Genomic DNA, 144,179 nt, shown 5'->3' with positions numbered 1-144,179 from the left:
ATATTTTACCATGAATGTTTTCGGGTATGAATTGCCCCATTGCTAAATTATGATAATATACTTTGCCAAGGATGGATTAAATAAAATTGATTTTATGCCCAAATATGTTATTGAGGATCAGTGGTATTAATGGCATGCCATAAAGTCTAGCAGCTGCAATATTAGGTAGCACTAGAGTGTCTAGAGAGAGTACATAGTGCAGGCCTTAGTGTCTAGTGAAGACACAGTACGAACACTATGGTGTACTAGGTGGGTAAACCCCGACCTCAACACTTCGGTGCAATATTTGACTCCTATATCGGGTTCCTCATACAATTATACTATGGGCTATGAGTTATGGTTTATTGGTTAATAAATGGTAAGTATGAAAATAAGCTTACGAGCTTATGAATAATGGCAAGTATATTTATAAAATAAGCTTACGAGCTTATGGAATTTAAATGGTAAATATTTTGGTAAAATAAGCTTACGAGCTTATGGGATAAATGGTAAGAGATTTTATATTATTTTGATCACGGTAAAGTATTGGATATGTTAGTAAAATGATTTTATGGAAATTTGATTTTTGACATTGAAAATCATGCATGGATTGTATTGCACTTTTAAATGTTTTAATTGCCTCACTAAGTATATACTTAGCGTGTGATGATTTTCACGCGTAGGTAAAAAAACAAAGAATAAGAATAAAGAGTTCAGAACGACATCAAGCATCGAGAGGTATATTTCAACATCAGTAAGACATCCTATGATGGAATTTGATTTAGATAGTGGCATGTAATTTGATAATGTTAAATTTATTTTGTTGAATAAATTTTGGAAATTGTTATAGTGATGAAAGGTTAATTTTTATGAGATTTATATGAAATTTTCGAAAGTTACTGTAGCATGAACAGTAACCCCGTTTTAAGCAAATTTTCCCAGTATGTAAATGGGGTATCGATTCCCCCATACAGGGAACCAATTCCCCCACTGTTCATCGCCACTGTTCACTATTTACTGTTCACGGGTACTGTACACTATTCATAAAAAATCTTTCGAATTAAATTGGTTACAATGAAATATGATTTATATGATATGATATTTTTATAATATCATTTACCATTTAAAGAAAATAAATTTTAGATCGCGAACAAATTGAGAAATGTTTTTTAGAAATTCGTATAACATCTATAATCTGTATAGGTAAAATTATACGGGTTATGGGTGTTATATTTATTGGCATCAGAGCTACAGGTTTAGCCGATTCTAGGTCTAAACCGAGTTTGTTTTGAGTTAAAAAGTGTATACATACCACTATGATGTCAAAAGTTACTGATAGTTGTATATATACTATGATGGTGCTTATTGGGAGTAAATTATTCTTTACTAATGTATAATGATTCTGACTATGCTCAAATGTTGGAATTAAAGATAAAGGTAGAAAATCGAAAAATTTGAAAAGAAAGTCGAGATTGAAATCGACCAAAAAGGAACTGACATGGCTTATGTAAAACACCTTATAAGGGTGGAGGATGTTATAAGGGATCTTTCTCCATTTTGTGGAAGAAATGCCCCATTGTTTAACAAAGTCTATGAATTGGAAGAATTGATTAAAAAAGTTTTGACAACTTACAAGAGAAGTCGAATCGGATAAGGATCCAAAGGAGATTTCTGAATCTAGTGATGATTTTGAGGTTTCTCCAGGTAAGCTTAAATAAGTGAGAAATATTTAAGCTGAGCATTAAATTGTTTAAATCATTGTTGATTTAAATAAGAGAATTTGAGTAAGCGGTAAATATGATTTCTGATAAAAGTTTAAAGAAAGTTGAGTTATTAGTGAATCAAATGGTTATGGGTTGGATTGAGAATATATATTAAATCCATAAATTTGGACAGAGTTACCTTGTGAAGGTAAATATGCGAAAATGGGTTGTCTGACCATTTCATTCTATAATGAATTATTGTATAGATTGAGATGGATTCTCAAGAACTTGAAAAGTGTCAAGTTCATAATGATAAGAAAAAGAGTAAATTTGTTTACTAGTGTGATTTTAGCATTAACTGCTATGAAGTTATTGATATAAATTATTAAGTTTTCTTATTGAACGATGTGAACATTGAGACTTTCATTGGAGATGGAAAATGTTTTAATTATTCAAGAATAATTTCTATGGATCTGGAAAGTTGTACAAATTTCCTTAAGAATGAAATAAGGAATTCCAAAGTAGAGATATCCAATTCTACTTGATATCAAGTGATATTATAGCGGAATACCCATAGGTCACGGTCGAGATACAAGTGTTAGTCAGACAAATAGTAAATGTTCGATAAATATTCATGAGCTTATGTTAATGGTGAATCTTATGGGATTATCATTAACGAGTTTAAGATCATTTTGATCATGAGCGGATTGTCTCTATATTAAGGTTGGCTTAATGTCGCAAGAAGCGATTAATTTACAAAAATGCAGAGAAAAAATTAATGATTGGTGAAAAAAGTGAAATCATCAATAGGTGATATCATCAATGGTTATGATTATGATGATGTAAAAAAGATGCATAGCTTTTCTAGCTAAGGTGATAGATACTCAAGTATCTGAAGTAAGATCATATGATATTTCCATAACTCAGAAATTTACATATGTCTTTTTAGATTTATTATTTGGGTTACCTCCAGATTGAGAGGTGGAATTCAATATTAATGGTTATCAAGGCATTAATCTTGTATTTATGGGTTCATATTGAATGATTGCAATTGAGTTAAGAGAATAAAAAACTAATTGCAAGAATTGATAGAGGGAGGATGCATTAAACCGAATATTATACCTTGGGGTAAACCGGTATGGGTTATAAAAAAATGGATATATGCAATTATGCATAGATTATTGAAAAGATTATTGATAGTTAAACAGAGTAACTATCAAGAACAAATATCCTATTTTGAGAATTGATGCTTGTTTTATCAGCTTAAGGGAGAAGATGTTTTCTCTAAAATTGATATTCGAATGGGATATCACCAGTTAAATTTTAAAGAGGAAGATGTTTCCAAAGATAGTTTTCAGGAAACGGTATGGACACTACGAGTTTGTAGTAATGCCATTTGGTTTGAAAAATGTGCTTGCAGCATTCATAGACTTGATGAATCGAGTATTTCAATTTTACTTGGATTAATTTGAGGTGGTAGGTATTGATGACATTTGGGTATAGTTGAATACAAAGATAGAGCATGATGCTTATCTTCGTATTGTACTTGAAATATTTAAGGATAAAAAGTTATATGCTAAATTGTCAAAGGCTGAGCTTTGGCTATAATAAGTTGAATTTCTTAATCATGTTGACTCGGTAGATGGCATAAGAGCTAAAATAATATTATATAAGAAAAAGAAAGAAACAGAAAAAAAAGATGAGACTAATGACTTTGAAGTCACTTCTGATGGATATCTATTTTATCGAGGAAAAATTTGTATTCCTCATAATGATGAGTGGAAGAAAAATATTCTTTCTCGGGTATATTATAGTCCATTGACTATGCATTAAGGTGGAAAAAAAATGTATCAAGATGTAAAGAGTCATTTTGGTGGCTAGGTATGAAAAGAAACATTACTGAGTTTGTTGCTACATGTTTGACATGTTAACAAGTAAAAGCTAAGAATAAAGTGCTTTCTTAATTGTTGCAACATATTTCTATTCCGAGTGGAAATAGTAAATAGTCACTATGGATTTTGTTACTGGACTACCTTTGACATCAAATAAAAAGGATTACATTTGGGTGATAGTGATGGTTAATTAATTTGGCACATTTCATTCCGATGTGAATGGACTATGCATTAAATAAATATACAAAGTTGTATATCAAGAAAATAGTTCGATTACTAGTAGTATCAATGTCCATTATATCAGACAGAGATCCATGGTTTGCTTTAAGATTTTAGAAATAATTGCATAAAGTTTTGGGTAATCGATTTAAATTTCAGTACGATTTTTCATCCATAGACGGATGGTAAGTCAGAAAGTACTATTTAGATATTAAAAGATATGCTGAGAGCATGTGTGATTGATTCTAAGGAATCAAGGGAAAAGAAAAGTATTTGTTTTTAGTAGAATTTTTCTACCATGACATTATTAAATGAAGTATCAAGATAACTCCGTGTGAAGTTTTATATGGGAGAAAATGTCGAACACCATTGAGTGGGTTCGAGTTAAAAGATCAAAATTTTGTTGACTTAGATTTTTATTGAAAGAGGTTGAGGATGAAGTAAAGATAATCTCAAGATGATATTGGATCGGCAAAAGTCTTATGTAGACTTGAAGTGAAAAAAGATTGAATTTCCATGAAGGTGATAAAGTTTTTCTTAAGGTATCGCCTTAGAAAAAAATTTTGCGCCCAAAATGCAAAGGAAAATTAAGTCTAAGATTTATTGGATCTTATGAGATATTAAAAAGAGTTGGACTGATGGCTTATCAGTTAGCATTAACTATGGAGTAATTGAGATCCAGAGTTGGACAAAGTGCACAATATTTTTCATGTGTCAATGCTTGGAAAGTATCGACCAGAGCTTCTATATGTCATTTCAATAGAGGAAATTGAGAGTTGAATAGATTTTTATTTATGAAGAATAATAAATTTGGATCTTAGCTCGAGAAATCAAAGAACTACATAATAAAACGATTCCTCTAGTCAAAGTGATTTAGCAAAATCATAATGTTGAGGACGTTACTTGGGGAAAATGAGGATGATATGAAGAAATAATATCTAATATTTTCATATCAGGTGGAAGAATTGTATTGAACAGGTTCAAAATCTAATGATTGGGATGATTTTCACAATATTTCCAAATGAGGAAAAAAATTAGAATTGAAGAAGTTGGCAAGACTAGAAGAGGTTTTCGCATAAGGCAAGAGAATGTCTTAGCAGTCAGTACAACCTTAAATTAAGGTTATGAATTTTCAAGGGAAAAAGGAAGTTACGGTTTTCATAAAAAGTTTTAAAATTCGAGGAAGAATTTTCTTAAGAAGGGGAGAATTGTAATACCCCAAAAATTTAGACAATGACCAAAATGCAAATTTTGAAAGTTTGATGGTCAAAGTAGAAATTTGGGAATTTTTTTTAGGGAATTAAGTGATAATTTCCTAAAAACAATTCTATTCTATAAAAAGATAGTTTACTCCTGAGAGTGGGGTTTATAGAAATTATATTTTTTGGATTTTGAATTTTAGTAAAGAAAAACTAGAAAGGGTTAAAGCCGGTAAGGAAATCGATATTTCAGATTGAATTGGAATTTAAAAAAAAAAGTGAAGGATGTTATAAAATGGTTGGAAATATTATTTTTAATATGTTGGATTAGAGAAATTTGGTTTGGAATTGTGAAATTTTCCAGATTTAACCGAAACATTGGAATTTAGTGACTAAAACGCAATTTTTGAAAATTCAAGGGGAATTTTTGGAATTAAAAGTCAAAACAATTCAGCTTTAACTTTGAAATATGATAAGGATGAGTTGTCATGGTTTTATGGTAATTAAGAAGATTCATTAAGGGTGATTTGGTCTTATCCCAATTAAATGAATAATATATTCATTTAAGTGGAATATAAGGTAAATTAAGATGAAATGTTCTCTACATTTCAACAAATTTTGCTCATCTTCTTCTCCAACCAGGCGTGAGCTTCTTCATAGGTAAGAGAAAGCTTTAATTTCATTTTCAAGCAATTTCTTTAGGATTTTGTGTATGCTGAAAATAGAAAAATGTTATATGTGAAAAACCCTATCATTTGGTACCAATATTGCATGATAATCTTGTTGGTTGTTCACGTTCATCTTAAGTAGATGAAGGGGTTCTTGTGTTTTATGGGTTATGAAGATTTAAGTAATTTTAAATAATTGGTTGTAAGATTGATGAAGAACTTAAGGATGAGGTTTAAGAAAATAGTTTAGATTTTGAGATGGACACTGGGTTTGAAAATTCACCAGAATTTATATAAAAATAATTTGGAGGTTATTTTTATATATTGTGTTCATATGTTGATCTAGTTTTTTTTAAAAAAAAACGGGGATTAATTTCAAGGTGTGTACAAAAATATATGAATTTTTAACCAAGGAAAGGTCAGAAACATCGGACAACAATTTTGTTGGTCAACTTTGAAAATTCATCATAAATTGTACAGAATGAATTAGAAGATTTATTTATATGGATAGATTTTTATTCGAGTCTAATTTGGAAATAAATAAACGGAATTAAATTCCAGTTTGTATAAAAGTACATAATATGATTCTTTAAAGGTAGTGCAAGTTGTCAGAATATGGAAATTTTAGAAAGTTTGGTGATTGTAGTACAAATTTCGAATTGTTGGGAGTGTTATTGTAATTATGGCTTTGTGTACTTGGTTGATAATAATTTCAATACTGTAATTTTTGTATTGAAATTCTAAGTGATAAAATGGTGAAGGACCATTTTGTGTAAATTGGAAATGTTGGTTCCAATGTTAAAAGGAAATTATTAAGTATTAAGTATTTTGATAGATAATGAGTATCAAATTACTATGGAATTATTTGGGATATGTTTATGTTAGTACAATACTAACATATGTATTGTTATAAATTTGTGATTTATACAGATCATGGATGATTTGCAATTGAAGCAAGTCAAATATAAAAAGGTTATATTGTGGACAATAGTGAGGCACAATATTTTGAAAGATATAAAGTGTCGAGGTGAGTGCAATACATGCATGAAATTATATATGGATGTTTTATACATCATCGGGAAGACTTGCGATAAGTCGACCTCGTTTATAACAACATGTTATTATGTCATTATTATAAATTGGCATGACATTGAGATGTCATTGGATGAAATTATAATGTTTTGATTATGGGAAATATGATATTTTACCATGAAAGTTTTCGGGTATGAACTGCCCCATTGCTAAATTATGATAATATACTTTGCCATGGATGGATTAAATAAAATTGATTATATGCCCAAATATGTTATTGAGGATCAGTGGTATTAATGGCATGCCATAGAGTCTAGTAGCTGCAATATTAGGTAGCACTAGAGTGTCTAGAGAAGGCACATAGTGCAGGCCTTAGTGTCTAGTGAAGACACAGTACGAACACTACGGTGTACTAGGTGGGTAAACCCCGACCTCAGCACTTCGTGCAATATTTGACTCCTATACGGGTTCCTCATACAGTTATATTATGGGCTATGAGTTATGGTTTATTGGTTAATAAATGGTAAGTATGAAAATAAGCTAACGAGCTTATGAATAATGGCAAGTATATTGATAAAATAAGCTTACGAGCTTATGGAATTTAAATGATAAATATTTTGGTAAAATAAGCTTACGAGCTTATGGGATAAATGATAATAGATTTTATATTATTTTTATCATAGTAAAATATTGGATATGTTAGTAAAATGCTTTTATGGAAATTTCATTTTTGACATTGAAAATCATGATGAATTGTATTGCACTGTTAAATGTTTTAATTTCCTCACTAAGTATATACTTAGCGTGTGATGATTTTCACGTGTAGATAAAAAAACAAAGAATAAGAATAAAGAGTTCAGAATGACATCAAGCATCGAGAGGTATATTTCAACATCAGTAAGACATCCTATGATGGAATTTGATTTAGATAGTGGCATGTAATTTGTAAAGTTAAATTTATTTTGTTGAATAAATTTTGGAAATTGTTATAGTGATAAAGGTTAATTTTTATGAGATTTATATGAAATTTTCGAAAGTTACTGTAGCATGAACAATAACCCCATTTTAAGCAAATTTTCCCAGTATGTAAATGGGGTATACAGGGAACCTATTCCCCCACTGTGCATCGTCATTGTTCAATGTTTACTGTTCACTATTCACGGGTACTGTACACTATTCATAAAAAATCTTTCGAATTAAATTGGTTACAACAAATATGCTATGATATTTTTATAATATCATTTACCATTTTAAGAAAATAAATTTTAAATCGCGAACAAATTGAGAAATGGTTTTTAGAAATTCGGATAACATCTATAATCTGTATAGGTAAAATTATACGGGGTATGGGTGTTACAAGTCTATCCTGGTTTCTTCAAGTTTTTAGACTAATTTAGACGTTTCTGAATTTCGGATACATATTGTACTTTTGTTCAGTTTAATTTGGCATTCGTGGTTGATTTTTCTACCGAATATCCATTTCTTAGTACCGAATGCGCTCTAGAGTTGAGCTGAGTTGAGTACTTCAAGAATTATCATCGATCCAAACTTGAGGAGATGAACAAACTTTCAAGTGGTATCTATGCCATTCAGGTACTGACATAACATTAGCGTTGGTTGACCGTTTAAGCTTTGTTCCATAACTTTTAAGGGCAATGTAACACCTATGTTTATTTGGATTCCTTAATTAATCCAAGACATTTACTTAGTCTAGTCCATAAGGGCATTTTCGTCATTTTGGTGCTCAATGTTTTCCATTCATTTCAAAGCTTGAGGATATCCATTCATTCGTAGGCTTGGTGATATTCTTGACTCATTTCCAATCTAGGGGTATTTTGTTCATTTTACAAATCAAAGGTATTTCAATATGTTCCTTCAGTCTAATCTTATTATTTAATTCAAACTTATCATCTATTACAGTCTTTTTGAACCATTCTGACAAAAGAGCAACATCGATAAATTATTCTTCCTGTATTTACTCATAACTCAGAGATTTTCGGGTTAACAGGAATTTTCTGTATAAACGTGTGAACTTAACGATGAAACTAGTAATTCATCACTTATGCATGACTTCTTGAGTACTTTTCCATTCAAGGTCAATTCGACTACTTTTCCCTCTCGATAGCAATTTCACAATTTCTTAACCATATATTTTCTATATTAAAACTCTTAACAAGGATAATTATAATTTAGAGATTATAGGGTTAATCATTTTTCTGATAATCTCCTAAACTTTAAATTATTCCTTATCAAACTTCTAGTATCTTGCACAAGCCATCTTTGGTTTACAAATCGGTTATCCATATTTCCTAAGCAAAACTAGCATTTTTATAGACATCAGTAGCTTCATCAGATCAATATGTCTTTACAAACTTCTTATCCAACTTCCAGGGTCAATTCTTGTCCTTTTACAGCATAAGGGTATTTTTGTAATTTTACCTAATTAAAGTATTCTCATAATTTATCACTTAAACCATATTCGGCTCGAATCCATCCATAATCAAACAGGCATAATAGACCAATCACATACATCCATGTATTTATTCATTATCAACATGTTCCACAAAGCATAATGAGGTAGTAATGTATTACCTCGATTTTTGTGACATACTGATCGACTATTTAAACTCCATTTGAACGCCTTCGATCTTGAAATCAACTTCCAATAATTTCTCGGATACATATCAACAGAAATTTCATCAAAAAACAGAATTTAATTGTGAAAAGCAGATCGAATCAGGTGATAAATTAGTGAAAAATAACTTATCGGGTTTGAATTTGACGAAACGACTTCAAAATCAGACACAGAACGTCGAAAAACATAAATTATGACGTTTCGAAAATTTTAACTTTTTGGTCAAAGTTAAAGTCAATAGTCAACGGTTGACTAGGTTAAAGTCAACGCTCAAGGGTTGACTTGGTCAAAGTTAACGAGTCGACCTAGTGAGTTGATTCAGCCGAGTTGACTCACCTGAGTTGACTCAGTCAGGCAGGCGGGTCGGGCACGCCCAATCCAAGCAGTCCACCAGGCAACAGACTTTCCCACTCTCAAGGGTGGTACGTGGGGGTGCGTGAGGGCCGTACGGTGTCCAAAAAATTCCACAAAATTATTTTGAGGGATTTTGAGACATTTACCAAGATCGGTTCACAATTTTGAACGGTGGAGAGCTCGATTCTGACACTGGTGGACTCGGAAGGATGGAAGGAACAAGATGGTGGGGGAGGTGTCGAAAACGAAGCAACGATTAATGACGAATCATGATTATCTCGGTTGTGGAATTTAAAAATTTAAAACTTTGAGTTGAATTTTATGGCGAGTCGACGATCCACAAGATAGGTTTGAGGGGTTTTGTTGTAATATCCCAAAAATTTAGACAATGACCAAAATGAAAATTTTGATAGTTTGATGGTCAAAGTAGAAAATTAGGAAAAAGTTTCGGGAATTAAGTGATAATTTCCTAAAAAGAATTTTATTCCATAAATAGATGGTTTACTCTTGAGAGTTGAGTTTTATGGAAATCATATTTTTGGAATTTGAATTTTAGTAAAGAAAAACTAGAAATGGTTAAAGTCTGATAAGGAATCGGTAATTTCGATCAAATTGGAATTTTACAAAAATTTGAAGGATGTTATAAAATGGTTGGAAATATTATTTTAATTTTTTGGATCAGAGAAATTTGGTTTGGAAATATGCAATTTTTCAGATTTAATCGAAACAGTGTAATTTAGTGACTAAAATGCATTTTTGAAAATTCAAGGAGAATTTTGGAATTAAAAGTCAAGATAATTCAGCTTTGACTTTGAAATATGATAAGGATGAGTTGGCATGGTTTTATGGTAATTAAGAAGATTCATTAAGGGTGATTTGGTCTTATCCCAATTAAATGAATAACATATTCATTTAAGTGGAATTTAAGGTAAATTAAGATGAGATGTTCTTCACATTTCAAAAAATTTTCTCATCTTCTTCTCCAACCAGACGTGAGCTTCTTCATAGGTGAGAGAAAGTTTTAATTTCATTTTCAAGCAATTTCATAGGATTTTGAGTATGCTGAAAATAGAAAATTGTTATATGGGAAAACGCTATCTTTTGGTACCAATATTGCATGCTATTGTTAGTGTTCAAGTTCATCTTGAGTTTATGAAAGGGGATGTTGATTCTTGTGTTTTATGGGTTTTGAAGAGTTAAGTTATTTTAAAGAATTGGTTGTAAGAATTGATGAAGAACCTAAGAAGGAAGTTAAAGAAAATAATTTGGATTTTGAATCTGGCAGTAGGTTCGAAAATTCACCAGAAATTATATAAAAATAATTTGGAGATTATTTTTATCATTATGTTCATATATCGATCTAGTTTCGTTTAAAACAAACGGAGATCAATTTCAAGTTGTATGCAAAAAGATATGAATTTTTAACCAAGGAAAGGTCAGAAAAATCGGACAACAGATTCTGCAAAACAGATTTTGTTGGTCAACTTTGAAAATTCACCATAAATTGTGCAAATTAATTAGATGGAATTTTTTATATGGATAGATTTTATTCGAGTCTAGTTTTCAATAGAAAAAACGGAATTAAATTCCAGTGTGTATATAAATACATAATATTGATTCTTTAAAGGTAGTGGGAGTTGTCTGAATTCTGGAAAATTCATGGGTTATTGTGTAAGTGTTGTATAATTGATGTACTATACTGGAAATTGTTGTTTGGGAATTTAAATGAGTGTAAGATGTGAAAAATGACTATTTTGGAAGTTTGAAAAGGTTTGTGATTTAAGTACAATATTTGTATAGTTGGGGTACTTAAATGTAATTATGCTTTTGTAAAAGCATTTGAAAGGTAATTATTTCAATGATGAAATTATTGGTATTAAGAATCTAGGTGGTAAAATGGCGATGGACCATTTTGAGTAAATTGGAAAAGTTGGTTCCAAGACTAAAAAGAATTAATAAGTGTTTAAATATTTGGTGGAAAATAAGTTTCAAGTATATCATAAGTTGTTATGGGATATGTTCATGTTAGTATAATACAACATATGTATCATATGAATTTTTTATTCAGATCGTGATTTACTCGGTGTTCAAAAGGATTCGAGTATAAAAGAAAAGAGTTATTGTGGACAATAGTGAGGCACATATGTTGGAAATTATAAAGTGTCAAGGTGAGTGCAATACATGCATGAAATTATACATGGATGTTTTATACATCATCAAGAAGACTTGCGATAAGTCGACCTTGTTTATGTTGACATGATATATGTCATTTATCATATATTTGACATATTCAAATATGTCAAAGGTTGAATATAAAATGCATTGATCACTGATTTTTGCATATGATGTTATCATGAACATATATGATTTTTATCATGAATGATATTTCGGTATGAACTGCCCAATGTTAAATGACATTGATATACTTTTCCATGGATGGATCAAATAAAATTGATTATATGCCCAAGTATGTTATTGAGGTTCAGTGGTATTAATGGCACGCCATAGAGTCTAGCAGCTGCATATTAGGTAGCACTAGAGTGTCTAGAGAAGGACATAGTGCAGGCCTTAGTGTCTAGTGAAGACACTGTACAAACACTACGGTGTACTAGGTGGGTAAATCCCGACCTCAACATTACGGTGCATTATTAGGTGAGAAAAGCTCAACCTCAGCACTTCGGTGCAATATTTAACTCATATATCGGGTTCCTCATACATTTATACTATGGGCTATGATTTATGGTTTATTGGTTAATAATGGTCAGTATGCAAATAAGCTTACGAGATTATGGAATACTTACAAGTATATTGGTAAAATTAGCTCACGTGCTTATGGAAATAAATGATAATATGTTGGTAAAACAAGCTTACAAGCTTTTAGATTAAAAGGTAAGTATATTGATAAAATAAGCTTACGAGCTTATGGGATAAATGATATGTATATTGGTAAGAAAGTTGTATTATTTTGATCATGATAAATATTGGATATGATAGTAACATTATTAAATGGCATTTTGGTTTTGACATTGAAAATCATGCATGAATTGTATTGCACTGTTTATTGTTTTAATTGCCTCACTAAGTATATACTTAGCTTGTGATGATTTTCACGCGTAGGTAAAAAGGTAGAGTTCAAAGTGACATCAAGCATCGAGGGTATATTTCAATATCAGTAAGACATCCTATGATGGAATTTGATTTAGATAGTGACATGTAATTTGATAATATTAATTTTTTTGTTGAATTAATTTGGAAACCAATTTGTAACTTGATAGTGATGAAAGGTTAATTTTTATGAGTTTTATATGTAATTTTCGGAAGTACCGATTCTCCCACTATTCATAAAAAAATCTTTCTAATTAAATTGGTTACAACGAAAATGATTTATATGATATGATATTTTTATAATATCATTTACAATTTTAAGAAAATAAATTTTAAATCGCTTTTGAATAGAGAAATGGTTTTAGAAATTCAGATAACATCTATAATCTGTATAGGTATAATTATACGGGTTATGGGTGTTATATTTATTGGCATCAGAGCTACATGTTTAGCCGATTCTAGGACTAAACCGAGGTTGTTTTGAGTTAAAAAGTGTATACATGCCACTATGATGTCAAAAGTTATTGATAGTTGTATATATACTATGATGGTGCTTATTGGGAGTAAAGTTACTCTTCATTAATGTATGATGATTCTGACTATGTTCAGATACTGGAATTAAAGACAAAAGTTAAGAAGTCAAATTGTTGAAAAGAAGGTCAAGATTGAAATCGACAAAAAGGGACCCAACATGACTTATGTAAAACACCTTAGAATGGTGGATGTTATAAAGGATTTTTCTCCATTTTGTGGAAGAAATGCCCCAATTTTTAATGAATATTCTGAATTGGAATAATCGATTAAAAAAAAGTTTGAACGGCTTAAAAGAAAAGTCGAATCGGATGAGGATCAGAGAGAGATTTTTTATTTTAGTGATGATTTTGAGGTTCTCTAGGTAAACTTAAAAAAGTGAGAAATATTTAAGCTAAACATTAAATTGTTTAAAGTATTGTTGTTTCGAGTAAGAGGAAATGAATAAGCGGTAATAAGTTGCCCGCTAAAAGTTTTAAGGAAGTTGAGTTATTTGTGAATCAAATGGTTATGGGTATGGTTGAGAATAGATATCAAGTCCATAAAATTGGATAGAGTTGCCTTGTGAAGGAAAATATGCGAAAAATGGATTATTTAACCATTCTATGTTACAATGAAAATATTGTTTAGATTGAGATAGATTTTCAAGAACTTGAAAAGTGTCAAGTTTCGTAATGATAAGAAAAAGGAGTAAATTTGTTTACTAGTTTGATTTCAGTATTAACTACTATGAAGATATTGCTACAAATTTATCAAGTTTTCTTATTGAACGATGTGAACATTGAGATTTTCATTTGAGTTGAAAAATGTTTCAACTGTTCGAAAATATTATAAGTGGATTTGGAAAAGTTATACATATTTCTTAAGAACGAGGTAAGGAATTTCAAAGTAGAAATATTCAATTCTACTTGGTATCAGTGATATTATTGTGGAAGACCCATAGGTCATAGTCATGATACAAGGGTTAGAAGGACAAATAGTAAATGTCCGATAAAGGTTCAGGAGCTTATGTTCCTGATGAATCCGATGGGATTATCATTAACGAGTTTTAGATCATTTTGATCATGAGTTGGTTGTCTCTACATTAAGGTTGGGTTAATGGTCGCAAGAAACGATTAATTTAGAAAAATGCAAAAAATTAAAAATTTTAATGATCATGAAAATTGTGAAATCATCAATAAGTGATATTAGTAATGGTTGCGATTAATGTTTGTGATTAAGATGATGTAAAAAGGATGCATAGCTTTTGTAGCTAAAGTGATAGATACTTAAGTATCTGAAGTAAAATCATATGATTTTTTCATAACTTGGGAATTTTCATATGTAATTGTTTTTAGATTTATTATTATGGGTTACCTCCAGTTGAGAGGTGGAATTCAGTATTAATGGTTATCAAGGAATTGATCTTGTATTTATGGGTTCATATTGAATGGTTGCAATTGAGTTAATAGAATCAAGAACTAATTGAAAAATTGATAGATGGATGATGCATTAGACCGAACATTATACCTTGGGGTAAACAGTAACACGTTTTAAGGAAAATTTCCAGATTGCTTATGGGGTACCGATTCCCCCATACAGGGAACCGATTCCCCTCTGTTCACAGATATTTTCACTGTTATTATTCACTATTCACAGGTATTGTTCCCTATTCATAAAAAAATCTTTCTAATTAAATTTGTTACAACGAAACATAGTTTACATGATATGATATTTTTATAATATCATTTACCATTTTAAGAAAATAAATTTAAATCACTTTTGAATAGAGAAATGGTTTTAGAAATTCAGATAACATCTATAATATGTATAGGAATAATTATACGGGTTATGGGTGTTACATTTGTTCACCGGTCGACAACGAACACAATGGTGGTTTCGATCGACGAAAATCAGAGCTCAAAGAGTTGACGGGGGAGGGGAAATAGGGAAGCATTATGGGAAAATATACAGGGGAGGGGGTTTATAATTCTCACTTAAGAAAAAAGGGTAAATTCAAGACTGGGTCCCTAAATTTCATACACTTCTTAAAATATCTATCAACTTTGCGATTTTACACTTTAATCAATTTCTTCCAAAATACCACTTAAATTCAATACTTCACAATTTTTAAATTTTAGCCCTAAATAGGGTTATAATCAAGTGAGAGTGATATGGTTTTAAGGGTGGATTGAATAAAGCTTTTCAGTCCAATTCAATGGATTTCAACCATATGACCATGACATTTAACAAAGACAATGAACATATTGTGATTTCCGGCCACCAACCCTCTACACTACTTCAACCTATTTCGAGAGCTATAAAACATAAACTTACTGCTATAAACCTATTTCCGGCCACCAAAACTCTTTGGAATCCAACCCTTGCTCCTACAATATCAATATGTTTTTGCAGAACCTCAAGGCATGACACCTAACAGAACTCATGATCACTCCATTCAATTAAAACAAGACTATTATCCAGTTAATATACAGTCGTACAAATATGCTCATCACCAGAAAGAAAAGGTAAAGAAACATATTACTAACATGCTTTCTTGTTCGATTATTAAACCAAGAAAAAGCTATTTTCTTTCCCTTGCTAAATGGTCAAGAAAAAGGACGGGTCTTGGTGTTTTTGTATGGATTATAGGGATCTTAATAGTAAAACCATCAAAAATAAATTTCTTATACCAGTGGTTGAGGATTTGCTAGATGAACTACAGGGGCATTTTATTTCTCTAAGATGGACTTAAGGTCATGTTATTGGCAGGCAAGGATCAAGGAAAATGATATCTACAAGACGACATTCATGTCACATCATGGGCATTTTGAACTTAAGATAATGCCTTTTGGACTTACTATTTCCCCAACTACATTTCAGTCTCTTATGAATGACCTATGCCATTCATTTCTTAGGAAAATTTTCATAGTTTTTTATGAGATATTGGTGTATAGAAAAACCATGGAAGCCAAGTACACCATTTGCAACTAGTCTTACAAACTCTCCAGGACAATAAGTTGTATGCAAAAAAGTCCAAGTGTTTCTTTCGAAAGCTCCATGTGGAGTATTTGGGTCACATCATTTCTTGTAAATGAGTTTCTACTGATCCATCTAAGGCATTTCAATAGAGGAGATTTTAAGATTCTGGCCATAATAAATGGGGATCAAGAGTGAACTATTTCTGAGAGTGACCAGGTACAAAACACTATTGAACAAAAATCTATTGGAAAGAAACATGTTTTGCTGACTGTTATTAATGATAAATCTCATTTTGCATATAAAATGGATGAGCCTAGTATTTTTAAGTCTAAACCTGATGATTTTCGACCTACATAACAACACCTTGGGACTGAAAATATAGTAGCCGAAAATAGTAGCTTGAGATAGAACCTAGGGCCTGGATGAAGAGTGGAAAAATAAAAGTGGATCCTTTAAAACCTCATGATCAATATGCCTAAGCATAAACTTGAGTTATCCTAATTTGATGGGGTGAACCCGAAGGGATGAATCCAAAATTGTGATAAGTATTTTTGCTTGTGTAGATTACCTGATGAAAAACTTGTGAAGTGGCAATGATGTATTTGGAGGGTCATGCAGAGACATGGTTTGATGGCTGTATGATGTAGAAACATCGTGTGCATTGCATGAATTTGAGGCTGATCTGTATCACATATTCAATGGTCTATCATTCCCTGACATCATTGAAGAATTTAGCAAACTAACACGAAGAGGAGTATTGGTTGATTTCCAAGACAAGTTTGAAGAGATAAATCCTTACATGCTAATGCAAAATCATACCTTGGTGGAAGAGTTCTTTTTTTTTCTATGTTTTTAGTGTGCTTAAGGAAAAACTAAAGCATAAAGTGAAAACTTTGAACTAGAATAGCGTTGCTGAAGTTGGTCGACAAGAGAAACTTTTTAAACCCCTATGGAGTTTAAAAGTGGAAACAATGGATGAATTACTAAAACCCACCCTACCCAATGCAAACATTCTTCTCAAAACCTTCCCCTCATTTCAAAACAAACACTACCTTAACTAAACCAAACCTACAGGAATATAGGCGGCATAATAGTATATGCTACAAATGTGGTGAAAATTTTCACCATGCCACCAATGTAAGAATTGCCAATTGAATTTGATGGAAGAAGGATAATCAATTCATGGTGAAGTTCCATAATTAGAGGAACACGACACCAAGCAGATTCAAGGTGATAATACCTTAGAAATCTCTATTAATGCCATTAATGGCTGTGTGGGTCATAATACTTAAAAATTCAAGGCTTGCTGAACGAGAAGCCTTTGAGTATCCTTTTAGAATGTGGCATGACTGATAACTTTTTAACTCCTAGATGTGCTAAAGAAGTATTGATGTTATTACCGCTCATCCTTTAACTATTACAGGGCAAATGGGTAACAATTATTCAGTTCAACTAAGTACAACATAGTGACTTGGTCAATGTAGGGGCACAATTTTACTCATGACTTTAGTGTCTTACAATCAGGTGGGAGTGATATGGTTTTAAGGGTGGATTGGATGAAGCTTTTCAATCCAATTTGAACCATATTACCATGGCATTCAACAAAGACAATGACATATTATGATTTCTGGCCACCAACCCTCTACATTACTTCAACCTATTTCGAGATCTATAAAACATAAACTTACTGCTATAAATCACAGCATGATGGGACACATTTTCATAATTACAGTGAAATAACATGAACCCAAAACTCCTTTGAGAATCCAAACCTTGCTCCTACAATATCAATATGTTTTTGCAGAACCTCAAGGCATGACACCTAGTAAAACTCATGATCACTCCATTCAATTAAAACAACATTATTATCCAGTAATCTATGGTCGTACAAATTTGCTCATCACCTGAAAAAAAGGTGGTGACAAATTTACACCATGCCACCAATGTAAGAACTGCCAATTGAATTTGATGGAAGAAGGAGAATTAATACATGGTGAAGTTCCATAATTGGAGGAACACGACACCAAGCAGATTCAAGGTGATAATACCATACATATCTCTATTAATGTCATTAATGGTTGTGTGGGTTATAATACCTTAAAAATTCAAGGCTTGATGAATAAGAATCCTTTGAGTATCCTATTAGAATGTGGCAGCACTCATAACTTTTTAACTCCTAGATGGGCTAAAGAAGTTTGGGATGTTGTTACCACTCATCCTTTAACTATTACAGTGGAAAACGGGTAACAATTATTTAGTTCAACTAAGTACAACATTGTGACTTGGTCAATGTAGGGGCGCAATTTTACTCAGGACTTTAGGGTGTTACAATCAGGTGGGAGTGATATGGTTTTAAGGGTGGATTGGATTAAGCTTTTCAGTCCAATTCTCATGGATTTCAACCATATGACCATGACCTTCAACAATATAATGAACATATTGTGATTTCCGGCCACTAACACCTGCACTATTTCAGCATACTTTGAGAGCTACACTACATAAACTTACTGTTAGCATAATAGGACACATTTTCATGATTACAGTGAAATAACATGAACCCAAAATTCCTTTAAGAATCCAATTCTTTCTCATGCAATATGAATATGTTCTTGAATAATCTCAATGCATGCCACCTAGTTGAACTCATGATCACTCCATTCAGTTAGAACCAGAATATATTCAAGTTATTCTATGGCAATACAAATTTGCTCATCACTAGAAAACAAAGGTAAAGAAAGATATTGCTGACATACTTTCTTCTTCAATTATTAAACCAAGAAAAATCTATTTTGCTTTGCCTTGCTTACTGGTCAAGAATAAAGGACGAGTAAAACCATCAAAAATAAATTTCTTATATCGGTGGTTGAGGATCTGCTCGATGAACTGCATGGGGCATTTTATTTCTCTAAGCTAGACTTGAGGCCGTGTTATTGGCAGACAAGGATTACGGAGCAGGATAATGCCTTTTGGACTTACTATTGCCCCAACTACATTTTAGTCTCTTATGAATGACCTATGCAATTCATTTCTTAGGAAAATTTTCATGGTTTTTATGACATATTGGTGTATAGAAAAACCATGGCAGGCTATGTACACCATTTGCAACTAGTCTTTCAAACTCTCTTGGACGATAAGTTGTATGCAAAAAAGTCCAAGTGTTTCTTTCGACAGCTACATGTGGAGTATTTGGGCCACATTATTTCTTGAAAATTAGTTTCTACTGATCTATCTAAGGCATTTCATTAGAGGAGATTTTGAAGATTTTGACCATAATAAATGGGGACCAAGAGTGAACTGTTTCTGAGAGTGACCAGGTACAAAACACTAATGAACATAAATCTATTGGAAAGAAATCTGTTTTGCTAACTGTTATTAATGATAATCCTATTTTTCATATAAAAAGAAGAGCTTGGTATTTTAAAGTCTAAACCATATGATTTTTGATCTACACAACAACACCTTGGGACTGAAAATCTAGTGGATGAAAATATTAGCTTGAGATAAAACCTAGGGGCTCAGAAAAAGAATGGAAATGCCAAAGTGGATTGTTTCACACCTAAGGATAAATATTACATAAGCCTAAAATTGAGTTACCCTTTTTTGATGTGGTGAACCCGAGGGGATGGATCCAAAAGTATATAGAGTACCTATGAACAACGTGTGCAAGTGGTAACAATGTTTTTGGAGGGTCGATCAGAGACATGGTTTGATGGCTATATCATGTAGAAATACCGTGTGCATTGGTACAATACCCCAAAAGTTTAGGGACCTAAGTGGTAATTTTCTCAAAAAGAATTTTTATTCCATAAATGGATAGTTTAATCTTGAGAGTAGATTTTTATTAAAATTAGGTTCTTTATCTGTAAATTGTGTTCAAAACTATAAAGTGTTAAAGTATGGAAAAATATTTAGTAAATGAGATCGAATAAAAATTTTGGGAATATTTGAAGGATGATAAATTAAGCTTAGAAATATTATTTATATTTTAAAATGATGAAAATAATATGGATCATTGGATTTAAAGATTTATTTCCTTGTTTAAATTGGACCGTTAAATCAAAGTGGAAATATTGTAATTTTTTAAAGTTGCTTGGTAAAATATTTTGCTCATATTTGACTTGGAATATGATAAGTGTTATGTGGCTTGGTATTATGGTAAATATCAAGTTTCCTTAATGGTAAAATGAACATTTTACATTTAATGATTTTGTAATTAATTTAAGCTTAATATAAAGTAAATTAACATGAATTCATTATACATTTCATGAAAACTTAGCCATTTTCTTCCAACATTTCGTGCTCCCCATGAACAAGGTAAGATAATTTTTATTTTTCATTTTGAGCAAATTCCTTTATTTTGGACCATGTCGTGAAATAGAAAATTATTCTATTCGAAAAACGCTATCATTTGGTACCATTATTGTTTGCTAATTTGGTTTGTGTTCAAATATCTCAAATTCTAGGGTTTATGGAATTAATGAAGTATTTTGATGTTATTGAGGTTGTATAATCATTTCAAGCATGATTGATGATTAAAATAACTTGTACATGATCATATGAACATATGATATTTCGACCTAAACCTAATCTTTGGAGAAAGATGTGTTTTGATGAAATTAAGGTAGGGTTTTTATTGTAGAGATTTTATAAGGTTGAATCGAAGTTTATTTCATGCTTAAATCGAATCAAAATCAAGTAAAATCATGAAAACTTTAATCTTGAAATACAAAGCATTCGGCCTTGACGATAGAGGATGAGAAAAATTATGGAAAAATTATATAGGGACTTCAAATCATGTAGGAAGTATTTTGCAAGCATTAGAAAATTGGGGATCATGTAATTTTTAAAAAGATGTGGGATCAAATTGCAATTTTAGAAAATTATGGATTGTTGTGTAATTATTCAATAGTTGAGGTAATATGCTGGAAATAAATGTATGAGTGTCGAAATTGAAGTTAAGATGTGAAATTGTATTATTTTGGAAACCTTGTAAAAGTTGATGTTTAAATCACAAATATGGAAAGGTTGGGAGCTTAAGTGTAAATGTCATGTGAAGTTGGGATAAAATGGAATATCAATGGTCAATTAGAAGTATTAAGGTCAACATTCATGTTGTAACATTGAAAATATATCAAATATGCATAAGAAAAGTTGTTTGGAATTTATTTTCCAAAGTATGTCTATATTAGTAAGATTGAGTGCTTGAAATCCATATCAAATGTTATTAAAGCTAAGGAGAAGCTTAAGGATGAAATGTGAAATCTAAGGAAGTTTGCAAGCTAAGGACACCAGGTGAGTGCAAATTAATTTGTACTTATGTTATCGAACAAACATTGGCTTGCGATGAGCCAATAACGGAGTTACTATGGTAAAAAGTGACTCCTAAAATGTTATGTGATTTGTGATACATGCATATATGTGCATTTGGTTAGCTAAAAGAATTAGTGAAAAGCTAAAAATGCAAATTGATGAAGTTTGCCTAAAAATTTTGTTATGGACAGTAAGTTTAGAAAATCACCATAAATTGTAAAAAATGATTATAGGATTATTTCTATACCATTATATTCTTATATCAGTATACTTTTGTTTATAATAAACAAAAACTGATTGCGAGGTATATACAAAAAAATATGAATTTTTAAGTGAGGATAGGTCAGAAAACGGGGCAGCATATTCTACTCAAAAAAAGTTATGTCTATCAAATTTGAAAATTTACCATAAATTGTACATATTGAAATACAAGGAGTGTCTTATATGGATATATTTGTATTTGAGTCTAGTGTTCAGTGGTAGAAACAGAATAATTTTTAAAGGTGTAGACTAAAACAGAATAATATTTCTTTAAAGGTAGTGCAAATTTCCAGAATATGAAATTATGACCAATTTTGGTATTTAACCGAATTAGAGCAAAGGACCAAGTTAAAGCTTAGTGAGGTTTATATTTTTATTTGTATATAAAGTTTCAAAGTGAGTGCAATGCATGCATGATATTATACATGGATGTTTTATACATCATTAGTAAGACTCGTGATGAGTCTACCTTGTTCGTATTGGCATGATATTTATGTCATTTATCATATGATTGATATATTATAAATATGTGAAATGATTAATATAAATTGCATTGATCATTATTTATTATATATATGATTTTTATCAGGAATATATATGATGTTTATTATGAATGTTACTTCTGGTATGAACTACCCAATGTTAAAATAATATTAATATACATTGTCATGGATGGAATAAAAAAAATAACTATATGCCAAAGTAATTCATTGAGGGACAGGTATAGTTGGCATGCCATAGAGTATACCAGTAGCAGGTTTATATTAGACTAGTGTGTAAGGACACTAGGTGCAGGTGGAGGGCACAACCTTATGTGTCATATCGTATTAGCGCTAGAGTGTAAACCTAGTGTGGGTGGTGGGAACCTTATGTGTAATATCCAGATTAGCACTAGAGCGTAAGATTAGTGCAAGTTTAGCACTATGGTGCATATATTTGTCTCAAATACCTAGGGTCGTTAGGGTTTAAATTGGGCTATGGTTTGTTAGTTAATAAATGATAAATAGGCAAATAAGCTTACGAGCTTTTGGGATAAATGAAAAGTATATTGGTAAGAAACTTTATATCCGGGTAAATCGTGTTAATTTATGATTGCCTCACTAATTGTATACTTATGATTTTCACGCATAGGAAAAATGAAGAAAATGAGTAAGGAGCTGAGCTAGACATCAATCACCAAGGAAATGTTTATAGGTAACAATGATGACAATCTACTCTTTTCTAAAAGTCTTAGTTTGCATGTATACGAGAATGAAATGTCTACAATTTATTAATATAGTTAGTATTAAATATAATTAATATTAATTAAACTATGATAGAAAAAAAATAATTTGGGTTTTAAATCAAATGTCTTGACAATCTTATTTATTTTATGCAAATAGAACAGAACTGTCATCACTGCTTAAAATTGGTTTTGAATTGGTAGGCAACAATATTATATTACGAGTTTTCTCGGAATAATTATTTTATAATAATTGTTCAAGTTATAAAACTAGTGAAGTTTGAATGAAAAAAAAATTATTCAATTAAATTAAAGAGATGTTTAGAATTTTTGATGTGACATCTGTAACTTTATTGGGTCACGTATATGGGTTATGGGTGTTAGAATTGGTATGAGTTCGTGGATGATTTTTGTCACAGATTCAATATCAATCGTTCGTTAACATCATTGAAGAATATAGCAAACTAACACAAAGAGGGATATTGTATGATTAATAAGACAAGTTTAAAGAGATAAAGCCTTATATGCTAATGCAAAATCATACCTTGGGGGAAGAGTTCTTTGTTTCTATGTTTATTTGTGGGTTGAAGGTAGAACTAAAGCATAGGACGAAAGCCTTGAACTTGAACAATGTTTATGAAGCTAGTCGATAAGTAAAACTTTATGAACTCTCTATAGAGTTTGAAAACAAGAAACAATTGATGAATTACGGAAACACCCCACCCAACCCAAACATTCTTCTCAAAACCAACAATTACTTCCCCTTATTACAAAACAAAAACCAACTAACCCAAACCTACTGGAATATAGGAAGCAGAATCATATATTCTACAAATGTGGTGACAAGTTTACACCAAGCCACCAATGTACGAATCACCAATTGAATTTGATGGAAGAAGAGAGCCAATTCAAGATGAAGTTCCACGATTGGAGGAACACTAGACCGAGAAGATTCAAGGTGATAATACCTTAGAAATCTCTATTAATGCCATTAATGGTTGTGTGGACATAATACCTTAAGAATTCAAGGCTTGTTGAATGAGAAACCTTTGAGTATCTTATTAGATTGTGGCAACACTCATAACTTTTTAACTCCTAGATAGGCCAAAGAAGTATTGGATGTTATTACCACTAATCCTTTAACTATTACAGTGGCAAATGGGCAACATTATTAGTTCAGCTAAGTGAAACAAAGTGAGTTGGTCAATGTAGGGGCACAATTTTATACATGACTTTTGGGTGTTACAATTAGGTGGGAGTGATATGATTTTAAGGGAGGATTTGATGAAACTTTTTAGTATAATTCTCATGGATTTCAACCATATGACCACGACCTTCAAGAAAGAAACTTAACATATTGTTATTTATGGCCACCAACCCTCTACACTACTTAATCCTATTTCGAGAGCTATACTACATAAACTTACTGCTATAAACCTTGCATGATGGGACACGTTTTCATTATTACATTGAATAAAACTGAACCCAAAATTCCTTTGAATACCCTTGCTCTTACAATATCAATATGTTTTTGCAGAACCATAAGGCATGCCACCTAGAAAAACTCATGATCACTCTATTCAATTAAAACCATACTATACTCCAGTTACTTTATGGTCGTACAAATTTTCTCATCACCATAAAGAAAAGGCAAAGAAACAAATTACTAACATTTTTCCTTCTTCGATTATTCAACCAAGAAAAAGAGCTTTTGCTTCGCCTTGCTTGCTGGTCTATAAAAAGGATGAGTATTGTTGTTTTTGTGTGGATTATAGGGAACTTAATAGTAAAACCATTAAAAATAAATTTCCTATACCAGTGGTTGAGGATTTGCTGGATGAACTACATGGGGTAGTTTATTTCTCTTAGATGGACTTGAGATCATGTTATTGTTATATAAGAATCAAGGAGAATGACATCTACCAGACGAAATTCATGTCTCATTATGGGCATATCGAATTTAAGATAATTCGTTTTGGACTTACTAATGCCCAATTACATTTCAGTCTCTTATGAATGCCCCTTTTCATTCATAACCTATAAAATTTGTCATAGTTTATTTTATGACATATTGGTGTATAGAAAAATCATGGCAGACCATGTACGCACCATTTGCACCTAGTCTTGCAAACTCTTCACGACAATAAGTTGTTTGCAAAAAAGTCCAAATGTTTCTTTGGACATATTCATGTGGATTATTTAGGGAATATCATTTCTTCTAAATGAGTTTCTATTGATTCATCTAAGGTTGCTTCTATGAAAAAATAGCTATTAGCTAAGTGTTTAAAGTCTCATCAAGGATTTAGGATTGACTGGCTATTACATGCATTTCAGTAGAGGATATGGCAAAATTGGTAGGCCTCTAAAGTATCTCTTTGAATAGAATTTACCCACTACAATTTAAAAAATGGCCTAACCAAATTGTTGGGTTTTGATTACAAGATTCAGTACAGAAAAAGTCAAAGTAATACAATTGTAGATGCCATTTCAAAGCAGTTTGAGGAGCACTAATTAATTTTTCAATTGGGAATTACTACAATTATTTCTAATTGGGTTAATAAAGTCAGAAAAGTTATCAAGAAGATGAAATTGCTATGGAAATGATAAGGAAATTGACTGTCCAACCATCTACCAAAGCTAATTGGAAATTTACAAATAGAATTCTAAGATATAAAACAAAAGTATATATTAGTAGCAGGGGCAGTTTGAAAATTCAATTAATTCATGTTTTTCATGATTCCCCTCAAGATCGACACTTGAGATACATGCCCAACTAGAGAATTTAGACTTCTTTTCACCAGTCTACGTTAAAAAAGATAGATACTATCTATTTTCAGAAGTCTGATGTTTGTTAGCAAATTAAAATAGAGCATGTGGCTAAACCTAGTTTATTACAACCTATTCCAATTCCAACAAAGGCTTGGAAAGTAATAACCATGGATTTTATTGATAGCTGCCTAAATAATTGAAGAAGGATTGTATTTTGGTAGTGGTGTTTAAATTCACCAAGTATGCTATTTTTTTTGGAATTGAATAATCATTGTTTTGCTTTATAGGTGGCTAAGGTATACCTATATCAGATTTACAAGCTCTATGGCCAACCTAAGATGGCTATCTTATATAGAGATAAAACCTTCACTAGTTTATTATGGAAATAATTAATGAAGTTTTTAGGAACTCATTTGCTATATAGCATAACCTACCATCCAGAGAGAAATGGCAAAACTGAAAGGGTGAATCAATGCCTATAACTGTTAGAGTATGCCCAAAGACCAATCATATGATTATTTTAATAATACTTTTATTTACCGATTTTATTGAATAAAGGCATTGCCTCTACTATTTTCAGTTATATATGTGTTTAGCATAAAATGGATGATAACAAAAGTCCATATAATGACATAATTGTTATTATTAAAAAATCCCTAGTCAAGTATTATTATGGGCATGGATAATAATAATACGCTTAAGACTAACATGTTATTGATTGATGAAAACGAGTTGTCATTGACATAGATATGTCAGAATTGATACATGATTATATTGTTAGAGAACAATGTGTTGGATTGACCCACCATAAGCATATGTCTTGGACTATTATGTGACAGTCATAACATTGCTCATGGTGATGACTATATGTATGATCCTCAGACTTGAGATCAATATTATCCCAACATATATTGTTGTACGTTTTGATGCAGCTAAACAAGCTCCATAACTGGTTGCTCCATAAAGACTGTTATTGAATATATCTCAATATGCGTAGTGGGTGTGTATTATTAATATAGGATTGTCATTCCTACATATAGGAAATATATCACAGGCCACTCGATTGAGTAAGAATAGAAACACATGCCATGCTCGAATAAGTTGATATGAGATATCATAAACTATTCGTTAATTAAAGTCTACTCTATATATCAAGAAACAATAGATGAGATATACAAGTGTGACTATTCCAAGACTTGTGCCTATTCTAGAAATAAAGGGCATAAGGATGTAATACATAAAAGAGTTAATCACCAAGATGATATGTCGAATCATATTTTCTTGTAACTTAGGTGACAATGATATATTGCTAGATGTCACTCATTGTATGTAATATTACAATTGTTCTAATAATTACTACTAACGTTACAAGAACCTACAGGTAAGACCCTAGGATTGAAACGAGCAAAGATGTACAATTTATTGTTCGATACTAAAGTATATCCAGAGTTAATTAAGTATATGTTTAATAATTCTGAATATTTAATTTTAATTAATTAAATATAGATTTAATTAATTTGAAATAATAAAATCCCTAAAATGATTAGGGTAACCTGTATATAAAAGGATTATTAAATTCCAATTAATTAAATATAGATTTAATTAATTTGAAATAATAAAAACCCTAATATGATTAGGGTAACTTGGTTGTAAAAGGGTGTGTTAGGTCTAGCAGCCGTTTTGTAGAACACACACAAAAACTTGACGGTCTCACCAGCGATCAAAAAATGTAAAACTGAAATCAGGAGGAAGGATGCAAATACTTACAGCGGGTTCCTTAAAAAAGCAAGGAAAACAACGAGAAATGGTGATCACGAACTGTTCGAATTGAAAGCCTCAACGAAAACATGTCTCAGCCACTACTTAGTTCACCCGATTGAGAGCAAAGTTTTATTTTTCCCAAAATCTGTTTTGAGAAAACGCCTGAAGTGAAAAATGGTTGCTAGACCTTACCTCTTTTTAAATATATCAATTACCCTAACATCTTAGGGTTTTAAAAGTTATTTCAAATAAATAAATAAATAATATTTAATTAATTCAAATTAAATGTACATTAAAAACTTATAATCTAAATTACATTCTTTTAATGCTTACTTACTATATTTGGATAATTAAAATCATATTTATATCAAATATACATATCTTAGCTATAGATATATTTTAGTAATATACAACAAATTGTACATCTTTGCTCATTTCAATCCTACGGTGTGACCCTGCAGGTTCTTGTAACGTTAGTGGTAATTATTAGAACAATTATAAGATTACATACAATGAGTGACATCTAGCAATATATCATTGTTACCTAAGTTATAAGAAATTATGATTCGACATATCATCTTCGTGATTAACTCTTTTATGTATCACATCCTTTTGTCCTTTATATCTAGAATAGGCACAAGTCTTAGAATAGTCACACTTGTATAGCGCATCTATTGTTTCTAGATATCTAGAGTAGACTATAATTAATGAATAATTTGTTATATCACATATCAACTTATTCGAGCATGACCATGCATTTCTAGTCTCACTCAATGATAACTCCGTAAAAAGACTTAATTTCTAGTCTTTTCACTTAAGTTATTGCTCGTCTAAACAAAGTATGCATAGCATTTTAGTTGTATATAGGTTACATTAGCTTGTGGTGGATAAATTTTGCTTAGGCAAGATTTATTTGGTTTGACTGGTGCTGCTAAGGAGAAAGGGTTGTTTGGATTGTGTTTGTGCATGAAACTTACAGGGGAAGAACACTTCATTCGTGACAACGTAAATTTACAAAGGCTAACGGAATAGATGAGAACCTGAGGAGCAGATTTATCTGGCCGAGGTAAGGTTTATCTGAGGAAGTCTGAAGCAGTGTGACAAAACCTCCTATGTCACAAGCCAACTGGATTACCTACTTCAAGTGTAAGCAAGCCTTAGTTATTCTGAAAGCCACATTTCCTTTTTAAGTTTGGACATTTATTTGAAAATGATTATTTAAGGAAACTCCAAAAAACATGCAAAGCCCTAGGAGATGTTTCCTTATAAATAACCAGCCGTAGCCACCAAAGAGGAGGCAATGAAGAAGAGAGAAGAACTTTACCCAAGGCGTGAGCAAGCAACTGCAGTGCTTCTTCACTATCTACCCACTGACCTTCCTTGGTGTCCTCCATAATCAGCCGTTAGCATAGAGGTGATCAGGCCTCAAGAGAGGGTGATCACCAAGGCAGTCGTAGTACTGATCAGAATCGTCGCGACAGAGCCCTAATTTTGGGAGTCATTCTTCTTTTGTTTTTAACTCTTTATCTATTTGGGGTTGTACTAAACGTTGAATTTTGGATGATCTTTGATAGCACCATGAATGTCTTACATGGTGTTAAACTTTGTGTTGCCAGAATAATATTTTTATGTTTTATGAATGATGAATTATGTTTTGCTTATGACTTTTTTTCTTAATGTTTAAATATTTTGCCTTAACACTGTAAGAGCATCGAGAGATCGCCTGGGTTTTGGTAAAACATGTATGGGCATTGTAAGAGCATCGAGAGATAGCCTTTTGTCTATATAGTGATTCTTATATTCGAGAGAATTAAGATAGATTAACGTAAGCAATAGAATGAATCTGGGATGGTGAAGTTCTAACTTTTCTACCTTAGAGATAAGGAGTTGTTTCAATCGACTAAAAGGGATATGCGCTAGAGTAGGATAGACAATGCCTATAGTTTAAGCTGAGAGGTATTGCTACAACAACGGATTATAGTTAACGATAAGGTGTATTGCCATAGTAACCGTCTAAGAATACCTAGTAATCCTGTAGGGTAGCTCGAGCGAGTCATAATAATTCATTATAGGCTTAGAAATAATTGTTGACAATGCAAGGGTTTAGCATTAGTGCTCTGTGATATGTATGATTATGTGAGGTTGTTTGCATTCGATTTAAATTAACACTTATCTTGTTTTATTCACTTTAGTATTCTGCATATTTATTTTGTCTAGACCAAAACTTTCATGCACTCATTGAATCACCTTTTTGTTTTATTAATATTAGTTCTTAAGTTAACAACTTAGTAGGACTTAGCTTGTGACATTAGGTTTAGTTGTGGTGAAAATATATTTCTCGACCAATCCCTGTGAAGATGATACTCACTTACCCTATATTACTTGAATTGATTGTGTATACTTGTACATATTTGCTTGCCTTAACATATACATTTACAAGCGATCAAGTTTTTGGCGCCGTTGTCAGTGATTAGTAATCGACGAATTTTTTTATCTCTTTCACATTTTATTTATTTAGTATAACGTAGTTACTATTTTCTTTTGTATGTTTTTATTATTGCATGACCCTGAGATCTTATGGTAAGCCTTTGGAACCATTCGACCTTGAAGTTGAGCAATCTCTCAGACAAAGGTTGCGCGCCCAAAGAACGAGAGAACAATCAAATCAACTCAAAATGCAACACAACATGGGAGATTTAGGACCTGATGCAACTATCAATCTTCAAGTTTCAAGGCCAAGAGTAATACGAGATCATTTGAACCCAATTCTCGATCATCGCAATCTAGGCATAGTGGCACCTGAGATACGAGCCACTCATTTCGAACTCAAACTGGTGGTGTTTAACATGCTAAAATCTATCGGATAATTTGGTGGTTCACCCAATGAGGATGCTAGACAACATGTTTGTGCTTTCCTTGAAGTATGCAACTCGTTCTGGCAACAAGGAGTACATGAAGATGTGTTAAAATTGAAACTTTTCCCTTATTTCCTACGCGATAGAGCAAGAGTCTGGCTCAGCAGAGTTCTTTCTGGCTCAATGGATTCATGGGTAGATTTATGCAAGAGCTTGTTACTGCGATACAATCTGCCCAATATAAATACACAGCTTCGCAATGACATTGCTAGTTTTCGCCAAGGAGATGATGAATCAATGTACGAATTTTGGGATAGGTACAAATCCTACTTCATAAATGTGTTAACCACAACTTTCACAATTGGACACAAGTGGTAATGTTTTACAACAGAGTCAATGCACTAACTCGAATGATGCTAGATGCCTCAGCAAATGGCACTTTACTGGACAAATCACCTGAGGAAGCTTTTGACATCCTCGATAGGATAACAAATAATGATTATCAATTTCCAAATACAAGATTGGAAACCGACAGAAAAACATCTAGAGCATATGAATTAGAGGGTAAGGATTCGATAGCCGCTCAACTTTCTACCATAACCAACATGTTGAAAAATTTGCAACGTCCTAATGAGGTAAGAGAAGTCAAGGTGACCAATAACGCATACCTATTTTGTCATGGCAACCATCATGAGAGTGAATGCTCTGAAAACCATGATTCAACCAATTTCGTGGGAAATTACAATCGGAGCAACTACAACCCATATTCGAAAATATACAATCCTGGTTGTAGACAACACCCAAATTTCTCATGAAGTCATAAAGGAAACAACAACAATCAAGAAGCAAATACAGGCCATAACAAAATAATTATAACCATCAACATTTTCAAAATCAACATCATCAGCAGTCCTGGCAAAACAAAAAGGTATAGCTTATTCCTCTAATACTAATTCCAATACTAATTCCTTAGAGTTGTCATTGTAGGAATTTATGGTTTCGACGAAAGATTTGATGGATTCCACAAAGACCTTGATGCATGAACATTCTGCAACAATTAAAAAACAAATTGTTATAAAGCCAAGAAACAGTTTTGCAAAGCCACAATTCATCCCTAAGAGCACTGGAGAACCAAGTGGGAAAAATTGCCATAACACTACATTCTCGCCCACAATGAAATCTTCCTAGTGATATGGAGATCACCAAGCATCATGGGAAGGAACAATGCAATGTAATTACACTAAGGAGTGAAAAATATATCAACCAATATGACAAGTTTGGGGGAGAAAACTCAAACAGTTTTTCCATGGCATAACGCAACCCGAGGATCGAGCTGAAAATGTTGAATGAGAAGAAGCGCCTGACAAAAAGAAAAGAAATACATAGCATCAATTAAACAATGAGAAATTCATGGCCGAGGCCAAAATTCTTCAGCAGCAACAACAGACAATATGAGACCTCCACCACCATTCCCTCAACGGTTGAAGAAGCATGATGATGACATCCAATTCAAGAAATTTGTTGATGTTCTGGATCAGTTGTGTATTAATGTGCCTTTACTTGAAGCCATCGAGCAAATGCCTTTCTATGCCAAGTTTCTTAAAGACATTGTTATGAAAAAATAGATGGTAGAGCGCGTTGCCATGGCAACAAAAATCTATTCAGCAATGAGCAAACTCCCATTAAAGCAAAAAGACCCTGGCAGCTTTATAATACCATGCTCAATTGGTAGTAGCTTCATAGGCCGATATCTAGTTGATTTTGGTTCAAGTGTGAACTTGATGCCAAAGTCCATATTTATGAAACTAGATGGGTATCACGCCTGCCCAACCTCAGTCATCTTACAGCTAGCTAATCGTCATATATGCTGCCAGAAGACATAATAGAGGACGTCATCGTAAAGGTGGATAAATTCGTCTTTCTAGTTGATTTCCTTATTCTGGATTGCGAAGCTAATGAAAATGCCCCGACCATCCTGGATGACTATTCTTAGCCACTGGGAGAATCCTAATAGATTGCGAAAATGGAGAGTTCACAATACGAGTAGGAGAGCAAAGTGTCACCATCAATGTATTCAACTCCATGAAATATATAGACGATTCAGAAGAGTGCCAATGCATTAGAGAAGTTGAGGAGAAGATAATCCTAGGACAAGATGAATCTCTACGACTCGATGAATACAACACTTTGTATCACGACCCTACAATCGAGATGCACGAACAAGATACATTTGGCCCAAGCGAATTAAACACAGAAGAGGATTTAGAAATTCATGGCCCTGACAACAAAAATCTGAACAATGAACGCCCTGCAATTAATACCAATAGATGATATGGAAGAGAGACAAAGGATCAATCGAGACTTCTTCATAATAGATCAGTATGAAATTAGAAACCTTAGAATATGATGAAGTAAAGTCTCAAGAGACATCCTCGCAACAAGCACCGAAACTGGAACTTAAACCTTTGTCATCACATTTGAAATATACTTATCTAGAAGTTGATGAAACTCTACTTGTGATAATTTCTGCCAACCTAACCTCCAACGATAATAGTTTGTTGAATGTTTTGTCATAGCACAGAAAAGCTCTCGGATGGATAATGGTAGACTTAAAGGGAATCAGTCCGACTATATGCATGCATAAAATCAACCTTGAAGATAGCCATAGCACTTCGGTGGCACCTCAAAGAAGGCTCAATCCAGTCATGAAGAAGGTAGTCATGAAGGAAATCATAAAATGGTTGGATACGGGAGCACTATATCCTATATTTGATAGTTCATGGGTTAGCCCAGTGCAGTGTGTGCCAAAGAAGGGTGGTGTGATCGTGATTAAAAGCGAACATGACGAACTCCTCACCACAAGAACAGTCACAGGTTGTCGTATATGCATGGATTATAGAAAGCTAAACAAAGCCACAAGGAAATACCATTTCCCCCTTTCTTTCATCGACCAAATGCTTGATAGGTTGGCAAGAAAGGCATTTCACTACTTCCTCGATGGATATTCATGGTATAACAAAATAGCCATAGCACCGGAGGATCAAGAGAAAACAACATTCACATGCCCGTATGGAACCTATGCATTTAGAATAATGTCGTTTGGATTGTGTAATGCTCCAGCTACATTCCAAAGATGTGTGATTACAATATTTTCACATATGGTGGAAGAAGCCAACCTAGTGTTGAATTGGGAGAAATGCCAATTTATGGTGACTGAAGGAATAGTGTTGGGTCACAAAATTTCATGTCACGGCATTGAAGTCGATAAAACCAAGGTGGACATAATTGCAAACCTACCCCCACCCACCAGTGTGCGAGGTGTACAAGCTTCCTTGGACATGTAAGCTTCTACAGGCGGTTCATAAAAGATTTTTATTAAATCTCTAAACCCTTATGTCTTTTGCTTCAACAAAATCATCCATTTGAATTTATTAATGATTATTTGAATGCCTTCACAGATTTGAAGAAAAAGCTTTCGACAGCACCAATCGTTGTCCCGCCAGATTGGAATGAACCATTTGAACTCATGTGCGATGCCAGTGACTATTCATACGGAGTAGTGCTAGGGCAACGGAAAAGTAAAATTTTCACGTCATATACTATGCAAGTCGTACTCTTAATGATGCACAAGTTAGCTATACCACCATTGAAAAGAAACTCTTACCAGTAGTATTTGCATTCGATAAGTTTAGGAAATACCTAATAGGCACTAAGGTAATTGTGCATACATATCACTTAGCCATTAAATATCTTATTAATAAAAAAGATACGAAGCCTAGAGGCCAGATAAAAAACCTAATTTTCTTGACACAACAAAAATTATAGAGGATTTCCCTGATGAGAAAATATTATTTGTCACGGTTATGCCGTGGTATGCTGACATTGTTAACTTTCTTGTTAATGGTATTGTTCCTGCTTATTTATCTAGCTAGGGAAGAAAGATTTTGACATGATGTGCGACATTACTATTGGGATGAACCTTTTCTATTCAAGTAATACGGGGACCAAATAATTTGAAGATGCATTCCAGAAGAAGAGCATAAAGATATTCTACACTAGTGCTACTCGTCACCATATGGAGGGCATTTCGCTGGAATTAGAACAACAACAAAGGTGCTCTAATCTAGATTTTATTGGCTAACCTTATTCAAGGATGCGCATGAATTTTATAAGTCATGTGATAGATGCCAACGAACAGGAAGCATATAAAAAAGGCACGAGATGCCATGGCAAAATATTATGGAAATTGAACTCTTCATTGTATGAGGAATAGACTTCATGGGACCTTTTCCCACATCTTTGGAGATTTGTACATTCTCTTGGAAGTGGATTATGTATCAAAATGGGTTGAATCCATTGCTACACCTAAAAATGATTCCAAAACGGTGTTGAAATTTTTTCACAAAAATATATTCACCCGATTTGGAACACCATGAGCTATCATCAGCGATGAATGCACTTATTTTGATAATAAATTAATTTCCAAGGCACTGAAGTGATATGGAGTACGACATAGGATTGCTATGGTGTATCACCCTCAAATGAATGGACAAGCTAAAGTGTCTAACAAGTAAATTAAACAGATCCTTAAGAAAGTGGTCAACCCAAATCGAAAGGACTGGTCGCCGAAGCTAGATGAAGCACTATGAGCTTATCGTACAACATTCAAGGAACCGTTGGAAATTTTACCATTCAAACTGATCTATGGAAAGGAATGCCATTTGTCGGTTGAACTCGAACATAAAGCTTAATAGGCCATCAACAAGCTAAACAAGGATGCTCAACTTGCTGCAAAAGAAGACTCTTGGAATTGAACGAGATGGATGAATTCAAAGGACACGCATACGAGAATGCCCGCTATACAAAGAGAAAACAAAACGATGACATGACAGAAACATACTGTCAAGGCAATTTTATTATGGCAGTAAGTACTGCTCTTTAATCACGTCTTAAGTTATTCCCAGGCAAGTTAAAATCACGACGGTCCGAATCATTCATTGTACACCAAGTCCTTGACAATGGAGCAATTAAATCCAGAACCAAAATGATGGTTCCATCTTTAAGGTGAATGGGAAGAGACTCAAGGAGTACAAAGGAGCCCCAGTTATGCGCGATAAACCGACATCGTTGGCACATGATGCCCAAGAGTTTGCTTTACTTTCTTGAACAAAATTTCGTTGCCTAGGCAACGAAAAATTTGAATTCTGTACATAAATGAATTAAGTTATTTTCAGCTTTCATTATCCGTTTTATTTTATTTTCTTTATTCATTGTAGGTAAGCAAAGAAACGTGGTTGCATGGGGAATAAAAACATGCATGAGAAGATCAGAAACCCTAGGAAGCATGGTTTTGGCGATAGAATAAACAGGGAAATATATTTTCCCCCACTTTATGTCCAATCATATATTTCTCATTAATGCATAAATCTTTTCCCTGCAAGAAAGAACAAAACTACCCCGAAACCACCCATACTTTCAACGAAACAAATTGCTCAACTTCTTATTGTTCATCGTGCCTCAACCTCTCATCACTAAGCAAGAAAATTATTTCTCTCCCCATTATCACTACTGATATCAACCAAGAACAATGATAAGAACAAGAAAAGCCCCAACCCCAGCACAGAGTTTTGAACGTTTCTAAATAGCCGAAGCACGCTTCAAAATTTTTCAGAAACGTCAAGTCTATTTGGAAGATGGATTCGTATTTCCCGTCGAGGAAGAGGAGCCATTTGGACCGGAGGTGATGTGCATGATAAAGAAACACAACTGGGATAAGTTTTCTCATAATCCCAAAGCCGTAGCACCGGCGATGGTACGGTAATTCTACGCCTATCTCGAGGACACGTCTATCCACACAGTTTATGTCGAGGAAAGCTTATTCGATTTTTCCCCTCTATACTCAACCAATACTTTAAGTTGGGAAAAGTGTAAGAGCAGCACAAGCGATTTATGGCTGAGACCGATCAAGAAACATATAACGGCGTACTACAGGATTTATTCTTTTGGTGGGCCAAGTTCGAAGGGAATCCCCAACGAGGAAACGAGTAGAACGCCGAGCACTAAACCCACATTTGAAGTTGTGAAACCACTTCCTAAAGGTACCAACTTCCCACAACACCACTGTCCTCGTGAAGAGACCGATGTTCTTGCACTCGATCGTATAAGGGAGGAAAATCGACTTTGGAGAACTCATTTTTGAGAAAATCCATGAATGTGCCAATAGGAACCAGGTAACCTTCTATTTTCTAACTTGATAACCATATTATGCAAGAAGAAAAGGTTCTTAAGAGCCCTTCGAGGATTTCATTAAACCCAATGAGGGTATTACCAAGAAAAAGGTCCTCGAGTTTATGAGTTTCAATGAGACGACCGAAATAAAGGTTTGGAGCGAGGAGCAAAGTCCATTTCGTGGCTAGAATGGTTTTGTGGTCACATGCCTTCATTTGAAAAAGGTCCTCGAGTTGATGAGTTTCAATGATGATGACAACCCAATGAGGGTACTTCTGGGGGAACTACTGGAGGGGCATGCAATGCGTGAAAAGATCGATCGCTTGAAGGACCACATGGAAATTTACTTCGAGTATGTCAAGGCAAGGTACATGCAGGTCAATACCTTATTCAAGAAGTTGCTCCATAACACAAACATCGGACTACCGACCTTCCCCAGTGTCATCCTCAAATACACTGCAGGCGGCATCACATTCTATGCTCGACATCGCATGCCTCCAGAAGTTCCCCTAGAAGTACCCGTTGATGTGCCACCACTAGCAACTCAAGTACCACCCATACCAGAGGAAGGCCAAGGTGACACAAAAGAATTTCTCAACTCCTCCTCCATTTCAACCTCCGAAAGCAGTGATAATACTCCACCCCACTTCTTTACTAATGAAGATTTTACTCCAGCACTGCCAAAACCTATGCAAGATCCCATTTTTTCCCCTGTCAGACAATCTACACCAGTCCCATAAGTAGTTCCTAGTCCATCACCAGTTCCAGATAACCAACTCCTACTGCAGAGCAATCAACTCCAACACGAGCCTCGTCCAACAAGAAGCGCTACAAGAGAATCAGGTTGTATACTTCAACCAACTCCCTCGCCAGCAGCAGTAGACTCGGATCCGACAGTCCCTCTCCTCCCAAACGACGCCGAACGAGGGCATCCAGCCAAGCCACCCCACCACAGTGAGTTTCTATTTTTTTTCTTTTTTGCATCTGTATATAGATTCATGTAGTTTTAATTTCATTCATTGAGGATAATGCATCCCTCAAGTTTGGGGAAGGTATTGTACCATATTCTTCTATACTTTATTAGAAAGTAGTTGATGATAATTGGTTGAAAATTTTGATTGTCAAGACAAAGCAGGTTATTGTTATTATTAGGAATGAATTAGGGATACCTAATGATGAATGCATAATTGATTGTCTAGACCAGAATTATTGTTAAGTCTGTCTAAAGAAGAGAACCAACCTTAGGCATGATTCTTTGAAGTTCATAAACACGATTGTAGGTTGTCTTTGTTTCAGGTAATCTATAAAAATTTTGGAAAATAACTTTCTTTTTGCCGAGACTTCAAAAATATTTTAAGGGTGAAGTAAAAACTCTCTAGTGTTTGAAAACTTGAAAAATATTAAGGGACACTCTCTGTGCAAAGGCATAAACATAAAAACTTCATAAGAAATTAAGAGTAGCCACGACATATTAGTGAATGAAAGTAGTCACAGGATGACTCTTCCCAACTAGCTTGGGGTGGAAGGTATGCTCCCTTTCACCTAGAGTGTGGAACGGTAGTTGTGATGAGCTGACTCCCTTGCGAAAAAAATAGTTAATAAATAACTAATAATATAAACTAAGCCTGACAAATAATTTGTTGCCTTGACAACCCAGAAGTGCTTACTCAAGTTTTCTAATTACCTTTATGAAAGAGTGGTTATAATCACGAACACACTATAACAAAGAATCCTGGCTAGGGAAGGGACTTGACTTACATGACTGTCAAACATGTTGAGGCCAAACAATTTTTGCTGAGGGCTGAAATCTGAAACCATATGATTTTCTTAACTCTGCTTTGCCATGACAATTTTGATTTTCTTCTAACTATTGTACATTGCTTGAGGACAAGTAATAACTTAAGTTTAGGGTGTGATAACTCCATAAAAAACTTAATTTCTTGTCTTTTCACTTAAGTTATTGCTAGTCTAAACAAAGTATGCATAGCATTTTAGTTGCATATAGGTTACATTAGCTTGTGGTGGATAAATTTTACTTAGGCAAGATTTATTTGGTTTGACTGATGCTGCTGAGGAAAAAGGGTTATTTGGATTGTGTTTGTATAGGAAACTTACAAGGGAAGAACATTTCAGTCGTGACAACGTAAATTTAAAAAAGGCCAACGAAATAGATGAGAACGTGAGGAGCAGATTTATCTGGCCGAGGTAAGGTTTATCTAAATAAGTCTGAAGCATGTGTGACAAAACCACCTATGTCAAAAACCAACTGGATGACCTACTTCACGTGAAAGCAAGGTTTCGTTATTCTGATAGCCGCCTTTCCTTTTTAAGTATGGACATTTATTTGACAACGATTATTTAAGGAAACTCTAAAAAGCATGCAAAGTCCTAGAGATTTTTCCTTATAAATAACCAGCCATAGCCGCCAAAGCGGAGGCAAGGAAGAAGAGAGAAGAACTTTACCCAAGACGCGAGCAAGCAACTGTAATGCTTCTTCACTATTTACCACCGACCTTCCGTGGTGTCCTCCATAATCATACGTTATCATAGAGGTGATCAGGCCTTGAGAGAGGGTGATCACCAAGGCAGGCGTAGTACTGATCAGAATCGTCGCGATAGAGCCCCTGATTTTGTGAGTCATTCTTCCTTTGTTTTTAACTCTTTATCTATTTGGGGTTGTACTAAACGTTGAATTTTGGATGATCTTTGATAGCATCATGAATGTCTTACTTGGTTTTAAACATTATGTTGCCTGAACAATATTTTTATGTTCTATGAATGATTAATTATGTTTTGCTTATGATTGTTTTGCTTACTGTTTAAATATTTTGCCTTAACACTGTAAGAGCATCGAGAGATCACCTGGGGTTTTGGTAAAACATGTTTGGGCATTGTAAGATCATCAAGATATAGCCTTTTGTCTAGATAGTGATTCTTATATTTGAGAAAATTAAGATAGATTGACGTAATCAATAAAATAAATCTGGGATGGTGAAGTTCTAACTTGTCTACCTTAGAGATAAGGAGTTGTTTCAATCGACTAAAAGGGATAGACGCTAGAGTAGGATAGACAATGCCTATAGTTTACAATGAGAGGTATTGCTACAACAACAGATTGTAGTTAACACTGAGGAGTATTGCCATAGCAACCGTCTAAGAGTACCTAGTAATCTTGCGCGTAGCTTGAGCGAGTCATAATAATTCATTCTAAACTTAGAAATAATTGTTGACAGTGCAAGGGTTTAGCATCAGTGCTATGTGACATGTCTGATTATGTGAGGTTGTTTGCATTCGATTTAAATCAACACTTATATTGTTTTATTCACTTTAGTATTCTGAATATTTATTTTGTCTTGACCAAAACATTCATGCACTCATTAAATCACCTTTTTATTTTATTAATATTAGTTCTTAAGTTGACAACTTAGTAGGACTTAGCATGTGACATTAGTTTTAGTTTTGGGGAAAATATATTTCTCGACTCCCTGTGGAGACGATACTCACTTACCCTATATTACTTGAATCGACTGTGTATACTCGTACATATTTGCTTGCCATAACATATACATTTACAAGCGATCAAGTTTTACCTATTGTTTCTTGATATCTAAAGTAGACTATAATTAACGAATAATTTGTGATATCACATATCAACTTATTCGAGCATGGGTATTCATTTCTAGTCTCACTCAATCAAGTGTGCTATAATATATTTCCTATTATGTAGGAAGGACAAATCCTATCTTAACAATATACACCCCATTACATATATCGAGATATATTCAATAACAGCCTTTATAGTGCAACCAGTTACTGAGCATGTTAAAATGTATCAAAACATACAATAATATATGTTGGGATGATATTGATCTCAAGTCTGAGGATCATACATATACTTATCACCATGAGCAATGTAATGGCAGTTACATAATAATCCAAGACATATGCTCAAGATGGGCCAATCTAATACATTGTTCTCTAACAATATAACATGTATCAATTCTGACATCTCCATGTCAATGACAACTCCTTGTCATCAATCAATAACATGTTTGTCTTAATCGTATTATTATTCATGCCCATAATAATACTTGACTATGGATCTTTTAATAATGTTATTATATGGACTTTATTATCTTTCAGTTTATGTTAAACACAGACGTATAACTGAAAATAATATTGGCAAGCCTTTATTCAATAAAATCGGTAAATAAAATATTATTACAATCATCATTGATTGGTCTTTGGGCATACTCTAACAATCTCCAACTAGCACTAAGACCAATCACTCACATATCTAATACCATGTGACTAAGTGTGACGATCATGCCTCTGTTGTGTAAGAGGCTTCGTCAAGGGATCAACAATATTGTCATCATTATGTACTATGCATATTTCCACATCTCCTCGATCTGTGATCTATCAAATGAGATGAAAGCGCCTAAGAATATGTTTGGATATTTGATGAGATATGGGTTCCTTTGCTTGTGCAATGGCTCTATTATTTTCCTAACGAGTTCTACAACATCTGATATGCTGGGAACAACCCCTAATTACAATATGAACTTCTTGATCCAAACAACCTCTTTTGCTATTTCACTGGCTACAATGTATTCAGCCTCTGTTGTAGAATCAACTACTGTGTCTTGCTTCGAATGTTTCCAACTCACACCACCTCCATTAAGACAAAACACAAAACACAATTGTGATCATGAGTTTTCCTTGTCAGTTTGGAAACTGGCATTAGTATAAATTTTACACTAAGCTCTTCCTCCCCTCCATAGACAAGAAACTTATCCTTAGTTCTTCTTAGTACTTAAGGATATTTTTAACCGTAACCCAGTGATTTTCACTAGGGTTTGCTTGATACTGACTCATCATGCTTAAAGCATACGATACATCTGGTCGAGTACATATCATGGCATACATGATAGAACCAATAGTTGAAGCATATGGAATCTTATTCATCCGTTCTCTTTCTTCTGGAGTTGAAAGACACATTTCCTTCGAAAGAGAAAGGCCATGTGTAATAGGCAAAAATCCTTTCTTGGATTCTTCCATACTGAACCTTTTCAGCACTTTGTCCATATATGTACTTTGACTCAGACCAAGAAGTCGCCTTGATCTATCTCTATAGATCTTAACTCCTATGATATACGGTGCCTCACCCAAATCATTTATACAAAACAACTACCTAACAAGTTTTAACCGACTGTAAAGTAGGTATATCATTTCCTATGATGAGTATGTCGTCTACATACAAGATTAGGAAAGAAACAATGCTCCCACTAGCCTTCTTATAAACACAAGGTTTATCTTCATTTATGATAAAACCAAACTCTTTGATTGCAACATTGAAATGAAAATTCCAGCTTCGAAAGCTTGATTTGGTCCATAAATAGACATGTGTAGCTTACAAACCTTTCCAGCATTTCTGGAATGACAAAATATTTTGGTTGTCTCATATACACATCCTCTTAATGTTTTCCATTAAGGAAAGCGATTTTGACGTCCATTTTCCAGATTTCATAATCATGGAATGCAGCTATTGCAAGCAAGATCCGGATGGACTTAAACATAGCTATAGGGGAGAATGTTTCGTCATAGTCTACACCTTGTATTTTTGGACATCACCATCCATGTCAGTTTTCTTCTTGAAAACCCATTTACACCCTATAGGTTTAACCCCTTCCGGTGGTTCAACCAAAGTCCACACTTGGTTACTGACATAGAATCCATCTCAGATCTCATGGCTTCAAGCCATTTCTCATAGTCTAGTCTAGACACTGCCTCTTTATAAGTTCTAGGCTAATCTTGATCCATAAGAACATATCCAGGTTCAGTAACGAGAAATCCAAATCTATCAAGTGCATGGCATTCTCTTGTGGATCTACGCAGTGGTTGTGTTTCTAAATATGTAAATTGTTCCTCAAAAACTTGTGAAACATGCTCAAATTCAGGTTCATTGATCTATTGTTCTTGAACTTCTCCAAGTTCAATATTTTACCCTTCCATTTCTTTGAGAGAAATTCTCTTTCGAGAAAAACTCATGTTCGAGCAACAAACACTTTGTTCTCATTAGGGTTAAAGAAATAGTATCCCTTAGTTTCTTTAGGATATCCAATAAATATGCACTTATGAGATTTAGGTTCGAGCTTTGTAGAAATATGATGTTTTACATAAGCTTCACAACCTTAAATATTCATAAAAGACATACTATGATGCTTCCAGTCTATATCTCGTATGGTGTCTTTTGAACCGATTTAGATGGAACACATTTAGTGTGAAAGTGGTTGTTTCAAGTGCATGTCCCCAAAAAGAAGTCAAAAGATCACTATGACTCATCATCGATCAAACCATGTCTAACAGTGTTCGATTCCTTCTTTCAGAAACTCTATTCCACTGTGGTATACCAGGTGGTGTAAGTTGTAAGACAATCCCATATTCTTTCAGGAGTTCATGAAACTCTATGCTTAAGTATTCTCCACCTCGATCTAATCAAAGTGCCTTAATACTCTTGCCTAGCTGATTCTCTACTTTATTTTTAAATTCTTTAAACTTTTCAAGGGCTTCAGATTTATAACGCATAAGATAAATGTACCCATACCGACTGAAGTAATCGATGAAAGTAATGAAGTAATGGAATCCATCTGGCTTTTAAATTCATCGTTCCACATACATCACTATGTATTAACCCCAATAAATCACTTGCTCGCTCACCTTTACTATTAAAATGATCTTTAGTCATTTTTCCCAACAAATAAGATTCGCATACAATATATTGTTCAAAAACAAATGAATCTAAGAATCCATCTTTATGGAGTTTCGATATGCGTTTCTCACTTATATGGCCTAAATGAAAATGCCAAAGATAAGTTTGATTCGAGTCATTTGTTTTTGATTTCTTAGTATTTATGTTATAAATGGTGTTTTCTTGATCCAAAAAATAGAGACCATTAACCAATTTTGTCATACCATAAAAAACACTATCGAGATAAAAAGAACAACAATTATTCTTTATAATAATCTCAAAACCAATCTTGTCCAAACAAGAAATAGAAATATTGTTCTTAGTCAAACTAGACACAAAATAAGAATCATCTAAATTTAAATCAAGTCACTAGGCAAAGATAAAACATATGTCCCTACAGTTAATGAAGCAACTCTTGCTCTATTTCCCACTAGTAGGTCTATGTCTCCTTTAGCCATATTCCTTCTCTTTTGCAGTCCCTATACAAAAGTACAAATATGAGAACCACAACCGATATATAATATCCAATAATTAGATGTTGACAAATTAACATCAATAACATAAATACCTTAAACAAACGTTCCATTTGCTTTTGCCTTCTTGACCTCTTCAAGTTAATCAGGGCAGTTTCTCTTCCAGTGTCCGGTCTTATCGCAATGGAAACATTTTCCTTCCTTGCTAACTCCCCCTTTGGGTTTCAATGTATTTTTCCTTTTGATTTAGCCTTACCATTCCCCTTAGACTTTGCCACTACCTTTTTCTTTCCATTTCCTTGTCCTTGTGGACCATCAGAATGGGCTTAGGTCCAACCTTTTTCATGTTACTTTCAACATTTCGTAACATATCAAGTAACTATGGCAAAGTTGTTAATTTAATTCATGTTGAAATTAAGGACAAATTGGCTAAAGCTTTCTGGCAAAAATTCATCTTGATGATATGAGTTCCTATAGGAGTTCCCTCTTCCATTTTGCATTGAAATAGAGCTTTAGAGGTCTCATATATCTCTTGACGTGCTTTCCCTTCATATATTTCTTTGACATTTTGAATCGTCTCATATGCAACCATGTCCTCATGTTAATTCTGAAGCTCAAGAGTCATAGTGGCAAGCATTAGACATCCAACAACTAACATATTATCCATATGTTTCTTGAATTTATCTTTGTCAGCTCTCGAAGCATTAGTTGCTGGTTCATTAGGAACAAGTTCCTCAATGACATATTCATTCCTTTCTTGTTTGAGAACAATTCTCAAATTATGAAACCAGTAAGGAAGTTTATGCCATTAAATTTATCCTTCTCATGGAGTGATCACAGTGATAAAGTGTTGTTTGCCATTAAATCTACAACAATGGAAATATTAAAGTAAGTAAATTTACCGAATTAAAATTTATAAATAGGACTTTATTTACAAATTATTCCCACTATTTTATTCAAAATTAAAAACCCTTTCTGTTTTAATATTGGAAAAATTCAACGAAAATTTTTCTAGTGGGTGAGGATCCATAGTACATCAATTTCCTAAATCAGCTTTGGCTTTTCTTTTAGGACAGTGATATTTAGGTAAGTAACACTTTACTAGTTAGGTCTCATGCAACTCCTCATTTTGGTGAACAACTTTTCTTCAAGTCATCTCATGACTTATCCAAATATTTAACCTATAGGTTTTTAATCCTATTAGAATAACCTAGTGAATTATTACCAATATCTCAACCGGTGAATATCACTAGCTTATTCTTTGCCTTTAACCAAGATAGATTTATGTGCCAATTCATTAGCAAAGCCCACACAATATCGATCGAAGCCTTAACGAGGGAAAACATTGGATGGTTAAGTTAACTTAGATTATAAAGAGGGATTTGCGTAATTATCTCATCATTATTCGTTTTAAAATTAGGCCCTTATTGATCTCATCAATATTCATTCTTATTTTATCATTTGATGCAATGCATACATAACAAATATAGCAATAAATAAGATTCAATGGTTATAGCCCAAAACAATGACTAAGGTGGCTCATCCCAAGCTAATGGGAGAACCAAAAACCCTAAAGCCTAAGACTGCTCTCTAGGCATCTTCTTGGCATTCTTCTGTTCCTTGTGAATCTTCATAGGTTTAAAATTTTAAAAGAAACTCGTTTTATATACAAGGGAGTAAGATTTGAAGAGAAATACAACAGAAATATAGAAAGGCACGGCTCACATATCGTATTTCAAATTAAACCATTGTAAATTGAACAAGGGCTATAACCATGCATGTCAAACACCGTACAAAACAAACATATCATATATACATATATATATATATATATACACGTTCTTATGCCTTTGTTAAAAAAATATTAATATGGGCCTTCAATTTGATAACACTTATCAACAGAATCGTGCTTTTGGGATTTTCAATTCCAAAGATTTTCTGCATCGGAATAACCATTGTTTCACTTCCAAATGTGATCTGTTATCGCACTCCCATAGATCATCATGTCAACGATTGACATATGGATTTCGTAAAATCATTGCAGCAACAAATCGATTGAAAAACATATTAACAAATTAACATATTAATCGTTGTGGTTATCGATTCGAACAATGATATCATGCATATTTTCCGAAAATTATAAAACTAGAACATGCATCTCATACATATCGCATCAACCAAGAATTTAACCTAAATTCGGATCGTACAAGTGGCTTTGATACCAACTTTTGGGACCGTCGGCACACCCCACAACGCAGCGTAAATAAAACTTGACGGTCTCACCAGCGATCTAAGTACGTAAAACCGAAATTGGGAGGAATGGATGCGAATACTTATAACGGGTTCCTTGAAAAATAGCAAGGACATCAATGAGAAGTGGTGATCATGAACTGATCGAATCAAAAGCCTCCATGAAAACACGTCTCGGCCTCTACTTAGTTCACCCTATTAAGAGCAAAATTTTCTTTTTCCCAAAATATGTTTTGAGAAAACGGCTGAAGTGAAAAACGACTGCTACACCTTGCTTCCTTTTAAATATATCAATTACCCTAACATCTTAGGGTTTTTAAAGTTATTTCGAAGTAATAAATAAAATACTATTTAATTAATTCAAATTAAATATGCATTAAAGACTTGTAATCTAAATTACAATCTTTAATGTTTATTTAAAAACTTATTTAATTATTCCGAATTATATATATCAATTAAAAGAGTTGTAATCTAAATTACATTATTTTGATGCTTACTTACTATATTCGAGATAACTAAAATAATATGTATATCAAATATACATATCTTAACTATAGATATATTTTAGTAACATACAACAAATTGTACATCTTTGCTCATTTTAATCTAGGGTGTGACCCTGTAGATTCTTGTAAAGTTAGTAGTAATTATTAGAACAATTCTAATATTACACACAATGGGTGACACCTAGCAATATATCATTGTTACCTAAGTTAAAAGAAATTATGATTCGACATATCGTCTTCGTGATTAACTCTTTTATGTATTACATCATTTTCTCCTTTATATCTAGAATAGGCACAAGTCTTAGAATAGTCACACTTGTATAGCCCATATATTGTTTCTTGATATCTAGAGTAGACTATAATCAACGAATAATTTGTGATATCACATATCAACTTATTCGAGCATGGCCATTCATTTCTAGTCTCACTCAATCAAGTTGCCTGTGATATATTTCCTATTATGTAGGAATGACAAATCTTATCTTAAACATATACACCCCACTACATATATCAAGATTTATTCAATAACAGTCTTTATAGTGCAATTAGTTACGGAGCATGTTTAACTGTATCAAAACATACAACAATAAATGTTGGGATGATATTGATCTTAAGTCTGAGGATCATACATATAGTCATCACCATAAGCAATGTTATGACCGTTACATAATAATCTAAGACATATGCTCATGATGGGTCAATCCAATACATTGTTCTCTAACAATATAATCATGTATCAATTCTGACATCTCTATGTCAATGATAACTCTTGTCATCAATCAATAACATGTTAGTCTTAATCGTATTATTATTGTTCATGCCCATAATAATATTTGACTATGGATCTTTTAATAATGTTATTATATGGACTTTATTATCTTTCAGTTTATGTTAAACACATACATATAACGGAAAATAATATTGGCAATGCCTTTATTCAATAAAATCGGTAAATAAATGTATTATTACAATCATCATAAGATTGGTATTTGGGCATACTCTAACAGATGAACGACCGTATCAGCACTAAGTGTGCAACCCACTGAATTCATCATATTTTGATGAATGACCGTATAAGCACTATATATGTGACCCACTGAATGCATAATATATTTATGAATGACCGTATCGGTGCTACGTTTGCATCTCAAAGAAATTATAATGATTTGAAAATAATTAATTTGTATTTGATAGATATGATATAATGTTGTATTGATCTAAACGTCACTTGTATTCTTGCCTCACTAAGTAAACACTTAATGTGTGTTTATTTCACGCGTAGGTTTTATCAAGCCGAGTAAGGAGTGCATCTGACATAGAAAATTGAGAGTCGCCTCATTAGTAATTGTACGATAGCTATGTCTATTTTTTATTTTATTAGTCGTCATGTAATAGAATTATGATAACCCTCTGAAAAGTATTTGACATATAATGATGTAGAAAGGATAAAATGTTTGAACAATAAATTTTTGTTTATATACCAATGTTTAATGAACGTTTTATTAGTATTAAATTAAAATGTTTTACGAAAAGGAACAAAATTTTACAAGTTTTCAAAGGAGGAATTGCTTTAAAAGTGATGTGAGATATGTATCTCATGTACGAAAAGCTATACGGGAAATGAGTGTTACATTTATTTGTATCAGAGCTACAGGTTTAGCCGATTCTCGACCGTAATATATTGTATTTTAATGTAAAAAGGGTTTACATGCCACTAAGATGTCAAGGTTATTGATAGGGTATAATTAGAATATGATCGATATCTCTCTTTACAAACTTAAGTATTATCCATATGTAAGTTATATTTAATGTTGGACTCTACGAATTCGAGAAGAGTGACTGAATTAGAGAATATAGATGGATCAGGTAGCGAAAGCTATGAAGAAAATAGTGAGAATCCAATTCCATCTTAGAACGCCAGCGCACCGATATATCAGGCTATTCCCATGCCATAGTTTAGAGCTTTTATACAAGCTCTCTATGCCATCTTGACATGGTCTTAGCCTCCTCGACTCCCCCTATAACTCCAACACCGCAGATGTTAATCCCAAAATAGTTAAGAAGTTTGGGAGCTCATGAGTTTAGGGGAGAATAGGGTGAAGGTCTGGTAGACGTGATATGGTTAAATGATATTATGGTGATATTGGAAATTCTACAATGCTTAGATTTTGAAAAACTGGGCGGAGCTGTATCGTTACTTCCAAGATCAGGTCAGGTGTGGTGTGTTAGAGTATGCCCAAAGACCAATCATATGATGATTGTAATAATACTTTTATTTATCGATTTTAATTGAATAAAGGCATTGTCGCTATTATTTTCATTTATATATATGTGTTTAACATAAACTGGAAGATAATAAAGTCCATATAATGACATAATTGTTATTATTAAAAGATCCCTAGTCAAGTATTATTATGGGCATGGACAATAATAATACGCTTAAGACTAACACGCTATTGATTGATGACAATGAGTTGTCATTGACATAGAGATATCATAATTGATACATGATTATATTGTTAGAGAACAATGTATTGGATTGACCGACCATGAGCATATGTCTTGGATTATTATGTGTCAGTCATAACATTGCCATGGTGATGACTATATGTATGATCCTCATACTTGAGATCAATATTATCCCAACATATATTGTTGTATGTTTTGATGCAGCTAAACAAGCTCCGTAACTGGTTGCTCTATAAAGAATGTTATTGAATATATCTCAATATATGTAGTGGGTGTGTATGATTAAGATAGGATTTGTCCTTCCTACAAAATAGGAAATATATCACATGCCACTTGATTGAGTAAGACTAGAAACGCATGGCCATGCTCGAATAAGTTGATATGAGATATCGAAAACTATTCGTTAATTAAAGTCTACTATAGATATCAAGCAACAATAGATGGGCTATACAAGTGTGACTATTCCAAGACTTGTGCCTATTCTAGATATAAAGGACATAAGGATGTAATACATAAAAGAGTAATCACCAAGATGATATGTCGAATCATATTTTCTTGTAACTTAGGTGACAATTATATATTGCTAGATGTCACTCATTATATGTAATATTAGATCTGTTCTAATAATTACTGCTAACATTACAAGAACCTACAAGATCACACCCTAGGATTGAAACGAGCAAAGATGTACAATTTATTGTACGTTACTAAAATATATATCTAGAGTTAATTAAATATATGTTTTAATAATCCCAAATATTTAATTTCAATTAATTAAATATAGATTTAATTAATTTGAAATATTAAAATCCCTAATATGATTAGGGTAACTTGGATACAGGAGGATTATTAAATTCCAATTAATTAAATATAGATTTAATTATTTTGAAATAATAAAACCCTAATGTGATTAGGGTAACTTGGATATAAGAGGATTATTAAATTCCAGTTAATTAAATATAGATTTAATTAATTTGAAATAATAAAACTCTATTATGATTAGGGTAACTTGGCTATAAAAGGGTGTGTTAGGTCTAGCAACCATTTTACAACACACACTCAAAACCTTCAGTCGTTTTCTCTCAAAAGAGTTTTGGGGAAAACAAAGATTTCTCTCAATCGGGTGAGCTGAGTAGAGGCTGAGACGTGATTTCGTGGAGGCTTAAGATTCGAACCGATCTACACCACCGATATTCACTGTTGTCCTTGCTGTTTTTCAAGGAACCCAGTGTTAGTATTCACATCTCTTCCTCCCAATTTTAGTTTTTTCGTACTTGGATCGCTGGTGAGACCGTTGATTTTTTTTTCCGCTGCGCCATGGGGTGCGCCAACGGTCCCAACATGGTGGACAAACACTACAATGTATGCATCACCTGAACAAGTTACCTGGCAATTCTTTCAAGATGAATTTAAAAACAAGTAATCAGGGAGTAGTTTATGCGTTCACTGCTTCTGAAGTTTCTTAATTTGAAACAAGGCGATTGAGCAATGCATGAGTTTGAGGATGAATACACTAAACTTAGTTGTTATGATACTGAGGTAGTTCCTAATGATAAAGCCCAACGTGATTGGTTCATTAAGGGTATGAGGCTTAAATTAAAAGAGATGATGTTGGCTTTAAACTTGACTAGCCCGTAAGAAGTTATAAACCGAGCTAAGGCTATTGAAAGTGCTCAAGAGAAGACTCTAGTAGTGGAGTAGACTTTGTAGACGGGAAAAAGAGTTGGAATGTATTCAATTTCCCATCATTCTAAGAGAGGCAAGGGCTTGAGTTCCCAATATACTGACAGAGATAGTTCTGTTGCATCTTCTCAGATAACTAAACAATCACAATCTGTTGCTGCTAGCTCAGATAGAGCATATAGAGAAAAACGTAATCCATGTAAGACATAACGATTTTCCATTCTTTGACTGAATGAGAATTTTCTTTTCTACAACTGTACTTTTCTTCTCTAACCTCTTATCTCTCTTTTCTCAAAAACTCTAACCATAACGTCGTGTTCTTGATTCTTTTTCTCATTCATCCTTTCTTGCAATTCAGTGTTATTTTGAACATGATCTTTAATTGTAATATCCCAAATATCAGGTCAATGACTTTATTGAAAAGAATTAAAATTGGAGGATTAATTTGAATAAATAATAAAGGATAAGAAAATTTAGAAATAGTTTTTAAGACTAATTAGTGACAATGGATGAATAAAAAGGGCATTTTGGTCCTTTAAGGGGAAATAAATTTAAAATTCATTTTATTATGGATTTAAGAATGGAAAAAAAGGGAAAGTTAAATTGAACTATGTCATATCTTCTTATTCCCATGTTCATGTGCTCTCCCATATCCAAGGTAAGTTTTCTTTAAGTTAGTTTATTCTTTAGTTTATGGATAATTTTTGAAACCTTAAGTGATATAGAGGCTCAAGGAAAGTTCAAGGATGATTAAAACTAGGTGATTAGTGAAATTTTGGAGATTGACAAAAATGGTTTTTTGAATGATATGTTGGAATATGAGTTTTTATTGATGATTAATGGTATATTTGACCTGTCAAGGAAGTAAATAAGATATTAGAAGCATTGGATGTGATTAAAAACATGTTAGAAAAAGTGATATGATTCTTGGTTTTAGATGTTCTTTGGATATTTTTGATGTTATAAGAAGTTAAATGAAGGAAAGTTAGTTGAGATAACTAGATAAGAGTTTAATCGTATTATTGGAGGTAAAAGTAAGGGAATTTTACAAAATTTGGGTAAAAATCGAGCTAAAAAATGGAAAATCTACGTAAGGCTATCGGTATTGGAATAATAGTATCGATACTATAGGTTTAAATTTGGGGAAATCAGATGATTAATATCGATATTGATGCAATTAATATCGATATTAATGTGGGTATCGATGCAATGTGGAATGTATCGATACCATGGATTCTAGAATGCAAAAATGATATCAATACTGAAGGGAGTATCGGTAACATAGTATAGAAGTATCGATACCATGGTCGGGGTATCGATACTATTGAGTCAGGAAAATAAAAATAGGATGAATTTTGATAGAAATTGAATATAATAATACTTTTAAGAATTATTAAAAGTATAAATGTTAGATAGTATACAATATTGGTATGGTATGTATACTTAATGGATGCTTGTGTAGATCGTAACCAAGCTCCCGAGTCAAGCAAGAAAAAGGGCAAAGATAAAGTTGTCAAATAGCTATAAAAACTTAAAGAAAACTAGCGAGGCATACCAGGTGAGTGCATTTATTATGTGCATTAAGAGTTATAGATGCATTCTCTTAAAGACATATGTTGATGAACGACCGTATCGGCACTAAGAGAGCAACCTACACAATTCATCATATGTTGATGAACGACCGCATCGACACTAAGTGTACAACCCACTGAATTCATCATATGTTGATGAATGACCGTATCGGTACTAAGTGTACAACCCATAAATTCATCATATGTTGATGAACGACCATTTCGACACTAAGAGTGCAACCCATAGAATTCATCATATGTTGATGAACGACCGTATCGACACTAAGTGTACAACCCACATAATTCATCATATGTTGATGAATGACTTTATCGGCACTAAGTATGTAACACACGGAATTCATCAAATGTTGATGAAGAACCGTATCAGCACTAAGTGTGTAATCCACGAAATTCATCATATGTTGATGAACGACTGTATAGACACTAAGTATATAACCCAAAAATTGATATGTTGATGAACGATAGTATCGACACTAAGTGTGCAAACCACATAATTCATCATATGTTGATGAACTACCGTATAGGCACTATCTGTGCAACTCACTGAATGCATAATATATTTATGAATGACCGTATCGGCATTACTTGTGTATCTCAAAGAAATTATAATGATTTGAAAAAAAATATTTATATTTGATATATATGATATAATGATGCATTGATCTAACCTCACTTGTTTCCTTACCTCATTAAGAAAACACTTAACGTGTTTTTTCACGTGTAGGTTTCATCAAGCCGAGTAAGGAGTGCATCTGACATCACAAATTGAGAGTCACCTCATCAGTAATTGTATGACATCTATGTCTATTTTTTATATCATTAGTCACATGTAATAGAGTTATGATAATGCTCTGAAACGTATTTGACTTATAATGATGTTGAAAAGATTAAATATTTGAACAGTAAATTTTTGTTTATATACTAAAGTTTAATGAACGTTTTATTAGTATTAAATTAAAATGTTTTACAAAAAGGAATAAAAATTTATGGGTTTTCAAATGAGGAAATGCTTTAAAAGTGATGTGAGTTATGTATCTCGTGTACGGAAAGGTATACGGGAAATGTATGTTACATTTATTGGTATTAGAGCTACAAGTTTAGCCGTTCTTGACCGAAATTGATTGTATTTTAATGTAAAAAAGGTTTACATGCCACTAAAATGTCAAGGTTACTGATACGTATGTTATATTAGATGTCAGATTCTACGAATTTGATACGTATGGTTAAAAGATGTTATGGTGATGCTAGAAATTTTACAGTGCTCAGATTTTGAAAAGATGGGTGGAGCTGTATTATTACTTCTAGGATCAGCTTAGGTGTGGTGGACAAACACTACAATATATGCATCACCTGAACAAGTGTCCTGTCAATTCTTTCAAGATGAGTTTAAGAACAAGTACATCAGTTAGCAGTTTATACGGTCAATGCAATTAAATTTTCTTAATTTGAAACAAGGCGATCTATTAATGCATGAGTATGAAGTTGAATACTGTAAACTTAGTCGTTATGCTATTGAGGTAGTTCCTAATGATAAAGTCTGACGTGATTGATTTATTAAGGGTTTGAGGCCTAAGTTGAAAGAGATGATGTTGGCTTTAAACTTGCCTAGCATGCAAGAAGTTATAAACGAGCTAAGGCTATTGAAAGAGCTCAAGAAGAGACTATAGTAGCGGAGCAGACTTTGCAGATGGGAAAAAGAGTTGGAATGTCTTTAACTTCCCATCATTCTAAGAGAGTCAAGGGCTTGAGTTCCCAATATACTGACAGAGATAGTTCTACTGTAGCTTCTCAGAAAACTAAACAATCACAATGTGTCATTGCTAGCTCGGGTAGAACTTATGGAGAAAGAAGTAATCCATGTAAGACATATAGAAGATTTCACCGGGGAGTGTGTAGATTGCTCTCTGGTGTTTGTTTTCATTGTGGAAAAATGGGTCACTATGCTCGAAATTGTCCATAGAGATCTGGAGATAGATCAATACAAATTGAGTGATCAGTAATAGTACTTAGTAGAAGCAGATGAAGAGGAAGATGCGGCGGTCAATTTGAGTCTAGCTAGTGACAAGAGACTCAGGGACTCGTATGAGTTTATAACATTAAGACCAATGAGGATCAGGATGACACGGAGATCATAACAGGTACATTCCATCTTTTTGATAAGCTTGTATTTATTTTAGTTGACCCTGGTTCTACATACTCTTATATTAGTACAAAGTTAATTAGAGCTAGGGGAATTCCTTTAGAACCAATCTTTAGTGAGATGATAACAGTAAACCCCATGGGCCATAGTATGATATTAACTCGAGTATGTAGTAAGTACCCGATAAAGATTCCAAGGGGATGTGTTTCCGACAAACTTGATGGAGTTGCCCTTCGATGAGTTTGAAATCATTTTAGGAAAGGATTCGTTGTCTCTATATCATGGATGGATTGATTATCGCAAGAAGTGATTATTCTTGAAGAATGTGGAAGGCTTCGAAATAGTAGTGATCGTGAAATAGCTAAATCATCATCCAATGTGATATTGGCCATTACTGCGAAAAAAATGATGTGAGGTTTTTCTGAAGGAATTACTGGGTTTACCTCCAGATTGTGAGATGGAATTTAGGATTGAGGTTTACCCAGAATCAAACATATTTCTATGGATCCATATCGAATAGCTCCAATGAAGTTAAGAGAATTAAAAGCCCAATTGCAAGAGCTACTTGATAAGGGATTTATTAGACCCATTGTTACTCCTTGGGGAGCACCTGTGCTATTTATGAAAAAGAATGTCGGTTCTATATAGTTATGTATTGACTATCGTTAGTTAAATAAAGTAACAATAAAGAACAAGTATCCCTTTCCAAGGATTGATGATATGTTTGATCAACTGAAAGGTGTAGCGGTGTTCTCTAAGATAGGCATGAGGTCGGGGTACCACCAATTAAAGATCAAAGAGGATGATATTTCAAAGATAGCTTTTTGGACTCAGTATGGACACTATAAATTCATGGTAATGCATTTGAATTGACTAATGTTCTTGCAACATTTATCGACTTGATGAACCGAGTATTCCAACATTTATAGATGATATTTTGGTATATTCCAAGTCAAGAGAGGAACATGATGCTCATCTTCCGGTGGTTCTTCAGATACTTCGAGAAAATAAATTATTTTCCAAATTGTCAAAGTGTGAATTTTGGTTAGTTGAGATTGCTTTCCTTGGTCATATAGTCTCCGCAGAAGGCATAAGAGTGGATCCTAAAAAGATTCAAGCTATAGTGGATTAGAAACCCCCAAAGAATGTTTCTGAAGTTTGACGTTTCTTGGGGATTATTGGTTATTATAGACGGTTCGTGAAGAACTTCTCAATGTTAGCTTTGCCGCCAACTAAGTTGTTATGGAATTATGTACCTTTCGTTTGGACGGAGAAATTCCAAGAAAGTTTTGAAATGCTAAAGAGAATAGTAAAAGTTGCCCTAATGCTTGTACAACCTAAGTCAGGTAAAGACTATGTTGTTTTCAGTGATACATCCCATAATGGACTGGGATGTGTGCTGATACAAGAAGAGAAAGTTGTGGCTTATGCCTCAATACTATTGAAGAATCACGAGACAAATTACCTGACACATGACTTGGAATTAGCAGCGGTCATGTTTTCTTTGAAAATTTGGTGCCATTATCTGTACGTCGAGCGGTGCCATATTTATACGGATCACGGGAGTCTAAGTACATGCTGACTCATAAATAACTGAAATTTAGGCTGAGAAGATGGATCGAGCTTTTAAAAGATTATGATTTGATCATTGATTATCATCCCGAAAAGGCTAATGTGGTAGCAGATGCACTTAGCCGACAAACTTTTGCCGCTCTATAGGCCTTGGATACGAGTATATCCTTAAAGGAAGATGTGCATTGATTGTTGAACTTAAGTTAAAGCTAATGCTTTTTGATCGAGTAAAATAGTTGCAAGGTCAATATGAGAAATGCTTAGCAAGAATGGCGTAAATAGAAAAAAAGAGGTTAAATATTTCAAAATAAGGGTTGATGGATGTTTATATTATCGTGGAAGACTTTGTATTCCCGATAATGATGAATTGAAGAAATATATTCTTTCCGAGGCACACTTTAGTCCTTTGACGATACATTGAGGCAGGAATAAGATGTATTAGGATTTAAAGAGTCGTTATTAGTGGTCTGGTATGAAAATAACTGTATCAGAGTTTGTTACGAGATGCTTGACGTGTCAGTAAGTGAAAGTTGAACATCAAGTGCCTTCCAGATTGCTACAACCGATATTCATTCATGAGTGGAAGTGGAAACGAGTTACAATGGATTTTGTTTTGGGGCTACATTTATCACTAGGTAAAAAAGGACTCGATATGGGTAATTGTTGACAGATTAACCAAGAGGACTCATTTTATTCCAGTTCGAGTAGATTACTCGAAGGATAAGTATGTGGAATTATATGTAAAAGAGATAGTTATGTTACATGGAGTGCCTATATCTATAGTGTCTGATCGAGACCCAAGGTTTACTTCAAGATTCTGGAAGTCTTTACATAAGTCATTGGGTACTCGATTGAACTTTAGCACAACTTTTCATCTGTAGACAGATGGGCAGTTAGAAAAAACTATTCAGATATTAGAGGATATGCTAAGGGCATGTGTTATTGAGTTTAAAGGATCATTGGAAATGTATTTTTCTCTAGCATAATTTATTTATAACAACAGTTATCAATCTAGTATTAAGATGGCCCCGTATGAAGCTTTGTATAGGAGGAAGTGTCGAACGCCATTAAATTGGTTTGAACTCAAAGATCAAGATCTAGTTGGCCCGAATTTGATGAAAGAAATGGTGGAGAAAGTAAATATTATCCATGATAATCTAAAGATAGCCTCCGATCGACATATCTTATGCTGATTTGGAAAAAAAGAAATTGGGCATGTGTATTGAGTTTAAAGGATCATTGGAAATGTATTTTTCTTTAGCATAATTTATTTATAACAACAGTTACCAATCTAGTATTAAGATGGCCCCGTATGAAGCTTTGTATAGGAGGAAGTGTCGAACGCCATTAAATTAGTTTGAACTCAAAGATCGAGATCTAGTTGGCCCAGATTTGATGAAAGAAATGGTGGAGAAAGTAAATATTATCCATGATAATCTAAAGATAGCCTCCGATCGACAGATATCTTATGCTGATTTGGAAAAAAAAGAAATTGAATTTCAAGTAAGAGACAAAGTATTTCTGAAAGTATTGCCTTGGAAGAAAGTATACGATTTGGGCGAAAAGGAAAGCTGAGTTCAAGATTTATTGGACCTTGTGAGATTTTGAAAAGGGTTGGACCAGTAGCATATCAATTAGCTTTGCCTCCAAATATGGACATGATCCATAATGTTTTTCAGGTGTCGATGCTTAGAAGGTATCGATCAGATCCATCCCATGTCATCACACCTAAGAAATAGAAATCTGACCAGATTTAACTTATGAGGAAGAATCAACATGAATCTTGACTAGAGAAAACAAGCAACTGTGTAACAAAAGGATCCTTTAGTTAAAGTGCTCTGGCAGAATTATAAGGTATAAGAAGCTACTTAGGAAATAGAGGAGGACATGAGGAAGTAGTTTCCACATCTCTTCGTTTCAATTACTTCTTTAAATTCTAGGACGAATTTTTTTAAGGGGATAATTATAATACCCCAAATATCATGTCAATGACTTTATTGAAAAGATTTAAAATTAGAGGATTAATTTGAATAAATGATAAAGGATAAGAAATGATTTAGAATTAGTGTTTAAGACCAATTAGTAGCAATGGATGAGAAAAGAGGGCATTTTGGTCCTTTAAGGGGAAATGAATTTAAAATTCATTTTATTAGGGATTTAAAAAGAAAAAAGGGAAAGTTAAACTAAACTAAGTCATCGCTTCTTCTTCTTCCCGAGTTCACGTGCTCTCCCCATAACCAATATAAGTTTTCTTTGAGTTAGTTTATTCTTTAGTTTATGAACAAGTTTTGAAACCTTAAGTGATATAGAGGCTTAAAGAAAGTTCGAGGATGATTAAAACTAAGTGATTAGTGACATTTTAGAGATTGAAGAAAATGGGTTTTTTAATAATATATTGGAATATGAGTTTTTATTAATGTTTACTGATATATTTGACTTGTCAAATAAGTGATTAGAAACCTTGGACGTGATTAAAAACATGTTAGAAAAAGTGGTATGATTCTTGGTTTGAGATATTCTTTAAAAACTAAATGAAGGAAAGTTAGTTGGGATAAGTAAAGAAGAGACTAATTGTATTGTTAGAGGTAAAAGTAATGGAGTTTGACCAAATTTGGCTAAAACTCGAGCTGAAAAATGGAAAATATGGGTAAGGGTATCGGTACTGGAAGAACAATAATGATAGTATAGGTTTAAATTTGGGGAAATCAGATTATCAGTATCAATACTAATACAATTAATATCGATACTGATGTTGGTATCAATACTATGAGGAATGTATTGATACCACCAGAATGCAAAAATAGTATCGATACTGAAGGGAGTATCGGTATCATAGTATAGAAGTATCGATACCATGGTCGAGTCCCGATATTATTGAGTCTGGAAAATTAAAATATTAAAATTTTTGATAGAAATTGAATATAGTAGTACTTTTAAGTATTATTAAAAGTATATATGTTAGAGAGTGTGTTAATATTGGTATGGTATGCGTACTTAATGGATGTTTGTGTAGATCGTAACCAAGCTCCCGAGTCAAGCAAGATAAAAGGCAAAGATAAAGTTGCCGAATAGTTGGACATCCTTAAAGCATACTAACGAGGCATACCAGGGGAGTGCATTTATTATGTACATTAAGAGTTATAGATGCATGTTGTTAAAGGAATATGATGATGAATGACCGTATCGGTACTAAGTGTGTAACCCATAGAATTCATCATATGTTGATGAACGACCGTATCGACACAAAGTGTGTAACCCACAAAATTCATCATATGTTGACGAACGACCGTATCGACACAAAGTGTGCAACCCACAAAATTCATCATATGTTAATGAACGACCATATCGGCACTAAGTGTGCAACCCACAAAATTCATCATATGTTGATGAATGACCGTATTGGCACTAGGTGTGCAAACCAAAAACTTCATTATATATTGATGAATAATTGTATAGGCACTAAGTGTGCAACCCACGTAATTCATAATATGTTTATGAACGACCGCATCAACACTACTTGTGCATCTCAAAGAATTTCTAATGATTTGAAAATAATGAATTTGCATTTAACAGATGTGATATAATGATGTATTGATCTCACCTCACTAGTATTCTTACCTCACTAAGTAAATACTTAACGTGTGTTTATTTCACGCATAGGTTTTATCAAGTCGAGTAAGGAGTGCATCTGACATCGTAGATCGAGAGTTGCCTCATCAATAACTGTACGATAGATATGTCTATTTTTTATATTATTAGTCGGTATGTAATAGAATTATGATAACGCTCTGAAAAGTATTTGACTTATAATGATGTAGAAAGGATAAAATGTTTGAACAATAAATTTTTGTTTATATACTAAAGTTTAATTAACGTTTTATTAGAATTAATTAAAATTTTTATGAAAAAGAACAAAATTGTATTGGTTTTCAAAGGAGAAAATGCTTTAAAAGTGATGTGACATATGTATCTCGTGTACGAAAAGGTATGTGGGAAATGGGTGTTACATTAATCGTCTTTGTTTGCTTCTTGATTACATTATTAGTTTCATGAATATGGAACTGTAGGGTTCCTAAATATTAGTTTGTTACTTGTTCAGCTATTTTATGCTTCGCTTCGTTCTTAACTGTTACAATTCTGCTTGTTGATTTCTTGTTAGTTTCATGGCTCTCATGGATGTTGAAACAATTTTCTTTGATTTTAATCCTACTTCTGTGAATAATGCTTCTAAGCTTTTCTTGACTAAACAAATTAATGTGATAGTTGATAAGAACAATAATCTTTTATGACATCAACAAGTTTTTTATTATTAAAAGTCATCAATTACAATTTACAAAGATATATTGACAATAAGGTTATTTTTCCAGCTCAATATATAACTATAGATAATCAGCTAAGTATAAATCCTAAATTTGAGACTTTTTGAAAATATTAGTGAAAATATTTGCCTCACTTTGTTTGGTTATTCTCTATTGTTAGTGAAAATGTTTTGCCTCACTTTGTTTGGCTCAACACAACATCGAAAATTTGGAATGCTTTGCGTAGAATCTATAGCCGTAAGATAACTTCTTGATTGATCTATTTTAGGAAACTTGTTCACTCTCAAAAGAAAGACGAGCATAGTATGAGAGAGTATCTATTGAATATTAAGTCGATTTGTGGTAATTTAGCAAACCTTGGAGGGTTATATCTGAACATGAATTTGTGAATGCTATTTTAAATGATGTTTCACATGACTATGATTCTATTATTATTTTTTTAACTGATGTTTAGTTCTCTCCTGTGTTAATGTTATGAGTAATATACTTCTTAATACTAGTGCTAGAAAAACTTTTATGCATAATAAAATAGGGGCTTTAGCACATGTTGTTTCGCATAATGATAAGTCTTCTCCTATTCTTACTTTCCAAGGTATGATTGATGGTAGTAATGTGAGGTATGGCTAGGTTTATGATTCTCAGCAGTATAATAGAGAGGATAACAGAGACATAGGTTGAGATATGTCCTCTTCTTGTCCATAATCTTAATTAAGTGGTATGATGGTCATTTGGTGGAACAATATTGGTTTGATATGAATTTTAAAAATGAATCCTATGGGAATAAGTCTACAAAGTATAATTCTAATAATGATGACATGAAGCAGACAACAACTCAAGCTATTTTTTCAATTTACAATTCAAGTACTCTTGTTGCTCTAGCGTTTACTACTCTGTATTACTCACCTATGTTTGCTATTAATCTTCCTTGGAATTATACTCAAGTTGTTCCTCATATGAATTCTACTTTGATTTCATTTTATCTTGTTCCATCAAATAATGTTTCTAGACCATTCTCCTCAAGTCCTAAGCATATCTTTGTTCAAGTAATGCCTCAATTCCCAGTCACAACATCCTATCAACCTCAATTTAATTCAAAAGCCTCATTGAAACATAATAAGTTTTGGAAAAAATGCATGGTATACAATTCTTGTGCTACACACTATCTCATTAATGATTTCACCAATTTGCAAGTTGAATCAAAAGCTCCCACCATTGAAAATGTACAAGTTGAAAATGGTAATACATTGCCTAGACATTATAATGGTCAGCCCAGTCTTGTTAATTGTGCAAGAAATTTTAAATTGAAAATTTTGTTATATGTGTCGGAAATCACTAAAAAAGACTTTCTATGTCTAAATTTACCCAAGATAATAAGTGTCACTTGAGTTTTTCCTAAGTGACTGTCAAGCAAGGGATTTGCATACAAGGAAGTAGTGCTCAAGGGCATTAATAACACCATAAAAGACAATATTTTAGGTCTTTTACTTAAGTTATTGATTGTCTAAAAACCATTGACATAGAATTTTAGTTTCATATAGTTGCATTTAGGATATTTATACATGTGGTTGATAAGTTTTGCCAGGAATACTTTTATTTGATTAAACTAATTGATGAGAAGGTGTGAAGGCTATGATCATGCGGGTAATAGGAAATGATATGGAAGAATTTATTTGACGAGACAAAATTTGTGTCAGGGCCAAAGGAATTGAAGACGATGACGGTGAGGAATAATTTTTGTCGCGGTGAGTTTTATCTCGAAAGTATGATACAGTACAAGACAAAATTGTTGACGTCGCGTGGCTAGCTATCCAATGTACCTCAGGTGAACCCCTTCCCCTGTTAATAATTTGGGATCACTGCCAGCTTCCATTTATTCCCAAAATAGGTGTGAAATTTAAGGGTATTTAGGATAATTCCAAGGGCACTAAACCCTAGACATTTCTACTTAAATATCACATTATACCTTCTAAAAGAAAGAGAGAAATATACCATAGAAAAAGGTTTTGGATAAAGGCAGTTGCAATTTCTATTTTCCACCATTCCACTCTCCCCCATCCATGGTGTCCTCTATAGCCAGGCTTCTTTCGAGCAGGGACAAGACCCTCCAGAGAGGTTGGTGTGCTAGAGCAGTCATGGTGGTGGTTTGATGTCACTGCAGAGCTCCGTTCTATTAGTTTTTCTACCTCTTGTTCTTTATTTCTTATCTTTTAAGGGCTTGCATTTATTGAATATTTTTGGGATGATATTAACCACACCATGAACTCTTTTATTTGGTGTTGGAAATGCTTGGATGGTACATTATTTTACTGTTAATGAATGATTAAGTATGCTTTTATTAAATGTTGTTTTACTCACTATTTTAATATTTTATCTTGACAATGTAAAAGATTTTGAAAGATTGCCTGGTGCCTTGGCAAAATATTCATAATCTTTGTAAGATCTATCGAAAGATTGCCATTTTTCTTGGAGTTGATGCCTAATATTCGAAAGAGTTAGGTTAGATGAACAAGGGAATTGATTGGGGATGGTTATAATCTGTCTTAGAGATAAGGAGAGGGTTCATTCGACTAAGATGGATAAATGCTAAAGTAGATATGCTAGCGCTACAATTTACGCTGGGGATTATTACCGTATCAATAGTTTGACAAACCAAGGGTTGCATTTAACGCTGAGTAGTATTGTTGTAGCAATAGTTTATCAAGTTATGTGTTAGAGATACTCTTGGAACAATGCCGTAAACCCTATCAGGCAGCAAAGCATAACATACTAAGATCATCCTAGACATAGAATAATTTATCGCCGTAGCAAATCCAACCCAAGTGTTCCATTAGAAGTCTTATTGTGTGAGGTTTTCAGTATATATTTGAAACTCAAACATTTTTAGCCTTAACAACTTTTATCTTTTTACTCTTACATATTTTTATTGCAATACAAAAATTCACTGCTCACTTCACACTTCTCTTTCCTCGACATAAATTTTCCATATACCATTTTCCACAACTTATTTTTTTCTTCGTGAATACCATTATACAAGAAGCGTATGACTAGTTAGTGACACCTAGTTCTAGATATAAAGATCTTTCAAATTTCCTCCAATCCATGTGGAGATGATAACTCACTTACTACTATATTACTAGCATCGATTGTGTATACTTGCAGAGATTTATGTTCCATAACACACATTTACAAGCTATCAAGTTTTGGCGCCATTGTCGGGGATTGGCATATGGAGAAATTTTGATAAGTTTTTTCAGAGAAAATTTTATTTTCTTGTCACAATTTTTATTTTAGTTTAACTCATTTTTTCTTAATTTCTTTGGTAGGTTTTTGTCGTTACATGACTAAAAGATATGTTTACGAACCATTAATACAAATCGAACATTCGATTGAGAAATTATTCAGATGAAAGTGACATGCTCAGTTTGCTAGAGGCAATATGAATCAACTGTCGTATCAGGATGCTAAACCTATAGAGGATCTGGCACATCTCCATGCCACGACAAATAATGTTACTAGAAATGTTGTAAGAACACGAGCTATAGAAGATTAATTAACCCATATTCTCGATGATCTCGACCATGGAATCGTGGCACCAAAAATTCATGCAGTCAACTTTGAACTCAAACCTGTGATGTTCAGCATGCTCAATTCTATCGGTCAATTTTGTGGCTCACCTAATGAAGACGCTAAACAGCATGTGTGTGCATTCCTTGAAGTGTGCGACTCGTTTAGGTAGAAGGGTGTGCATGAGGATATGTTGAAGCATGTGACTCATTGAAGGGCTAGGCTTAGTGGAGTTCCATCCTGCTCAATGGAGTCTTGGGCTGACTTGTAAAAAAACTTTTCTACTTTGATATAATCCGGCTAACATGTACAAGTGTTGAGAGTGATACAAAAGTTTGATTCGCAAGTGCACCAACCATGGATTCCACGATTGGACTCAACTTGTATGATGTTGGATGCCTCGGCGAATAGTACTCTACTTGACAAATCACCTGAGGAAGCCTTTAATATCCTTGATAGGATAGGCGAAAACAATTATCAATTCTCATCTACAAGTCTTGGAACCGGAAGAAAAGTATATAGGGCGTTTGAACTTGACGCCAAGAATTCAGTGTATGCACAAGTTTCTATCATAACAAATATGTTAAAAAAATTACAGCTTTCTAGTGAGGTGAAAGAAGTCAAGGTAACCAGCTCATCATATATTTGTTACCGTGGTAACCATCATTAGTGTGAATGCACAAAAAATCAGGAGTCTATCAATTTTATGGGTAATTTCAATATAAGCAACAACAACCTAAACTCTAATACCTACAATCTGGGATGGCAACAACATCCAAATTTTCGTGGGGTGATCAAGGGACCAACAACAACATGCAGGAAATCTTAACAGGCCACAGTAAAATATTTTTAAACCTACAAATTTTCAACATCAACAGATGCCCTAGTAAAATATTAACAATGGTTCAGCGTCTTCCTCAAATTATAATTCCCTTGAAGCATCACTGCAAGATTTTATGGCTTCGACAAATGATTTTATGGCTTCGACAAAATGATTTTATGGCTTCAACAAAGGCCTTGATGCATCAACACTAATCAACAATCAAGAACCAGTGCAATTTGTGTAAATCCAAGCAACTTTATTACAAAGTCATAGCTCATCTTTGAGAGCGTTAGAGAACCAAGTGGGCCAAATTTTTACGCATTAAATTCTCACATGCAAGAAAGCCTCCCTATTGATACTGAGGTCACTAAGCCTCATGGAAAAGAGCAATGCAGTGTGCTGACACTGAGGAGTGGCACCCAAATTAATCTGAGAAGATAAGTTTGGGGGAAAAAGCAAGAAATTTCTCATCACGGTATTACACATAAAGAATATGAAAGTTAAGCTAAAATTGTTAAACAAGATGAGTTTCCTAAAGAGAAAGAAAAGGACGAGGGTTTAACATGTCATCCTATTGATGGAGAAAAATTTATTGCCATGGCAAAAGTTTCACCCCCACTTGTAGCAGATGAAGTCAACCCCTTCACTTTTCCCTCAACGGTTGAAGAAACATAACGAAGAGATCCAATTCAAAATGTTTATTGATGTCCTTGATAAACTATATATCAATGTTCCACTACTTGAAGCCATTAAACATATGCCTTTCTATGCCAAATTCTTGGAGGACATTGTCACGAAGAAGAGAAATGTTGAAAAACTAGAAATTGTTACCACGGTTAAAGAATATTATTCTACACTAAGTAAACTTTTACCAAAACAAAGAGATCCTGGCAACTTTGTTATACCATGCTCCATCGGTGACAACTATGTTGGGAGAGCTCTATGTGACTTGGGGTCCAACGTAAATCTGATGCCTAAATCCATATTTTTGAAACTTGGAATGGGTAATGCTTGACCAACCACCGTAATTTTACAAATAGCTGACCGATCACATGTTCATCCCAAGGGTAGAATTGAACATGTTGCCAAAATCATTTTCTTTAAAATAAAACATACTTAATATTTATGTTTTTTAAAAATCTCGTTTTGATTAATTTGGTGTTTTATTTTGATAAAAAGATAGTTCAAGGAGTCACCGCCAATCATTGATTAGGGTGTGATTGGGCACCTAAAAACATATTTGTCATTTTAATAAAAATATTCATTTTAATTAAAAAATAACAACTTTAGGATATGTGTTACCAAAAATTGAGTTCAGGAGTCGGATACGCGTGGGGAAGGATTACCACCCCACCGCGCCCTAAATCGGTACCTAGTCAATTAATCAGTTATCTTTGCAATGAAATTTATGTGTTCGAGTTTAATTTAATTCAATTCAAGATCCAATAAAACTAATACTCCTTGAATTTTAGAATGAAACAAAATAACATTTAATTATTTCCTATCGAAGAGTATCGACCTCTCATGAGCAGTAAATTCATAATCCAATTGAATAAAAAATAATTATTACAATTTCATTATAAAGTTCATTATTAATTCCACATTCAAATATATAAATAACAATAAAATAAAATAAAATAATTAAATTTAAGGGTCATTTTTAAACACTTTCCTTTAATTTTAGTACAAAAACTGACAATATTTATTTATTTCCTATTGAGAAGAAAATACCTCTCATGCCTTAGAGTAATCATTTCTTACTTCAATCAAAATAAAGAAATATTATTATTTCCTTATAAAATTCATTATTAATTTGAATACATAAATGATGATAAAAATAAAAATTAATTAAATACGAATTACCAATCCTTTTAGAAAGAAGAATGATGTTCTATTATTAAAAGATATCAAGATTAGACCTTTTATAAGCTCTAACAATTTTCTTCAATAAATTTAAATAGACGAACATTTATTTTTCTCATGTTCCCATATTTTAATGTATTCAAATTTTAGGGTTTCACTTGATGGGATACAATTTCATTTTAAAATCATTGCAAGTAACCTTCTTATACGTTAAGATGGTTACTTCATAATAATCATAAAATGTAATGATATTACCCTTAATCCAATTATTTGAATGAATCGAGTGATACTTATGAGAATACCATTCAAATTAATTCAAACTAAATCCTAGACCTATATGCAGCAAACTACCAAATATTTATATTTAATAATGCCAATATATATATATATAAATTTTTGTGACCATAAAGTAAAAATAGTAAAGATCAAGGATTAACAATGTAAATAATACAAAATAGGGTACTTGAAACATAAATAATATAAACACACATGACAAATAAAGATATAAAGATGTAAAATCATGCATCAAATGTAAAACAAATAAAAAATTAGAATAACAAAGCACAAGGGGACCAAAAAATAAAGCGTGTAAAATGAAAAGACAAATTTCGAAACACTAAAAAACCTCAAAACGAGGACTAAATTACACTAATTTAAACATTGAAGTATTACAACCCAAAATTTATATTGAAGAAAATAAAACTTTTGCAAAACTAAGATGGCCTGAAAGAGGATTTTCCCGTGCACATGGTTTTAAAAATCCTACCCCCCGAAACTATATCATTTTGTGTATGCTATAAAAACCCCTTTTAGCGTTCAAGAAACCTTAGCCTCTCATTTCTTCAACTCATCTGCTCAACCCCCTATTCTCTCAACATTCTCTCTTTTTTATTTTTTTATTTTCCTCACAACCCCCTCCGGCCTGCACTCGAATAGCCCCGACGAGGGGTCGATGGCCTCTTCTACCTTTTCCCAAACCCCCAATACCCCAAACAAAAAATATAAACTACATCCCTCTCAAATAACCACACCTGAAAGAGAAAAGAAAGGCTTCCTTGAAGCTTCTTTCAACGCCGGCAAAACTAGGCAGAATGGATCCGAAGAGTAAGCATTCCCTTTTAGTTTTTTTATAATGTCTTTGCTATTGGTTTGAACCGATCTCTCATTTTTTTCTCCTACAGATCATGCTTATATCTCTCCCTTTGTGTGTTTGGCCAATCTATAACTGAGGGGGAATGATTTTCCCTAAACATGCATTCAAAGATCTAGATTTTTCAGGATTTTTGAATTTTTTAATGGTTTTGGTGTGAATTTTTCTCTTCTTCACTATTTACAGAGATTATGATTCTGGGTAGTTAAAATGAAGATTGTCAGATGATGAGAACCGATGACCGAAACAGTGATGGCTGCGAGGGCCCTTTTTTGCTGGTGACGGCGGTTATAAATCCAGGGTTTCAAAACCCTAGTTTTTTTTAAGTTTGTTGGGTTTGGGATTGCTGTGTTGGGCTAGGTTTGGTCCAGTTGGCCCTCGAGTTATATTTAGGCCAAATTTGGGCTTGTAATTTCATTTGCATAAAAATAAAAAAAAATAAGATAAAAAATAAAAGATTCAGGCTAAAATGAGTGTCTAAAGCTACCCCTCTTTGCCCATTCTTGTGTTAACAAGAATAGGGTAAAGACAAAGAAACAATGAGTTTTCATCTGGTTGAATACGTGCTTTGAAATTTGATATTGTCTCAAGTTAGAATGGAAATGAACAATATCTCAAGAAATATTTTTGAAGATCAAATTTGAAAAGAAATCTACATCGCTGCTCTTAAGGGTAGATCAGATCTGGAAAAAAGGGATTGTCTTTGCTTCTCTTCAGGGTAGATCAGATCTAGAAATGTTGATTCACTTCAGTTCTCTTTAGGGAAGATTGAATCGAGGTAGATTTATTCCACTGCTCCTTAGGGAAGATTAAATCTAGAGAAAGGGGATATGCTTCGCTGCTCTTCAGGGTAGATCAGATTTGGAAACATTGATTCACTTCACTACACTTTAGAGAAAATTGAATCTAGGAAGATTTATTCCACTGCTCCTCAGGGAATATCAAATCTGGAAAAAGTAAATATGCTCCACTTCTCTTCAGGGTAGATCAGATCTGGAAACTTTGATTCACTCAACTATTCTTTAGGGAAGATTGAATCGAGTTTTATATTTTTCTCTTACCTTCAAGATGATCAAATCTAAAAATTAAACATTCCATTTATTAGTATATATTTGAGAATTTTAAAACATCATACCTGAAGGTATAAAATTCAAGAGAATCTTTGAAAATCAATTTCTTTTGGAAACATGTCTTGCAGCCACCAAATATGGGAATCTGCCTTAACTTGAGTATCATTTGAACCTCTCCCTTTTTTGGACTTTGAATTGGTTACTTTTATCATAGGATTTCAACATCATCATGCATTTATGTACTCAATTGCATTTATCATCATCATGCATTTTATGAATGGCATGATCCTATTAATGCCAAAAATGTATGTAATGATGCAACTTTTGGTAGTTTTTCATCTTCAAAGGAGAACCCTCTCTTATTGATCGCCTTATTATTCAGTTAAATCATAGGCACGAAAATCATAACCAGTTCACCCCAACTAACAATCCTGATCACATATAATTTGGTTGTGTATGATCTTTTTTTTCTCTTAAAACCAGACAGTATTTATGACATGTTGCTTAATCAGTGACAAACGTCTTGGATTATCCCCAACTTATTGGAACCTTTTATGTAACCCCAGGGTTTTAATTTCCTGTAGCCAATGATTATGCAAACATCACGCTAACACCATTTTCAGCTTTAGAACACCTACACTTTTCCAAAACTTTTTGCATAATAATACATGATGATCCCATTTTCTCAAGTTAAACTACATATTTTTATTTTTAAAGTAGGACGCTTACAACAGGGTTTTAACAAGAAAAAAGACCTCTTTTTATTATTTATATAGATGTAGAGTTTTTGGGTAAATACATGGCAAAATTATATCTGGAAATAAAAAAAATAAAGTAGGTGTTCCTAGATATCGATAATACAAATGATTTTGAACTAGCATGCCGCAGAATGTCTCAAGTGTAGCTTATGTTAAAGGGATCTCGATGATTGTGACGATGCGTAAGGGTGTGAAGTTCCCCCTGTACTACCAAATCACCAAATTTTGGATGCTATAAACCTGTATTGAATCTCATGTTTGCTCAATTTCTTTTCTTGTTATACAAGCCTTTTTTCATCTCTAGTCCCAACGTTAATCACCATTTGATACAAGCCTTCATAAAACTCTCATGGGATAACTTTGTTATCATGTGCCCTCGTCATACGCTTGTAGTAAATTTGACCATGATAGATAGCTTTTAATCTTTTCTTCTCAATCAGATTTAGTTGGCCATACCTAGCTTGTACTCATTCTGCTTCATCTAACTTGACCTATGATAGAACTTCAAGAGACGAAATTTCTACCTCAATGGGTAACACAACTTCCATGTCACAGGCTAAATAAAATGAGGTTGCCCCATTTGATGTTCGTACCGAAGTTCGATAAGCAAACAGAGCAAATAGTAACTTCTCATGCCAGTCTTTATAAGTCCCAATCATATTTATAAAAAACCCTCTTGATGTTCTTATTAGTTGCCTCTAGTACCTCATTCATTTTCGGGCGATAATTGGTGGAATTATGATGTTTTATCTTGAATTTCTAACAAATTGATTTTATCATCTTATTGTCTATGTTCAGGTCATTTTCAGAGATAATTCTTTTTGGTAAATCACATCGACAAATGATCACATTCTTTAAGAACTTGCAGACTGTTGACTGAGTGACATTTGCATATGAAGTCGTTTCTTCCCATTTGGTGAACTAGTCTATTACAACCAAGATGAAGTGATGACCATTTGAAGCCCTAGGCAAAATTTGTCTGATGACATCCATGCCCCGCATAGAGAAAGGCTACGGACCAATCATCACGTAAAAGGGATGAGGATGAGTATGTATTTTATCTCCATAAATTTGGCACGTATGAAATTTTCTTGCATACTTGATACAATTAGTTTCCATAGTTGACCAATGATACCCAAATCTCATTATTTGTCTAGGCATTACATATTCATTGGTATGTGTACCACACATTCCCTCATGTACTTCCTCGAGAATTGTTTTAGCTTTTTTAGCATCAAAACATCTCAATAGAACATGATCTAGACTTTTCTTGTACAAGGTCTCACCATCAAGCACATACCATGTAGCCATCCTTCTAATAGTTCTCTTATCATTCTCAGTTGTTTGCTCATGATAACTTTGATATATGATGTACTGCAAGATATTATTCCATCTTCTTCCTCTTCTATACTATACAAGTGGGCTGGATACTCATAAGCTTACATTTCAATGGTTATCATATTTGAATGTTTATTTACTTTAAAGGCTACTATGAAAGTGGCTAGGGCATCAGTCATTTTATTTTCTTCTCTGGAAAATTACTTGAATGTCACTTCTTCAAATTCTTTGATAAGCTCCATGACCAATTTATGATACTCCATCAATTTGGGATCTTTTGTTTCCCACTCTCCTCTAAGTTGATAAATTACCAGAGTATAGTCCCCATATACTTTGAGTATCTTTACCTTAGGCTTAATGGCAGCTCTAATACACAAAACATATGCTTCATACTCAGCCATGTTGTTTGTGCAATCAAAATTCAGCCGACTAGTGAAAGAATAGTATTCTCTACTAGGTGAAACCAAAATTACCCCAATTCCATACCCCAAGGAATTCGAAGCACCATCAAAGTTCAACTTTCAATATCCATCGATAGAAGTGAATGTCTTTTAAACTGAAATAGCCATAAATCTTCATCTTGGAAATCAAACCTCAATGGTTCATATTCTTCAGAAGAACTACTTGCAATAAAATCTACTATAACACTTCTTTGGCTTCTTTTTGGCTCACATATTGGACGTCAAACTCAGGGAATAAAATCTGCCAATGAGACAATCTTCCAGATAGAGCAGGTATACACATAAAAAATTTCATAGGGTCAAGTATAGAGAGCAACTAGGTGGTGCGATACATATATTGTCAGAGCCTTCGAGTAGTCCAAACCAAACCAAAGCACAACACAACTTTACGATCGGCGAGTACCTTGCCTCGCAATCAGTAAATTTTTTGCTGAGACGGTAAATTGCCAAATATCGCTTAATTGCTTCAAAAGCTTCTTAACAATCATCACTCTATACCTCTGGGTTATTTTTATAGAGAATGAGAAAAATGGGATCACATTTCTCAGTCAATTGTGAAATAAACTGAGTAATATAATTTAATCTCCCCATGAATCCTCAAACTTGTTTTTGTGTTTCTGGGGGTGTCAAATTTTGAATAGATTTGACTTTGTTTGTAACTATTTCAATCCCCTTTTTACTCACTATAAACCCTAAAATCTTTTAAGATATCACCCCAAAGGTACACTTACTTGAATTAAGTTTCAGTTGGCATTTCCTCAATATTTGAAAGAGTTTCCTCATATTCTCAATGTGTTCTTCTTCTGTATTGGCCTTAAAAATCATATCATCGATATAAGCTTCTATTTCTTTATGCATCATGTCATGAAACAGTGTTACCATGGCTCTCTGGTATGTTGCCCCTGTATTCTTAGCCCAAACGACATCACCTTGTAGTAAAATGTTCCCCACATGGTGACAGACGTAGTTTATTTCATATCTTTAGGGTACATCTTTATTTGATTGTAACCATCGAACCCATCAATGAATGAAAATAGGGAATTTCCAGTAGTATTGTACATAACGTATCTATGTGTGACAAAGGAAAATTATCTTTCGAGCTTGTCCTATTGAGATATTTGTAGTCAATGAACATACGAACCTTCTCATCTTTCTTTGGTACAAGGAAAATATTTGCCTTTCACTCAAGATACTTTGTCACTTTAAGGAAACCAACATAAATTGTTTCTTTACTTCTTCTTTAATTTTCAACAGCATCTCGGGGCTCAACCTTTTGAGCTTTTGTTGCACAGGCTTACGCTATGGATTTATCGACAATTTATGTACCACCAACCCAGTATCTAGAACCGACATGCCCTCATATGACCAAGAAAATACGTCTTTGTACTCTCGAAGTAGTTCAATCAAACTATGTCGTCCCTCGGCAGATAAGGTGGTGCCGATCTTTATTTCTTTCCTATCTTCATATGATTTCGTATTCAAAGTTTTAGGGATCTCTTCATAAGGAAGAATTTCTTTATCTTCTTTTTTCCACCATTGTTAGCAATTTAGAAGGTAAGTCACATTCCTCATCATTATCATAACCCTTGATTTCCCTTCACATATGGGCAGCTCGAAATCAATCTTTGGGTCAGGGTCATCGACGTTTATACTATTGATATTTGAGGTCCTAAAAGAATAACGAACGCAAAGATATATATACATATGCACATACAGGAGAATATATCCCATATCAAGATAAATAGAATGAAATAATATTTACATAAATAATGAAGAAATGGATAGAAAATTGTTTGCCAATTTGTTAATTAATAGGAATGCATCTTTCATTGAACATTAAGAACATATAGATTAACCCTTTACAAAAGATCATCTATTGGCCCGAGTTTAGACAACATGGAAAGTTTTCGTGTATTACTCTGAAAAAGTTTTGTAAACTACATGTAACTTCTCTACAGTCCAATTGTTCAACACAAAGCCTGACAGTGCAAGATAGATGCTTATAGCTCTTCCATCTTCAACCCCAGCATCCAGTATCCTATTAATGCCTAGATCACCCAAATCATCCTCAATAATTGGTTCCTTAGTTGGCTGACTTCCTTGAAACATATGACCTCCAGATAAAACATACCTCTTGCATCTAATAGTGATATATAAGCTTTATGGCTACCAATCATCCCAGACGGGATCTCCTCATCAGAAAAAGAGATAAAATTATCAGCTTGAATATTTTTAACCAATCTATCTAGTTTGCCTACGGGTAAGTCCTTTGACATGAAAGTCTTATTCAAAACTTTCAACAAAGTATCTCAGAGCTAAACATAAGAGTAAGGATCGAGATGTGAGCATATAGCTTGAAAAACTATTCAACAATAATATATTCGTTGTTTTTAAAAAAATTTTAGAAATTCCACAACCTCATTTTCTTTCATAGGCTCGTTAATGACATGCTCGTCATCTTTCATCAGCAAGTACACCTTCTTCTCTTTATCGGTGACTGTTTTTTCTCAGGTTTTTTTGTTTGATTGGGAGTGTAACATCTCTCACTCCTAGAAAAATGACCTACTTCATCCACTTATTCTATTACGATCTCTGAAGAACCTATATTATTCATCTTGCACTCGTATCTCCAAGGGACTTGTTTATTGTCCTTGTAAGGGAATGGAGAAGGGGGGTGATTACCATCTTACAAGTTATTTTCTCTGCCACACGTGCTTTTGGTGTGATGACTAAAGGATAGTTGGCATTATAAACAGCCCTAGCAGAACCTTCAGATGCACAAACCTCTATTTCATCTTCTTTAACAACTGTTTTGTAAAATTCTAGTTCACTGTCACCAATCATTCCTTGTAGCAAAGCTAAGAATTCGTAACAGTCTTGTATAATGTGACCCTCATAGTTGTGGCATGCATAATTGCTCTCAACTTGTTTAACGACCTCGTTAGAGACCAATAGGCATGCCTTGATCATCTGACTATATAACCAATGCATAGGTGATTATACCTCACTCACCCTTGTTATGATCTTTTTTCCTCTTTCCTCATCAATTGCATTAACCCTTGTACCTGCATGGTTTGGCAGTGAGTTATGAGTATATTTGGTTTCTCACTATCACCAAAATTTATGATGTTCTTTTGCCTTAATCTTTGAATAATATTCTTAAATGCAATGCAATTCTCTATTGAATGTCCCGAAAACCCTTCGTGATTTTCACATTAGACATTAGCGTCATGCCATTTAGGATAGGAAGGTTGTAGTTATGACATATAGAAAGGTGACACCACATTTCTATCATATAAAATCTAAAAAATATTTATTATAGGACATGAGGATCGGGTCGAACTGAAGTTTTCTCTCTTGTCTTGGCTTCCTTGCCCCTTGTCTGGTAGAATTCTGTGTGGATGATCTTGTGGCTTGAGGTTGATACACAATGATGTTATCTCCCATACTATAACCAAGTCAGCAAAACTCTTGGATGAGTTTCCTATGAGGTGGGCAATGAAAGGAGCTCTTAAAGTGTTTATAAAGAGCATATTGGTTTTCTTTTCCTCAAGGGGTGGATGAACTTGTACAGCCACATCCCTCCACCTCTGAGCATACTGTCTGAAGCTTTCATTAGATCTTTTCTCCATGCTCTGTAGCATGATGTGATTAGGCCTCACATCATTAACTTGCTTATATTGCTTTAGAAAAGCTTTAGACAAATCCTTCCATGACTTAAGGTGTACTCTGCTCAACTTATTGTAATAACATATGGATGAATATATTAAGCTCTCTTGGAAGTAATGGATTAACAGTTGATCATCCCCCACGTAGCCAGTCATATTTCTACAGAACATAGTGATGTGGGAAGAAGTACATCTCGTCCATCAATTTTTTTTCAAAATATGGAACTTTAAACTTGTGAGGTAGCACTAAATCATGAACTAGACTTAGCTCATTATCATCGATCCCACACATATTAGTGTCCTCTTTCATGGCCCTGATTTCCTCTTCCAGTTATTTTCATTTCTCTTCTATTTTCTTGTTCTGCTCTTTTCTGCCCTCTTATTTAAAATTTGGGACATCTTCAACTTGGTGTAGGTTTACGAAGGTGTCGGGTAAGTTTAAGTGCACTCTTTCTGGCTTAGCAGTCGTGCCTTGTTATTTTCTAACATGAGGTGGTGTAAATCCATAAGGGTATGAGGGATCTTCAATAGTACCAATAGTTGGAGCCTTTCTATAATACACCCGTGGTTTAAAGCCTGGGGGATACTAAGGTTTTTCGGCAGTAGCACCGACGATTGAAGTCTCTTCTCAGTTTGTATTCCTTCCCTATAACATGCTTGAAAGTTTCTCTATCATATCATTATGGGATTTCAACATTTGTTCATGCATATCTTCTTTAGTTTTCCTTAAAATCTCTTGTATTTCTAGTCGAGTTCTCTCAATTTGGGTGATTCTCTCGTCCATTACCTTTTTCCTAATATTGTACGGGTGCTTGGAAGTTTCCAGTATTCTACCACATAACTTTTTGTTAATGTTGATCTTTTATTAATTAATATGAAAAATATGACTATTTATGAATAAAATGCAACGCGATAAGTAAATGCAATACAAAAAGTAAAATGTAGATGCAAAAATCCAAGTTGTTGATTCTGGAACGATTCCTTAGAACAAAAGTTTTATATTAGAAACGGTGTTTGATTACAAGGATTAAACATATCACATATAGACCCGAGCTATCTCCCCTAATTGTTGCATGTGCCTTAGTAATTCCAAAATCCTTTGAGTATTTTCAGTCTCGGGCTCCAATCCTTCAATTATCATAGCAACTTCATGTGCTAAGTCAACTAAGTACTGGGCCACTCCTTGGGCATGTTCCAGGTAGCATACGATGATGTCATCATTTTACTTAACTCTCAACTGAGCATGTTTCCAATGATGGTACCACTGCATAACTCTTTCATAAGGGACTATCGGCAATTCAATTGCCCTTCTTTAAAAATCTTGAACCATAGCCTCAACTTCATTCACAGGCTTCCTCAAGTTTTCAACTTCCCCGTGGCATGAATTGTCTTCTTGAATTTCGTATCGTCATAAAGTTGACTCTAAACTCAATACTATGACCTTCAGTTTATCATTTTGGGCATTACTCCCTTGTAGTTGTTGCTCTAATGCATTCTTTTCTTTTGAAAGTATCTTTACCTGATGTCTACTCTACTTGATCTCTTATTTTCTATCCCCAGCTTCTCTCTTTAATCTCGCCACTTCTTGTCTCTATTCAGTATGTGATTTACTTGAGCTGATGGTCATTTGAGTTTTTACCATTCATTGGTATGATAACTAGAGATCATCAAAATCCAATTTGAGTTGCTTTACTACTTTTTCATTTCGGTCAACTCGACCTTTTTGGATATCGATCTCTAATCCTTTTTGGTACACATAGTCTTTCCTGTTTTGCAACGTTTCCTTCCATTATTTTCATTCATCCTCAAAATCACACTTGACTAGTTCTAACAGAGATGGTACAACTCTAAGATGTTCTTCTGTAGGCTGAATATTTTCAGGATTGGTCATCGAGATATTATCCTTAACTCGATTGCTTCTCTATTCCTTGTATTCTTGGGATAGCTTCTGGTAAAAAGTGAAGAGATTTACTCTGAGTATGTTTTTATACATCAGCAACCACTTTAACTTTATTTTTGTATTGCTCTCCTTTGAATACAAACTCTAGCCCAGACAAATCCCAAGTTGCAGGAATGAATTACTTTGACCTATATTGCCTGGAAACCAGTAAAGGAGCGTATCATACAGAACCCCATATACAAGCAACGGAACCCAATATTGTTTTCCACCCCTATAAAGTCTATCTGAAGAGATGGTCAACAAAGTGCGCCATAATATATCACCATCTCTAATATCCTTGAAGATGACCATCCATTTTTCCTCGGTAAAACCCCCAGGTCATTCTCAAGAAAGAAAATCTTTCAAGGGTGAAAAGCCTTCTAGAAACACTCTACCAGGTGCCCTTCCAATGTTTTAAATTAATTAAAGATCCAAACCAACAACAATGGTGCGCACCCTATGAAGAGTCCTTCTCCTTCTAGTCTGCAAGAATTTAAGGAACGGAATGTCTCTGCCTAAATAGTCGGAACTGGGTCCACATGTTTGGCAATCCTCTCAAACAAATCAACCACAGAAACATCAACATGCCCCAGGACCTTCGAGAATATGACTAGCCCCATAAACACCCATAGTAAACAAGTCTATCTTTTTTCTCTGGTCAGGGTGACGATTAATTACTTCTCGAATAGTATTCCATGTGATGCATTCACTATCTCATTTCTTCTTGATACTTATAACGACCCATTCTTCACTCATTCCCGTCATCAAAATTAGTTTTTCCTTGAAAGAATAAGTGCTTGGCAGCTTAGTGTACAACCTGTCTACACGGAATTTCAGACAACCAATCAGGACATGGTACGCCTCTATGGTAGGGGTCATATCCACTCCACCAAAGGTAAAGCAACTTGTTGAAAACATTTTGTTGTTTCGATATAACAAATTAAATTAAAAGAATTTTAATTTTGAAAATGATTTTTTCTAAGCATATTCGATATATTAAATCGAATATCAAAATATTAGTCAAAGTATTTCAAAGTTCATTTTAAATCCTTACTCAAGTGTAAAATTAAGTTTTAATCTTAAAATAATTTCAAAATGATTTTACAAAATATTTCGAACCATTTCAAAGCCAAAAATTCCAGATTGCTCAGAGGGAACCGATTCCCCCCCCCCCCCCAAGGGGGTACGATTCCCCCTGAATGGTTTGGCTCTGAGGAATTCCATTATGCTTGGAGGGAATCGATTCCCCCCCAGGGGTACCGATTCCCCCCTGTTTAACGGTCAAAATATTTGAATTTTACACTTAGGGAACCGATTCCCCATGAGGGTATCGATTCCCCCCACACTCCAAGCTGTTGTATTAATGGTTTTCACACTTAAACGGCTCCATTGACTCTACTAATCATCCCCAATGTTCAGAATCAATTGAGGGAGTATTTAAACAAGTTTTAAAGCCTTTGATCAACGAAAAATATAGAGAAACAATAGAGAAAGAATCAAACACCAAGTTTGTGCAAATCAAGCCAATTTTCCTTTCAATATTCCTTTCAATATTCATTTTGCTTTCAATAAAACCATTTGTGGTCATTTGTAATTATTTTTGAGTGTTCTTTTCTTATTCTAGAATTGTGCAAACATCTTACCTTATGAGGTTTTCTTGTAAGTTTGCAAATTTGTGTATTTCTCTTTGAAAAAGAGTGTGCTCAAGAATTTGGGATATAATTCTTGAGGGAGTTGTAAGGTTACTCTTTATCCTCAAAAGAAAGAACAAATTAGTGAATTTGTTTGAAAATCCTTAGTGTGTATAGCTAAGGTAGTGGATATAGACTTTGGTTGAGAAAGTCGAACCACTCTAAATCGTTGTGCAATTACTTTAATTTTCTGGAAAAGTTTCCACCAAATTTTTAATTTCCAATTCACCCCCCTCTCTTGGCCGATTTCGTCAATCGATTAACTCAACAATTGGTATCAGAGCCTCTCTCATTTGAAGGTTTAATCACCTCTTGAGTCGATCCGGGAAGAGTTAAATCGATAAAGATGGCATCTACTTCTGGTTCATTCTCCATGGAAGAATCCAGACCTATTGACGTGCCTCCACACTTCAATGGAATAAATTATCGTCATTGGAAGAGGTGTATGATGATATTCATCAAAACTTTTGATATGGAAGCTTGGATGATAATCAAGAAAGGATATTCCTCTCCTACTAAGAAGGCAAAGAAGTGGAGTGTTCAAGAACGGAAGGAAGCTCAACAAAACTCAAAGGCTATGCACATGTTGTGTTGTGCAATTGATCCTAATGTATATAAAGGAGTTTCTTCTTGTTCAAGTGCCAAGGAAATGTGGGATAAGCTTTAGGAGATCTATAGAGACAAGGAAGAAGAAGAACCAAAAAAAGTGATGTCTCTATTAGCTCTCACAGAGCCAAAGGTATCTTCTAACTCAAATATATCAAATTCAAAATCTTTTAATGAGTTACAAGATGCTTATGATAAATTATTTTCGGAGTTTGAGACCATGAACTCTAAATACAATAAATTGATTTCTAAATTTATTACGAAAAATGATCTTCTTTTGAAAGCTAAAACAGACTTGGAAAATCAAAATGAAATGTTGAGAAAGGAGTTAGAGCTTTCAAAAATAAAATCTGAAAACTTTGAAAAAGAAATTTTCAAATTAAACAAACTTCTTCTAGAAATGAAAATGGATTTTGAAAATCAAAATGAAATCTTGAAGAAGGATTTAGAACTCTCAAAAATGAAATTTGAAAGTATCGAAAAAGAAAATTTCAATTTGAAAGATAAGCTTGAATGTTTAACAAGAGAAAAAGAGATCATTCTAAATAATTCATCTAGTTAAATAATGACAATATGTTCACATTGTCATTATCATGGTCATAAGGAACATACTTGTCCTTTAAAGAAAGGAAAACGATATAAAATTAGACAAGTATGGGTTCCAAAAGGAACAAGAGGCATTGAAACTAATGTTCAAGGATCCAAAGCAATTTGGTTACCAAAATCTACTTAAATGTCTCTTGTAGGTGTGTGAGAGCAATGGTGATAAAGATGATGATATTCAAGATGCTATAGCCACACATAAAAAGGGAATGGGTAACCTCTAAAGTTAATATTTTTATTATTTGGTTGCTCATTTAGTTTATGCATGCATGAGGTTTTAAAATGTTGAATTATGTTTTATCTCATGTATGTTAAAAGAAATAATATTGTATTATGAACATGGTAATTTTTGGTAATGTTTTATAAACTCTAGTTCATCATATTATTTTTTGGTCAAAATTGTTTTTAAAATGTAATTGATATCTATTTAACAACTGATATCGATTTTTCAAGAACTTTGGCTTTGCAAAATTTTGACATGAAATTTTTCTTAATGTTTATGCATAGATTTTTGTTTAAATATTATAAATTTTTAATGCATAACATTTTCAAAAACTTTATGCATGTGCTCTTAATCTCTATAATCAACATTTCATAATGTTTTATATGTGAATGGGTTAAAAGCATAATCTTTTGAAAAATAAATTTGATAAAAGATACAATGTTTTATTTTAAATGATTGCAAAATTGATTGACATTGCATCTATTTTCGATTATGCTTGTTGGTCATAAAATAGGGATATATACATGATGCATTTAGATTTTATTGATATGACTATTTTGTGCCTAATTCCTAGGGATGAGCATGATAATTTGTTATGGCATAAGAGACTAGGACATACTAGTATGAGTGTTTTGCAACGGTTAGTTCAAGGAGAATTGGTTCGAGGGCTGTCTAAACTAAAATTTGATAATGATAAAATCTGTGATGCTTGTGCTAAAGGAAAACAAAAGCAAGTTTCTTTTAAATCCATTAATTATGTGTCAACTAGTAGAGTATTACAATTGATCCCCCTAGATATTTTGGGCCATATAGAACTAGCTTGGGTGGAAACAATATGCATTTGTCTTGGTAGATGACTATTCTAGATATACTTGAGTTCTATTCTTAAGTACTAAAGATGAAGCATTAGAAAAATTCATCACATTTTCAAAAGTAATCCAAAACGAAAAAGGTTACTCTATCACTTGTATTAGAAGTGATCATGGCACTGAATTTGAAAAATCTTGGATTTAATGAGTTTTGTAATTCTAATGGTATTAGCCATAATTTTTCAGCACCTAGAACCCCTCAATAAAATGGAGTTTTTGAGAGGAAAAATTTTACTTTAGAAGAAATGGCTAGAACCATGCTTTGTGAAAATAATTTGCCAAAATATTTTTGGGCGGAAGCCACAAATACCGCTTGTTATGTTGTAAATCGAGTAATGATTAGGCCAATTTTAAAGAAAACTCCATATGAAATTTCAAAAATAAAAAGCCTAACATTAGCTATTTTCATCCTTTTGGATGTAAATGTTTTGTTTTAAACAACGGTAAAGAAAACCTTGGCAAATTTGATGCCAAAAGTGATGAAGGAATTTTTCTGGGTTATTCCTTAAATTCTAAAGCTTATCGAGTATTTAATAAAAGAACTTTGGTTGTAGAAGAGTCTATACATGTTGTTTTCGATGATAATCTCCTTCCGATGAAGGATTCTTGTTTGAATGATGATGTAGGTATTATAAATACAAATGACGTTAGACATAACGTTGGAGAATCATCATCAAAGGAAGAAACGAAAGATGAGGAACTCATGATCCTATTGAGAATCCAACCATTGAAGAAAGGGAAGTATCTTATCCAAGAGAGTACAACTATGTCAAGGATGGTGATATTATAGGTGATCCATCCAAAGGGGTAACAACTCGATCTTCTCTTAGAAATATTTGTAATTATGTTGCATTTATTTCATGCATAGAGCCTAAGAATATTAAAGAAACATTAAATGATGAACATTGGCTATGCAAGAATAATTAAATCAATTTAAGAGAAGTAAAGTATGGACATTAGTTGAAAGGCCTAGTAATAAATCTACTGTAGGTACTAGATGGGTATTTAGGAATAAGCTTGATGAGAGTGGTAATATAGTGAGAAACAAGGCTAGACTTGTTGCTCAAGGGTATACTCAAGAAGAGGGCATAGACTATGATGAAACATACGCTCCCGTAGTTAGGATGGAAGCAATTAGAATGTTATTAGCATTTGCATGTTTTCATGAATTTAAACTATATCAAAAGGATATTAAAAGTGCATTTTTTAATGGTTTTATAAAAGAAGAAGTGTATGTGGAACAACCTCTAGGTTTTGAAGATTCAAAATTTTCGGATCACGTTCTTAAATTGACAAAAGCACTTTATGGTTTAAAACAAGCTCCTAGAGCTTGGTATGAAAGATTGTTAAATTTTTTAATTGAAAAAGGTTTTTCAAAAGGGAAGGTTGACACTACATTGTTTTTAAAGCATAAAGGTAAATATTTATTAGTAGTTCAAATTTATGTTGATGATATAATATTTGGTTCTACTATTTATGTTTTTTGCCAAGAATTTTCTAAGCTAATGCAAAGAGAATTTGAAATGAGCATGAGGGGGGAGCTCTCATTTTTCTTGGGACTCCAAATCAAGCAAAGAAAAGATGGCATCTTCATCAATCAAGCTAAGTATGTCAAAGATATACTCAAGAAGTTTAGACTGGAAAATGGTAAACCTCATAACACTCTAATGAGCTCTTCAACAAAACTTGAATTAGATGAAGGAGGTAAATGTGTAGATGTTAAATTATATAGGTCAATGATTTGATCTCTAATTTATCTAACTACAAGTAGACTGGACATTATGTTTAGTGTTTGCTTATGTGCTAGATTTCAATCATGCCCTAAGGAATCACATTTACTAGCTGTTAAGAGAATCTTTAGATACCTTAAGGACACTCCTAGTTTAGGACTTTGGTATCCTAGAGACTCTAGCTTTAGCTTGCATGCCTTTTATGATGCGGATTATGGAGGATGCAAATTAGATAGGAAAAGCACCTCTGGTACTTGCCAATTCCTTGGAAATATGTTGATTTCTTGGTTTTCAAAGAAACAAAATTGTGTTGCATTATCTACCACTAAAGCCGAATACATTTCAGTTGGTAGTTGTTGTGCACAAGTTTTATGGATGAAACAACAACTTTTTGATTATGGAATTGAAGTAGGTACCATTCCTATCAAGTGTGACAATACTAGTGCTATTTGTCTCACTAAAAATCCCATCCATCACTGTAGAAATAAGCACATTGAAATAAGACATCACTTCATTAGAGACCATGTCACTAAGGAAGATGTAGTTCTAGATTTGTTGATACTTTGCATCAATTAGCGGATATCTTTACAAAACCTTTAGACAATGAACATTTTTGGACACTTATGAGAGAATTAGGTTTAACTAACCTATCTTCACTTAGTGTTTAAAATAATTTTCGCACTTTTAAGACTAAATGAAAAATGCTTATAATAGTAATTTTTTATTACATTCATTGCTATTAGTCAGGGGGAGTTTATGATTCTTGATGAAAAATTAACTGTTGAGTTAATCGATCGACGGAATCGGCAAAGAGGGGGCTGAATTGGCAATTAAAAATTTCGTGGAAGCTTTTTCAGAAAAATTGAAAGTAATTGCACAGCGATTTACAGTGGTTCGACTTTCTCAAACAAAGTCTACGTCCACTACCTTAGCTATCCACACTAAAGATTTTCCAACAAATTCACTAATTTGTTCTTTCTTTTGAGGCCAAAGAGATAACCTTACAAAATCCCTCAAGAGTATACCCCAACTCTTGAGAACACTCTTTTTCCCAAAGAGAAGATTACAAATTTGCAAACTTACAAGAAAACCTCACAAGGTAAGATGTTTGCACAATTCTAGAACAAGAAAAGAACACTCAAAGATAATTACAAATGAGCACAAATGGTGTTCTTGAAAGCTAAATGAATATTGAAAGGAAAATTGGCTTGATTTGCACAAACTTGGTGTTTGATGCTTTCTCTCTTGTTTCTCTATGATTTCTTGTTGATCAAGGGCTTCAGAACTTGTTTAAATACACCTTGAATCTCTTCTGAACGTTGGGGATGATTAGTGAAGATCATATAGTCGTTTTAGTGTGAAAACAATTAATAAAACAGTTTGGAGCGTGGGGGGAATCGGTACCCCCTATGGGGAATCGGTTCCCTAAGTGTAAAATTCAAATATTTCGACTGTTGAACAGGGGGGAATCGGTACCCCCTATGGGGGAATCGGTTCCCTCCGAGCATTCTGGAAATCTCGGAGCCAAACCATTCAGGGGGGAATCGATTCCCTCTGAGCAATCTAGAATTTTTGGCTTTGAAATGGTTTGAAATACTTTGAAAGATTATTTTGAAATTGTTTTAAGATTAAAACTTAATTTTACACTTAAGTAAGGATTAAAAATGATTTTTGAAATATTTTGAGTAATGTTTTGATATTCGAATAATTATATCGAATATACTTAGAAAATCATTTTGGAAAATCTTAAAATTAATTTAACTTAATTTGTTATATCGAAATATCAAAATGTTTTCAACAATCTCCCCCTTTTTGATATAACAAAACATTTTAGTAATTTTAAGATTTTGAAATCAAGTTTTGAAATTACTCCCCCTTACTTTAACACTTCTCCCATTTATCATTTTAAAAACACACTTAAAACACACTTCTCCCTCTTTTCGTTAAATCAAAAAGATTCAAATAAACGTGAAAAATATTAAGCCAATTGATTAGGTATATGTATGCATAAGCTGCTAAGATCACAGTTAAGAGAAATGTTAGCCATTAGTTTCGTAATCAATATTCATAAATAATGTGATATGGCAAAATTGGTCATATTGCTAATAATGATGTAAATGATGCAATAATAAATAAATCACACCAAACATATAAGTTCAAACCATCCAAAAATCCAAACAAATTCACAATCCTCAAATTCAAACATCCCAAAATATTCAAAATGTTAAAACAATAAGTTTGGAAAACAAAGTAAAACATTTAATCATATATCCGGATCAGGAGGAGGAAAACGAGCTCGCATAGCGGCCATTTCGTTAGTGAGGTCATTAATACGTTCGTTGGTTGCTTCATTATTTGCACGCATTTCCCGAAGAATTTCTAATTGTTGAGCTCCCATTATGGATAAATGGGACTCTATAGAATTAAAGCGCGAATCCATGGTCGCATATCGGTAATCAAATGTCTCCATAAAAGATTGAAAATATGGAGGCATTTGAGTCGATTGTTGTGCTTGCTCTTCGGGCTGCTCCTCGGCCTGCTCAGGTTCATCTTCAGCTTCATCGATGTCTCGCATTAGTTGCTCAAGCTTGAGATCTTCGTCAGCTTCGGGTGGAGCTTGTGAAGAACTAGCTCCCGGAGTAGTTGCAGAAGATCGAACCCATTCCTCGGTTTCCTTATCCTTAATCCATCCCGCTCTCGTTAAGGAAAGAAGGTTAATTTGTTTCTTAAGAGGAAAAACGGCATCTAGACCGACTCTAAGCCCAGCTTTGGAAAACAGATTACTCAAAATACAACCGTAAACAAGAGATGAACAAAGTTTTTTATTAGGAACAAGATTTACAGTTTCAACAATTTCAGCAAAAATAATCTCAGGTAGGTTGATTTTAATATTGTTTTCGAAACAATGTAACCACCAAAGATCTAAGGCTCTAAGAGTAGAATAACGACCTCCAGATGGTCGAAACCACCAAGAAATCATTAGATGAAGAAAACGTTCATGAAGGTCTAGGACACTTGCACTATCCCTTCTTTTATAACGAGATCCTAAAACCTGTTTTCCATTTGAAATCCCTTCATTATCTAATCCGAATGTATTGGCTATGTAAGCCAAGTCAATATATAAGAATTGTCCTAGAAGGTAGGAACAAATTCCTATGGTTTCAGTTTCAGTTTGGTCTTTAACACAAACGGCATTAGAATAGAAAATACGAACAAGTTGATGGTAAACGATGGGTTCAAGGTCAAAGAGTTTATCAAATTTCCACTCTTGTAAAAGAGGAAGATATTTAAAATTGATAGCTAACATAGCTTGACGAGAAGGAATACGTTCTTCCCGGATTTTGTAAGAGTTGAAATATTGATAATACCAAAAATGATGATTTCTAGGACCAGGATGATTGAAACATGAATTTTGGATAGTCAAATTAGGATCAATAGGATTAGGATTAGAAATTGGAATAGGTGGAGGATTTGGAGGTAGATTTGGTTGTCGGTGTGAACGACTAGATGAAGACCTAGCACGTTTAGGATTAGACATAGTGAAGGAAATCAGAATAGATTGGATAACCTGCAATTTTAAAAACAAATATATGTAATTCAATTAATCCCAAAACTCAATTGAGTCCTTAATATTTCAAGGTTCTCTAAATCAATCCTAATGGGCAAAGTTTTTGAAAAACTTTTAAAAAAATATGGTTTTGAGAAACAATATATGTATAGTTTTCATAACAATAACATAATTTAATCAAAACACAATGATTTGAAAAACAACAATTTTTTTTTTAATTTCAAAAATTTAAAATTTTTGGAAAATTTTTGTGTTTTTGATGAAATTAGTTGTAACATCTAGTTTCTAATCACTAAACAATCAATGCCCGATCACTATTTCAACCTAGAACTAATTAAAACTAATCCTACGTTCAAAATCCATGAAAAAGAGAGTTTAGAAAAATTTACCTTGAAAGATGAATATTGAGGGGATTTAGATGTTGTTTGCACGATTTTAATGATGATTGCAAGTTTAGGAGATGATATTTGAAGTGATTTCCGATTAAAATCAATGATTTGAGGCAAGAATGGAGATTTGAGTGTTTGAGGGAGAGAAACGGTGGAATAGGTTTTGGGGTTTTGGGTGTTCTTGTCCGATTTTAACAGAACCCCAGGGGGTATCGATTCCCCTGTGGGGGGGGAATCGGTTCCCCTTCAAAGGGGGAATCGGTTCCCTCATGGGGGGATCAATTCCCTCTGCACCAAAATGCTAAAATCTGACTTTTAAGCACATAAAATGCTAAATTAATCTTCTCTAGTGGTATAGGCAACTCATATATTCAAAAATAATTATGTCCAAACAATTAAATTAATCTTTAAACATTATTTGAACATAAAATTAATTTTCACTAAGAATCATAAACCCCCCCTAACTAATAGCAAGAATGCAATCAAAAATTATTATTATAAGCATTTTTCAGTATTTATTAAAAGTGCTAAATTATTTTAAACACTAAGTGAAGATAGGTTAGTTAAACCTAATTCTCTTCTAAGTGTCCAAAACCTTTCCTTGTCTAAGGGTTTTGTAAAGATATCCGCTAATTGATGCAAAGTATCAACATATTCTAGAACTACATCTTCCTTAGTGACATGGTCTCTAATGAAGTGATGTCTTATTTCAATGTGCTTAGTTCTAGAGTGTTGGATGGGATTTTAGTGAGACAAATAGCACTAGTATTGTCACACTTGATAGGAATGGTACCTACTTCAATTCCATAATCAAAAGTTGTTTCATCCATAAAACTTGTGCACAACAACTACCGGCTGAAATGTATTCCGCTTCAGTGGTAGATAATGCAACACAATTTTGTTTCTTTGAAAACCAAGAAATCAGCATATTTCCAAGGAATTGGCAAGTACCGGAGGTGCTTTTCCTATCTAATTTGCATCCTCCATAATCCGCATCAGAAAAGGAATGCAAGCTAAAGCTAGAGTCTCTAGGATACCAAAGTCCTAAACTAGGAGTGTCCTTAAGGTATATAAAGATTCTCTTAACAGCTAGTAAATGTGATTCTTTAGGACATGATTGAAACCTAGCACACAAGCAAACACTAAACATAATATCCGGTCTACTTGCGGTTAGATAAAGAAAAGAGCCAATCATTGACCTATATAATTTAACATCTACACATTTACCTCCTTCATCTAAGTCAAGCTTTGTTGAAGAGCTCATTGGAGTGTTATGAGGTTTCCCATTTTCCAGTCCAAACTTCTTGAGCATATCTTGACGTACTTAGCTTGATTAATGAAGATGCCATCTTTTCTTTGCTTGATTTGGAGTCCCAAGAAAAATGAGAGCTCCCCCATCATGCTCATCTCAAACTCACTTTGCATTAGCTTAGAAAATTCTTGGCAAAGAACATCATTAGTAAAACCAAATATTATATCATCAACATAAATTTGAACTACTAATAAATCTTTACCTTTTCTCTTTAAAAACAATGTAGTGTCAACCTTTCCTTTTAAAAAACCTTTTTCAATTAAAAATTTGACAATCTTTCATAACAAGCTCTAGGAGCTTGTTTTAAACCATAAAGAGCTTTTGTCAATTTTAAAACATGATCCGGAAAATTTGAATCTTCAAAACCTGGAGGTTGTTCCACGTACACTTCTTCTTTTATAAAACCATTTAAAAATGCACTTTTAACATCCATTTGATATAATTTAAATTCATTGAAACATGCAAATGCTAATAACATTCTAATTGCTTCCATCCTAGCTACGGGAGCGTATGTTTCATCATAGTCTATGCCCTCTTCTTGAGTATAGCCTTGAGCAACAAGTCTAGCCTTGTTCCTCACTATATTACCACTTTCATCAAGTTTATTTCTAAAAACCCATCTAGTACCTACAGTAGATTTATTACTAGGCCTTTCAACTAATGTCCATACTTTACTTCTCTCAAATTGATTTAATTCTTCTTGCATAGCCATAATCCAATGTTCATCTTTTAATGCTTCTTTGATGTTGTTAGGCTCTATGCATGAAATAAATGCAACATAATTACAGATATTTCTAAGAGAAGATCGAGTAGTTACCCCTTTTGATGGATCACCTATAATTTCACCATCCTTGACATAGTTGTACTCTCTTGGAAAAGATACTTCCCTTTCTTCACTGGTTGGATTCTCGAGGGGATCATGAGTTTCCTCATCTTTTGTTTCTTCCTTTGGTGTCTCTTCAACTTTATCAAGGTCCACCTCATCTTCAAGCATCATCTCATGAGTGAGGAGTGAACCGATAAGTTCTTCAAGAGTTAAGGAAGATAGGTCCTTAGACTCGATGATTGCTGTCTTCTTTGATTGCCATGATTTTAGGAGGGAGTAGACTAACTTCCTCACAAGCTTTTCATTTGAGATGATCTCTCCATATGATTTGAGACCATTGACAATCGTTGAAAATCTATCCGTCATAGCTTTGATGTCTTCATTTGGTTTCATCCTGAAATTTTCATAGCTATGCGTTAGAATACTAATTTTTTATTTCTTTACCTCATCTGTACCTTCATGTGTGACTTGAAGCTTGTCCCATATTTCTTTGGCGGTTGTACACGATAAAACTCTTCCGTATTCATCTGGTCCAAGAGCACAAAAAATAATATGGATGGCTTTGGAGTTGAGCTGAAACATTCTTGTCTCTCCTTCACTCCACAACCTTGGATGAGTGAAAGGTTTGATGTATCCTTCTTCTACAGCATTCCATGCTCCCATGTCACTTTCTTGAATGAAGTACATCATTCTATTCTTCCAATAGGCATAGTTAGCTCCATTGAAGAAAGGAGGCTTGTTGACAGGCATCGAATCGAGACCGGAGTCGAAGTTTGAAGCAGAGGCCATTGATGACTTTAATAATCGATATAAATCTTCCTGAATCGACTCAAGAGGCGATTAAACCTTCAAATGAGTTAGGCTCTGATACCAATTGTTGAGTTAATCGATCGACAGAATCGACCAAGAGGGGGGTGAATTGGCAATTAAAAATTTTGTGGAAGCTTTTGTAGAAAAATTGAAAGTAATTGCACAGCGATTTACAGTGGTTCGACTTTCTCAAACAAAGTCTACGTCCACTACCTTAGCTATCCACACTAAGGATTTTCCAACAAATTCACTAATTTGTTCTTTCTTTTGAGGCCAAAGAGATAACCTTACAAAATCCCTCAAGAGTATACCCCAACTCTTGAGAACACTCTTTTTCCCAAAGAGAAGATTACAAATTTGCAAACTTACAAGAAAACCTCACAAGGTAAGATGTTTGCACAATTCTAGAACAAGAAAAGAACACTCAAAGATAATTACAAATGAGCACAAATGGTGTTCTTGAAAGGAAAATGAATATTGAAAGGAAAATTGGCTTGATTTGTACAAACTTGGTGTTTGATGCTTTCTCTCTTGTTTCTCTATGATTTCTTGTTGATCAAGGGCTTCAGAACTTGTTTAAATACACCTTGAATCTCTTATGAACGTTGGGGATGATTAGTGAAGATCATATAGTCGTTTTAGTGTGAAAACAATTAATAAAACAGTTTAGAGCATGGGGGGAATCGGTACCCCCTATGGGGAATCGGTTCCCTAAGTGTAAAATTCAAATATTTCGACCGTTGAACAGGGGGGAATCGGTACCCCCTATGGGGGAATCGGTTCCCTCCGAGCATTCTGGAAATCTCAGAGCCAAACCATTCAGGGGGGAATCGGTACCCCCTTGGGGGGGGAATCGGTTCCCTCTGAGCAATATGGAATTTTTGGCTTTGAAATGGTTCGAAATACTATGAAAGATTATTTTGAAATTGTTTTAAGATTAAAACTTAATTTTACAGTTAAGTAAGGATTAAAAATGATTTTTGAAATATTTTGAGTAATGTTTTGATATTCGAATAATTATATCGAATATACTTAGAAAATCATTTTGGAAAATCTTAAAATTCATTTAACTTAATTTGTTATATCGAAATATCAAAATGTTTTCAACATTAACTTTATGTTCAAATGTAGTTTAAGGATTAATTTGATTGATTGAACATAATTAATTTTTTATATATCAGTTGCCAATACCACTAGAAAAGATTAATTTAGCATTTTGAGTGTTTAAAATACAGATTTTTTAATTGTAGGGCAGAGGGAATCGATACCCCCTTGAAGGGGGAATCGATTCCCCCTTTGAATGGGAACTGATTCCCCATAGGGGAATCGATACCCCCTGGGGTTCTGGTTTTAACACGGGCAGAACCCAATATTTGCTCAAACCCTCTCTTCTTTCTTAAACATCGTTCACTCTCTCTTTCTCTCTAAATCTCCATTTTTGCCAAAATCATCAAATGCAAGTCGGAATTAGATCGTTCTTCAACTTCTAATCCTTGCAAACAACATCACATTCTCATAAAATCCAAATTTTAAAGGTAATATTTCAAAATCTTCTATTTCATTGATTTTTGAACTTAGAACTAGTTTTGATTAGTTCTAAGACTAACATTACATCGGGCATTGGTTATATGATGATTTTACAACCAATTTCGTCAAAAACACTCAATTTTTCAAAACTATCTTTAAATTTCGAAATAAAAAAAAACTTGAAAATTGTTGTTTAATTTATGTTTTTGATTCAATTATGTTTTCATAAAAACTATATGTATTATGATTTTCAAACATTATTTTTCAAATAGTTTTTTAAAACATTACCCTTTAGGACTCGGTTTAGAGAACCTTGAAATATTGAGGACTCATTTGAGTTTTGGGTTTGACTATATTATATACATGTGTTTAAATTTGCAGGTTACATATTCTATTCTGATTCTTAAACCATGTCAAATCCTAAACGGCCTAGGACATTGTCTAGTAGCTCAAGTCAAAATCAACCTCTTATTCCTCCACCCAATCCAAATAACCCAAATATGACCATTATGAACTCTTGTTTCAATGTACCTGGTTGTGGACAAGATCTATATCATAGGTACCATACTTGTTTTGAGTCATAGAAAATCTGGGAAGAACGTATCCCTTCAATTCAAGCTATAGAAGATATGGACTTCGAATATCTTCCTACTCTTAAATCCTAGAAGTTTGATAAACTCATTAAACTCAAACCTTTGTTTTATCATCAATTAGTCCGCTTTTTTCTATTCCAATGTGGTATGTGTCCAAAATGAGTGCCGATATGAAATTATAGGAATTCGATCCTATCTTTTAGGATAATTCATTTTTTTTTACTCCGGCACAATCGCTACCCATTTTGGACTAGATAATTCAGGTTTAATGAAAAAGAGACTGTGGATTCACCCTATAAGTCTAAGGATAGTGAGAGTACCCTAAGAACTCATCGTGATAGATTCCTTCATTATTTGATCTCTTGGTGGTTTAGACAATCCGAAGGTAGGTACTCCCCTTTAGGAACATAGATATATGGTGGATATATTGTATCCAACATAAAAAAAAGATTAATCTGCCACAGATCATCTTTAGTGAGTTTCCATAAAAATTGTTTCTTCCAAGAATATAGAAACCTTGGTTAATTTGTTTATCAAACTCGGTCTTTGGGTCAATGGGTTTATCATCCCGAACTCATAACTTTTAATTGTGAAACATTTTGATGTTCATGGATTGTTTTATTTTGGGTGTTTGAATTTGTTGGATAATTAGATATTTGAACTTACATGTTTATATATTTGGTTTGATTTTCACTTTCATTTTGAGCTTAATGTTTATTTTTGCATCATTTACATATTAGTTGCATTATGACCAATTTTTTGTCATTTCACATTGTTTATGAATATTGGATTATGGAACTAATGGCTAATCTTTCTCTTGATTATGATCTTAGCAGCTTACGCTATATTTAGTTATCAATTGGCTAAATGATTTCAAAACCTTGTTTAAAATCTTTTAAAAGTCTTTTTGATTTAACAAAAAGGGGGAGAAATATTTGTGTTTTTAAAAGAGGAGTAGTGTTAAAGTAAGGGGGAGTAGTATTTTTCAAAATCAAAATTCATTTTGAAATTAGAAAGTCTTAAAACGTTTTGTTATATAAAAAAAAGGGAGAGATTGTTGAAAACATTTTGTTGTTTCGATATAACAAATTAAATTAAAAATGTTTGTGTTTTTAAAAGAGGAGTAGTGTTAAAGTAAGGGGGTAGTATTTTTCAAAATCAAAATTCATTTTGAAATTAGAAAATCTTAAAATGTTTTGTTATATCAAAAAGGGGGAGATTGTTGAAAACATTTTGTTGTTCGATATAACAAATTAAATTAAAAGAATTTTAATTTTGAAAATGATTTTTTCTAAGCATATTCGATATATTAAATTGAATATCAAAGTATTACTCAAAGTATTTCAAAGTTCATTTTAAATCCTTACTCAATCGTAAAGTTAAGTTTTAATCTTAAAATATTTTCAAAACGATTTGATCAAATATTTCAAACCATTTCAAAGCCAAAAATTTCAGATTGCTCAAAGGGAACCAATTTCCCCCAAGGGGGTACCGATTCCCCCTTGAATGGTTTGGCTCCAAGGAATTCCAGTATGCTCGGAGGGAACCGATTCCCCCCAGGGGTACCGATTCCCCCTGTTTAACGATCGAAATATTTGAATTTTATACTTAGGGAACCGATTCCCCATGAGGGGTACCGATTCCCCCCACGCTCTAAGCTATTGTATTAATGGTTTTCACACTTAAACAGCTCCATTGACTCCACTAATCATCCCCAACATTCAGAATCAATTGAGGGAGTATTTAAACCAAGTTCTGAAGCCTTTGATCAACAAAACATATAGAGAAAAAAGAGAGAAAGCATCAAACACCAAGTTTGTTCAAATCAAGCCAATTTTCCTTTCAATATTCATTTTACTTTCAAGAACACCATTTGTGCTCATTTGTAATTATTTTTTAGTGTTCTTTTCTTGTTCTAGAATTGTGCAAACATCTTACATTGTGAGGTTTTCTTGTAAGTTTGCAAATTTGTGTATTTCTCTTTGAAAAAGAGTGTGCTCAAGAATTTAGGGTATAATTCTTGAGGGAGTTTTAATGTTACTCTTTGTCCTAAAAAGAAAGAACAAATTAGTGAATTTGTTGGAAAATCCTTAGTGTGGATAGCTAAGGTAGTGGACGTAGACTTTGGTTGAGAAAGTCGAACCACTCTAAATCGTTGTGCAATTACTTTCAATTTTCTGCAAAAGCTTCCACCAAATTTTTAATTGCCAATTCACCCCCCCCCTCTTGGATGATTCTGTCAATCGATTAACTCAACACAATTGTAGGTGGTATTCCAGAACTGCGCAAGAGCTCTAAACAAATTTCGATCAATCAGAACATCTAGGAGATAAGAGATGTCACTATAGAGTTGATAAAACAAATTCGTATAGATTGTTTCCCATCTTCCCCAAATATCTTTTAGCTCGCTCAAGTCATTTTGACGAACATTGATGTGGGTGAACCCAATCAAATCTAACACCTATCCAGGCTGTAAGCTATCTCCATTCGTAAGCTGGGACAACTCAAACCATCTCAAAACATCTGCATTGTCTTCTACCTCTTTTTGAATAATTTATTCCATATTACCAACCTTCTATATGGACATCGATCATGGATCAACACCATGGAATGAATAATGCAATTCAAAAATGTAAACAAGATTTAAAAAAAAAAAGGTAAAAAAAATTAGTCAGTAATCATAAAAAATTAATAGGGCATAATATAGTTTGTCAATAAAACCTACCCTTACATGGTGGCTACCCAATCATGCTTTAGCATATCCTACCCAAAAATGATTTATACCCCCATGCTTTGCTTAACATAAAAACCCTAACCACATGACATCTAGTTCGTATACTTATTTGGAAATATATAAACCTAACCACATGTTTTCTAATTCTCATTCATTTATTCAGAAAGCAACATTATAATACAAAACTTAAAAGACTCGAAAGAGCTTTTCCTTATGTAATCCCCTCATGGGAATCTTAAGGTTTGGGTTAGGCCCTACCAAGGTTCAGGTTCTAGGTTCACTATATGTTAGGTTTGACTCTAAAGTAAAAGGTTCTCATATTATCGTTGTCAGTACCCCCTTGGGCTACCAAACCCACAATCTCTGCCCATCACATGCTTTCAAATCGAGTTAAATTCGAGGGAACACACCTCTTTAGGTCCATACAAAGGTAAAAACCATCATGAGGACCATAAGGAGTGATCTCCAAGAGTGATCCACTATCCCATACGGAGGTGAAAACCACACGAGGGAATAGTTTCTCACTCCTACTTAAATTGGACGGAGCAGGGTTTTAGGTCATGTTATGTAAATTCAGATGTGTAGTGTGTGAGGAAAAGCAAAAATAATACAATCGCACAATATAACAAACTTATTTCTCAATTCCCTTTAAGACACATTTAATCTAAAAACATTAGCAAACAAATCAGTACAACTATTTAGTGGTTAATCAAATTATAAACATAAAATTATTTAAACCTAACAAGGGATCAAAAACTAAATTAGAATAAAACTTGTACTTTTCATTGCAAAGACAATTAATTAATGGACTAATCAGCTCGACTCTCGAAAAGAAAAGCCCCCAGTGGAATCACCAAGCTGTCGAAAGGGATTTTATAAAAAAAATAATTTTTTTTATGAGTTTTAAAAAATGCATTTTCATTAATTTAGTGTTTCCTTTTAATAAAAAGACGGTTCAAGGAGTCACCACCAATCTTTGATTAGGGTTTTATTGGGCACCCAAAAATATATTTGTCATTTAATAAAAACATTCATTTTAATTAAAATAACACTTTTATAGTATGCGTTACAAAAAATTGAGTTCAGGAGTCGGTTACGCGTGGGGAAAGATTATGACCCTACCGCGCCCTAGATCGGTACCTAGTTTATTAATTAGTTGTCTTTGCAATCAAATTTATGAATTTGAGTTTAATTTAATTCAACATCCCATAAAAATAATATTATTTAATTTTAGAATGAAACATAGTAATATTTAATTATTTTCTATCAAAAAGAATCGACCTCTCATGCCTTAAAGCAGCCAATTCCTATTCCAATCGAACTAAAGAAATACTACAATTCATTGTAAAGTTCATTATTAATTCCACATTCAAATGTATAAATAATAATAAAATAAAAATAAAATAATTAAATTTAAGGCTCATTTTTAAACACACTCCTTGAATTTTAGTACCGAAAATGACAATATTTAATTATTTCCTATCAAGAAGAAAATACCTATCATACCTTAGAGTAATCATTTCTTACTCCAATCGAAACAAAGAAATACTACCATTTCCTTCTAAAATTCATTATTAATTCAAATTAATAAATGATGATAAAAATAAAAAATTAATTAAATACGAATTCCCCATCCATTTAGAAAGAAAAAGGATGTTCAATTATTTAAAGATATTGAGATCAAAACTTTTAAAAGTTCTAACGATCTTTGATCAATAAATTTAAATAGACGAACATTTTTTCTCACGTTCCCAATTTTTAATGTATTCAAATTTTAAGGTTTACTTGACGGGATACAATTTCATTTTAAAATCATCGGAAGTAACCTTCTTATACGTTAAGACCATTACTTCACAATAATCATAAAATGAAATGGTATTACCCTTAATCCAATTATTTGAATGAATCAGGTGATGCTTATGAGGATATCATTCAAATTAAATCCTAGACATATATGCAACAAAATTACCCAAATATTTATATGAATGATGACAATATGTATATAACCCTTATGACCATAATAGCAAAAACAGTAAAGATCAAGGATTAACAATGTAAATAATACAAAATATGATGCTGGAAACATAAATAATACAAACACACATCACAGACTAAGATATAAAACATGTAAAATTATTCATCAAATGTAAAACAAATAGAAAACCAGAATAACAAGAAACAATAGACCAAAAAATAAAGCATATAAAATAAAAGGACAAATTTCAAAACACTAAAAAGACTCAAAATGAGGACTAAATTGCACTAATTTAAACCTACAAATTTTACAACCCATAATTTATAATGACTAAAATGAAACTATCACAAAACTAGGATGACCCGAAAAAGGATTTTTTCATGCATAAGGGTTCAGAAACCCTAATCCCCCAAAACTAAGGTGTTTTGCGTAGGATATAAATACCCCTTTTAGCTTTCAGAAAAACCTAGCCTCTCATTTCTTCAAATCAGCCACTCAACCTCATATTCTCTTAACTTTCTCTCTTTTTTATTTTTTATTTTCCTCACAACCCCGTCTAGCCACCACTCGAATGACCTCTACGAGGGCCGATGACCCTTCTACCTTGTTTATCCAAACCCTCTAACACCCAAAATGGCTAACTCGAACTCCACCCTTCTCAAATAACCTCACCCGAAAGAGAAAAAAAGGCTACCTTGAAGCTTATTTCAAAGCTTGCGAAACCAAGTAGATTGGATATGAGGGGTAAGAATACCTTTTTATTTTTAGTTTTTTTTTCGAATGGCTTTGCTCTTGGTTTGAACCGATCTCCCCTTTTTTTCTCATTCGAATCTTTCTTATATCTCTCTCTTTATGTGTTTGGTGAATCTAGAACCGAGGAGGAATGATTTCCCCTATACATGAATTCAAAGATCCAATTTTTTTGGGATTTTTAAATTTTTTAATGAGTTTTGGTGTTGATTTCTTTCTCTTCTTCACTACTTGCAGCGAGGGCCCTCTTCCACTGACAACGGTAGTAACTGTAAATCCTAAGGTTTTAAAACCCTAGTTGTTTGAATTTTGCTTGGTTTGGGTTTGGGCTTGTTTTGTTAAGCTAGGGTTTGGGCTGGTTGGCCCTTGAGTTGTATTTGGGCCAAATTGGGGCTTGTAATTTTGACTAAATAAAAAAATAAAAAATAAAATAAAATAAATAAAAAAATAAAAGATTCAGGAGAAAACTAGTGTCTACAAATATTATTATGAAAGTGGATAAATTATCTTTCCAATAGACTTCCTCATTCTAGACTATGAGGTTGACAATAATGCACTTATTATTCTTGAGTGTCTTTTCTTAGCCATTGGGCTCATCCTAATAGATTGTGAGAAAAGAGAATTCATGATGAGGGTGGCTAATCAAAGCATCACGATCAATGTCTTCAACACTCTAAAATATATTGATGATTTAGAAGAATGTCATTACATTGAAGACGTTGATTCAATGAAGGAAGCTGGGACATAAACTTTTTGGCCATGGGAAAGTTTTACATCTAGACGAGTATAATACTCTTGGCCAAGACAATATTTTTCACATAGAGGAGTGTAAAAATTTTGGCCAAGGTGAATTTGTTTAGAATGGGGCGTGCACAAAAATTTGTCAAAGTAGTTTTTTCCCGATTGAGGTAAATGAAAGACTTACTAAAGATAAATTAAATGCAGAGTCCGAGGACTATTTATTGGAGGTGGAACCTTCCAGCTTACTTTAAGTTAGACCATGTATGAGATTCGAACCCCTTGACTTCAAAGAATTCATTCCTATGAAACCTTTGTTGTGGCATGCACTTACTTTAGAACTTAAACATTTGTTATCACAATTGAAATATGCTTATCTAGGTAGTAATGATACTTTTCCAGTTATAATTTTTGTTAGTCTAACCCCCGAGAAAGAGGGTAGCTTGTTGAATGTTTTATCACAGCATAAAAAAGCTCTTGAATGGACTATGGATGACCTGAAGTGAATCAATCCTACAATATGCATGCACAAGATCTAGTTAGATAGACACAACAACTCTGTAGAACCCCAAAGGAGACTTAATATATTAATAAAGAAAGTGGTGATAAAGGAAATCATCAAATGGCTAGATGTTGGGATGATTTATCCCATATTTGATAGCAATTGGGTTAGCTCGGTTCAATTTGTGCCGAAAAAATATGGCCTAACCTTGGTGAAGAATGAGAATGAAGAGCTTTTGACAACAAGAACTGTCACATACTGACAGATTTGTATGGATTGTAGGAAGCTAAACAATGCGACAAAGAAAGACCATTTCCCTTTCCTTTGATCGATCGTACGCTTGATCGTTTTACAGGAAAGGCATTTTATTTCTTTCTTGACGGATATTTTGGGTATAATCAGATCACCCTGGAATCAGAAAATCAAGAGAAAACCAACTTGTGTGCCCATATGGCTACCTTTAGGAGAAAGCCATTTGGATTATACAATGCCCAACAACCTTTCATAGGTGTATGATAGCCATTTTTCAGACATTGAGAATGACTTGTTAGAAATATTTATTGATGATTTTTCCATCTCATGCAATGAATTTGACCGATGCCTCCGTAATTTATCTAAAGTACTCAAGCAATGCAAGGAGGCCAACCTAGTGTTAAAGTGGAAGTAATGTCACTTTATGGCGACAAAGGAATTGTGTTGGGTCACAAAATTTCTCATTGCGGCATTGAGGTTGATAAGGAAAAGGTAGAAGTGATTGAGAACCGGCCCAAACCCACCACTATGAAGGTTGTAAGAAGTTTCCTAAGGTATTCAGGATTCTATAGTCGTTTCATCAAGGATTATTCAAATATTTCAAAGCATTCATGTCTTTTGCTTCAACGAAATGAGTTATTTGTGTTTAATGATGAAAACGAAATCATGGATCTGAAGAAAAAACTTACCTCTGCACCAATTGTTATTCCACCAAACTAGGATGTCCATTTTGAGCTGATGTGCAACGCAAGTGACTACACAGTAGGGGATATGCTAGGACAAAGAAAGGTAAAATCTTCCACGTCATTTGTTATGCTAGTTGTACCCTAAATAATACACAACTTAATTATACCACCACTAAAAAAGAATTACTTACCATAGTATTCTCTTTTTATAAGTCTAGGGCATACTATATAGGAACTAAGGTCATTGTACACAGTGATCATTCAACCATTAAATACCTAGTGAATAAAACGGATACCAATCCTAGGCTGATTAGATGGATACTCTTCCTGCAATAATTTGATTTAGAGGTGAAGGACAGGAAGGGTAATGATAACCAAGTAGGAGATCACTTGTTTAGGCTAAAGAACAAAACAATTTGTCATGACGAGAAAAGAAATCATGAGGAATTCCCTGACGAGAAAATCTTATTTGCCACGACAGTACCATGGTATGCTGACATAGTTAACTTTCTTGTTAGTGGTATTATACATCTATATTTATCTTATCATGGCCGAAAAAAGTTTAGACATGATGTGTGCCATTATTATTGGGATAAACTATTCTTATTCAAACAATGTCGATATCAAATAATCCAAATATGCATCCCCAAAGAAGAGCACATGGAGATTCTATTTCACTGTCATACAACCCCGTGTGGAGGGCACATCGATGGAATGAGGACTACTGCAAAGGTTCTCGAATCTGGATTCTATTGGCCCACCTTATTTAAGTATGCGTAAGACTTTTATAAGTCATGTAATCATTTTCAACGCACCGATAATATATCGAAGAGAAATGAATTGACATGGAAAATTATTTTGGATGTTAAACTCTTTGATGTATGGGGAATCAATTTTATGGGATCGTTCCCAAAGTCTTTTGGTGATTTTTACATACTTTTAGTTGTGGACTACATATCCGAAAGGGTTGAGGTCATGACAACACCTATAAATGACTCCAAGACCGTAATAAAGTTCTTGCACAAAAACATATTCACACAATTTGAAGCACCAAGAGCAATTATCAGTGATGAAGGTACCCACTTTAACAACAATTAATTTCCAAGATGATGCAAAATATGGGGTGCATCATAAAATTACCACGTCATACCATCCCCAGACCAATGGGTAGGTTGAGGTCACCAACCGCGAGATAAAGCAGATATATGAGAAGGTGGTCAACCCATGAAGAAAAGATTGGTATCCAAAGCTCGATGAGGCACTGTGGGCTTATCGTACAACATTTAAAGCACTACTAAGGATGTCTCCATTCAAGTTAGTGTATGGCGAGGCATGTCACTTGCTCGTGGAACTCAAACATGCCATCAAGAAACTTAACATAGATGCACAGCTTGCCGGACAAAGAAGGTTGCTGGAGCTAAACGAGATGGAAAAATTTAGAGCCCAAGGATATGATAATGCCCATCTCTACAAGGAAAAGAAAAAAATATGACACGACAGAAAAAATTTTCCACAGGAATTTTTTCCAGGCCAACAAGTACTGCTCTACAATTCAAGGCTCGAGTTGTTTCCACGCAAGCTGAAGTCAAGGTGTTCATTACCTTTTTTAGTGCACCAGTTGCAATAGAAATCAAGAACTTAGAGAATAGGACAACCTTTAAAGTGAACGGACAAAGGCTAAAGGCCTATAACGGAGCATCCATCCTGCGAGAGAAGTAGGCATTACTGCTCCATGATGCCTAAGAGTTTACATCTACACTCTGAATAATTTTTGTCTCGGTAAAACTATTTTGCATTCTATACATAAATAATTTTCATTTCTTTTAATTTGCATGGGTTATTTTATATTTTATTCACTAACTTTGTTTTTTATATATTTTTGACACATGGCAGTTTCAGAATAGGGCCCATATATTGGAGGAATAGCAAAACCCTAGTAAATTATTTTGGACGATAACTTTGAGAGGGAAAAAAGTTTCCTTTAATATTTTATTCCTTTTTATTTTCAAAGCATCCAATCAAAATATTTTTCATTTTTACCCAATCTTACTTTTTACATTTCATTTATTAACCCCAAGAAATCCAGCCCTTGGAAGTCTTAGCCGAGAGCGCCAAGGAGACACCACAACAAGTTAGTTCCCGACCAGGCATCGGCTCAATTGCTCAGTAGACAGCACTGTGATTCCACCTACATAACCGCTCTCTCTATAGAAACCAGATCTTATAGCCCACCCCCTCTCAAAATACGACGTACCCGGTCGTATAACAAGTCTTACCCACCACAATGAGGTACCTCTCTACATTTGTATTTGCATAGCATTTAGAGTAATTTAACTTTCCTTAGTTTTCATGCAATGAGGACAATGCATCCCTCAAGTTTTGAGGAGGTGTTGTGTTTCACACTTAGTTAGTTGCATTGATAATGTTTAGTACAAATATTTTTATTATAACATAAATTATGATTTTGGTAGTTAATTGGGATGAGTTAAGGATCCCCAATGATGAAAGAAAAATTTTATTACCTTAGCCATAATTATTGTACATAACTGTTGAGGAAGATAGAACCAACCTTAGGACTTGATTCTTTGTTATTCTTTTAACACAATTATTTGTTTCCTATACTTAAGGTTCTTAGAAAAATTTTAGGATAGAACTTTTACATGTCGTGACATAAAATGATTGAAAATATTTAGTTGAACTCCTTAGTGTTATGAATTTCAAATAAATGCCTTAACATAATTGTAGAGGAACACTCTTCTGTGCATCAACATTACCTAGAAACCTTACTTAAATAAATGGTAGGCTTGACTTGTGAGTGAATAAAAGAAGTCACGGGATGACTTTACTTGATTAGCTTGGGGTGAAAGGTATGCTCCTTTTTACCTAGAGTATGGGATGGTAGGTGTGATGGGCTGACACCCATTGAGGCAGTGTTAAATTTTTTTAAATTAAATGTTGAATAAACAGGAGTGCCAATGAATAATTTTATGCCTTGTCAAACCAAAAGAACTCTCTTAGGAGTTTTCTAAATTTGTTAAGCATATATTAGATACAATCACGCATGCACACTGACAAATAGTCCTGACCTAGGGAAAGGTACTTGACTTCTTATTCAATCTAGCTTGTTGAGGTCAAACTTATTACTGAGGGCTGAATTTTTAAACCACTTGATTGTCCTAATTTATACTTTTTATTGACACTTTATTTTTCTAATGCTCATTATACATTGATTGAGGAAAAATAATAGATTAATTTTGGGGGTGTGATAAATCCATAAAATGACTATATTTTAGGTATTTTTACTTAAAATATTGAATGTCTAAAAGCCATTGACGTGGCATTTTAGTTGCATATAGTTGCATTTAGGACATTTCTGCATTTGGTGGATAAGTTTTGTTGCGGTAAAGTTTTATTTGACTAAACTGATGTTGTTCATGAGAAGGGTTGTGTGTTGGATGCGTTGATGTAGGTAATAGAAAATGAACGAGGAAGAATTTATTTTCTGAGACAAAATTATGTTCCAGGGCCAAAGAAACTGAAGATGATGACCACGAGGAATAATTTTGTCGATGTGAGTTTTATCACGCAAGTCTGACGCAATACAAGACAAAATTGATAATGTTGCGTGGCAGTTGTCCAATGCATCTCAGTTGAACCCTTTCCCTATTAAGAATTTGAGACCATTTATAGCTTCTATTTTATTCACACAATGGGTATGAAATTGAGGGGTATTTAGGGAAATTCCAAGGACACTAAACCCTAGAAACTCCTATTATACGTATCACATTATACCCTCCAAAAGAAACAGAGATAGATACCCTAGAAAAAGGTTTTGGAGAAAGGCGATTATAGCTTCTTCTTTTTCCACCGTTCTACCCTCTCTCGTTCTTGGTGTCCTCCACAGCCAGGCTTCACCGGAGCGGCGGCCAAGCCCTCGAGAGAAGCTGGTGCGCTAGAGCGGTCATGGTGGTGGTCTGATGTCATAGTACAACTCTATTCTGGGAGTTTTTCTTCCTCTTGTTCTTTATTTCTTATATCTTAAGGGCTTGTATTTATTGAATATTTTTTGGATGATATTAACAACACCATGAATTGTTTTATTTAGTGCTGGAAATGCTTGGATGATACTTTATTTTACTGTTAATGAATAATTAAGTATGCTTTTGTTAAAGGTTATTATGTTCATTGTTTTATTCTTTTGCGTTGACATTGTAAGAGATTTTGAAAGATTTCCTAGTGCCTTGGCAAAACATTCCTAGTCTTTGTAATAGTTTTCGAAAGATTGGCATTTTTCGAGGAGTTGATACCTAATATTCAAAAGATTTAGGTTAGATCTACGTGATCAAGGGAACAGATTCAGGATGGTGAGGTTCTAATCCACCTTAGAGATAAAGAAAAGGTTTTGTTCGACTAAGGGGGATAAATTCTAAAGTAGATAAGCTAGCACTACTATTTATGCTGAGGAATATTGTTGTAGCAATAGTTTGACAAGCCAAGGGTTTTAGTTAACACTGAGTAGTATTGTCGCTACAATAGTTTATTAGGTTTCATGTTAGAGATATTCTTGGAACACTACAGTAAATCCTGTCGGTCAGCATAGGAATAGCATACTAAGATCATTCTAGACATAGAATAATCTCTCGTCGTAGCAAATCCAACCCAAATGCTCCATTAGAAGCATGATTGTGTGAGGTTTTCAGTATATATTCGAAACTCTAACATTTTTAGCCTTATCAACTTTTATCTGTTTACTCTTGCATATTTTTCTTGCCACAACAAAACTTCATTGTGCACTTCACACTTTTCTTGCCTCGGCATACATTTTCCATCTGTTCATGCCATTTTCCACTGCTTATTTTTTTCTATGTGAATACCATTAGATAAGACGTGTAGGACTAGTTAATGACACCTAGTTCTAGTTATAGCAGTGTTTGAAATTTCCCTCTAATCCCTGTGGAGACGATAACGCACTTACAACTATATTACTTGCATCAATTGTGAATACTTGGATAGATTTGTGTGCCATAACACACACATTTATACGTGATCAAGCATTGAGAATAATAACTTGTATAGGCTTACTGCTGGAAATAAAATTGCTAGACACTAGCAGTCATAATTCTTTATTGTTTACTATTAATATCGGTTATTTAAATGTTTGGCATAAAATATTGGGACACCCTTCACAAGGAATCCTTGTTAGTGCCCTAAAAGGTTGTAATATTCCTTTTTTCTAAGAACAAAGTTAGTCATCTTTGTAAAGCTTATCTGTAATAACCCAAAACTTTAGCCAGTGATCAAAATGTATAAATTTAAAGTTTAGTAGCCAAAGTATAAACTTTGTAAAGTTTTAGGGAACTTTTAAAAATTATGTATTTTAGTCCCTTATATAAATAGTTAATCTTAATAATGACATTTTCGTGTCACTCAAATTTTTCGTACATAGTTTGTATAAAAAGCTATAAAGCGATAAAGTTCAAGAGAAATTCAGATAATCAGATCGAATCGAATATTTGAGATATTTTGAAAGATGATAAGGAAATTTTAATAATGTCATTTCCATGCCTTAAAATGGTAGGATTTAATATGGAACATTGGATTTAAGTTGATTTTCCATGTTAATTTCGAGTCGTTGGATGAAAAATGGCAAGATTAGAATTTGGAAATTTCCAATGAAATATTTGGTAACTACTAACTTATTGGTTTAATTTTGACCTTTGGATGAACAAATTGACATGTGGAAAGTTATGGAACATGTGATTATAATGGTAAATGGTCATTTGGAATTAAAATGATTTTTGAATTCATTTTAGTTAAATAAGTGACAAATTACCTTAATTAAAATAATAGAAAAATCAAGAGAATTCTCATCTTTTCATCATTTTCTCCAAGCTAGTCGTGAGTCTCCACAAGGTAGGGAAAATATTTTCTTTTGATTTTTGAAGTCAATTTATTAAGAATTTAGATGAAAGCAAGAAATAAAAAATGAATCTACATGAAATTCTCAATCCTTTGGTACCATTTGTTCATGTTTTTCATACTTTAAATTCTAAGTTTTTAATTGAAGATGAAGGGGATGTTAGGTTTTGATGTTCTAATGCTTGATTATGATGTAGTTGATGTTGTTGAATCATTTTCATTCCTAAATTATGAAGAAAAACAATTAGATATGGTGTTTATTCAATTCAATAATTAGGGTTTCATGTATAAATTGGACGTTTGATTTCTTTTTGATATGATAATGTTTAGAGGTTGATTTCATGTTTATATCAAGTAGGAAATTAAGTCTAAAGTGACCCTTCATATTCAACCTATTAAAGAAAAATAGGAAATATTATGGAAATGTTTTATTAATATTAGATATGATGAACAGATGATTATGTAGGCTTTAGAATATTGTTTGGATTAATTTGAAAGTTTGGATAGGTTAAGAGACCAAATTTCAATGTGTATAAATAATGAGCTTGTTGTGGAAATTGATTAGAAATTGATATAATGCTTAATTGAATGATTCGAACTTGAATTTGAAGTGAAACTAAAAGGGACCATTTTGAATATTTTGGAAATATTATGATGAATTCTAAAAGAATTCATTTTGATGCTTAAAAAGTAAAATTGGAAATAGTTACGTGAATTATTCATTGATTTGAATATTGAGGGATTTGAAGTTGTATTTTAAAGTTTTAGGATTTATATAGATTGTATGAAATTGAATTAGTATTGAATAAGCATTGAAAGAAGTTTTAGGAATTATTCCTATTATGCACCTATGTTAGTAAGATACTAACATGTACTTTGTAACATACATGTTTTGTTAATGATGAACATGTAGATCATGATAAAAACCGAGATCAAAGCAAGCATAAATCTAAGGAAAAAGTTCAAGAGTGAGGCTTGAAATCTATAAGAATGTTTTATAGTAAATTGTACCAAGTGAGTCCATTCTTACTTATATTATTATATGTATGATATGAGGAAGACTTGAGATGAGTCAACCTCAAATGTTTTGGAAATGAAAAAGATTTTAATTGTATTATGATATATTTTTATAATGTTTTGCTAAATCATATTTGAATGATTTCGGGTATGAACTGTACAATGCACTATTATAAGATATTTTGATATAACTATCGATATTAATATGTTTGATACATGAAAGACATATGATTTTGATAAAAATGTCCATTGTATGTACACTGAGATTGTATGATAAAGTTGGCATGTCATAGAGGCGCAGTACCAATAGTTGCATTATGCATGTAGTAATGAGATTTTTGTGGTATTATACGCAGTTGGATTAAGTACATGGTAATGTGATTTTGGTACTATATTACTCTATGGAATACAAAACACAGTAATGTGATGTTGATACTATGGTATTCCCTATTACTGAAACATGATGTTGTGTTATATAGTACTTGTAAATCTATCTGGCACTCAAAGTGCAATATGTGGATACTTTGTGACTAATGTGTCTTGCATTCTTATTTAATATATATTGGGTCGTGAATTGAATGAAAGTGAAAAGTGCAGGTTTGATTGATTCAATTGAAAGTAAATCTTTCATCGAATACTATGATTTGACATTAAATGTTTTATATTGAACTATTAAATTACAGGTTATTTTATTAGAAAGTGACTTTGAAATAAGTCTATTTCATATGTTCATATGTTCATATGTTACTACTTGATATTTTCTATACTATTATCAATGTGACATTTTATATAATGCTATGTTTTACTTTAAATATAAAATGCCTCACTAAGTGTATACTTAGTGTGTGATGATTTTCACGCAAAGGTAAAGGATATCGAGCGGAGTAAGGAGTCATAGTCTTTTCGCATCATCTATCGATGATCATCTCTCCAATATTAATGGAACACTCTTAACCCATATACGTACTCGTATATGAGTCAAAGATGTCACATCAGTTGTATAAAACATTTACTACTAAAAAAATAGTGATTTTTTTTTTAAATTTCAAATTGTATTTCTTTATTTTAAATATAGTAATAACATAAAATCATAATTTAATATTTTAATGTTAAAATTGTATTTGATTCCAGGAAGCAACAATGCAGTTCAATATTGTTTCATGTCATAAATAAAATTGCATTTTTTAGAAATAAACTAATCAATGGTTAAAACATGATCTATTAAAATGCTATTCACTCATACTACTACTTGTACTTAAAATTTCTATATTTAAAGTATTATTAATTTTTATGTTACAAAACCATTTTTATAACTTTCATATCAGAGCAGCTAAAAACTCTTTATTATACATGCCACTAAATAAATCAAAAGTAACTTTGTATGATATCCTTACTGATTTTGGAGGTAGATTTGATTCTTGAGAAGTGATGTTGGCACGCTCTTTACTCTGCTAGCTTACTCGTACCTACGTGTTAAATAATCACACGCTAAGTTTTCACTTAGTGAGGCATTTAGAATAATTAATAGAAATTGTATCTTAGTATAACAAAATCATATAAGAATTGTCTACAAATCATTTATAAAATAAACAAGAGTTATTCAAATCATTTTCATATACTAATAATATGTAACTTAATTTTTCATTTATAAATCATTCTGTGTTAAGTCAACCTTTGAAAAAAAACTTTATTGTAAAACATAAAAATCAAACATGTGTTGTTTCTTTTCCTGTACTATTCCTTTTTAATTCATTTATAACCAATTTGTATTCATGAGAATACATGGTACGTGAGTCTATAATCGAGTGTTCTATATTGTATGTAGTTGATCGCTTGGAAAGTATATGCTAAGGTAAGCAAATTTGTGCAAGTATACCCAATTGAATCAAGTAATAAAGTGCAATAAGTTATCATCTCCTCAGGGATTGGTCGACTCTTTTAAGTTTCACCACAACTAGAACTAGTTGTCACGAGCTAATTCATGAAGTCTTGTCAAACTAGAAAACTATTAGTAACGAAATAAAGCAAGAAAGTATTATAAAGTATAGTTGTAGAAGAGTTTGCTTGAGGTAAAATAAATATGCAAAGCTATCAAATTAAAATAAGCAAGGCAAAGAGAAGCGTTGATTCAAATATATTCAAAACAACCTCACATATTCAGACTTTTCACAGAGCAATCATGCTAATATTTTGTTATGACAAGAAATTATTCTAAGTCTGGAATGATTTGTTATGATATGCTTAAACTGCCCGACATGATTACTGAGTTTTCTTAGACGGTTGTTATGGTAATACTACTCAGCGTTAACTACAACCTTTGGTTTGTCAGACTGTTATTGTAGCAATACCTTTCAGTGTGAACAATAATCATTGTATATCCTATTCCAGCATCTATCTCTTTTAGTCAATTGAAACCCTCTCCTTATCTCTAAGGTAGATAGGTTAGAACATCACAATCCCTGATCCATTCCATTGTTCACGATGATCTATCTTAATTCTCTCGAATCTAAGAATTGATGTCTAGACAAACGACAATCTCTCCAAGCTAGTACAGTGTCAAAACATGTTTCACCTAGACCCCAGGCATTCTCTCGAAGCTCTTATAGTGTCAAGGAAAAATATTTAAACAATGAACAAAACAACATGAGCAAAATCATAATGTATCATACATAAAACATAAAATCATTGTCTCAGTAAAACAAAGACTAACACCAAGTAAAGCAGTTTTTGGTGTTGTTAAAAAGTCAACCAAAGTATTATCATTTTAATACAACCCAAAGCAAAGTAAAGAAATTGAGAACAAAGGAAGAACAAATCCGAAAACTGGGGGCTCTATCGTGACATCTCTGATCAACGCCACACCTACCCTGTCAGCCAGCCTCTCTCGAGGCTTGACAGTCGCTCTTTTATAGCCTGGCATTGGAGGACACCAAGGATGATTGGGTTGTAAAACAGTGGGAAAGAACTGCAGTTGCTCACTCCACGCTTCAGTTAAATCTCTTCTTGCTTCCTTGCCTCTTCTTTTTGGCGGCTATGACTTGGTATTTATAAAGGTAAATATCTTAGGATTTCGCACAAGTGAGGATTCCCTAAATATTCATTGTTTTCTTATCCATGCTTAAAAATAAAAGGCGGCTGGCTGTTGTCAAAATCTTGAGGGCTTGCTTGTATGTGAGGGTAGTCGTATAGCTGGCATGTTGCATAGGCAATTTGTCAGATCCGCTTCAGACTTGCAAAATAAACCTTGCCTTGGTGAGGTAAATATGCTTCTCACTATCTTTATCTTTTATGTTCCACTGGCTTTTGCAAAATACATTGTCGCAACTAAAATGTTCCTCCTTAGTTAATTTGCTACACATAGACAATCCACACAAGCCCTTTCTCCTCGACAACATCAGTTAAACCAAATAAATTTTTCCTAAGCAAAACTTATCCACCACGTGTAATTATAACCTAAATGCAGCTAAATCCAACTAATATGTTGTGAACATTTTGTTTAGACGAGCAATAACTTAAGTAAAAAGACTAGAAATGGAGTCTTTTTATGGAGTTATCACACCCCTAAACTTAAACTATTGCTTGTCCTCAGGCAATGGACAATATTTAGAAAACAAAATTAAAATTTTCATGGAAAAGTAGTATTAAGAAAATCATTTGGTTTTGAAATTTCATCCCTCAGTACAAATTTGACCTCAACATGCTTTACTGTCATATCATTCAAGTACCTCCATTGTCAGGATTTCTTACTAGCGTGTGTGCGTGATTGTAATCAGTCTATGTATTAATGTAATTATAAAACTTCAAGTAAGCACTTCTGTTTTGTCAAGGCGTCAAATTATTTGTCAGGTACAGTTTCCACTCCTATTTATTCATCAAATTTTTTTGGGAGTCAGCTCATCACACCTACCCTTCCACACTCTAGGTGAAAGGGAGAATATCTTCTACCCCCAATATAGTTTGGTAGAGTCATCATGTGACTACTTTCATTCACTCACATGCCTAGGCAATCCTTAATTTTTATGGAGTTTTATGGTTATGCCATTATATAGAGGAATGTCCCTATTATTCTTGAAGTTTTAAGAACTAAGGAGTTCAACTTTAGCCTTACAATTCTTCGATGTCTCAGCAAGCAGATTTTTTTCCTAAAAATTTACTAATCACTTTAAGTAGAGATAGCGTACAGCCATGTTTAAAATTTCTCAAAGAATCAAGCCTAAGGTCGGTTCTCTCCTTTCGACAGTCTTGTAAAATAATTCTGGCATAAGCAATTAAATTATGCTTTCATCATCGAGCATCCCTAATCCATTCCAAACAATAAACTTAACATACTTATATCATGACAACAAAATTTTTAACCAATTAGATTCATTGCTCTTTAAAAATGTGTGATATGTAATACATCCCCCAAACTTGAGGGATACATTATCCTCAATGCGTGAAAAATGAAACTACATGTAACTTAATGTAAATGCAAAAAAGAAAAATAAAAAGAGAGATAAAAATACAAACTTACTGTGGTGGGGTAGATTGACTGGACGCACGTGTTCTGCGTCATTTTAGAGGAGGGGGACTTTTGGATCCCGTATCTTCAGCTGCAATCTGTCAGGGAGAAGGTTGAAGGACACAGCCTGCCATTCGCTTAATACGTCTCTTAGTACTCAGGGCACGTGCTGGTGTTTGCTGCTCTTCAGCATGGGTAGGTTGCACAGGAATTGATGGAGTCTGGCTTTGATCTAGTTTAGGAACTAGTTTTGTGTGACAAACTGGGGACTGTAAAGGTGCTTGCTCGGTTGCGGGTTTATTAGGAACTGGAATAAAATCATCGTCGGCAAAGAGAATGAGGAGCTTAGGAATTCATCTGTGTCGACGTGGCCTTCTATAGGTATGGGAGAAACCTGAGTGGCCAGTGGGGGAACGTCTGCGAGGAATTCTAGGGGAGCCTTTTGTGTCGAGGCATTGAATGTAGTTCCGCCATTAGTGTGCTTTAGGATAACATCATGGAAGGGCGGCAAGACTTCATTGATGATTGGGAGTAACTCCTTGAAAAAGGCATTGAGTTGTGCATCCCTCGCCTTGACATAGCCAAAGAAAATCTCCATGTAATTTTTCAAGCGTTCGATCTTCTCACAGGTCTCTCACGTATATATAACCACTACTACCATTATGGTCCTGATAACAAATTTGGTTCCTCTTTCCAGACACTCATGTGGGGCATTATCGTCGAAGCTCATAAGTTCAGGTACTTTGTTTTTGGTTATTCCCTCCTTTTGACTTAATAAAATCCTTAAATAGTTCCTCGAGGACTTTTTTCTTCATGCACAAAGTAGTTAGGAACTAGAAGATTACCTCAGTTTCTCTTTGTGCAGTCGTAGATTTGTTCGAAGATGATTTCAACGACATTGATCGCTCGCCTATAAACAATCGAATGCAGTAGCATCAATATTTTTACTAGAACGGTCGTGTTGTGTGAGGTCGGTATTAGCTTGCCCTTTGGGAAGTGATTCCATAACTTCACCATCGGTTTAAGGGCACGACGATCTACCCGCCTTCTTGTTGGCATATTTCCTTCAAATTTGGCCCATCCGAAGCAAAGGTGTTCAAGGACTCCACTGTAGGTTTCTTGGTCTACCTCAGCCACGAACTTCTAGTGTTGGTCTTCTACCTTTCCCCACTTAAAATATCGGTTTAGTTCTAATGGGGAAAACCGAATGAGTTTCCCTCTCACATAGACGGTATGTTGAGATGGGTCTTCAAGATGGGCATAGAATTCATTAACCATCACCAACGATACAGCCTTAGGATGCCGAGCAAATTTCTCCCATTTATATTTTTTAACCACATCCATCACTTAGGATTTGAATGGCTCCTCATTTTCTACAGGGAAAACAAAACCATCCCCTAAGTATACTTGTCATTTTTAGAGGTTTTTAAACTGTACTTAGACTTCAGCAGTCTGAAACCTCTCAAATCTTGATGTTGGGGTTGATTTTTCTTTGATCTTGCCATGATAATTATTGGTACAGGGTGTTTCGCGACTGCGATGAAGGGGAAATATTAAAGTTTTAAAGAAAGAAACTTTGGGAGCGATGGGGAAAATGGAGTGTAAGTTGGTTTTTTCTGGGAAGATAATGGGTGGTTTATTCAGGGTAAATTAGTCAAAATGAGAGGGAAAAAGATATGGCATTAATAACACAATATTTAATTTGACATAAAGTAGGGAAAATATAACTTTCCATATTTACAATTACTACCAAAACATTCTTGTATTTGGGTTTCTCTTCCTCCCATGCGTAAGTTCTCACCTCATGTTGCCACATGTACCTTACATGCCAAAAATAAACAAAAATAACAAAAATAAAGTGAAACATATAACTAATGCATAAAATTACTTAATTTATTTTTATATAGAATTCAGATATTTGTTGCCTAGGCAACGAAAATTATTCAAGTAAGTAAATAAAACTCTTGGGCATCGTGTATTGTTGATGCCGGTTTATCGCAGATAACTGGTGCTCCTTTATAATCCTTTAGTCTCTGACCATTCACCTTTAAAATGGATCTATAATCTCGGTTCTTGATTTATATTGCTCCATTACTATGGACTTGGTGTACTATGAACGGTCCTGACCATCTGGAATTTAGTTTGCCTGGAAATAATTTGAGTCATGAATTATAGAGCAGCACTTGTTGTCCATAATAAAATTGCCTTGACAAAAAAAATTCTATCATGCCATCGTTTTGTCTTTTCTTTGTATAGGTGGGCATTTTCGTAAGAACGAGCTCTGAATTCATCTATTCCATTCAGTTCTAAGAGTTTTCTTTCTCCAACAAGCTAAGCATCCATGTTCAATTTCTTGATGGCCCAATATGCTTTATGTTCAAGTTCTACAGGAAGATGGCATTCCTTACCGTAGATTAGTTTGAATGGAGACATTCTAAGCGGTGTCTTGAATGTTATGCGTAGGCCCACGGTGCTTCATCTTGCTTTGGTGACTAGTCCTTTCGGCTTAGGTTGACCACTTTCTCAAGGATCTATTTGATTTCCCGATTAGAGACTTTGGCTTGTCCATTGTTCTAGGGATAATATGCCATGGATATTCGATGTCGCACTCCATATCTTTTCAGCGCCTTGGCAATTAATTTATTGTCAAAGTGTGTGCCTTCATCACTGATAATAGCTCACGGTGTTCCAAAACGAGTGAATATATTTTTGTGCAAGAATCTCAGCACGGTCTTAGAATCATTCTTAGGTGTTACAATGGCTTCCACCCACTTGGACACATAGTCTACTACTAAGAGAATGTAGGGATCACCAAAAGATGTGGGAAAGGGTCCCATGAAATCTATCCCCCATACGTCAAAAATTTTGACCTCCAAAATGTTTTTCCATGGCATCTCATGTCTCTTTGATATGTTACCTGTTAGATGGCTCCTATAACATGACTTGTAGAATTTGTGTGCATCTTTGAACAAGATGGGCCAATAGAACTGGATTAAAGACCTTCACCGTTGTTCTCATTCCACCAAAAAAAATTTCTTATGGTGATGAGTGGGAATGAAGTAGAATTTCTTTTTGTTCTTCTTATGGGTCACATCTTCTGATTATTTGGTCCCCAGGTTGCTTGAATAGGAATGGTTCATCCCAGTAATAGTGTCGCACATCATGTCTGAACTTTTTTCAGCCTTGGCTAGATACATCTTGAGGTATAATACCACTAACAAGAAAAGTGACTATGTCAGCATACCACGGCACAGCCGTGATTAATAAATTTTCCATCAGGGAAACCCCATGGATGTCTTTCATGTTATGACAACTAATTTTGTTTTCTAGTCTGGATAAGTGATCAGTTACTTGGTTTTCAGTACCCTTGCTATCATTTACCTCTAAATTAAACTCTTGTAGTAATAATATCCATCTGATTAGCCTAGGCATTGCATCTTTCTTATTGAAAAAATATTTAATGGTAGAGTGATTCCTATGCACAATTACTTTAGTTCCTATGAGATATAGCCAAAACTTATCGACTGTAAATTCTACTGCAATAAGTTATTTTTCAGTTCTGGTATAGTTTATTTGTGCATCATTAAGAGTACGGCTAGAATAGTAGATAACATGAAAGACTTTACTTTTTCGTTTTCCTAGCACTGCCCCAACTGTGTGTTCACTAGCATCGCACATGAGTTCGAAAGGTTCATTCCAATCTAGTGGAACAACGATTGGTGCTGATGAAAGTATTTTCTTCAAATTTGTAAAAGCATTTGAACAATCATCATTAAATACAAATATTTGATTTCGTTGAAGCAAAAGACAAAAAGGTTTTGAAATTTGAGAAAAATCTTTTGTGAACTGCCTGTAGAAGCCTACATGTCGAAAGAAACTACATATTCCTTTCACATTGGTGGGTGGAGGTAGATTTTCAATTACTTCCACCTTGGCTCTATCGACTTCAATGCCTTGAAAAGAAATATTATGTCCCAACACTACTCCCTCGGTTACCATAAAATGGCATTTCTCCCACTTCAGTACTAGGTTGGCTTCTTCACATTGCTTTATCACTTTAGATAAGTTGTTGAGGCATTTATTGAAATCGTCGCCTAAGATAGAGAAGTCATCCATAAATACTTACTTCCATGTAATCTTCCACCATATCAAAAAAATGACCATCATACATCTCTGAAAGGTTGTTGGAGTGTTATATAGTCCAAAAGGTATTTGTCTAAATGCATAGGTACCATATGGACATGTGAAAGTAATCTTCTCTTGATCCTCCGGTCCTATGGCATTTGGTCATTAAAGGAAAGGGGAAGGAGAAAGTGGTCTTTCTTTATGGCTTTATTGAGCTTCCTATAGTCCATACATATTTGTCATCCCGTGACTGTTCTAGTAGTTAAAAGCTCATCATTTTCATTTTTGACCACGATCACACCACCTTTCTTTAGCACGCACTGTACCAGACTGACCCATGAGCTATCGATATTGGATAAATTACTCTTGCATCCAACCATTTTATGATTTCCTTCATGACTACTTTCTTCATGATCGGGTTGAGTCTTCTTTGTGGTTCTACCGAATTGTTATGATTATCTTCTAAGTTGATCTTGTGCATGCATATGGTAGGGCTAGTTCCTTTCAAGTCTGCCATGGTCCACCTGAGAGGTTTTTTATGCCATGAAAAAACATTTAACAAATTGTTCTCATGTTTAGAGGTTAGACTGATGGAAATTATTACTGGTAAAGTCTCATTACTACCTAAGTAGGCGTATTTCAAATGGGATTGCAAGGTTTTAAGTTCCAATGTGGGCTCATGCTGTAATGATGATTTTGGGGGACTAACTTCATTGAAATCTAAGGGTTCAAATTTCATACCTGGTATAACATGAAGGAAACTAGATTGTTCCTCTAATTTACCTTCATAGTCTGCTTTGGTGTCATTGGTCGGGACTTCGTTTATTGCTTCATTCAAACAACTGTTGACAAGGCAAAATTTATCAAAATTCTCTTCTGAAAATGTTTCACCTAGGCCATAATTTTCGCGTTCATGTGTCACATGCATTCTTCTAAATCATCCATATATCTCATGGAATTGAAGACATTGATTATGACGCTTTGTTCTCTTACCCACATCGTGAACTCTTCTTTCTCATAATCTATTAAGATTTGTCTAATGGCCAAAAAGAGTTTCCCAGGATGATGGATGCATTTTCATCGGCTTTGCAGTCTAATATTAGGAAATCAATTGGATATACAAGCTTGTCAACATTTAAAATGACATCTTCTATTCTTCCCTCAGGACAGACATAGGATCAGTCAACTAACTGTAAGATAAATGTGGTTGGGAAAGCGTTATATCTTTCTAATTTTAAAAATATAGACTTTGGTATCAAATTTACGCTTGACCCTAAGTCAACAAGAGCTCGTCCAACAAAGTTTTCACCAATTGAGCATTGTATCACAAAACTGCTAGGATCGTTTTGCTTTAGTGGGAGTTTGGTTACTGCATAGCAGATTTCTATTTCCACGATAAAATTTTATACCCTCCTCCTTTTTGTGACAATGTCTTTTAGAAACATAACGTAAGAAAGCATCTACTCGATAGCTTCAAGTAAAGGTACATTGATATACAACTGATCCAGAACATCAACAAATTTCTTGAAATATACTTCATCATTGTGTTTCTTCAATCGTTTAGGAAAGGGCGGTGAGGTCTCACTTCATCTACTGTAGGTACTGAGGAAACTCTAGCCTTGTCTATACATTTCCGATTATATGTTTAACGAGTTTCTGAACCTGCATTATTTTCCTTCTCCTCGGGCAATTTCTCTCGCTCAATAATTTTAGCTCGATCCTCGGGTTGTGTAATGCCTTGGCTAGAATCTTCCAGTTGTTTTCCCCCAAACTAATCATTTTGGTTAATCTTTATACCACTCCTCAGTGTAAGTACACTGCACTATTCCTTTCCATGATGTTTAGTGATTTCGGTATCACTAAGAAGACTTCCTTGTGGGCAAGAATGTAATGTTGTGGCCTATTATAATTTGATGTCTGATTGTTGTTGGTGGTTGATTACCCCGTGAAAAATTTAGATGTTGACGCCATCCAGGATTGAATGTATTCTAGTAGGGATTATTATTGCTTCGGTTGTAGTTGCCCACAAAATTAATGGACTTCTAGTTTTTTGGACATTCACTCTCATGGTGGTTGTTGTGACAAAAAATGCACGCATTACTAGTTGCTTTGACTTCTCTTACCTTATTAGGACGCTGTAAATTTGTCAACATATTAGTTATGGCAGGTAGTTGAGAAGCTATTGAATCCTTACCCTCAATTTCATACGCTCTAGATATTTTTCTACCAGTTCCCATTCTTGTAGTCATGAATTGATAGTCATTATTTGCTATCCTGTCGAGGATATCGAAGGCTTCCTCGGGTGATTTATCAAACAAAGTATCGTTTGGTGAGGCATCAAACATCATTCGAGTAGGTGCATTAACTCCATTTTAAAACATCACTACTTGAGTCCAATCATGAAATTCATGGTTCACACACTAGCGAAGTAGACATTTATACATATCCCAACACTCGTACATGGATTCATCATTGCCTTGGTGGAAACTTGCGATGCCATTACGTAGTTGTGTGTTCATATTTGGTGGATTGTATCGAAGTAAGAATTTTTTACATAGATCTGCCCAAGATTCCATTGAGACTGAAGGAACTCCGCTGAGCCAAGCTCTCGCTCTATCACGTAGGGAATAAGGGAAAAGTTTAAGCTTTACCACCTCTTCATGCACTCCTTGTTGTTGGAATGAATCGCACACTTCGAGAAAGGTACGGATATGTTGTCTAGCATCCTCATTAGGCGAGCCACCAAATTGGCCGATGGAGTTTAGCATGTTAAAGATCACCGATTTAAACTCTAAATAAGTTACTTGTATTTCAGATGTCATGATGCCTGAATTAAGATCATCAAGAATTGGGTTCAAGTGATCTCGTATTTCTCATGGTCTTGCAACTTCTCTATGAAAATTATTTGTTCCTATCTTAGGATCTGCCTAATCTCCCATATTTTTTTGCCTTGAAATTGTAGTTGGTTCATGTATTGTCTGGTTCATTGATTATGTCACCTTTGTCTGAATGACTGTTCTATTTCAGGGTCGAATGGCTCTAATGGTTTACCAGCAGATCTCAGGGTCATTCAAAGAGAAACCTTCAAAAGAAAATAGATAATAAATAAACAAGTTAAACTAACAAAGTAAGAGGTGACAAGAAAAATTTGTTATGGCAAAAAATAAAAATTTTCGTCAGTTGCCAATCCCCAGCAACTGCACCAAAAACTTGATCGCTTGGAAAGGTATATGTTAAGGGGGGAAAATATGTGCAAGTATACACAATCAAATCAAGTAATAAAGGGTATGTGAGTTATCGTCTCCTCGGGGATTGGTAACTCTTTTGAGATTCACCACAACCAGAACTAGTTATCACGATCTAATTCCTGAAGTCTTGTCAAACTAGAAAACTATTAGTAATGAAATAAAGCAAGAAAGTATTATAAAGTATGGTTTTAGAAGAGTTTGTTCAAGGAAAAATAAATATACGAAGCTATCGAATTAAAATAAGCAAGGAAAAGACAAGTGTTGATTCAAATATATTCAAAACAACCTGAAATATTCAGACTTTTCACAAACCACTCATGCTAATATTTTATTATGACAAGCAATTATTCTATGTCTAGAATGATTTTTTATGATATGCTTAAGCTTTCCGACAGGATTACTGAGTATTCTTAGACGGTTTTTATAGCAATACTACTCAGCGTTAACTAGAACCTTTGGTTTGTCATACTATTATTGTAGCCATACCTCTCAATGTGAACTGTAATCGTTGTCTATCCTACTCCAGCATCTATCCCTTTTAGTCGATTGAAACCTTCTCTTTATCTCTAAGGTAGGTAGGTTAGAACATCACCATCCCTGATCCATTCCATTGTTCACATAGATCTATCTTAATTCTCTAGAATCTAAGAATCAATGTCTAAACAAATGGTAATCTCTCGAAGCTCTCACAGTGTCAACATGTGTTTCACCTAGACCCCAGACATTCTCTCGAATCTCTTACAGTGTCAAGGAAAAAACTTTAAGCAATGAACAAAACAGACATGAGCAAAATCATAATGCATCATTCATAAAACATAAAATCATTGTATCGGTAAAACAAAGACTAACACCAAGTAAAGCATTTCATGGTGTTGTCAAAAAGTCAACCAAAGTATCATCATTTTAATACAACCCCAAGCAAAGTAAAGAAATTAAGAACAAAAGAAGAATGACTCCCAAAACTGGGGGTTTTGTCATGACATCTCTGATCAACACCGTGCCTACACTGGCGGCCAGCCTCTCTCGAAGCCTGACCGCCGCTCTATTATAGCTTGGTTATGGTGAACACCAAGGACGATCGAGTTGGAAAATAGTGGGAAAGAACTGCAATTGCTCACTCCACGCTTCAATTAAAACTCTTCATGCTTTCTTGCCTCTTCTTTTTGGCGGCTGTGACTGGGTATTTATAAAGGGAAATCTCTTAGGGTTTTGCACAAGTGAAGATTCCCTAATTATCCGTTGTTTTCTTATCCAGGCTAAAAAAGGAAACGTGCCTTGCTGTTGTCAGAATCTTGAGGGCTTGCTAGCATGTGAGGGTAGTTGTACAGCTATCATGTGACATAGGTAATTCGTCAGATCCGCTTCATACTTGCAAAATAAACCTTGCCTTGGCGAGGTAAATTTTCTCCTCACTTTCTTTATCTTCTATGTTCCATTGGCCCTTGTGAAATACATTGTCGCGACTGAAATGTTCCTTCTTAGTTAATTTCCTGCACATACACAATCCAAACAAGCCCTTTCTCCTCGGCAGCATCAGTCAAACCAAATAAGTTTTGCCAAAGCAAAACTTATCCACCACATGTAATTATAATCTAAATACAGCTAAATGCAACTAATGTGTTGTGAACACTTTCTTTAGACGAGCAATACTTAAGTAAAAAGACTAGAAATAGAGTCTTTTTATGGAGTTATCAGTAGTATAATTGTATGTAACTATATTGCACATTTAGTGCCTTGTAATTGCACCATATGTACACTGTGAATGTACATGTATGGTAGATCATAGCAACACTGTATCTATAATCCCGAATACATAAATATACTCGGTAACTATGTGGTACATGAATATACCTCTATATGATCGATCAATAACACTCCACCTTATGACATGTCGATTGTATCACTAACTCTCAAGTCACATACATTGGGCTTTTTTCAAAATCATATACCATTTATCATTTATTCAAATTATCCATATATGATAGTAAAAATATCATAAAGTTATATTAGCATTTATCAAAACCATATACCATTTTACATGTAAAAGCATCTATATAGAAAAATTGTCAAAACCTTATAAAAATGTATACATTAGGTAGTTCATTCCCGAAATCATCCAAAACCATGTAATAAATATCATATAAAATGTATTGAGTAATTCATGCCCAAAATCATTTAAGAACTATTTAGTAAATTAGTATATCCAAAACCATGTAATAAATTTATGCATTTGAAAAACATTCGAGGTTGGCTCATTGCAAGTCGTCCTCATGTTGTATATAAAATAGGTAAGATGATCTCACCAAATGCCTCACTAGTAAACTTTTTTGCTACTATAGCTTTCACTCTTGAACTTTATCTTATCCATTTTGTTCGCTTTGGTCTCAATTTCGATCATGAACTTCATAAAAATCGTTTATCCAACATATAAATTTCAAACTTATAGTGGTATTTTAACTAACATAATAAACTTGTATTCGTAAAGAAATTCTAAAAATGAAATTAAGGTTTATTCCATACTAATTTTCTTTCTCTTTATCGAAGCCAGCTTTAACTTTTCCAAATTAACCTTTCAAGTCCCTCTAATAATCATTTATTAACAATAATTCACTTAACTTTTCAAACTTCCACATTTAACCACTAATAATCATTTCTTTAAAATCTATCCCTATATTTCAAAAACATCTAATTTCATCCTTTTTTGTTTACTTTAATTCCATATCAATCACCATATTGAACCGTTTTCACAATACTTACAAACTAGTACATCAACATTGTATACTTACCATCTTAGTACCAACTTTTCCAAAACTTATGAAATGGTCCTCAAACTTACATAAATTTCCAAATTGACCCAATTCAATATTCCAACATTCAATTTTAGTATAGTACAACAACTTTCAAATATTAGTATCTTTATCCTACAGTTCTTCAAAGTATGTGAAATGGTCCTTATAAGTTAACCAAGTTCCAAATTGGTCCCAAAAAAGCATGTATAATTATTCTTATAACAATTCTAAACTCTTACAAAATTTTAAATATTTTCCCCTAACTTATTCACTATGGTCGAACCTATCCATGATATTGAAGCATAATTTTCACTTTGATTCAAACATTAATGCTAGCTCCCATCATCATTTCCAAGCAATCTCAATCATTTCCATTACAAAAGCAAACCAAATTCAACATTTCTTCGAAAATAACCAAGGCGGCCAACTACTTCATACAAGGATTCTAAATGTTTCCAACCAATTTTCATGCTTGAAAAATGATTCTATAACATCACTTACATCATAATCTATCCTTAAGTAATCAAATTCCAACTTCCCCTTCAATCATCATATGTAAAAAATCAACAATCCAAGCATGAAAACCATGAAATATTACACCATCTTGTAGAGAATTTGATATAGGTTATTTTTCTATTTTACAATTTAGTCAAAAAACCTAACAAAAATGACTTAAAATAAAAAATAAAATTTTCTTACCTAGAGAAGGAAGCTCACGACCATGGAGTTGAAGGAGGAATAAAACTCTTGAATTTTCTAAAAAATCTACTATACTTGACATTTAAACTAATTAAAATGAATTTAAAGTTTATTTAATGCTAAATTACTATTTTACCATTAATGAAACATAATTATTTCCACTTTTCCATTTCATGATATCATCATATCGATATAAAAATCATATTGGTTGATTTCTATCTTTGCCCTTGCACTTTTCAAAAAATACTTTAATTCATTACAAGAATTAAGATTTTTAGTTACCATTTAATCATGACACTAATAAAAGTAATTGTGACAATTCATTAAAGTCATCACTAATATGATAGTGACAGAGTTACTGTTAATAGTGTTGAACATTTGGTCACTAAAAACACTTATTGTGACAACTTTGGTGGTCACAAAATATACTTTCAGTGTAAAATAAATTTATAACATTTTCTATTGATAATAGTATTGAACATTTGGTCACTAAGAAATACTTACTGTGACAATATTAACAATCACAAAATATATTTTTAGTTTAAAAAAATCACCACAAATTATATTGATAATTGTGTCGAACATGTGGTCAGAAAAAACTAAACAATCATGACAATTTTTAGAATAATTGTCACTAATATAATAGTGACGGGGTTATTAGAGACAACAAGTGACGACTTGAAAATTTTGTCACTTAGCATTTTAGTTTCTAAATTTAGTGCTTTTAGTGACCATTTGCATTGTCACTAGAGGTACATATTATTGTAGTGTTATCTTAAAATAATTCAGGATAATCTCTATTATTCTCAACTTCCTCTCTATTTCAAACTCTTATATTTCAATCTCTGAATTTACAGAAATTCACATTATTCTTCACTTTTTTCCAATATGACACTTCATAGGGAGACGTCTTGGTATTCACCTAACAATTATTATTATATACAAGCTTCTATAATGGCATATATTTTTCTCATGATACTTTGAATCCAATTAAATGTACTTTTATGTATTTTCTAAAATATGATTAGTTTACTCAAATTGTTCATCTGTCCAAAGATGAAAACAATGTTTAATTCCCCAGGCTTAATAAAAATATTTCTAAAAATTCTCTAAGTGTATCTTGAATCTTATCAGATACTATTGAGATAAGCACTTCGTGTGATTGAATAACTTACTAAACCATTCATTATACTTATCCATATAGTAATCAATTTGGACTAAGATGAACTGCACAAACTTAATTTAACCATCATCACCTAGATCAAATCCTTCTTGTTGGGTGTCAGAGGAAGTCTTGTGACAATGCTCATTCTAATTCTCTTCCATTTCCACTTAGAAATTGAAATCAGTTACCATGGTCCCGAGGACACTTAATACTTTGATTTAACTAGTTGTCATATCAAACTTATAAAACCATAATTAGTTATAACTCTTGTTATGCTTGATCACTTATACCAACTCTTTTAATCCATATACATCTTAGATCCTTAGGTTACATACTCAAAAGAATACCATACACCTTGGAGAGAAATTATTCATTCAATTCCTTGATATTTTGTATATACTCTATCTTTATGGTATAAACATCGCTTCAGTTTAACTCTAATGTATTTAGTTTCACATTTGTCCCCTTATTCCATCCTTAGTATACACTTCTTATTATATATTTGAAGATCTTTTATTTAATGTAACAAAGTAGGCTTTAACCTTATTTCTACACTTAACAAGTCATCTTCCTTTATTGATAATCGAGCATTCTCAAATTTTCCATGCAGAAAAAATACTTTTAGCGTAACGCTTCAACTTCCACATTAGCTTTTCACGGACTATAATTGATAACTCATTTATAATCCTTAAGATGTTATATCCATATCTTTTGTATCAAGTTCGACTTCTTTTGATTTGACCAATACTTCAAAATTTTATTTCTTTATGATCAGTGTCATCACCCATTTTATTTAGGTGCTGACACGTGGTGTATTATAATATATAATATATAGTATATAATATATATAGTTTATATACATAGCATATAGTTTAGATATTAAGTGCATGAGGTCATTTAGTTTCATTTTTTCATATTAGTATAATTGTATATATTAGATATTATAGTATTAAATAATTGCATGGCATATTTTAATTCATATTACATTTTCATATTACATGCCATGTTGCATTGCATGTTATATAAGTGTGTGTTACATATTATATAGTTTCTAAATAATATTTTCATGTTAGATTAGTCATATTAGTATAGCCCAATTATTTTGCTAAATAAATAAATAGAAAACTCAAAAATAGTAGGTCCATTTGGATTAATATGTTAGTCTATATAAATTGTTTTTTACATTGGTCCAACACAAGCCCATTTTTTACAAAATATATGCTAAATAATTTTTTTTTTAAATCCCTAAAACTACTCCTTCAGCTGCAGATTTTTGTGATTGTAGGTGAGAAAAGTTGGTCTTCAAAATTTGAAAAGAGATAAAGCATTAAATGGTGGCCAGTTTTTTAAGAGGTGATTCCATCATTGGAATCCCAAAACAAATCAAGGTCGTTGATCAAAAATAGATCCAATGGTCATGTTTCATCTTCTACAAATAAGCTAGGGCAACAACCAATGTCACTGTCGTTCGAGGAAAGTGTGCTGCTATCTGCCGCTGCTTTCGTGGGTGTTTGAACCATGTAAAAAAACATAAAAAATTAGAAAAAAATAAAAGCTTCTAAACGTTCTAGATACGAGGATGTTGCAACCATTTCTCAATGGTTTTGGGTGGGAACGGTTAGATCCAGGAGCTAAATCAACAATATAAATAGCCTTTCATTCAATATCATAAACACACCAAGATTAAGCAAGCTTAAGCATCTCAAATACGAAGGATGGCATTTGGAAAATGAGGCTTTTTTTACTTTTCAGAGTTGAACATCGCCGCCCTTAGTAGTCCTGTCGAGTTCAAGGTAAACTTCATTTTTTTCCTTTTTTTGGGTTCGGGTAGGTGAACCGTAAGCGAGTTGGGTGGTCGTGATCAGCCAGCGGTGGTTTGGCGGTGATGGAGTTCTCTCAGTTGATGTTTGGGGTTATTGTTGGGTTTTTGGGTAGTGTTTTAGTCTTGAAGATTTATAAGGGTTTGGTTTTGGGTTCTTGAGTGTTATTGATGTTCTTGGTGATTTAAAGGAAAAGTTGGATTTTGATCCGAAAATAACAACTTTTGGTGGCTTTTGGGTGTTGCTAGAGAATCAAAGTGGGTTTTGGAGGATGAACATTTGATATTTCTTAGGATATATGGGAGTTTGATCATCCAAAAACAGTTTCAGGTGCGTTTTGGTGTTGTTTTAGGATCTATGATTGGATTTAAGATGAACAATGTATGAGCATCAATAACAAGGGATGAACTTGTTTAGTGTTGGGAAATTTCGGTTGAGAGAATAGGGAGGAATAGAGAATTTTTGGAGGTGAAAAATGATACTTCTTCTAATTTTTTGGTTCTTATAGTGTAGATGTTTTGGGCTATTTCTTTCATAGATACTCTCATGTATTAGCATGTTTTTGTTGTTATCCTTGGCTTTTGATATATTTTATTTTAGTCACCAATTGTTTGTAATATGTACTCCAAAATTTAATTGAATGCAATTTAGTCATTAATTCCTTTTCAATTACCTTGTATCCTTTATTTAATATGTATAATTGTTAATATCACTTGTTAATTTGTAAATCTTTTAAAATGGTCACTTGTTTAATTATGAGATGAAACATTTAGATTTTTCATTATTTTAATATGGTCACTAATATTAATTAGTCTTTAGGTCTTTTAATTAAGCCTTAGATTTTAAGTTCTTAGGTTTTAATTAAAAACCTTAGTTTAGATTCCTTAACTATAAATCAATATGTTTAGTGATTTCCTTTTAGGTTTAGATTCTTTAATAAACTTAATTAGAAACACATAAATATAAATTCATAATTGATTAAAAAGTACTTTTTTTATTCCTAAATATTGAAAGGGGTGGTCTTAAAATAACTAGACATTAATGTTTGATATTTTTCGAATAAAAAAATATTCTTCAAGTGGTCACCGTGAAAATTAAATAGGTTCATTAATTTTAAATATGAGGGTAGAGGTTTATTCCTACATTTAAACTACTAAAGACAAGTTGTTCTATTAATGTCGAAGGTTTTGCCTTCGTTCTTTAAATCAGTGAATGTCCTTATCCTTTTAATAATTAATTTGGGCTAATTGTCTTTTAATATTCTTTTTAAGGTTCAATAAATGGTTAATTCTTAAGTTTTTAAAGATGACAATATTTTATTGTTTCCATTAAAATGCGAGAAATAACTGCCTTAATTTCGATTAGGGAGTCAGTTTATTCTTTAATTGGAAATAACAAATATTCTGCATCATTTTTTAAATTTTATTTTTATAATTTTTTAGGGAATAATAGGATCACAATTAAATAAATATTTGAATTTCTTAATTTTTTATATAGGGACAAATTAATAATTGGAAGTACCAATTTTGGGCACTGTGGGGGTGCTAATCCTTCACCAAGCATAATCGACTCCCGAACACATAATCTCTGAATCGCAGGCCAAATCGCGTCTCTTTTAAATTTTTTTATTTTTAAAAGGTGTATCATGGGTTTTCAACCTACCTAATACCAAAGGTTGATGGCAACTACAAATATTTTTAAATCTTTTCTACAAATTCATTTTTTTTCTAAATTTATTCCAATTTTTGCAACAATCGGAAAAAAGTCGTCGCGACAGTTTGGCGACTCAGCTGGGGAGAGAACCAAAACTGGTTTCCTTAGAGACTCAGGCCTTAAAACAATTATACTTTGACCCTGTATTGGAAAAATAAAAAATTCAGATTTATTTCATTTATGATCATTTAATTTCCTCAATTTTCCTTGTTTTTAGATTATTCCTTTTAATTATCTTTTAAAATTCATAATTTTCCTATTCCTTTTAACCAGCTGTACTAACGTGTGCCTTGAGTGACTTTTTCAGATATTAGAATGTTTCCGAGACTGCTTGTCTTATTTGGTTCTTTTCTTTTCTCGTTTGATTAAAGGTTTGAGTATTTCTACCCACACACAACGAGTCGCATTAATGACATTCGCTCTATACTCGAGCTGTGTTTTTTAAGTGAGAGTGAAAGTGACATCTTCGTGAGAATTTATTCTCTGTACCGACCTAGCAAGTAACTTTCGGGGTCCAAAGTACCTATGTCTTCATAAGAATTTATTCCTTGTGTCAGGCATAGGGAAATGCTCCATCTCGAAATTTAACTTGATCCATAAGCTTGTAATGGGTGAGGATCGAGGGTTTGACTCGCCCGTAGGACATCTGCAAGGATAATTTCGAGTACCTTGTCCTTTTTTAGCTAAAACCATGCATTTAATTACCTTAGATCCACCTGATGCGAAAATTTAGGTACTCAATTAATTACACATGGGAGAAATTAACTCTAAACCTTTATCTTTTTTTATGTCATTGCATTCAAACTAGAAAATCATGCGGACTAGGTTTTATCATTGTTTTACTATGTTATTTTACTTATTACTATGACGATACTAACCATTGATTTTATTTCTTCTTTTCTTTCATTTTCCTTGCGTTTATTGCATCATTCATAAAACATAATTATTGGATCTCTACTCAGGTGTGAAAATAAAAGGCTTGTTAAATGGAAAACAAAAACATTCGTCAGATGGTTTCCAGTGTAAAGGTACGTCCATGGTCTGAGGCTCTACATAGAGAGAGGAAATGGTTTGTTGGTCGATCACGTATCCAGTCTGTCTAATTATGCGTCGATTTCTTTGAAAAGAAATGACGTTTCCAGTTTTCTCGAGATATGAGAACAGCGGGGACCCAAGATGAGGTAGAAGTTTCAGCAGTGTTTTGGTGATATCGCCTACCTCATAGCTGTCGAGGTAGAGGATGATCTGGTGAGAGCTCTGATCCAGTTCTGGAACCTCGGTTACCATTGCTTCACTTGCAACAAGATGGATTTGGTACCCACCTTGAAGAGTACACCGCTTTGTTGTGTATTGAGGGGATTCAGGATGATAGAGTCTACTATAAATCAATCAAGCCACAATCATTTCGCATCAAATTAGCCAAGACCGCCAGGGTGCATGAAGAGTGGGTCACATCTCGGACTAGGCAGAAGGGCGAAGGTGAAGGCATCACCTGGAACAACATTAAAGAGGTTATGGTTCAGTATCCAAATGAGCAACTTTGGTTGAAATAAATAGATTTGGGGGTTTATGGACTGGTTATTTTCCCGAAGTCCGTGGATATTTTTTGAAGATTTGGGGGAAGTCAATTTCTAGGGTGCACTCAGTTGTTATACGTATGGATCCGTAGTCATTTTTACAAACCGATAGGGTGTCTTACCACTGCTTCAGCATGCAGTACTCGTCTGTGAAGGAATTTCTAAAAAAAAGTGGCCTTAGGTTGACTAGGATACTTAGATTAGAGCGCTCTAAAACCTCTAGGACTCATAAGTGGTTTGGTGTACCCGTGGCAGATCCAGTCAAAGTTTTTTTTCCAAGTATGTGATAGAGATTGGGTTGTTCTGTTTGGACTTTGGGAAGTTACAGGTTATGCACCACTGTTAGCACTGAGGCAGTGTGAGGGTCGTCAGTTCCTTCCGGATACTTTCGGGATATCTACTTCTGACTTTGCTTTCCAGGGAAACGACTACAAGAAGAACCTTCATGAGACAATCGATTCCTTGAAAAGGATGTTTCACACTCGAGCAGAGCCAACTGACATTGGTGACACCAGACTATGAACAGTGGAGGCACACTCGAGCAAATGATAAGGTTCCTCTTCCTGACTTAGGTGAGGTTGTTCCTATGGAGGAAATGATCTGTGTCGTCCTATTAGAGGCTTAGATTATTAGGGTTGAGTTTGATGTTGAAAGAGTCAAGTGGGTTACAAAGTTGGACCAGCTTGAGTATGAGAGATTTGTAGCAGGTCTCGATGTTGATTTTCACACAACACAATTTGAGATGATCCGAAAAATAAAAGATCATCTCTAGTTCGATAATGAAAACTTAAGGAAATGTTATCAGAGGTTACAGAAAACAAAGAATGCGACTAGATCCAGTAAAACATCAGTACAGTGGACTCGAGAGCTGAATGTTGAAAAACATCTAATTCATGAAGTAGAGGCTAAGGTTGAGCATCAACGTAAAATTTTTTACGACCTGGAGGAAAATAGGAGGCATCATATCATAAATTCTAATGAGGATGGTCACTAGATTCAGGGTTTAAACAGAGATTTGAAAGGTGAACAATCATGTCACAAGATAGAGGTATAGAATGCGAGGATGAGCATTGTGCTGAAAGATTTTGAGGCTGAGGCGAGTCGACTACTAAAGGAGCTCGACGTTAGATCATAGAGGATCGAGTACTTAGAGGTCGATAATGCGAGATTAGACCCATAGAGAAAGCGTAGGGAGACTGGGCTTAAAATACATCGAAGGATTATTCACACTTCGATCTTGAGGAAGCAAGACAAGGCTGATCGGATTACGGATTTGAATCTGAGGATACATGAGGCTCGACAAAGGAGTGAAGAGCAGTTATCTCTGTGTCAAGCTAGAAACACTAAGTTCATGAAGTATGTCACTCAGATTGAGCAAGATTTATTTTGAGAGCTGAGGCATCTCAGTGAGAGTCTGCAGTAAAGGATTACTTTATATTGTCAAGTTCATGGCCTTAAGGAGGAGTTGCAGCATTGCCAGGAGGAAGTATCTGATATTCACCACACTGTTAGTAATGCCCAGAACTAGCGATAGGAGGCGATAGATTCCTACGAGAACCAAAATGATTCCAGAGAGAACATCATCACTGAGGCACTAATTTAGATAGGTGAGATCGCTCGATATTTGGGAGAGTTGGCCGCCCGAGCTAGGATAGTGGATCATTACTTTGACCTTGTTACAGGGACCATCCGAAGAACTTTATCTTTGATTGTCGATATTATAGACTTGGTAGGATGGCTAGAACGTACTTGTAGTGGGGAACCATTGTGTATGAGACTTAGTTTTTGTTTCAAAAGTTATTCTATGATAGTTGACTTTCCAAGATCGATACCTCATGCATTCATGCATTTAGCAATTTTATTATTTCATTACTAACATTCATTTGAATGTATACGTTCACTTATTACAATTTTTTTATAATAGAGATTTATATTCGAAGATATTCTGGCTGCTATTAAAAGTACTTCTCATATAATACTCGGCGAAAAGCCAATGAGAACATGGAAGATAAATTCAGAGAACTTGAAGAGCCTCAAAAATGCCTAGAAAATCGACTGTAGAACATCCAAAATGACCTGATGTAATACCCATCTCTATTAAACCCTTCCATACACGAGATATAGATGTCACATTACTCTTTAAAATAGTTGTTATTTTAAAATCCGAAATTTTTTTCTTTATTTCTGAAAACATAACATTTTAATATAAAACAAAACATTGATTGCAAACTGTTATAAGTTCTACTTAATTAAAATTAAAAACATTTAAATATCGTGATTACATGCCAACAAAGTTTTTCCAATATAAACTAGATTGTCTTGGTGTCACGGATGAGTCCACTTTAGTTGATGATCACCACAGCTACAAAAGCACTCCTTACTCAGTTAATCTTTTCTTTTACCTACGCATGAGAAAAGACACACGTTAAGCAATTACTTAGTGAGATATAATATAGTAAAGAACATTAATGGATACATAAGTATCTTATAGTTATTTGACTTCAAACTAAGTTATAACATCTATGGGAATTAATTAAGTCCTTTTTATAATAACCAAACCTTGGTCATATTATCCTCATAACAATCTTTAGTATGTCCAACATACTTCTTTTTAGTTCATTAACTTCAATTATGTCTCTTTTCACGTATTAACACATCAATTTATGCATTTAAATTATGGAATCCTTTCATGCCTTAATGTATCCTTTCATGCATTTTAGTTTATGACATTATTTCATGCCTTAATGCATCCTTTCATGCATTTTAATTATGGCATCCTTTCATGCCTTAAGGCATCCTTTCATGCATTTTAATTATGGCATCCTTTCATTCCTTAATGCATCCTTTCATGCATTTTAATTACGACATCCTTTCATGCCTTAATGCATCCTTTCATTCATTTTAATTATGACATCTTTCATGCCTTAATGCCTCCATTCATGCATTTTAATTATGTATTCAATTTAGAGCAGTTCATACTCTAAAACTCATTCATAATATTCTTTCCATCCATATTAAGATAACATAATCAATATTATAAAAAATATAAAAATTTAAAGCATTCTAATTTGAGTGTTATTCATCTCGCATACTTACAGTAATGTACGCACCTGATAATCACCGCTAATAAAGTGTAGAGACTTCTGATTAATCAGGAACTTTCTCTTTCTCATTTTTCTTACTAGATTCAGGAGCTTGGTTCCGATCTACACAATTATCCATTAGGTACACATAACATACCAATGTTAGTATACTCCTTAACCTTATACTTTAAGAATATTCAAAATATCATTATCTCATTTTCTATAACAATTTCAACCTAATTGGTCATTCCAAGCTCAGTAGTATCGATACTACTACTATGGTATTGATACTTCTATACTATGGTATCGATACCCCCTTCTGGTATCGATACCAATTTTAGATTCAATGTTTCCCGGTATCGATACCCTTTCCATGGTATCGGTACTACCATACTATGGTACTGATATTCCCTTCCAGTATCGATACTAATTTTAGATTCGATGTTACCTAGTATCGATACCCTTACCATGGTATCGATATTACCTTATTGGTATCGATACTAATTGAATCAATATCGATACTACATAACTAATTCATCCTATTTTAGCCTAGAGTATCGGTATTGTTCTATCAGTACCGATACCTTTGCCCAAATTTTCCAGTTTTCAACCCGATTATTTCATAAACGGGGTCAAATTTAGTTATATTTACACCATACAATACTATCAAACTCTTCTTTAACTATCCATACTAACATTCCTTCATTTTAATACTTAAAACATCTAGTACCCCTCAAGGTCATTGGATTCTAAGAATCACACCAAAATTTCTAACTTGTTTTTAAACTCATCCAATGCTTCTATCTCTTATTTACTACTTTGACAAGTCAAAACTACTAATAATCATCAATAACACCAATATACTAACATATCATTTCAAAACCCATTTTCTAAAATCTCCATTATTTCCTCCATTTCATAGTTTTAATCTCATTTAATCCTTAAGCTTCTATCATACTCAAATCTTCAATAACTAAGCTAATATGAAAGGATAAACCATCAAATTGAAACCTCACCTTTAGCTAGGGATGGGAGCTTCTTACGTGAAATAGAAAGAATAAGAGAGTGTTGACTTTTCTTCTTCCCATTTTTCCTTATTTCTATACTTAATATACCATAAAGAATGAATTTTAAATTCATTTTTTCCATATACCCAAAAATGGCCTTTTTAATCCTTCATCACTACAATTTAGCCTAAACTACTATTCCCATCTTATTCTCATCTTTATCAATTAATCAATTTATTCCTCTAATTTTTTAATTCCTTTAAATTTAATCACTGACCTATTATTTGGGGTATTACACCTGAGGGACCAAGTGGCCCAGTCTCAAAAAGATATAGTAGATCAGATTGTCGCATTACTTGGAGTAGACCCTAAGAGAAAGGGTCATGTCAAGGATTCTAACATGGTTGATCATAGTTCATCAGTTCATGTGAGGGATCAGTCTGAAAAAAATTTTACCCAGAGGGGGAATCCAAATTAACGTAGTTGGAGTGTCTGTAGCACACCCTGTGCACCTCAATGACAATTTCGAGTACCTCGATAATGAAATCCCTAATTTCAATTTGCTTACCGAGGCTGAAAAGGCTAAGTTTGATTTATCCAGACAATATGAAGATCGCTACAAGAAACTAGAAGAGAAGGTCAAGGCGATGGAGTCAATCGATGAATATGGTATGGATGCCCAAGAGCTCAGCTAGGAACTTGATATTGTTCTCCCACATAATTTCAAAACATCTGAATTTGAGAAATATAATGGCACCAGTTGTCCATCTTCTCACCTCACAATGTATTGTAGAAAGATGGTGGGGTTCCTACACAATGAGAAGTTGCTTATTCATTGTTTTCAAGACAGTCTTACCAGCTCTATAGCCCGGTGGTACGCACAGTTGAGTCTTACATGTACCAGGTCATGGATAGACTTGTCCATAACATTTATGGAATAGTATAGACACGTCACTGACATGATACCCGATTGGGTAGCCCTGATGAATATAGAGAAGAAGCCCAATGAAAGTTTCTGGCAATACACCTAAAGATGGAGAGATTTGGCGGCGCAGGTTTAGCCACCTCTTTTGGAGAATGAAACCATAGTCTTTTTCCTTTATACACTGAAATATCAGTTCTTGGATTGCATGTTGGGAAGTTCTTCAATGAGCTTTTCGGGTATGGTAATCTCGGTCGATCTGATAGAGGCGGCTATATATAGTTGAAAAATTAAGGGTGGAGAAAATAAAGTATTTAATAAATGTGACAATGAAGTAAATAGTACCACCACCTACAATAAGGGCTACTCAAAGAATGTCACGATTTCTCAACCGATGGATATTTTTGCATAGTCTAACACCAAGGGAGGTGAGTATCAGGGTTAAAGAATAGATGCCAACAAATTAACGTTTACACCAATTTCGTGCTCCTAGGTCGAGTTATATGCATCATTGTTCAAGTCAAACATGGTTCGTCCATACCACCGTAAACCACTTTAACCACCTTATCCAAGATGGTATGATGCGAATGCAATGTGCGAATATCATTTTGATATTGTGAGGCACTCAATCATAAATTGTGTAGCTTTCAAAAAGTTGGTACAGAACTTGATTGACACTAGGATGTTGGAGTTCAATTCCCTCAATGTTGCGAAAAAAACCCATTTCCAAATCATGGTGAACCAGAAGTAAAAGCCATACAATAAGAGAATACGAGAAAGAGAAAGAAGTACATGACTGATATCAGTTCACTGCTCAACAGGATGTTTTAGCAGCTCTTGGCTGCTGGTCTGATTAAGAAAAGTCTGATTTCTGGTAAGGGTGAAAGTGGATTATTTTGCAAGTTTTGCAATGATGAAAGGCATGAGATTCAGCATTGTCACAAGTTTAAATATCTAATTGAATCAATGATAGACAATAAAGAGATTAAATTCTTTGAAAATGTTGAAGAAAGAAAAAAGGATGAGGTGAGCACGTTTGAGTACACCAAATTTGCATACGGAGTTAGAAAGACGATTATTATTACTGTGAAACCCAAGGTGGTAAATCATGTCACTATTACTCCAAAAGTAGTAATTTCTGATCCATTCCCGTTCAAAGATTCACGTAGGGTGTCGTGGAACTATACCACCAATATCTCTATATCAGGGGAGGTAAAGACTGTGGAAGGCCCAAAAGTGCCAGAGGAAGTAAAAGTAAGCACTGATGAGAAAATGAAGGCACCCGTAGAGCTGATTAGTAAAGTGAGGAACTTCACAAGGAGTGGTAGATGTTTGAGAATAAGCTTCCACTGAAAGTTAACGAGCCTGTTACTGAAGCACATGCCCAGAAATTCTTAAATTTTTTTAGACACAATATATATAGTGTAGTGGAATAGTTGCACAAATAACATGCATGAATTTCAATATTGGATTTGCTGATAAATTTAAGGGTACATCATAACGCTTTATTAAAAGTGTTGAATCAAACTTTTATACCGGAGGATGTACCCGTGAACAAATTGGATCGAATAGTGAACCATATCACTGCAGACAATTATATTACCTTCACTAAAGACGAGATCCCGAAAGAAAGCAGGGGATCTGTAAAGGCTTTAAACATTACTACCCATTGTAATGGCCATGTATTACCTGGATGCTTGATCGACAATGGGTATGTGCTCAACCTAATGACAATGGTTATTCTCCATAGGTTGCCAATAGATGGATCCCACATGAAAGTGTATCAAAGTTTTGTCCGAGCTTTCGATGGTACTCAGAGGATGTTGTGGGCAAGATTGATGTCTCGTTGTTAATACATCCAGTTGTGTACAATGTCGAATTTTTGGTAATGGATATTAATCCCACTTACAATTGTTTACTGGGGAGAGCATGGATAAACTTTGCTGAAGCGATGCCTTCATCCCTACACCAGAAATTGAAGTTTTTTTCTGGATGATGTACTGATTAGTCTCGGGGATGAGTAAGAGATAATAGCTTTGGTAATTACTAGTGCTCCATACATTGGCCCAAACGAGAATGCTTTGGAATGCTCTTTTCGTGCTTTGGAGTTTGTAAATGCCACTTTTATCACTGAGAGGGCTATATTCCCTCGACCTCGCCTATCTAACTATACGAAAATCATTGTGTGATAAACTTTTGAAAGAGGAGCAACAATTTGAAGAGGCTTTGGAAAACACATGCAGGGGATCTTACATCCAAAATCCGTAGATATGAAAAGAGATCATTTCAGGTTGGGATTCAAGTCAAACAGTCAACAGTGCCAAAAACAAATGAGAACGATGGCCGAGGTGAGAAAAGCTTGATTAAAAGGAAAAGATATCTCTTGGGAACACATATCTCTCCCAGATATAAAGTACATTTTCATATCTTGAGGAACATATGACACTGAACAACAGTTAATAAGTCAAATCAGAGAGGCAGAGCTAATAAAAGATGAAGAAATGCTTGATGATGCCATGGAGGGTCTGAGCATCAATATGATTGGGCAATGTAGCAAGCCAGGGAGATATTTAGCTGGTATTCTCCAGTGTTTCCTAGGAGAAAAACTCAACAATTGGACTACACAGGATCTTTCTATAGTTTCTAGGCTTAACCTAGAGTAATACTCGGAACCAACCCTTATGCTTGTGCCCACGAGCATTAAGGGGTCTTGTGTAATGGGCAGCCATGTTGATATCACTCATTTTTGCTTCTAATAAAAATATGTTTTCACTTATTTCTCAAATGAATTATTTTTTATTGCATTTCATTCTTTTTGCAGCATTTCTTTCTTTCTATTTTCTATTTTTTCCAAAGTATATATTTGTTCCATTTTTTTTCTTCGCATGTGTCCCAATATTGATAGCAATAACATTTTTATTACTAATCATGAGATTGATCTTGAGCAATTTTTATGTTTAGAGGACATTAATGAGCGTCAAAATGAGGTAGAATGTGAAGTTCCTAACGAATTATTAAGGCTGGTAAAAAAAGAAAACGAGTAAATTATGCCTCACAAAGAAGAAATCGAGATCGTAAATTTGGGATCTGATGAAGAGAAATGAGAAATAAAGATTGGCACAACCTTATCGTTCAAAGCAAGACAGAGTTTGATAAATTTACTGCAAGAATTCAAAGATATATTTTCCTGGTCCTACCAAGATATGTCAGGTTTAAATATAGATTAGTGGTGCACAAGCTCCCGAAAAAGCCTGAGTATAAGCCAGTGCAGCAAAAGCTCTAGAGAATGAGGCCAGAAATGTTGTTTAAGATTAAGGAGGAAGTAAGAAAATAGATTGAGGTGGGTTTTCTTCAAATTGCCAAATATCCAGAGTGGGTAGCTAATATAGTCCTTGTGTCAAAGAAATATGGAAAAGTGCGTATGTACGTGGACTATATGGACCTGAATAAAGCTACCCAACAGACAATTTTCCTCTGCCTCATATTGATATGGTCGTGGACAATACCGTAGGAAGTTCTTAGTTCTCTTTCATGGATGGTTTCTCAGGGACAATCAGATAAATGTGGATCTAGAATACATGGAGAAAACAACATTCATGACTATGTGGGCCATATTTTGCTACCGGGTAATACCATTCGGGTTAAAAAATATGAGAGCAACGTATCAAAGAGCTATGGTGACTCTTTTTCACGACATGATACACAAATAGATTGAATTGTATGTGGATGATATGATTGCTAAATCCCAAATGGAAGAAGCACATATGGAAAATCTTAGAAAGTTATTCCTAATATTGATGAAATACCAGTTGACGCTCAATCCTACAAAGTGCACTTTCGGAGTAACTTCAGGAAATCTCCTAGGATTTATGGTTAGTCGAAGAGGAATTGAAATTGATCCTGATAAAGTAAAAGCAATTCAAAATCGTCCACCTCCTCGTACACAAAGAGAAGTTCGAGGGTTCATGGGAATACTAAATTACATTTCTAGATTTATTTCTCAGTTGACTGACAAGTGTGACCCAGTGTTTAAATTACTCGGGAAGAATAATCCTGAGTGTTGGAATGACGAATATAAGAGGCTCTGAAACTAATCAAGAAATATCTATCAAATTCTCCTATCTTGGTTGCACCCATTCCTGGCATACCATTAATTCTCTATTTAATAGTGTTTGAAAATTCAATGGGTTGTGTGCTTGAGAAACACGATGAGTCTGGGAAGAAAGAAAAAATGATATACGACTTAAGCAAATAGTTTTCAGATTGTGAATCAATATATCCTTCAATTCAAAAGCTAGGTTGTGATTTGGTTTGGCAACCCGAAGACTCTGACAGTATATGTTATATCACACTACATGTTTGATTTCCAAACTTGATTCATTAAAGTTCTTGATAGAAACTCCATCCTTGACTAGAAGAATATCTAGTTGTAAAATGCTATTGTTAGAATTTGACATCGTATATGTGAGCCAGAGGGGAATAAAAGGAAGTGCTATAGCACATTTCCTTGTAATTTATGCCTCAGACGATTATGAGCCCCTAAACTTTAATTTTCTGATGAGTATTTGATGTTCATAGTGTAAAAAAATAATGAAGAGGACGAATCCTGGAAGCTCTATTTTGTCGGAGCATCTAATGCCTTGGGACGAGGAATTGGGGCAGTGCTGATTTCTCCAGATGATGTATATTATCCTTTTACTAGTAGACCAAAATTCATTTGCACAAACAATATGGAAGAATACGAAGCTTGTGTCAAGGGTTTGAGAGCAGCCTTGGGAAGAGGAATAAAAGTGCTTAAAGTATACGGTGATTTAGCACTGGTGGTTTATCAGTTGTGAGGTAAATGGGAGACAAAGGTTTCAAATTAGTTGAATATCAAAACTTGATCCTTGAACTGATCAGGGAGTTTAAAGAGGTTACATTCACTTATCTGCCTAGGGAAGGGAATTAGATGGCAGATGCTTTGGCCACCTTGGTTACGATGTTTTAGGCAAGTAAAAGGGCATATATGATGCCAATCTGGATGCAAGTGTATAAGAGCCCGATACATTGCTACAGCCTGGAAAAGGAGGCAGATGGTCTTCCATGGTACTATGATATTCTATAATACATCAAATATCAAATTTATCCACAGCGAGTATCTGAGGTAGAAAAAAAGAACGATCAGAATGATGGATGCAGGATATATTTTTTATGGGGAAATTCTCTATAGAAGAGGTAGAGATCAAGTTTTATTGAGATGTGTCGATGCTAGATAAGAAAAGACTATCATTGAAGATGTGCATAGTGGAATATGTGGAACACATGAAAATGGTCTTTCTATGGCCTGAAAAATTATGAGATATTGTTATTATTGGTTCACCATGGAGATAGATTACGTAGAATACGCTAAGAGATATCATAAGTGTCAGATTTACGCTGATATGATTCATGCACCTTCATTGTTGTTGAATGTAATGACTACACCATGGCCATTTTTGATGTGGGGCAAGGTTGTCATTGGAGCAATTTCTCCAAAGGATTCAAATGGCCATCGCTTCATTCTAGTGGTTATTGATTATTTCATTAAGTGGGTAGAGGTTAATTCCTACACCAGTATCACAAGATCAACAACGTGCAAATTTATCGGGAAAAAGATAATTTGCAGATATGGGTTGACCGAGAGAATCATTACATACAATGCCACTAACCTGAATAATGATATGATGAGTGTGTTGTGTGCATAGTTCAAAATAAAGCACCATAATTCAGTTACCTATTTTCTGATGATGAATGGGACAGTAGAGGAAGTGAACAATAATATAAATAACATTATTTTAAAAACTAGTGATACTTATAGAGATTGGTATGAGAAGTTACCTTTTGCTTTGTTCACATATCGTACTATAATGTGAACTTCAACAGAGGCATCGCCATTTTCTTTGGTTTATGGAATGGAAGTAGTTTTGTCTATTTGAAGTTAAGATCATGTCGCTTTGGATCTTGAAAGAATTGAAGTTAGATGTAGTTGAGTGGGCTCAAGCTCGATATGATCAGTTGAACCTTATTGAAGAAAAGAGATTGAAAGTTATATATCATGGTCAGATGTACTAGAAGATTATGATGTGAGCTCATAATACAAAAGTTCTTCCAAGATAATTCTAAGAGGGTGATCTAGTGGTTAAAAAGATCTTGCCAATTTATAGAGACTTTCCTGGGAAGTGGATGCCTAATTGGGAGGGGCCATATGTTTTCAACAATGCATTTTTCGGAGAAGCATTGATTCTGGCAGAAACGGATGGAGAAGTGCTGAGAAATCCAATAAACTCATATTATGTCAAGAAATATTATGCTTGAAGAAGAAAAAATAAAAGAAAACGAGAAAAGAATAGAAAAAGAAAAAGACAAAAAAGAAAAGAAAAATAAAAAAGAGAAATGAAAGAGGGTTCAAGATAAAAATTCGTAAAGAGCGTCTTGAAATCAAAGCAAGGATTTGAGTTGAAAACCTGAAAGGTAAGCTTAAATGCATGTTGATATTAGGCACTCGACAATTTATACCCTCTCGGGGAGTATGATATTTTGGAAGAATCTTCACGTCTGCAGGTATTTTGACAACGTTGAGGTCTTATAAACACAGGCTCACCCCAGCACTCTAGAGTTTATTAGTACAGAAACTTTCCTACTAATAGTGGTTGGAAGCATTTGTACTTTGTTTCTTGATTTTATTTCCTTTTTAAGATTGCCATGAATTTTGTAAAAATTCTGAATTTTCATTAATAAATTGCATTTCTTTTAAATCCAAGCTTTTGTTTCTATTGTTTCTTTCATTTTTAAGCATCTTTTGAGTGAGTCAACATGGTGAATATATAAAAGACAACATAAGATTTCTTGGTATTACTTTGAGCTAATCTTTGGAGCGCTTGGAATCCAAAGTAGTTCAAGATCTCAACACTAATTTTCAATGATGAAGAATGTGCGTTAAGCCTATTAAATGAGGTGCTTTGTGAGCCTAAAATTGGAAATAGGGAAATCCAGTTTGACATTTTAATTCTGATTATAGTATTTCTCATCAAGTTTGTATTATCTGGGTATATAAGAAAGACCACAGTTTTGAAAAGAAAAAAGAATAACAAAAAGAAAGAAAAAGAGAAAAAAAACAAAAAAACAAAAAAAAGGGAAAATAGAAGAAAGATCCAAAGTGAAAACCCAAAAGGGCACTTTAAGAAAAGAAATGTCCAAAGTGAAAACCATAAATTACGCTTTGAGAAAAGAAAAATCTAAAGTGAAAACCTGAAGATTGCTTTAGAGAATATATGAGGAAGGAACCTGAAGGGAAGACATAGAAGGGTTTGATTCCAAGTATGAGTTGAAATCATGGAACCATGAGATGAAACCATGTGTTAGAATCTTTGCAGGGATCTTGAAGATGAAGACTGAGCAAAGAAGAAGAGATGGAGGCCCACGAGATAGCGGAGATTGTGGTCTTAATATAATTGATATCATACATTCATGTTTAGGCTTATAAATATGAGCATGCATGTTTATTCATTTCAAACATTCTAACATTTTTATAGGGATGGAGATTTTCAAATAATACATTACCCAGCAAGAACCAAAGTCTGATGAAGAACTCAACACATATGCATCATTACATTTTACAGTAATTTTTTGGAAGCCGAAGAAGTTTATATATGAGAGCTTGTTCGGTTCTAATATCCATTTTGGTGCTTGATTTCTTCACATAAAGAGTTAGATCAACAATGTCATTTCGTTCGATTCTTTTTAAAAGGAGTTGAATCAGTGTAACCTTCTTTTTTATGATTCTATCACAGAATAAGGTAGAACGGATGTTGGCAATTGTTTTGATTATTCACAGAAGGAGTAGGATCAATATTTGTCATGTTACTCGATCATTCAAAGAAGGAGTTGGATCAGTGACAACCTATTCACTTGATCCTTCACAAAAGGAGTCGGATCAGTGGAAATTTTTCGTTTGGTTCTTCTTAGAAGGAGTTGAATCAGCATAAGTCTAGTGCTCGTTTCTTACATAAGGCTTCGAAACAACATCACCATGTTGCTTGAAACCATCACAAAAGGAGGTGGATCAGCTTCGTCGCATTGGTTGATTCTTCACAGAATGAGTTGGATCATTATTGTGTTTTTGCTCGATTTCATCACAGAATGAGGTGAATCAGTATTTCTGCAAGAAGGATGAGTTTATATAGGAGAGCTCATTTGACCTAGACTGAGTCGTTGTGGAAGAATAAAGGGTTCATATAGGAGATCTCGTCTGTTTTGTCCAAGACATTTGAAAATGACAAGTTCATATAGGAGAGCTTGCTCAGATTTCTAAGTTAACTTTCATCAGGGAGTAAAGGGTTCATATTAGGAGAACCTGGAGCTCATGATCTACAGTCAGCTGGATAAAATTGGTGCTTCTTGTCTTTCGTTCATTCTCGTTCTATGATAATGAGCAAATAGGGGTAGCTGTCATCACCAATTTTATCCGGGTGGTGACACGTGGTGTATTATAATATATAATATATAGTATATAATATTTATAGTTTCTATACATAGTATATAGTTTAGGTATTAAGAGCATGAAGTCACTTAGTTTCATTTTTTTCATGTTAGTATAATTGTATATATTAGATATTATAGTATTAAATAATTGCATGGCATATTTTAGTATTGCATGGCATATTTTAATTCATATTACATTTTCATATTACATGTCATGTTGCATTGCATGTTATATAAGTGTGTGTTACATATTATATAGTTTGCATATTATATAGTTTATAAATAATAGTTGCATGTTAGATTAGCATATTAGTATGGCCCATTTATTTTGCTAAATAAATAAATAGAAAACCCAAAAATAGTATGTCCATTTGCATTAATAGGTTAGTCCATTTACATTGTTTTTTACATTGGCCCAACACAAGCCCATCCTTTTTCACAAAATATATACTAAACAATTAAAAAATCCCTAAAACTAATCCTTCAACCCCCGGTTTTTATACTTGTAGGTGAGGAAAGTTGGACTTCAAAATTTGAAAGGAGACAAAGCATTAAATGGTGGCCTAACTTTTTAGGAGGTGATGTCATTATTGGAATTGTTGTTACCATCCCTCGGGTGGGCCTGGACTCGAGTCCCGCCTTAATTTTGATGTGATGGAGGCACCACCGACCATTTCAAATTAGGTTGATCGGATAGCATTTTACTTGATATGCGTTTTTATCAAAATTGAATCGGATTCGGGAGTCGATTACAGTCAGGGAAGGATTAGCACCCTCGTACTGCCCTTTCGATACTAATTTAATTTCTCAGTTTTCTTAATTGCAGAAATTAAAAGTTAAATTAAAATTTAAAAGTTCGATACGAATACTTACCTTTGACCGATTACAATTATTCCTAAAATAATAAAAAGGTTGAGTAATAACATAAAAGAGTTTGTATTAGGGTTAAAATAAAGTAATTAAAATAAAAATAAAATAAATAAGTATTAAATAAATAAGGTAAATAAAAGAAACTTTAAATTAAATCACTTAAAATTAGAAAGAAAGAAAAATCGAGGACCAAATTGAATTAATTGAAAGTTGCAAAGAGAAAAACAAATGTTAGGGGTTTAAATCAAAAAATTACCAAAAACGGATGGGACTAAATTGAATTGATTCGAAATTGTAGGGTAAATTTGTAATGATTGACCAAAACGAATTACACTTTAAAGTAAGAGAGACTGCAAAAATAATTAAACTATTCATTATTTACACCCAAGGCCCCTCTATAAATACCCCAAAATAACAAAATTCATCATTTCTAACCTATATCCCAAAAAAAAATTCTCTCCTAAAATGCTCTCCATTCCTTTTCAATCGACCCCGATGGCCAGCCACTGACCGCCGCTTCAGCCACTAGCGGCAGCGGTTAGGCGAACCTGAAACACCCCAAAATGCTTGTCTCACCCTCGATACCCTAAATTTGAACCCGAAAGTAACAAAATCAAACCCTCTCAATGTAGATCTAAACTAAAAGGTCTAGTTTTTTTTTCTTTTATCTCCGGTTGACCCGTCGGTCTTTTGAATGGCCATTGCTCCTCCATGCGACTTTGCAAGATGTTTTTCTTTTTTCCTTTACCTTGATTTATGTTATATTTCGTTGAGTATTTCTTTTCTTCTTGGTAACCTTCGATTGTTGCCTCGTTTTTTTGTTGGGTGCTCTCTTCAGCTGCTACGGGTCCTCTGTTTTTGTGTTGTTACTTGTGTTGTTTGTTGGGGGTTTTCATGGCTATCGTTGTTTGGTTATTTTCCAATTGTTGTCCTTTCGGCCTCCCCGGTGAAGCATTTATAGCCCCCAGTCGAAGTTGTTTTATGTTTGCTTCGGGGTTCATTTACCCCTGTTTCCCGATTTAATCGAGATGGCGATGTTGTTGCTGAAAACCCGAGATGGTGCAGTCCTGGGCTGCCTCGATTTAATCTAGACTGGTGTGATTTAGGTCGTTGATGACCCTTCGGTTGTTAGTTACTATGCAGTGCTAGTGCTAGGTATCCCAAAACCCTAAATTACTGGGCTGGATTAGGCCCATTTTCCTCCAAACCAGGCTTGCTTTGCTGGGTCAGGCTGGCATGGCTCGGTTGGGCTTCATTGGACCTGAATGGACTCTTCATTGGACCTGAAAAAATAAATAAATAATAATAAACATAATATACAAAAAAATATAAATAAATATAAATAATATTATATATATAATGTAATGAAAATATAATTATAATATGTAAGTTTATAACAATATAGTATATTACGTTTTCAAAAATCATTTAAAATATATATATATGTTTTCAAAACTATATACGTTTTCAAAATCTTTTCAAAACTATATTATATACGTTTTTAAAACGCTTCAAAACCATATTATACGTTTTCAAAAATGTTTTCAAAACTATATATTATATACGTTTTTAAAACTAGACATTATATGTTTTCAAAAAAATGTTTTCAAAACTATATGTTTTTAGAACGTATTTTCAAAACCATACTATTTATTTTGAAAAACCATATATTATATGCTTTAAAAAACATTTTCTAAAAGTTATATGTTATATGCTTTCAAAAAATATTTTCAAAAACTACATTATATTATTATTTATATACTAA

This window comes from Hibiscus syriacus, unplaced genomic scaffold (assembly GCF_006381635.1).
Source record: "Hibiscus syriacus cultivar Baekdansim isolate YM2019G1 unplaced genomic scaffold, ASM638163v2 tig00112264_pilon, whole genome shotgun sequence".
In the NCBI taxonomy this organism is placed as follows: domain Eukaryota; kingdom Viridiplantae; phylum Streptophyta; class Magnoliopsida; order Malvales; family Malvaceae; genus Hibiscus; species Hibiscus syriacus.
The sequence above is the reverse complement of the archived record's forward strand: the minus strand, read 5'-3'. Positions refer to the sequence as shown.